The sequence below is a fragment of the Lepidochelys kempii genome, chromosome 1, assembly GCF_965140265.1.
Source record: "Lepidochelys kempii isolate rLepKem1 chromosome 1, rLepKem1.hap2, whole genome shotgun sequence".
Taxonomy (NCBI): Eukaryota; Metazoa; Chordata; order Testudines; family Cheloniidae; genus Lepidochelys; species Lepidochelys kempii.
Genome location: NC_133256.1, coordinates 285,496,356 through 285,640,534, shown reverse-complemented (window position 1 = coordinate 285,640,534; position 144,179 = coordinate 285,496,356). Strand labels below are relative to the sequence as shown.

The 144,179-nt window shown below is 42.1% G+C and overlaps 2 protein-coding genes across 6 annotated transcripts; both read left to right on the top strand.

Annotated features, from left to right (window-relative positions):
- The first annotated feature begins 9,415 nt into the window (after positions 1 to 9,415).
- Positions 9,416 to 63,239, top strand: RAB3IP (RAB3A interacting protein). Of its 5 annotated transcripts, XM_073327796.1 has the most exons (11): positions 9,417 to 9,541; positions 29,563 to 29,838; positions 30,068 to 30,329; positions 37,405 to 37,500; positions 40,900 to 40,977; positions 41,381 to 41,584; positions 45,078 to 45,206; positions 51,944 to 52,056; positions 56,800 to 56,899; positions 57,001 to 57,070; positions 62,887 to 63,239. In XM_073327796.1, the coding sequence occupies exons 1-11, from the start codon at positions 9,423 to 9,425 to the stop codon at positions 62,967 to 62,969; spliced, it is 1,530 nt and encodes a 509-aa protein (XP_073183897.1). In that variant the 5' UTR covers positions 9,417 to 9,422; the 3' UTR covers positions 62,970 to 63,239. The 5 variants fall into 5 exon arrangements, with proteins under 5 accessions (XP_073183898.1, XP_073183897.1, XP_073183901.1 ...); XM_073327797.1 differs by lacking the exon at positions 37,405 to 37,500 and having other exon boundaries at positions 9,416 to 9,541; XM_073327798.1 differs by lacking the exons at positions 9,417 to 9,541; positions 30,068 to 30,329 and adding an exon at positions 34,380 to 34,490 and having other exon boundaries at positions 29,785 to 29,838.
- Positions 63,240 to 78,101: 14,862 nt separating this feature from the next.
- On the top strand, positions 78,102 to 142,178 carry MYRFL (myelin regulatory factor like). The gene is made up of 26 exons (XM_073339326.1): positions 78,102 to 78,160; positions 78,718 to 78,818; positions 79,502 to 79,592; positions 88,125 to 88,192; positions 88,284 to 88,542; positions 89,647 to 89,738; positions 91,758 to 91,908; positions 98,028 to 98,223; positions 99,581 to 99,657; positions 102,453 to 102,563; positions 103,420 to 103,510; positions 107,662 to 107,862; positions 108,253 to 108,361; positions 111,622 to 111,731; positions 121,216 to 121,379; positions 122,040 to 122,103; positions 124,615 to 124,700; positions 125,380 to 125,451; positions 125,540 to 125,586; positions 125,692 to 125,850; positions 132,909 to 132,971; positions 136,238 to 136,325; positions 136,599 to 136,673; positions 138,856 to 138,964; positions 141,776 to 141,850; positions 141,946 to 142,178. The coding sequence occupies exons 1-26, from the start codon at positions 78,102 to 78,104 to the stop codon at positions 142,030 to 142,032; spliced, it is 2,805 nt and encodes a 934-aa protein (XP_073195427.1). The 3' UTR covers positions 142,033 to 142,178.
- Positions 142,179 to 144,179: the final 2,001 nt, after the last annotated feature.

Genomic DNA, 144,179 nt, shown 5'->3' with positions numbered 1-144,179 from the left:
GAGTGTATTGGGGCTCAGGGCAAGGGGCTGGGGTGCAGACAGCAGGAGGGGGCTCAGGGGAGGGGTGCGGACTGTGGGAGAGAGCTCAGGGCAGGGGGTTGGGGTGCAGGGTGCAGCATGGGGCTCAGGGCAGGGGGCTGGGGTGCGGCAGGAGGCTTAGGGCAGGGATTTGGGGGGCAGGGTGCAGGAGGGGTTCAGGTTCTGGCCTGGCGCTGCTTACCTAAAGCAACTCCGGGGTGGCAGCAGTGCGCACCGGGGCCAGGGCAGGCTCCCTGCCTGCCTGCCCTGGCCCCACACCGCGCTGCTCCGGGAAGCAGCTGGCACCACATCCCTGCATGGCCCTTGGGGGAGGGGGGCCGCAGGGCTCTGCATGCTGCCCTTGCCACACCGCCAGGTACCTCCCCCAAAGCTCCCATTGGCCGCGGTTCTCCACCAATGGGAGCTGCGGGGGGCAGTACCTGGAGGCAAGGGAAACACACGGAGCCCTCTGTCCCCCTAGGGCCTCAGGGACGTGGTGCTGGACACTTCTGAGAGCGGCATGGAGCCTGCAGCACCACGGGGGGGCAATCCCGCGGGCCGGATCCAAAGCCCTGAGGGGCTGGATCTGGCCCACGGGCCATAGTTTGGACTGTGCAGTTTTGTTGGGCAGTGCTGTGAGGCTACACATTAGTTACACAGCCCACAATCAGGGAATACACCAGTCCAAGGTATATTGATAAACAGGTTCCTGTCAAGGATGTTAGCTGCACCATCATTTTACCAGCAGCAGCAACTTTGCTGATTTCTGTTTACAATGAAATGTGTTTTTTAATGAACTTTCATCTTTCTGATTGTGCCTGAGAGTCAGCCTGTGATGAAACCATGTGTCACATAAGAGCTCTGTTTTTAAATAGATGTTTAAAAACAGTTAATTTATTTTAATTTGATACTGCATCAAGAAATGTATTCTTAGTAGTTTTAACTTTAACCACATTCATTACATACTTTGCAATATGTAACTGTCTGATTTTTTCTGAGGTGTGTAGAGATAGCTAAATATGAGAGTTTATTTTGACAAAATAATTCTGTTAGTGATTAATTTTTGCTCAGCCAAATGTCTTTGGAACTGTATTGTCTTTTATTATGTTTGCAAGCTGTCATAAATATAAAGGGAAGGGTAAACCCCTTTGAAATTCCTCCTGGCCAGGGGAAAGCTCCTCTCACCTGTAAAGGGTTAAGAAGCTAAAGGTAACCTCGCTGGCACCTGACCAAAATGACCAATGAGGAGACAAGATACTTTCAAAAGCTGGGAGGAGGGAGAGAAACAAAGGGTCTCTGTCTGTTTATATGCTGTTTCTGCCAGGGATAGACCAGGAATGGAGTCTTAGAACTTTTAGTAAGTAATCTAGCTAGGTATGTGTTAGGTTATGATTTCTTTAAATGGCTGAGAAAAGAATTGTGCTGAATAGAATAACTATTTCTGTCTGTGTATCTTTTTTGTAACTTAAGGTTTTGCCTAGAGGGGTTCTCTATGTTTTTGAATCTAATTACCCTGTAAGGTATCTACCATCCTGATTTTACAGAGGTGATTTCTTTACTTCTATTTCTATTAAAAGTCTTCTTGTAAGAAAACTGAATGCTTTCTCATTGTTCTCAGATCCAAGGGTTTGGGTCTGTGGTCACCTATGCAAATTGATGAGGCTTTTTATCCAACATTTCCCAGGAAATGGGGGGGTGCAAGTGTTGGGAGGATTGTTCATTGTTCTTAAGATCCAAGGGTCTGGGTCTGTAGTCACCTAGGCAAATTGGTGAGGCTTTTTACCAAACCTTGTCCAGGAAGTGGGGTGCAAGGGTTTGGGAAGTATTTTGGGGGGAAAGACGTTTCCAAACAGCTCTTCCCCAGTAACCAGTATTTGTTTGGTGGTGGTAGTGGCCAATCCAAGGACAAAGGGTGGAATATTTTGTACCTTGGGGAAGTTTTGACCTAAGCTGGTAAAGATAAGCTTAGGAGGTTTTTCATGCAGGTCCCCACATCTGTACCCTAGCGTTCAGAGTGGGGAAGGAACCTTGACACAAGCTAATTAATTGGACTGCAGATTGTGGTGCCAATTATAGACATTTCAAAGGATTAAGGACCATAGGATTACCTCTCGTCAATAGATGAGAATGAATAAGTAAGAAGTGGCTTGTGCTTTCTACTAAGTATTCTGCTTCCACTCGTAACGTCTGTTATACAACCATGTTTTTTTAATCAACTTTTCCCCTAATGTGCCCTCTATCTTGGCTGACCTATGTTCAGGCAGCATTGGTTAGATTCTGTTCCAATTAATTAATATCAGTGAATGAGACTGGTAAGGGTTTGCAGGATCAGGGCCATGTACTTGTACTCTTAAAATCCAATATCTCTTTCTCTGAGGCCCACTTTTTTGTAACCCTTACACCCCTTTGAAATCTATGGCCTAGCAAATACATGTCTCCCGCCTTGCAGGATTTCAATAATTTGTAGATTAGAAAAGCTTGAGAACGTGACCCAAGTAGAGCCTTAAGACTCAGAAACTACAGGACAAATAAAAAGGCACCCCACCACCTTTTTTTTTTTTTTTTTTTTTTAATTCCATGTGTGCAGGTTGGCAGCGCACCTTTGGCACTCGGTCTCCCTGGGAGTCCAGGGGGCTTTGACTCTATTCAGTAAGGGAATGTCTACGTTGCAATTTAAGCCCAGGCTCAGACTCAAGCTTAAACCCAGAGCCTCCTTCTGTCTACACACAGGGTATGTCTCCACTGCAGTGAAAGCCCAGAGTTAGTAGAACTCAAGTTAGCAGACCCTACATTTGTTAATTTAGGGCTTGAGCATCTACAGTAATTTGTAACCCCAGGTTAGGACTTGTTAAACCCTGGGTTCCAACCTGGGGCTCCAGCATCTACACTGCATTATGAGGGCTTGAGTCCAACCACCCAAATTCCAGACTTCCTAATGTCCTCCCAAAATGTGGCCACTCTGCACCATGAACAAAGGGCTAGTGTGGGAAAACTTGACTGAACAGATGACATAGAAAATCAGCCCATGGGATTGTAGGATACTTTTGGCAGACTCCCAGAGCAGGAGTCCAGTGGGGCTGCATCTACATTGCAAAGCAATAGGGCTTGAACCCTCAGTCCTGAGTTGACTCAGACTCAGACCCTCCACCCCCATGGGGTCCTGGGTCTCTGGATCCAAGTGCTGGGTTAGCATGATTTGTGTATAGACAGAAGGGGAGTTAGGCTGGGCTTACATTGCAGTGTGGATATACCCACAAATACTTCAGACTGGGGCTCAGACCTCGGGTCCTAGGACGCTGCAGGGCTGGAGGGTCCAAGCCCAAGTCAAGCCATGATCCAGAGTTCAAGCTTTATTGTTTTGCAGTGTAGACACAGCCCGCCCCACTCTGACTCGGGTCCTGAGAGTCCACCAAAGTATTCTACAATCCTGTGAGCCAACTTTCTTTGTCCTCTGAATCCCAACAATCTCCAGTTGACTGCAGTGAAAACAGAAGCAACCTGTTCTGGGCATACAGCAGCAGCTCAGTGAGTCAGCGTGAACCTTTCCATTGACTTCTGACCACTAAGTTGCAAATACACCATCCGAGAACCTTCGGTGTTTGCAATGGAGACTGAACAGAAGAAGCCTCTTGCAAAGTGCACTGCTTCATTTGGTAAATGTCTGGCATGAGGCCAGCAAAACTGTGGACTTTAGTAAGAACACCAGTAATGACCACGCATTCCAGCAGATAGTTAAGAAGTTGTCAGCGTTGCAGATTTACTGGACTGGTGACCAGCGCAGGGAGTGAATTAAGCAGCTCAGGAGTGAGTGCAGAAAAAACAGGGACCACAGCTGCACACTGGGCAACTCGCCAACATTATGCTGGTTTTATGAGGCGTTTGACCGGGTGCTAGGTACTGCTCCCAGCCTGGTGTAGGACGACCTGGTCACCTCGGATGGGGCCTTGCTTGGGGAATGATGGGAGCCAGCAGCAGGCATCGAATGATACATAGATATTAAGGTCAGAAGGGACCATTATGATCGTCTAGTCTGACCTTCAGGTCACAATGAAGTCACTCCGTTGCTGAAACAAGTCCCGGAGTAGGCTTTGGAGCAGGAGTAGAAGCAGCAGCACATTCTGGGTCCATGCTCAGAGGAGCTATTTGATCCCCCCCCCCCCACACACACACACACTTCCCCCTAAGGAACAGCCTGCTGTGAAGCCTGCAGCAGACACAGAAGGGACAAAAGCTGCCCCTGAGCCCAGTAAGTTTCTGGCTCCATTTTAACGTTTATTACTTCAGTAATAGGAGAAATTTCTGCTCTGTGAACCCATGCAAAATTTATGAGAAACCTCAGCTTAGCAGCATGTATCCGCTAATGGCAGTTTGTGTGTCAGGACCTTGGTACCTCCCTCTCCATCCCCCACTGCACATGAAGTTCAAAATGGTGATTGGGAAATGCAAACAGTAAAGAACACTTTGAAAGTGTATTTTTACTGGAAAGGCACAGAGTTTAGGTAGGGCCATTCCTGTTTCTTAAAAATAATAACCTTGCATTGCCATGCCTGTAAGTATGTTGCTCTGTAACCACTAAACGGTCTGTCGAGCTGCCTAGAAACAGTGAACCATACAGGGAAGTAGAAATGTGTTCCATTTACAAACCTAGTCCACTTCAGATAGAGGTAGTCCATGCAGTCCATGGGTGACAAAATCATTTGTGTTAAATATGACTGGGGTTTGAAATCTTGTCCAGAAATGTGCCAGGGGGCAAGAGGAAAGGCTGTGGAGTTCTGCATGTTTGCATGCAGCCATAACAAGGTAAGCCATGTGGAAGTTAATGCAGCATCCTCTTGATTCTCTCATGAAATCTGACCCAATTCTGGGTGCTAATAGCTGCCAGAAACAAGAACTTCAGATAGGTAGTTATTTTTCAGGAAAGGGTGAATTTTCCAGGGCTACCACCTCGGTCACTGACCAGTCCTCTCCACTCGTAGATGTGCTGATCAGTCACTATATGTTTGAATACTTTGGTTGCATAAACTGCAAGTTTCCCATCAGCAGCTTGGAAGAACATCTCTCTTTGCCAGTCGGGCACCACAAGAACTGCTATGGCCTCCAAAATGTGGAAGGCCTGAAATGATAGAAGCAGCTTTTGTAGCCTGACAGATGTCAACCCCCATTGCCCCATTCCAAACCGAAGAATTCTGCAATTTTCTAAAATAAAAAAAACCCAGCTTTTCATTTTTAACTTACTGTTGTTTCTTTCACTGTGATTGAGCAGGCTGCATCCAGGGGGCTTCTGTGTTCTGAACCATCCCTCTCACAATATACTGAAGTTGAGTTTCTTAAAAGTATCATTTTATGTCCTTGAAATTCCACAGGGATTTTTTTCTGTGCTCCTGCACTGAGCTATTTGAAACTATAACCCTCTGTATCTTGTCCTTTTGAGGTCCCTTGACCTCTACTGGCTCCAGTACCTCCACAGCTTGCCCACTCTGCAGCACAAGTCTGGGCCAAGGTACCTCCATGGATCATTACAAGAAGCAGCATTTCCTTGATGGACTTACGGTTGAAGTTCTGGGGAGGGTAAACAAGCAGGTCTAGTTCCAAAGTCAGAGGGACTTGAGGCTCAGAAAGGCATGGCGCGAGAAGCGAGAGGAAAGGCTCGGGCTGTTTGTAAAGCTTGAGGACAGAGTTTCAGCACAGGAGCAAGCACTTGTTTCACAGTTCCTGGAACATTGGCTACGGGAGGAGGATAGAGCTCAGCAGAAAGAACTGTCTGAGCAGCTCATATCAGTAATGACTCCAAGAGTAGTGGCTCCTGCTGCTTCACCCACACCACAGCCCGAGTCCCTGCACACTACCCTGTGCTGTAGTCCAGAAGCAGCTTGGAAGACTCCATGGGTGGGTGGCCCCTGGCAACCCCCTGAGTAGCTGGGAAGGGCAACCTTGCCCCATGCAGCTCTCCATATTGACTCCCTTCTCTGTGGATGCCTCCACTCCTCCCACAGTGCCAAGGGAGTGGCAATCAGGGAAAGAAGGGAAAGGAGAATGGTGGCCAGGAGACACCTAGGGCAGGGGTTTTGCTATCACTGCTTCATATCATACAGTGTATTCAAAATAATAATGGTAAACATATGATCAGGGACAACTAGGAATTAGTATGCAAAGATTATCCCTCAATACTGTAATCTATAGCAATTCATACTTCAGTCACTTCCATAAGTGAATCCCTACTGTGAAAGACCACCATCCTCCTTTGATAATTGGTCATGTCATTCATAAGTATATTGCATGGCACTAAACTCACCACCCCTCCCGAAGCACTGAAACTCCCACGAACAGTGAGCCCCTCCCCCCACAAGCGCATTCGTAAAGTACCATTCCCCCTCTTCCATCAAGCCATGCAAGTCCATACTGTGGGAGCACAAAGATTCCCTGACTTCTTTCCCCAGCTCTAGCTGTGGCAGGTGCACTTTCTGGCTGAGGGAACCAATTCAGTGGCCTCTTGCTGTTTATGTCCATTCAGGGGGAAATGGCTCACTTCTGACTTCACAAAGATTGTGAAGAGCACACCAACCCGCAATAGTGCAGACAGCATTGATGACCCTGGCATCCAAATGGGTCTGTAAACATCTCCAGTGGAATTTCAAGCTGACAAAAGCAAATTCAACAACCATTCAACAACCGCTGAGAGTGTAATTAAACTGTCTTTTACCAGGGCCTCTTAGATGAAGGTACAGTTTCATAAGTAAGGCAAAAGTTGGTATGTGGGGGCCCCCAGAATAACAGTGGGGACAATAACTCCATTTATGGCAATGTCATTTGGTGGGAATAGTGTCCCAGTCTATTCATGATCAGAGAAAAACCCTGGCATCATGATCTTTCCTAGTGAAGCCCATGTTGATGTTCAGAAATCAACTTCTGTGGTCCATGAAGGCCTGCATAACAATGGAGTAGTAACCTTTGTGGTTTATGTACTCCTTGAGGAGGGCAAACTATGGGTACATGAGTCCCATCAATGGCCCCAGCACAGTTTGAAAACCCTATTTTCTCAAAGCCAACATTTATTTCAGGAATAAATTTTATGCCAGCCACTTGGGATAAAACCACACTCTTGATTGTCTCAGAAACCTTTGCCACTACTTTTCCCACAGTTGACTTCCGAACCCCAAACTGGTTGACATCAGATCTGCACAGTCTGAGATAGCCAGCTTCCAGACAGTTATAGCAACAAACTTCTGGACCAGCAAGGGAGGCCTCCTGCAGGTGTCTTTACACTGGAGAGTGGAGGCAATCTACCTACAAAGCTCAGAAATGTGGCTTTCTTCATGAGAAAGTTCTGGTCATCCCAAGTCCACATGATGATGTGATCCCACCAGTCTGTGCTTGTGGGCCCACACCACTCTATGTAGGGGGCATCAGTGGCTATGACAAATATCATAAGCAGCATCAGGGAATGCAAGTCTGCCATGTCAGGAGGGGTCTCCTCTTCCTGCTGCATCGTAAGCTCTGTCAGGTGCCTTCAATGGGTCAGAAAATGCCCCAAAATGTCCACCAATGCACCTCATGCCTTTTTCCTGACAGGAGTGAAAGCACAAGCAAGAGAAGTTCTTCAAAAGGCGCCTCCTCCATGTTGCTGGCTCTGGTGGCTTGGAGCACACAGACCAAAATGACTGAGCAGCAGGATGTATTGGCAGCTGTTCAAACTTCCTGTCACATGCAAGGTGGACCGTCAAGTTCTCCCACAGTTCACCACAGTCAAAGGGCTAGAGCAGCCACATTTCAGGAGGGCTCTAGGGCAGGGGTGGACAAACTATGGCCTGCGGGCCACGTGTGGCCTGGCAGCCGATTTTATCCAGCCCTTGAGGTCCTGCTGCAGAACAGGGTCCAGGGCTTGCCCTGCTCCAGCCGGGGTTGGGGGCTGCTCCGCATATGCGTGCCATGGCTCCACGCGGTTCCTGGAAGCAGTGGCATGTCCCACATCCGGCTTCTATGCGTAGGGGCAGCTAGGGGGCTCTGAATGCTGCCCCTGCTCCAAGCACTGCTCCCCCCCCCCAGCTTCCATTGGCCGGGAACTGCGGCCGATGGGAGCTGCAAGGGTGGTGTCTGTGGACGGGGCAGCACACACCGCACAGAGCCACCTGGGAGCCGGAGGGTGGACATGCCGCTGCTTCCAGGAGCTGCTTGAGGTAAGTGCCATCCAGAGCCTGAACCCTTTGATCCCATCCCAGAGCACCCTCCTTCACCCCAAACCCCTCATCCCCAGCCCCACCCCTAAGCCTGCACCCCACCCTGATGCCCCAACCCCTTGCCCCAGCCCTCTGACCCACTCGGTCCCAGCCTCGAGCATTCTCCTATACCCCAAACCCCTCATCCCCCCAGCCCCACCCCAGAGCCTGCACCCCCAGCCAGAGTCCTCACCCCTTCCTGCACCCCAACCCCAATTTTGTGAGCATTCATGGACTGCCATACAATTTCCATACCCAGGTGTGGCCCTCGGGCCAAAAAGTTTGCCCACCCATGCTCTAGGGAGTCTGGGGTATGGCTGGTCTGATTCAGGTCTGAATGCTGCCATGTGGACGGCAGGCATGGGTGCTGGAAGGACTGCAAGAGTGGAAGGACCAAGCCCCCTCTCCCCAATTCTCCTGAAGCCCCAGCCACCATCTCCAGTCCTATCCTACCAGATCCCCTGCCTCTCCCAGAGCCCCAGCCTTCCCACCCTGTCCTACCCGACCAGAGCCCCTGCCCGCTTCTACCAGCCCCAACCTCCCAGAGCCCCTGCGCCCCCCCCCCCCCACCTTGCTGACCAGCGCGAAGCCCTCAGGTCCTCGGCACCGAGAGGAGCAGTTTTGGTAGTGACACGGGAGGGCCCAGCTGCCAGCATGTGGCTCAGTGCAGAATGGGACCCAGGTGCCAAGTCACAGCGTGTGCGCGCTCCCTCTGAGCCAGATTTAAAGGGGGAGGGACAGACGACAACGGCCCTTTGGGTGCCAGAATCTTTGTAGTCGTGGGTGTGGGTGTGTGTGTGGGTGGGCGTGTGGGTGGGCGTGTGTGTGTGGGTGTGTGCGCGGCGGGGCAGAGTCAAAGTGGCAGAGGAATTCATAAATATCCCGCAGCGTGTGCATAGCTCTGCCGGAGCCCCAGGCAGAAAATGCTCAACGTAGGGTTAGAGATCAGTGTAGAGGCTCCACCCCAGGTCCCCTAACACGGTTCGGGTGACTCAGCCCCACTCGCCCTGGCCCTGCCTGGCAGACCAGCCAGACCCTGGGGCACCATCCTGCCATAACGTCACCGGGGGCGGGGGAGGGGCGGGGGAGGGGCGGCGCTGTGGGCTGATCACCGCCCCGCGCACCCGGACCAGCCCCAGGGGGGCGTGTGTGGGAGGGGGAGGAGCAGAGGGAAACGGGGACTCTGCGCGCATGCGCCCTCCGCCCGGACTCGGCGGAGCCCCGCCCCGCGCCAGCCGCTCGCTGTGGGGAAGCTGCGGCGCTGAGGAGCCTCTCGCGGCGCCTGCGAACGGCCTGGCGGGGCTCGGCAGGTAAGAGGCGGGGGTGGCTGGTCCCTGTGGGCGGGCTCAGAGGAAACCGTCTCCCTTCCCCGCAGCCACCCACAGCCCCTCCCCCTTTGTCCCGCACAAACCCCCCCCCCCCCCCCGGGCACCCAGCGTCCGCCATGCAACCCCTGCCTCCCGCACAGCCTCCCCGGCTCCCCCCTCCCGCACCCCCCAGACACCCGCCCTCGCCCGCACAGCTCCTCCCAGCCTCCACCTCCCGCACCCCCCAGACACCCCCCGTCGCCCGCACAGCCCCCCCAGCCCCCACCTCCCGCACCCCCCAGACACCCGCCCTCGCCCGCACAGCTCCCCCCAGCCTCCACCTCCCGCACCCCCCAGACACCCGCCCTCGCCCGCACAGCTCCCCCCAGCCTCCACCTCCCGCACCCCCAGACACCCCCCGTCGCCCGCACAGCTCCCCCCAGCCCCACCTCCCGCACCCCCCAGACACCCCCCGTCGCCCGCACAGCTCCCCCCAGCCTCCACCACCCGCACCCCCAGACACCCCCCGTCGCCCGCACAGCTCCCCCCAGCCTCCACCTCCCGCACCCCCCAGACACCCCCCGTCGCCCGCACAGCCCCCCCAGCCCCCACCTCCCGCACCCCCCAGACACCCCCCGTCGCCCGCACAGCTCCCCCCAGCCTCCACCTCCCGCACCCCCAGACACCCCCCGTCGCCCGCACAGCTCCCCCCAGCCCCACCTCCCGCACCCCCCAGACACCCCCCGTCGCCCGCACAGCTCCCCCCAGCCTCCACCTCCCGCACCCCCAGACACCCCCCGTCGCCCGCACAGCTCCCCCCAGCCCCACCTCCCGCACCCCCCAGACACCCCCCGTCGCCCGCACAGCTCCCCCCAGCCCCACCTCCCGCACCCCCCAGACACCCCCCGTCGCCCGCACAGCTCCCCCCAGCCCCACCTCCCGCACCCCCCAGACACCCCCCGTCGCCCGCACAGCTCCCCCCAGCCTCCACCTCCCGCACCCCCAGACACCTGCCCTCGCCTGCACAGCTCCCCCCAGTCTCCATCTCCCGCACCCTCCAGACACCTCCCATCACCCGCAAAGCCCCCCCACCTCCCGCACCCCCAGACACCTGCCCTCGCCTGCACAGCTCCCCCCAGTCTCCATCTCCCGCACCCTCCAGACACCTCCCATCACCCGCAAAGCCCCCCCACCTCCCGCACCCCCCAGACACCCGCCCTCTCCCGCACAGTTCCCCCCAGCCCCCACCTCCCGCACCCCCCGGACACCCGCCCTCGCCCGCACAGCTCCTCCCAGTCTCCACCTCCCGCACCCTCCAGACACCTCCCATCACCCGCAAAGCCCCCCCACCTCCCGCACCCCCAGACACCTGCCCTCGCCTGCACAGCTCCCCCCAGTCTCCATCTCCCGCACCCTCCAGACACCTCCCATCACCCGCAAAGCCCCCCCACCTCCCGCACCCCCCAGACACCCGCCCTCTCCCGCACAGTTCCCCCCAGCCCCCACCTCCCGCACCCCCCGGACACCCGCCCTCGCCCGCACAGCTCCTCCCAGTCTCCACCTCCCGCACCCTCCAGACACCTCCCATCACCCGCAAAGCCCCCCCAACTCCCACCTCCCGCACCCCCCAGGCATCCGCCCTTGCCCACACAGCCCTCCCCCGAGCACCCACCTTCTGCAGCCCCAGACACCCACTCTTGTTCGCACAGTCCCCCCTCCAGGCGCCCTGACCCCCTGCATCCTCCAGATATTCCTCACCCACCATCCCCCAAGATACCCAACTCAGAGGCAACTCAGCCTCTGCACCTATACAGAGCCCCTGCATGTAGAGAGAACTAAGGGGCTGTACTGAGTGCCCTGTCTTCCTCCTGACAGTACCCATGACTTCTCCCCCAGCAGCATATGTGTGTTGAACCCAAGCCTCCTTTCTGAGACCCCACTTAGGCTCCTATACCTTATTCTCTCCCTATGACCCAAACAGACCCTTTCTGTTTCCTCTTCTTTAAGCAACCCTTGCAGACTCAGCACTCACATGATACCAGCAACAACAGAGGCCTCTTTCTGCCCATGAACATTGACTGCTTCTATACAGAAATCCGCAGTTCATACAAATACCTTTTCACCCCCCTCAGTGGGAATGTTTCATTTATGCCTTTATTGTGCCATCAGTTATTCAGCAGAATTTCCTACTGGAAATCTGTGGGAAAGTCTGCCTTAATACTGATTGCATGATATAGCCGATAGGTCAGGTCTTGCAATGAAATTGTTTTGTGTGTGTATGTGTTTGGGGTGGGGAGGGATAGCTATTCTCTAAATAAACATATTATTTGCCTCTTTGCATCCCTCTTTGGTGTCCTCTGGGACTTTGCTGACAACTTAGTTGATGAGTAAAGAGATATTGTCAACTGGAAATCCAGTTTAAAAAAAAAAAAAAGTTTCAGGTACCACCCCCGAAACTGTCTTACACACCTGTTGTATAAAAGATTAAACAAACAGGGAAAACTCAATCTGACTGCAGAAAGAACTGTCAAATGCACAAAGTAAATAACCAGAAAAAATGAATGTTTTTCTCTAATATTAAAGTAATCATGCTACAATTAGCATGAAACCAACCAGCCAGTTTTTAAGTCAATGGTTTTTAAGTCGTTTTAAGTCCTTTAAATTCCTGCATGTTGTTTCACATTCCAGCAGAACAACAAAATCAAGACATTGGGGAAAAATGAGTGAAATTAGAGGCTTAATTTTTGTTGTTTTAAAGGTTGATGAGATATGCATATAGTAGTAGTTCTGCTGAAAATGTTCTCAAGCATTAATTTCCTCAACTACATCTGGCATTAAAGCCAAGATAGAAAGAGAGACGCTGTTATAAAAAGTGAAAATCAGGCTTGTTACTGTTCAATTTGATAGTGAAACTTTGTCCTTGAAATTCTGGTCTGAAGCAGCTCCCGGCTTAAAGTGACAATCTTGAAGTATTTAAAAAAGTGCATATCTGCTTTCTTGATATTTTCATTTTGTGTTGTGATAAAGGTTGTGGAGTTGTTTACAAAGTGTTTTTGTTTGCAGAAGAGAATAGTTGCATGTGATATAGAGGTTAATACCATGTCACTGTAAAATCCCAGCACTATTAAGTAGTGAGGATTTCAGTTAACCTCAATTTCGTAATGCAATTAAGTTGGAGCAAGAACAACAAGGCACAGATTTTGCTTGTAACTTTTGTGTAGCTGACCACTTGCAATCAAATATGACAGTAAATATTCTAAACACTTTTCTGATACTGTACTAGTTTCATAAGAATTATGACAGATATTCGTTGACAAACAAGCATCCTCCAAGGGGCAAAATCCTGAACAATTCTGTAGACCTAAAATACACAACTGCAATAATATTTTTCTCAGTTTCAAAGCGTTGTCATTTTGTTTAGTTCGCAGTTGGCACATTTTTGTTCACTTACCTTTGCTTTGTATTATTTGTTTACTCCAGTCACATGAATGTGTCTCTTTACACAGTCTTAAGGATAATGGCCTAAATGGCTAAACCAGCTCTAGAATTTGCAGTAACTGAGAAATTAATAATCAGCCTCTTTTTAGAAGCAGAAGTAAACTTTGTTGGTTTTTTTTTTTTTTTAGAAGTTTGTATTGACAGATGTCATCTGCTCAGTTGTATCCATATTCCTTGACAAAGTGGGAGATGGGGAATATGGAGAAGAAACTGAAGCCTGATTAAGCATTAATATCCTGTTAATACTTTGTTGTATTTTATTACATGACACATACTAAAGTGTAGATGTTCTGAGTGTGGCCACATCATGCCTTACATGTTTTTGTCTCATTTAGCAAGGTTACGCTTCCATTGCACTAGGTTAATGTTACCTTGTGAGCAAAGTAGACTAAATAATTTACCATTGTCGTTATGCTTTTAATAAATAATGTGCGCACACCTTGTAGCTGACACCATAATACCCAGCATTCTTAAAATCTTGTTACAATATATTAAAGGGTATGTCTACACTGCCCATGTTACAGCATGACAGCGGCAGTGGTGTGATGTGGGCAGTGTAGGCTCGCTTTATGACCAGGGGTTAAAAAAAACCCACCCCGAACGAGCGGTGGTAGCTTTATTGCCAGAAGCGCAGCTCCTGGCAATAAAGCACTGTCTGTACCGGCGCTTTTCAGCGCTAAAACTTTTGTTGCTCACGGATGTGTATTTTCTCACCCCTGAACGACTAAAGTTTTAGTGCTTGAAAGTGGTAGTGTAGACACAGCCTAAAAGGGGAAACATTCGCAGTAGAACAGTTAGAATTGTCCTTTTCAATAAAATCGTCTATTTTGCATCCATGCAGAAGAAAGGTAATTGGTAGTCTTGCAGCCTGTATTCATTTTATTTAAAATTCAGTTTGTCATTTTAAAAGTCCAGTGAACTACTTTTATAGTTGTCTTAATGCTTATCACGACTGTCAAAGAAGCAACTTTTCTTTTTAGCTTTTATATTTTTTTATTTTGATTTCAAATTGCATGCTACCATAACATTAAAAAATATATTTAAAACTAACTCTATCACAATTTCAGTAAAACCGTAACTGAATAATTGAGTCATACTTCTGAAGTTCATATGTTAACCGTGTTTTCCATAAAAATAAGAAAAAGGAACAAGAAGAGAGGAAATCTTTCATTAAAATGTGTCTCTGCAAACAAAATATCTAAACATTGCAGTCATGCACTTTGGTTTTGTTGTTGGTTACAACATTTCTGCTGTTAAGACAGAGTTGAAGGGGCTGCTCCTCTTGAAGCAAAAATTCCACTGACTTCAGTAGCAGTGGCATCAGGTCTAAAATCTAGAAAGTAGTGTAAAGTTGAGAGGAGAAATATATTGCAGATCGGTCACATTACTTAAAATAGATGAGTGTTCACAGTAAAAATTGAGTCAGTTTAGAGAGAGTTTCTTAAATCTTGGGCAGCTATATATTAACTAAAAAAACAGAAAAATCAATTTGTCATAAAATTTCAGTTGATTATATCCAGCAAAGTACTGGCTTCCACTGTAACAAAAGATACAATAACCACCAAACTTTAATTTATGTGACAAAATATATATTTTAGGTTTCAGAAAAGCTTCATAAGCATATAGGTGTCTGACAGCCCTAGAATCTTGAATGTTACCTGTAACTATAGTATTTCAACTTTTCCAGATTCAAAAAGGATTTTTCAAGTTGTCCTTTTCACATCTTGTTTTTATTAAAATAATTCCATTAATAAGCTTTGTGAAATCTAGTATTTTAAACAAAATCTTGTTTTGAAGGGTAAAAAATACCCAGACAATTTCTTCTAAAGAATGTGAAATATTAAGTGTTCAGATGCACAACAGAGAAAAATACATTAAATGAATATGATTATACATGTACTGTGTGATACTTATAGGAGAAGAAATATCATTGCTTCCCCAAAATTGAAAGTACATTTTTTTCACTAGTCCTCAGAATAGTGTATTTTTTTTTCTAAAAGCTTCTGAGTGACCCATTCATTGGGCACTGTTACACAATCTTTCTCAAAGTAAAAATGAAGAATTTTGAATTTGGAAAACAGTTCCTCTCTAGCCTTTCCTCACACCCTACCCTCCCAAAATAATTTCTGGAAAATATTTTGCTACTTCTATCACATCACCTTTTCTAAAAGAACTGAGCGTAAAGGTACCCTCTTCAAAATTTTATTGAATTGCTTTGTCTCTAGAATATCTAGTAGCCAGGATGTTTTTGTATTACAAACAACTGGGAGATAAAATGTCTCAGTAAGAGATCTTGAAAGTCTGACTTTTTCCTAATCTGTTGCATCATGTGGTATTTAAGTAAGGATTTAAAATATAACTGCAATCCTTTTTAATTCCAGCAGCAGGACTATAAATATCTCATTGTTATATTATGGAGTAGCTGTAGCTAACAGATTGCATAGGGTGCTAATGTAATGGCAGTTGGGAACTGTAATTTGGGGTGGAGTGGGATGGATTGTTGGGAGATAAGGAAGTAGTGACCCAAACTGTGCTGGGACTTCTGCTACTGAATAATTCTTAACCATTAAAAAAAATCTAAAGAAATTCCCATGCAAAATCTTAAAATGGATTTGTACAGAGAGTTTAAGTTCTGTTGTAGGTAATAAAAAAGAAGTAATTAGAAAGCCAGGAAATTCAGAGCTAAGTTTAAACTTAGAACCCAAGCATTTTAAAATACAGTTAAGGTCACCTTTACAATCTTATCTCTGCCCCATAGTGACACCTTGAGAGGTAAAGAAATAAAATAAAATTAAACAGAGGCCTTGTCTGCATGTGAATTGCATAAATTTGACTTATATCCACTTTTAAACAGACTTAGGGTATGTCTACACTGGTAGAGTTACATCCTCGTCCAAGATTTCCTCCTCCTGGCTCAGTCCACTCTCGAATGGCACGCAAGCCACTGAAGTATCCACAGGGGCCTTCGCAGTGGAGGTGGGGTCGCCACCGAGTATCACGTCCAGCTCTTTGTAGAACTGGCAGGTCGTGGGCGCAGCACCGGAGTGGTGGTTTGCCTCCTGTGCCTTGTGGTAGGCGTTCTGCAGCTCCTTCACTTTGACCCTGCACTGCGGTGTGTCCCGGTCATGGCCCCTTTCTTGTGATGCATTGTGAAATCTGTTCCTAGGTATCATAATTCCTACGGCTAGAGTGCAGCTGGGACTGGACAGCCTCCTCTCCCCAAATGCTGATGAGGTCCAGCAGCTCGGCATTGCTCCAAGCGAGGGATCACCTGGCGTGTGGAGCAGGCGTGGTCACCTGGAAAGATGCGCTGAGACTACTGCATGCATCACCGAGCAAACTGGAAGGGGACTTTCAAGATTCTCAAGGAATTTAAGGGGCGGGGCTCACGGTTGGTCACCGGAGGGCAAGGCAGTAGAGTTCAAACCGATGACCAGAGTGGCAAGAACAGGCATTGTGGGACACCTTCTGGAGGCCAATTGCGGCGCTGTAGTCGACCAGGGTGACTACTCTGGCACTGAGGAGCTGTAGCCCCAGCGCAGAAAGCTTTACGCCTCTCATCGGGGTGGTTTTTTTACAGCGCTGCAACTGGGCAGTTCTGCAACTAAGTGGCTTGGCAGTGTGTACATCTTGGGAGTTACACTGCAGATAGCTGCTTTACTGCGCAGAAACTTGCCAGTGTAGACAAGGCCTTAAGTAAACCGTTGCAAATCCCTGTGTGGACACTATTACTTCAATTAAACCAAAGAAGAGAGTGCCTGGTTTAAACCAAAATGAGAATGTTCACGTGGGGGGTTTGTACTATTTTAACTAAAACCTATATAAGTTTTAAACTAATTAAAACATCTATATAAATTAAATTGATTCAACTTTCTCGTGTGGATAAGGTCTGAGACATTTTATTAACCTTTATGTTCTGGACAATTAACCAGTGATCACAAAATCTTGAAGACCTTAATTGTACAGTATGTGTACTTAATTAGGCCACCTTTATGACTATTCAGAGTCCACAGAAAAAGACAAATTCTTGATTAGCCCCTTCATAGTTATTCCCCCTTCAATTCTTTGTGATAGAGCATAAAAAGCATATTAATATTACTGATTATTCTAAATAGTGTTTCAAGCCTTCCTTCTTTAGCTTACTGAAAAGAGCATGCCTGTCTAATATAGAGCTAATTTCACGCATTTTGAAAACTAGTTTTAGTGCAGAATAAAAAACCCTCTGGCAGAAACAAGTTCTAACAAATTCTCTCTAAGACGTTATTACTTATGCAAAAGAAGAACTGTGTGGTGATAATTGTACAGTGCTTTTAAACATACACACTTGTTTGTTTTTTAAAATGCTAACTAGAGTTGACTTTCCCTCACCAAAATCATATTAAAATGGTATTTTTTCCTTCTCTCCTATATTTCTTTCTGTTAAATAGTAACAACACAGTGTATGGGTTTTGCTGTTCTGTAGGTGCTCCTGAGTGTTGCAGCTAGAATTTTTGAAATACATGGAATGAAGAGTGAGAGTTGTGGCTGTAGGTTTATAGGCAAGCTGTTAGTCAGGCAGATCACTTCTGACTGGCTGCAGGGGCTTGTGATGACAAACTTCTGAGGGATCTGAGCAAGGCTCCATAGTCAGTACTAGATAATTTAAAATAAAATGACTTTTTTGGGGTTCCAAATGAAGATATGGCATGGTTTAATTATTGTTTCGCATTGAACCATCAATCTTTTGGACACTTGCTGCGTTGACTCAGGCTAGCAGTTGAGCTGCTTCAAATTCATGTTGTTTATATCAAATATAAATAAGTTAAACATGCTGGCTTGTTTTGTCCTTTTTTCCCCATTGAGATAATTCACAATTTGACTTGCTGTTGGAAAACATTTATCAATTTATTAAACTGTCCTTCCTTGTTTTAGTGATGATCTAATAAAATAAGGTGTAGTGCAAAGTAAGAAAAATCCTTGTTTGAACTGTGCATATTCTAGATCTCTAAATTTGTGTGGGGATAGCATTGGGGGAAAAGAAGAGGGTTAACAGACAGGCACAGAAGTTTGGCTTATATTTTGACTTATATTTGCTTGTTAGGTGAAAGAATATGGGGTAAACTATTTGTAAATCTGAGACAGTGTGGCTGAGTGGAATAGATTTGGGCTTTATTTCTGTCTGTGTCCCGACTGACGCAAGCAACCTCTTAAGGTATGTCTACACTCCACTGTAAGCCCAGGGTTAGTGGGACTTGAGTCAGGTGACCCATGTTAGAAAGCCCCAAGTTTGAGTGTACACTGTTCCTTAACTTCACATTAAGACTTTTCTAACCCATGCTTGAACCTAGGGTTCTGGCATCCAGACTGCAGTGCACAGACCTGACTCGAAGTAATCATATCCCAGAGTGCCAAGCAGACTCCTGAAATGTGGCTACTCTAGCCCTAAAACTGTAGTACGCGGTGGGAAATCTTTACTCCCCTCCCTGCTTGTTACAGGAAGTTTGATCAGCCCGCCAAGCAGTCATTTTGGTCTGTGCACTCCCAGCTACTGGAGCCAGCAACATGGAGGGAGGCACCTTTTGATGAACTTCTTTTGCTTGTGCTTTCACTTCTGTGTCAGAAAACTGGCAGAGCATCCAGGAGGAGCAGGTGGACATTCGGCAGTGTTTTTTTTTTTTTTTTTTTGTCCCACCGAAGGTACCTGATGGATTTCCTGGTGGAGCTGCAGGAGGAGGAGGAGGAGTACTCTCACTAGCAGATGCTGTTCTGTATAATTGGCATAGCTGCTGATGCTCCCTACGTAGACTGGCACTTCTAGTGCAGGGCCACAAGCACAGACTGGTGGGATCACATCATTATGTGCAGCTGGGATGACCAGCAGTGTGTCCAGAACTTTTTCGTGAAGAAAGCCACGTTTCTGGAGATTTATGAGCAGCTTCCTCTGGTGTAAAGAGACACATCTGAGGTCACCCTGGCTGGTCCAGAAGCAGGTTGCTATAACTATCTGGAAGCTAAAAGAAAAGGAGTACTTGTGGCACCTTAGAGACTAACCAATTTATTTGAGCATGAGCTTTCGTGAGCTACAGCTCACTTCATCAGATAAGCTCATGCTCAAATAAATTGGTTAGTCTCTAAGGTGCCACAAGTACTCCTTTTCTTTTTGCGAATACAGACTAACACGGCTGTTCCTCTGAAACCTATCTGGAAGCTGGCTACCCCAGACTGCTACAGGTCCATTGCCAACCAGTTTGGGGTTGGAAAATCGACTGTGGGTAAAGTGGTGGCAGAGGAAACTGAGGCCATCAGGCATGTGGTTTACCCTAGGTGGCTGACATTGGATATTCTGGAAGTAATTGCTGGCTTTGAGAGAATGTGGTTTCTGATCTGTGCTGGGGCTATTGATGGGACTCATGTGCCCATAGTTTGCCCTCCTCAAGGAGCATGTTCAGCCTCAAAGGTTACTACTCCATTGTTATGCAGGCATTAGTGGACCACAGATGCAGATTTATGAATGTCAATTTGGGTTGTACAGGAAAAATTTACGATGCCAGAGTTCATCACTTGGGAATCTACATTCATGGACAGGCTAGGATGCTATTCACACCAAATTACATTGACATAAACGACATTACTGTCCCCAATGTTCTTCTGTATTCTGGGGGACCCATTGTACCCTCTTTTATCTTGGCTTATGAAACCATACCCTGATTTCAGAGGCCTTGGCCAAAAAAAAAAAAAAAAGGCTTAATTACACTCTCAGCAGGTGTAGAATAATTGTTGAATGTGCTTTTTGGCAGATTGAAATCTCATTGAAGGTATTTACAAACCCATTTGGATGCCAGTGTCATCAATGCTGTTTGAATTACTATGGCTTGCTGCGATCTTCACAACCTTTGTCAAATCTGAGGAGAGCCATTTCCCCCTGAACGGATATATGACAGTGAGGGGATACTGGATCAGTACCCTCAGCCAGAAAGTATATCTGCCACTGCGGGAGCTGGTTGTATCTGGGCAGCAGAAGTCAGGAATGCTTTGCATTCTCACTATATGGACTTGCATGGCCCTATGGAAGAGGGGGAATAGTACCTGTATGAATGTGCTAGTAGGACAAAACTGGCTCTCTTATTTTGGAGGGGTGGTATTTGGCAGGGGGGTTGGGCTTGTTTGCTATGCAGTGTAAGTCTGAATGACATGATGAACAATGAATTTGGTTGGAGTGGGCACAATGGCTGTACAGGTGGAGTTCATAGAAATGTGAATTGCTGTGAACCCTAAATAGAGGAATACCATTTGCTTACTAATGCATAATTGCTCCTGAACATGTTTTCACTTTTATTATTGCAAATCATGATTGTGTAATGGCAGTGACAAACTTTCTTGGCATCATAACATGCCTTATTTGTAAACATGTCTTAAAACAGTAAACCATTTCATCACGGAAATGCTTCCTCTTGGAACAGTCTGTGCAGTTACAAGGGGTCAGGGTTCGAGTTCCTGAAGAACAGCAGGCAGTATAGATTGAGGGTCCCGAAATAGGACAAGAAACAGAGGGTCATTGTCTAAAGTAGTTCAGTAGAGCAGGACAGAATTATTGTGAAATTTCCAGGACATAAAATGTAACAGTTCTAAAGTGAACCAACACATATTGTGAAGGGGATGCTTCAGTCCTCACACTGTCTCTGCACACAGCCTTGTTAATTGCCATTATAGAAGGGCAGAGACCATGGTAATTTTAGAATTATAACCTGTATTCTGTTACACGAAAATTTCATAACTAATTACCATTTGGAGTTGGGGGCGGGGAGGAGGGGCGTGTATAGTGCCCTTGCCGCCAAAGGCTTTCTCTTTCATTTCAGGCCTTTCATATTTTGGAAGACTTAACTGTTCTTGTGGTGCCCCACTGGCAGTGGGAGATGTTATTCCAAGCTGCTGGAGGGAAACTTGCAGTATATGCAGCTGGAGTATTCAAATGAATAGTAACTGAACAGCACATTTTAGTGGAGTGGGCTAGTCAGCTATATGGGGGGGCCTGAAAAATACACCCCTATCTGCAATGTGACTAACTATCTGGAGTTCCTGCTTCAAGAAAAGTTTGTAGCTATCAGCAGCCAGGATTGGGTCAGAATCCATGAGAGAATTAATATGAATTATCCTGTTGTTGCTGCATACAAGCTCATTGAAATCTGCAACTTTACTCCATCCCGCACCCAGCACAGTTCTGGGAAAAAACTGCCACCACACTCGTACTTTGGAGAAATGATTTTGTGAATTGCATGGATTACCTCTAACTGAAATGGACTAGATCTGGAAATAGAATACTGTTTCCCAAACGCATACACGCAGTTCACTAATTACAGGTGTCTGCATAGACCCAGGAGACGTGATGGCAGAGTGGCAAATTTCTAAATAATGAAAAGAAAACAAGAGTGACCCTAGCAAACCTCTGTGACTTAACAGTTAAAATAATCTTTACAGCTGTTTATGAATGTTTGAAATTCTAAGTCACTGTCTTGAACTCCACATGGTGGGAGGAAAGGGAAGAGGGAGAGGGGACGCCTAGGTGGTGTGATACAGTCGGCCACTAGTGGCCAAATGTTGGTAGCCAGGGCTTACCATTTTTGCTTCTCTCCCATTAGTGTAATAATAACCTTTTGAGTCATACACTTACCAGGCTCTGGAGTGGCTTCTGTCTCCACCGGATTCTCTCCAGGCTTGGCAGCCAGCTGTTCCTCATGGGGTGGAGTGGGGCGGGGCAGTGTCAAACAGCTCTTTTGAGTAGGGACTGAGAATTTGTTATTGGTCCTGATCCACTGTCTGCTCTGGAGTCACTTCATGCTCCTGACTGGGAGCCTGCTGCTGGCTCCCAGCAGTTCCCCAGGCTGGATTCAAGGGCCAATGGGGTACCATCCCGGCTGACCAGGTCATTATGAAGCACGGTTGGCTTCCTGCTGAATGCAGTGCCCGGGACCTGGTCAAAGACATCACAAAATGGGCATGTTGTTGGTGAGTTGCCTGAGGTGCAGTTATTGTCTCTGGTCTTCTGGCACTCACTCTTCAGCCTCTTTATATGCCCGCTGCACTGATCGCCTGTCCAGAAAATCTTGGAGAGCTGGCAGTTTTTACCTGTCTGCTGGTATGTGTGATGATAGTTCCTTCACATTAAAGTTTTTCATACTTGATGAAATGGGAGTCACGGAGCAAAGGGATTGACGTACAGAGGAACTGGCAGGATTGTTGCTCCCACTTTACTTCCTAGGCCATATTCTCCACTTGTCTGCTAGTTGGGCATGTAAAAGGCATGTCATTTCAGGCAATTGTTCTCCCTTTCAGTCATGCAGAGGACTTGCCTCCCTGCTTTTTCTTCTCATTGAAGAAATTGGGATGCAAAGGAGAAGTGGGGAGGCAGAGAATGAGAATGTGATTGTGGAAAGTTTAGATTGGCTTATTGAGGAAAGGGGGAACTGAACTGTGAAGTGGTGGGATGAGTAGGAGAAATTGAATTGACTCATCAGGGTGGGAGGCAGTGGCTTTGGGTATGTTGTGGACATTTTTCAACTGGTCTAGTAAGTTCCTTTGTATAGCTGCAGGGGCAGTTTTTTAGCCCTGGTCTACACTAGGACTTTAGGTCGAATTTAGCAGCATTAAATCGATGTAAACCTGCACCCGTCCACACGATGAAGCCCTTTATTTCGACTTAAAGGGCTCTTAAAATCGATTTCCTTACTCCACCCCTGAGAAGTGGATTAGCGCTTAAATCGGCCTTGCCGGCTCGAATTTGGGGTACTGTGGACACAATTCGACGGTATTGGCCTCCGGGAGCTATCCCAGAGTGCTCCATTATGACTGCTCTGGACAGCACTCTCAACTCAGATGCACTGGCCAGGTAGACAGGAAAAGAACCGCAAACTTTTGAATCTCATTTCCTGTTTGGCCAGCGTGGCAAGCTGCAGGTGACCATGCAGAGCTCATCAGCACAGGTGACCATGATGGAGTCCCAGAATCACAAAAGAGCTCCAGCATGGACCGAACGGGAGGTACGGGATCTGATCGCTGTTTGGGGAGAGGAATCCGTGCTATCAGAACTCCGTTCCAGTTTTCAAAATGCCAAAACCTTTGTCAAAATCTCCCAGGGCATGAAGGACAGAGGCCATAACAGGGACCTGAAGCAGTGCCGCGTGAAACTGAAGGAGCTGAGGCAAGCCTACCAGAAAACCAGAGAGGCGAACAGCCGCTCTGGGTCAGAGCCCCAAACATGCCGCTTCTATGATGAGCTGCATGCCATTTTAGGGGCTTCAGCCACCACTACCCCAGCCGTGTGGTTGACTCCTTCAATGGAGATGGAGGCAATACGAAGCAGGTTTTGGGGACGAAGAAGAAGATGATGATGATGATGAGGTTGTAAATAGCTCACAGCAAGCAAGCGGAGAAACCGGTTTTCCTGACAGCCAGGAACTGTTTCTCACCCTGGACCTGGAGCCAGTACCCCCCGAACCCACCCAAGGCTGCCTCCTGGACCCAGCAGACGGAGAAGGGACCTCCGGTGAGTGTACCTTTTAAAATACTATACATGGTTTAAAAGCAAGCATGTGAAAGGATTACTTTGCCCTGGCATTCGCGGTTCTCCTGGATGTACTCCCAAAGCCTTTGCAAAAGGTTTCTGGGGAGGGCAGCCTTATTGCGTCCTTCATGGTAGGACACTTTACCACTCAAGGCCAGTAACACGTACTCGGGAATCATTGTACAACAAAGCATTGCAGTGTATGTTTGCTGGCGTTCAAGCAACATCCGTTCTTTATCTCTCTGTGTTATCCTCAGGAGAGTGAGATATAATTCATGGTCACCTGGTTGAAATAGAGTGCTTTTCTTCAGGGGACACTGAGAGGAGCCCATTCCTGCTGGGCTGTTTGCCTGTGGCTAAACAGAAATGTTCCCCGCTGTTACCCACAGGGAGGGGGGAAGGTTGAGGGGGTAGCCACGCGGTGGGGGGAGGCAAAATGCGACCTTGTAACGAAAGCACATGTGCTATGTATGTAATGTGAACAGCAAGGTTTACCCTGAAAGAGTGTAGCCACTGTTTTATAAAATGTGTCTTTTTAAATACCGCTGTCCCTTTTTTTCTCCACCAGCTGCATGTGTTTCAATGATCACAGGATCTTCTCCTTCCCAGAGGCTAGTGAAGCTTAGAAAGAAAAAAAAAACGCACTCGCGATGAAATGTTCTCCGAGCTCATGCTGTCCTCCCACACTGACAGAGCACAGACAAATGCGTGGAGGCAAATAATGTCAGAGTGCAGGAAAGCACAAAATGACCGGGAGGAGAGGTGGCGGGCTGAAGAGAGTAAGTGGCGGGCTGAAGACAGGACTGAAGCTCAAATGTGGCAGCAGCGTGATGAGAGGAGGCAGGATTCAATGCTGAGGCTGCTGGAGGACCAAACCAGTATGCTCCAGTGTATGGTTGAGCTGCAGCAAAGGCAGCTGGAGCACAGACTGCCACTACAGCCCCTGTGTAACCAACTGCCCTCCTCCCCAAGTTCCATAGCCTCCACCCCCAGACACCCAAGAACTCGATGGGGGGGCCTCCGGCCAACCAGCCACTCCACCACAGAGGATTGCCCAAAAAAAAAGAAGGCGGTCATTCAATAAATTTTAAAGTTGTAAACTTGTAAAGTGCTGTGTGGCATTTTCCTTCCCTCCTCCACCAACCCTCCTGGGCTACCTTGGTAGTCATCCCCCTATTTGTGTGATGAATGAATAAAGAATGCATGAATGTGAAGCAACAATGACTTTATTGCCTCTGCAAGCGGTGATTGAAGGGAGGAGGGGAGGGTGGTTAGCTTACAGGGAAGTAGAGTGAACCAAGGGGCGGGGGGTTTCATCAAGGAGAAACAAACAGAACTTTCACACCGTAGCCTGGCCAGTCATGAAACTGGTTTTCAAAGCTTCTCTGATGCGTACCGCACCCTCCTGTGCTCTTCTAACCGCCCTGGTGTCTGGCTGCGCATAACCAGCAGCCAGGCGATTTGCCTCAACCTCCCACGCCGCCATAAACGTCTCCCCCTTACTCTCACAGATATTGTGGAGCACACAGCAAGCGGTAATAACAGTGGGAATATTGGTTTCGCTGAGGTCTAAGCGAGTCAGTAAACTGCGCCAGCACACCTTTAAACGTCCAAATGCACATTCTACCACCATTCTGCACTTGCTCAGCCTGTAGTTGAACAGCTCCTGACTACTGTCCAGGCTGCCTGTGTACGGCTTCATGAGCCATGGCATTAAGGGGTAGGCTGGGTCCCCAAGGATACATGTAGGCATTTCAACATCCCCAACAGTTATTTTCTGGTCTGGGAATAAAGTCCCTTCCTGTAGCTTTTGAAACAGACCAGAGTTCCTGAAGATGTGAGCGTCATGTACATTTCCCGGCCATCCCACGTTGATGTTGGTGAAACGTCCCTTGTGATCCACCAGAGCTTGCAGCACTATTGAATAGTACCCCTTGTGGTTTATGTACTCGGCGGCTTGGTGCTCCGGTGCCAAAATAGGGATATGGGTTCTGTCTATGGCCCCACCACAGTTAGGGAATCCCATTGCAGCAAAGCCATCCACTATGACCTGCACATTTCCCAGGGTCACTACCCTTGATATCAGCAGATCTTTGATTGAGTGGGCTACTTGCATCACAGCAGCCCCAACAGTAGATTTGCCCACTCCAAATTGATTCCCAACTGACCGGTAGCTGTCTGGCGTTGCAAGCTTCCACAGAGCTATTGCCACTCGCATCTCAACTGTGAGGGCTGCTCTCATCTTGGTATTCATGCGCCTCAGGGCAGGGAAAAGCAAGTCACAAAGTTCCATGAAAGTGCCCTTACGCATGCGAAAGTTTCGCAGCCACTGGGAATCGTCCCAGACCTGCAACACTATGCGGTCCCACCAGTCTGTGCTTGTTTCCTGAGCCCAGAATCGGCATTCCACAGCATGAACCTGCCCCATTAGCACCATGATGCATGCATTGGCAGGGCCCATGCTTTCAGAGAAATCTGTGTCCATGTCTTGATCACTCACATGACCGCGCTGACGTCGTCTCCTCGCCCGGTATCGCTTTGCCAGGTTCTGGTGCTGCATATACTGCTGGATAACGCGTGTGGTGTTTAATGTGCTCCTAATTGCCAAAGTGAGCTGAGCGGCCTCCATGCTTGCCTTGGTATGGCGTCCACACTGAAAAAAGGCGTGGAACGATTGTCTGCCTTTGCTCTGACGGAGGGAGGGGTGACTGACGACATGGCTTACAGGGTTGGCTTCAGAAAGCTAAAATCAACAAAGGGGGTGTCTTTACATCAAGGAGTATTTCAGGCAGGACTTCACGGAGGGTTCCAGTAAGAAATGGTGCACCTAAGTTATTGTTCTTATTGGAACAAGGAGGTTAGCCTGGCCTCTGATTGATACATGGCTAGATTTACCTCGCTGTACCTTCTCTGTGAGTGACTGCAGTGTGACCTAGAGGAATGAGTCCCCTAGACAGGGGAGGAGGCAAATGATTACAAAACAAATCTGGTCTATTTCTTGTTTTGATCCACTCCATCTATCTTTTACATCTTTGGCTGGCAGCAGACGGTGCAGAAGGACTGCATGCCATCCACATCTCATGGCTGCTCGGCAGAAGATGGTACAATATGACTGCTAGCCATCCTCATCTCTTGCCTGCCCAGCAGAAGATGGTACAGTACGGCTGCTAGCAATCCGTATCGCCTGCCTGCTCACCATAAGACGGTTCAATAGGACTGACTGCAGGACTAAAGAGAATGACCTGGTCAAGTCACTCCAAATTTAGTCCCTGCGCCCATGTGTGCCCAGGCGCTCCCAGCCGACGTGGCCAGGAGCACCTCGGACATGACGATGATGGGTACCAGTCGTACTGTACCGTCTGCTGCCACAAGGCAAGGGGTTGCTGCTACTGTGTAGCAATGCCGTACCGTGTCTGCCAGCACCCAGGAGACGTAGGGTGACGGTTACCTGAGCGGGCTCCATGCTTGCCGTGGTATGGCATCTGCACAGGTAACTCAGGAAAAAAGGCACGAAACGATTGTCTGCCCTTGCTTTCACGGAGGGAGGGAGGGAACGGGGGCCTGATGATATGTACCCAGAACCACCCGCGACAGTGTTTTAGCCCCATCAGGCATTGGGATCTCAACCCAGAATTCCAATGGGCAGCGGAGACTGCGGGAACTGTGGGATAGCTATCCACAGTGCAATGCTCCGGAAGTCGACTCTAGCCTCGGTACTGTGGAAGCACTTCGCCGAGTTAATGCACTTAGAGCATTTTCTGTGGGGACACACACACTCGAATATATAAAACCGATTTCTAAAAAACCGACTTCTATAAATTCGACCTTATTCCGTAGTGTAGACATACCCTTAGTCCCTATGTTTGAGCTTCTAAAATGTTTTAAAAAAAATCCACTTTCACTCTAGTGATTGCAGTAGAGGGAAGCTGAAAACATATTGTTGAAGTTTTAACTTTGAAGAAATGGTCTGTACTTTTATCAGCCTGCTCCCATCCATCTTTTCATTTGTTAATCTAACAGGCTTTATCCTCAAAAGTACATTAATGGAATATTTTATGATAGTTAAGCACAGGTGTAGAAAAAATAAGATTCTCTTGCCAAAGAAATTGTTTACATGGAAACTTAAAAATAAGCTGCTCATGTTTGTGGTTCAGTAGAGAAGCTGTAGATTTAGAGTTTACTCTGCTTACAAAAGAAACACTGTGCAACTGGAGGAGATACTACTGTTGTAGGTAGTTCTAAATAACACATTTCTACAGAAAACAGGAATGGAAGGAGGGTCCCTTTTAAGCCATACATGGTCCTTACTGTGCATTTTCTGGGATTTCCTGCAAAACATCTCTGTGAAATAGCAAGGGCATACTTAACACAGAAACAGCACAGTGAAGCCATTGTGTTGAGGTGCAGGCACATTTTTAGGGTTTTGGGGTGTGGTTTTTTTGTTTTTTTGTTTTTTTTTGGGAAACCTTACCTGGCAATGTATTTAAATAGCTAGTCGCATTAGGAAATAATTATCGATGTACATGTGTCCAGTCAAATACAATACTGGCAGTAGAAAACAGTTTGTTTTATTAAATGGACCAAAAAAGGGATGCAGTTACTAAATTACTGCAAATGCAAATTGCTGATCTCCACCCTGGACACTGTCCCTACATTGTAATAAGTATTTTTAAAAATTCACAAACGGGCTGCAAATGTAATAGTAAGTATATCAAATGATATCTGACTGTTTTAAACCTCATCTCTGCATACCTCCTCTTGCACCACCCTTTGTCATAATTTGCGGTGCTATGTCTTTTTAAATTGTAAGCTCAGAGCAGATTTTTGTCTGTAAAATGCCATACATGTCTGTTGTTTAAATGCTGTAATTCTTTCCCATGGTACTATGCAGCTACATGAAGACACATACTTTATATTTATATTGCATTTATTTATACTTCTAAACAATGGAAAAACCTGTTTGCATTGCCACCACTTTCAGAGGTGGTCATGTAAGTACTTGGTACTTAATTTGCCCCTCAAGTCTCCAAATTCTACCCTGAAATGTAGAATCCTGACTTTTACAAAGGGTTTGGATGTCATGTGAAATTTCTGTAAATTTGGAGTTACCTGGTCGTAAAGGGCACATAGTCTCCCTGATTTTATGCTGAAAACAAAGAAATTGTGTTAGAACCTGGTCAATTCAAAATAGTGAATTTTCACCTTATGGTGAATATGGGGAAAATGCAGAGATTTGTGCATGGCAGTTTTATTAGTATTTTACTACTTCATAGTATTACTATTTTGTATATCTTTGGGTTGATATAATACGCTAAAGATATAAATTTAAGGGCTCATTTGTCTGAGTAGTCCCGTTTACTGTTTTTGCCGCTTGAGCGAGCTATTTCAGGAACAGACCTGTAGTTTAACAAACCATAGAACTTTGGGAGACTTATTTACAGATACACTGATTGGAAATACTTCACACACTGGAATATGAGCTTTCTTATGTTCTTTTCTGTGTCTATTTTATTGAGATCAAAAGAGTACTGATCTAGGGTAGAAGAGAGGTTTCAGAGTAACAGCCGTGTTAGTCTGTATTCGCAAAAAGAAAAGGAGTACTTGTGGCACCTTAGAGACTAAATTAGTTAGTCTCTTAAGGTAGAAGAGAGGTTTTACTTAAAACTTCCATTTTTCTCCTGTAACTTCTGTTCCCTACTCCACTACATACAACCCATGTGTTCGGCACATTTGTGTAGCTTTACAAGACACCTGTAGTCTAGTGCAAGCTGACTTCATTGTATAAAACAGAACACACATTCATCACAATACATTCAGTTCCCATCACTCTGGTAAACAGGCACCTAAAGCTTAGTCCTAAGCCCCCTGCTTCATCAGCCATGCTGTCCAGTGTTTGAGTAAGAATGGGTTGCTTGCATTTGAAGTTAATAATGTAATATATAAATGTATTCTTTACTAATCATTCTAATAATTTGCTTGTTTAATTCAGGGTTTCATATGATGAGGCTTTTATTATGGCCAGTGACCCATTGGAAGGCTTTCATGAAGTGAACCTCGCTTCTCCCACTACACCAGATCTTCTTGGAGTGTATGAGCCAGGGACTCAAGAACCAACTACCTCACCCAGCGTAATCTACCGCCCACATCCTTCTGCTGTGTGCTCTACACCTATCCAACCCAATGCATTAAATGTTTTTGACCTTCCCACACAACCTGTTTATTCATCTCCAAGGCACCTAAACTGTGGGGAAACATCAGGCATCAAGTAGGTTATTGATGATTAACATATCTGATTTATTTAAATGCAAATCTTGTTAATTTATTTAAATGGTTTACATAGCATGTCTTTAGTAAAAACATTATGAATATCTTTAACATCCTATGTTAAGTTATGCTTATAGTGGCACATGTAACAGCAAAACTGACATTTCTAAAAGTTTTATTCCTCTTAGTGTGTGTTCTTATTTAAATAAAGAAATGTCATTTCTTTCCAGCATCAATGTTACAGACACGGTTCCTTGTTCTACCTCTGGACCCCAGAGTGGGTCATCCAAACACAGTAGTTCCAGAAAGGAGAGCAATAATGCAGAGAGAGAGTTTTTGCAGGGTGCTACGCTAACGGATGTTTCCGAAGGGAATGAAGATATTTTTGGGCTGAGTACAGACAGTCTGTCTCACTTACGGAGCCCATCTGTACTGGAAGTAAGAGAGAAAGGCTATGAGAGATTGAAAGAAGAACTTGCAAAAGCTCAGAGGGTAAGATTTGTTTTATTGTATTCTCTAATGATTTTTGCTTGCAGAATAGAGAGGTTTGTACCATCAAACTTATAGATGGGTCAGAAGTCAAAATAGTCTGGGTCCCCCATGTTTTGCAGGATTATCACTACATCATTATTTTATGACAGGTTTCAGAGTAACAGCCGTGTTAGTCTGTATTCGCAAAAAGAAAAGGAGTACTTGTGGCACCTTAGAGACTAACCAATTTATTTGAGCATGAGCTTTCGTGAGCTACAGCTCACTTTATCTAAGTGAGCTGTAGCTCACGAAAGCTCATGCTCAAATAAATTGGTTAGTCTCTAAGGTGCCACAAGTACTCCTTATCATTATTTTATGTAACCTGATCCCCAATATCTGCAGTGATAATGACTCAAACCTCCTCTGGTAGTTTTCCAGTATTGATTCTTCTTGTTATGAAAAACGTTTTCTGTAATGTCTAAATTAAAACATTTTCTTTCCTTAAACTTAGGACGTTTCTCCCTTCTGAGAATAAGAATAATTCCCTTCTGTTCTGGTGTTACCTTGTAGGTGTTTATAGACGCTGATGATGTACCTCTTGAGGCGTCTCTCTCCCATACTACATAAATGTAGCAGATGCCATATAAAATAGAAATATTTTTATATACAGGTGTTCACATACTATAATGATGTATCATAGGGATGAATGTATATGAAAGAAGAAATATGAACATCAGTGGCACTCTTCACAGTACCAGTATGTCATACTTCGAATGGAATGCTGTCTTCTGTCAGATAGAATAGCCTTGTTGTTAAAGCATGTGACTGGGAATCAAAACCTCTGGTTTTATTTCTTGTTCTTTCCGCAAACTGACATGTAACCCAGAGCAAGTCCCTTAAACTCCTCTTCTGTTCCTTTATCTGTAAAATGGAAGTAATACTTTTTTACCATGCAATGTGCAGAGGTGTAATTCATTAGTATTTGTAAAGCGCTTTGCCTTCCTTGGATGGAAGGTATGCTATATAAATGGAAAGCATTATTATTTATTGTGTTAACACCACTTCGTCTTTCTTAGAATTGCTAGTTTCCTAGTGGATGTTACCCAGTTTGTAGATGTGCTGTCTTTACTCTCTCTCCACATTTATTTGTATTTAACCCCATCTTGCCACATGTTTGGACCAGTCTTCCTGAATGCTTTCCCTCCCTCAGTGTTGGATGTTGTCATTAATTCTGTCATGGCTGACTTTACCCCTTCATTATGATGGTCAATGTAAATTTTAAATGTGGGTTCTCATATTATTCCTGATATTGATATTTTTCCACTAAATAATCACTCTTTGCCAACTTTCAATTCTTTGCTATACTGTTTTATTTTGTTGTAATTTGGCAAACAAAACAAAACCAAAAAACAATTGTGTTAAGTTTTTGGGGAAAGTCAATCACTGTCACTAACCAGTTCTCAATTCATTGTAGTTTTCTAAGTTTAAAGTTCCACTTTACAGAAAAACCCCAAACACTTCAAAGTACACAAATGCATAGCTAGGGTTACCTAAACAACTTGACATAGCCCTGGTATTGTCAACATGAGAACAACCAGAAAATCTGAGATAGGTTGACAATAGTTTCCCAATTTCAAACTTCCCAGATAAGGCTATCTGCCTAATGGGGTCCAATATTCATGTATGTATTTGAATATGCCTTCTCTCTCTCACTGCTGGACAGAGTTCTCAGAAAGATATCAGAGGGAACAGGGCATGTACTACACTGGTAGTGTTTCTGGGCCTAGAAAATCTGTTATGCTAATGATTTGGATGGTGGTGGAAAACCCACTTATTTCCTCAGAGAGGCCACACACTTTAGTCACTTCTCAAGATGCTTTGCACCATCGGCGAGGTTGTAAAAAGGAAATACCCTAGAATTTCTGGGGGTCTCAGTGACAGGTATGCTTACTCTGCTTCAGTCTAGATGAGCCACCACATCCAAAGCTTATCATAAGATTGTGGGAAATTTTGCTGACATAAGAGCCAGGATTTCATTCACCTTTATTCTAGGCATTTCTTGAATTCAGATATCCTAAAGCATTCTCCTGTCCACAGAATTTCCCTCTTGCAAACTTAATTTTGTCTGAGCTCTTTGTGAACCTCCTTTTGAGCTTATTCCTGCTGTTTCCACTTTCTCTTTCTAATCCTTAATCTTATTTCTAGTGGCTATCTTCTGATAAGAGTGTTGGAGTTGGTAGGAAGGTTGATTAATGCTCTCTAGTTATTTATTGGAACTAGACTGTATCTGTCTTTAGATTTAAACATCTCTGGCACGAATTTAGTGTTGTGAGTGTGCATTCCATAAATAAAAAAATACATATAACATAGCAATATAAAGGACTGCCCATCCCACCATGAGAGATAAACAGTCACCAGCAAGTATAATAAGAATTATATAAACCTCAAACCCACCCCTTCTTAAAATAAAGTAACCATTTTGCAGCATAGCCAGAGGTTAGCCAAGACAGGCTCAGGTGAACCAATGCAAAAAAGCAGTCTTGTAGTCAGAAAACTTGAGTTGACTCAGTTTCATCAACTTCATATTGAAGATACCAGGGACACGGGGTCAGTCAGTGAAAGTAAACTTTCACTTCAACCCACAATGGTGTCTTTTGTGTGGGCTGTTCAAGTTTGTAACTCATCAGCTATATTCCTTCATTAAAGCAAATATCAAGAAACTCAAATGACGGTTAGCCAAGCATGGTCATTTCAAGACTCGTTTCACTGACTCAGTACACTTGTACCTAAGACTTTTTCCACTCATGTCTTTATGCACTTATATTTTATCTGCCAACCTCAGATTGAGGTGTTTGTGAAAAGTGGTTAAGAAAAATGAGCCAACCACGTTTAGATGTCATCCAGATGAATAGTGACCATGTCTTGATGTACAGCATTCCGTGACCTGTTGAAGAGTGCAAGAGAGTGGCTTCAAGGGAGTTCCTTTTGTTTGTTCCCCATTTTAAGTAATTGGCATCTCAAAATTGTCTTTTGTTGGGAGCTTATCTGGAATATCTGATTATGCTGTGGCATTTCAAGGAAAACCAGACTTCCCATAAACAGATAAGTGCTGAGAGCAAACCTCTTGGTCCTTAAGCAATTAAAGGTGAATTGCAGATGCTGGTGGACCATGCTGACGTACTTTCAGTTGTGTATATGTTGCACTATATAAAAACCTTTGTTCATGAGGATCTAGTCAGGAAATAAAAGCACTACCATTGCTATCTATCTGCATAGGGAGACTATTTTTGACTTTTGTTTTTGGGTGAAATAATTCCATAGTAATTTTGTGAGTTTTCAGGTTTAAAATAGTTGATTTTTTCCAAGTAGCTTAACTTTTTTTTTTTTAAGTAGCCAGGTGGGGAGTTCCTCTAAACCAGCTGTCTCAGCTTGTGCTTTTTATTTCTCATTACTCACAGCTGAGTTTAGCTAAATCTTCAGTAACAGCTTCAGACATAAAAGAGCCTTAAGCATCTGCCTAGATATCTTTACTTTTAAAGCACATCAACCCAAAATATGTAGCTTGCTTGACAATATAATATATAGTATATGATATTCCTCCTAAATAACAGCCTGGAAACTTGCCCAACGGGATTTAAGATTTGACATGTCTAGCCAAACTTCTAAAAGCAATAGGCTATGTATGGTGTCCTCTGCTTTTTTTGTTATGTTTCAGTAACCAAAACTGAACTCCTGCTTGGACAATTTTATTGTTTAAGTTTACACTACAAGTCTGATTTACTTTGGCAGCCTACACTGAATCTTAAAAAGGCAGTCTTTCCAATCACCACAAGCTGAACAGTTTAAAAAAAAAATCCATGTATCTAAACCACAATATTTTATATGTATGTTCTGTCACTTTAAAGGTTTAAAAGTGGGCAAAACTAGTTTTACCTTTCAATGTGACTTGAAGATAATGCTTGACCTAATGTTATTTTAACTTCCTTTTGAGATTTACTGATGCATGTAATGTTTCCTTTACAAACAGTGAAGTTGAAAACTAAGTGCTGGTATGTTCCCTCTCCATTGTAGAAACATACGAGGCCTGAATATTCACCACTCCTGGATCAAAACCTGCCTTTTCCCTTCTTCAACTCCCCTACTTTTTCCTCGAGAAATACAGTTAAACAAAAAGGAACATGAGTAAATATAAACTTGCTGACCTTCAGTGTTGTCTTCCCTTGGGTTTATTTTTCTGTTTAATTCCTTTATTGTACTTTGTTTCTCTCCTTTTTATTTCCATGGTGTTCCTCTTTTTTCTCTTTCTTTCTGTTCTCCCACCACAAGATATGCATCTGTCTCCCTCCCTAGCCTCTTTCATTTTTCTACAGCATTCTCTTTGGGAAAGCTAGCTGCTTGTGTATGGAACAATATATATTTAGTTGGGAGATATATCTTAATTGCTGTGCCTTTGCATACATAGTACCTCTCGAAATACAATCTTTCAAAAAAGTTAAAAGGCTGCAGATCGGAAAAGCAAAAAATGAAACTTTCACACAAACCCAAAATAAACACAACTCCCAAATTAAATAAAAAAATCTACAAATTCCAACCTAGGTGGACCTATAACTGTGCCCTGAGGCTTGTCAAACTTTAGTTGTCCAAAAGCAGGATATTAGAAAATTTTGCTGCTGATGTTATTCTAGGAATTGAGATTAAGAGCTCAATTTGATGCTACAAAGTGAGATGTGGTTTCTCATGACTATGTCCTAGGGTGTTTAAGCTTTTGAAGACAATTGGGAACACCTGCAGTTGCATCCAGAACTGTACAGGAAGCCAATGCAGAGATTTGGGCATTGGTTCTATGTCTTCATAGTGATTTCTTCCCCCAAGGAAGTGCGAGGGTTGGCGGGTGGGCAGCTGAATATTCTGGGTGACTTTCAAGGGAAGTTTTAAGTAGAGTGTATTAGAGTATTCTATTGTGGCAGTGACAAAATTGTGAATGGCTGAGTTCTACATCACAGTGGAGTGGCTGTAGCCTCATGTCCCACTGGGGAATGCAGGGTGCTAAGACCTAAAGCTGTAACCTGAGAATTCAGAAACAGTGATGGCTTCTCCATTTTTAAATATCTAAAAAAACCCCACATTACTGTGTATTCAGTGGTGCTATTTTATTGCTTTCATTGAGTGTCATGAGTAGAGTAAGCTGATGATTCGAGCCTATTGAATGTAAGCCCCACCAAAAATGTCTCGTGTATGTAATGTGATGTACTGTGGAGTACAGTGTTACATGCTGCCATTTGGAGACTTAGTGGGGCACCTGGAGGCTTCAGTAAAGGTGGCTTCCAATGAGGTAGTCTAGCTAAAGGTAACATGGACTGAGGGCAGCAGAGGGAGGCGGTAATAAGTAGGGAATACAGGCATCCATAGAGCTGTTTCAGATCACATGCACACCCTCCCTGCTGCCTCTTCTGCTTTTCCAGATCCATCAACAAGTGGAGTGGAAGGATTTCTGAGCGTGGTGGTGGTGTTGGATGTCAAGTAGAAGGGAAAAGAATTCTGAACCTGGAGTCTTGGATAGAAGAGAGCTTAGAGCTGAGGTGGGGGGTAGTTCTGAGCTATTGCAGGTTAAGCAGGAAGATGAGGGCTTCTTGACTACGGAGATAAATTGTTGTGTGGGGGTGTATGTGGAGGTGCTTCTGAGTTGGTGGGAGTTGGCTTGGAGGGAGCTGATGTACTCTGGCACGCTGTGAGCTGGAAGGGGGATGAGTTTAGTTGGCACAGATGAGAGCAAGGGGAATTGAGAGTCAATTGGTTAATGAGTTGGTGTACGTGAGGAATGGTAGATAAGAATCGAATTGAAAGAGGAGAGGTTGTGACAAAGACGACACCAAAGGCATTAAAGTGGCATATATACTGTTTTCTCCCACCCTGCCCTTTCTTGTAAAAGGTCCCAGGTTTTCATTTTGAAAGGGCCAAGCAGTGGGGGGGAAGGACCAGAGTGGCCCCTCCCCCTTTTCTTCCCACTTCCTCACCAACCTCCCTTATACCTGTCAAAATACTCCAAACCCCAGTGTTTCAGTTTTTCACTTTGAAAACATGATCAACCTGGGCACCCTGGGAGGTTGTCACCCGCAGCACTACCACTTGTTTTGGGCTCCAGCTCCCGCTGTTCCTAACTGTATTTAGCACCCTAATGTCAGGAAGGACTGGCAATAGGAAGACTCTTCTGAGCTTTTCCTTCCATTTTTAAAATATATTCAAGAAATCTTGGACCATATTACCATTTACACAAAGACTTCTTTACGCTGCTTTGCTCGGTGGTAAGACCTTAAAGTTGGAGTAAATGTAATTTATGCCCACTTTACAATGTTCTGGCAGTGTAAAGGGTCCTGATAGGGGTCTTAGTGTAAATGAGATTAAGCTACCCAGTCCCCAAGCTTTAATGATTAAACTGATTTGATTTGACTGCATATTGCTGCCTTTACAAGGAGCAGGGATATAACTAGAGTGCTGTTTTGGGGTTAGCTAGAGCTGTACTGTAAGGAAGCTCTCTGGAGACAAAACTTTATATTAAAAATATATAAAAAAGATTCTGTGAACTGGGACTCTTCTTCAGACAAATGTTTTTCTTTAAAGGAAAAGAAAATAAAACATTATTGCTTTAAAATAAAATTAAAATTTTGGAAGGTATATATTATCTATATGGCTATATCAAGCACTAGTGAAAGCAGTATTCACATTGTCACAATACAAAACTTATGAAATTAGCAAACTTATAGAATTCTTATATATTCTCCTTTTGGTTTCTATAATCTGTGTCAGTGAATGTGGTCTTCTGTATTTCAGGAAAGAAGCCTTTGTACTTCAGAGAATTTTGGAAACACACATTTAGCTTAGTTGTATTTTTAGATCAGCCTGACAGGTTGCCATATAGAAGGAAGTACTAGGTATACATATACAGCATTAATGTTGTTGCCTCTAGTGTTAAGATCAATGTTTTGAAAGGTTTTATTTAGCAAAGGTTATCTGTTGCACTGATTTACTTGTGGCAGAGCTTTAAAAGCCCACAGACTACTACATTAAGTTAGAATAAATAATTTTCAATTTTCCGTAGGAGCTGAAATTAAAAGATGAAGAATGTGAAAGACTTTCTAAAGTGCGAGATCAACTTGGACAGGAATTGGAAGAACTTACAGCTAGTCTGTTTGAGGTTTGTTTGTGTCATTGCTGTGATATAATTAAAGGAGACTGGGCAAGGTGTGTTATGTAGCATCAGTACATTGTACTCTGATAGAGAAAAATCCAGCTTGTAAAAGAATTTGTGGTCTCAAGGCTTGGGCCTGTTGAAGTGGAGACTTGAGAGCAAGAAATCATATAGCTTTACATGTATATGAGAGAGAGACCTCATTAGCCTTGTTAGTCTGCCTACTGCACCCAAAATGAGGGATGTAAGAAAAAATAGACCAGAAAGCTTAAAATGTGTCATTCTTCTCTTTTGTATAACCATTTTCTATCAAAGTCAGATTATCTGTCTAGAAAATTGCATAAAAAATAAGTAAATTTGGGGCCACAATGAGGGGGACATAAAAATGAATAACTTATCATGCTTCCAGGTTTTAGATTTGGGGCCAGGTGCATTGCTCCCCAAAACTTTGAAATAAACCTATTAAATATACACAGTTATTTATGTGCATTTGTGTAATCAGTCAGTATAGAATCTGGTTGCACAATTAGAAGCATAGATATCAAAGGGGATCTCTAAAGTTAAGATAAGGATAGTTATCATAGCGAGAATGAATTTGTGCCATCTCAGGAAACCATTCTAAAGATATATTTATACTTAAAGGAGGCAGCATACTGATGACTAGTATTTTAAAAAAATTGAGTTCAGAGGCATGTAATTGGAAAAGAATGAATAGAAGGCTAGAAAGAGTAAGGTAGACTGTGTGTGTATGAGAGAGAGAGAGATGGTAAACAAGAGAAAGGAGAGAGGAAAATGAGAGAAATTGGGTAAGTATTTCACATAAAAATAAATATACCTCTGAAACATTAAATTGATGCCATGTCACAGCACCATGAAAAAGTGTATTAATCTGTATTAATTAATTAATTTGTATTTGATATGCAAAACATGAAATGTGGGGCATTTAGTAACTATTCTGTAATGTGTTTAAGTGTTCAACACTCCCAAATGTTAACATACCACTGAAGCTTTACTTCTGTGATTACTTCACTAGGGCTTTGGGCCCTGATCCTGCATTGGGATCCACAAGCCTGGACCTTCATGTTTATGCAGAGTCTCATTGGCTTCCTTGGGTCATTGAATGGGCACAGGGGCTTGTACTAGTGTAACCTATGTAGAGGGGAGGTAAGTCAATCTACTTACCAATTCTGGCTATGGAGTTCCTCTCTCTGACTTAAAATATTTATACAGACCATGAATTCCTGTCATCGTAAGAAATTACAGCTGGATTATATAGGACCATATAAATACTAAAAGTGGAAATTATAATAAGATTCACTTTCTTTCTCATCTTGGGAATCCTGTACCAGTCTTTACCATCAGCCAGTTATGCACGCACACACAATTAATAATTTAAAATTCCTTTTTATGAATAACACTCCAAAAATAAACTGTTACAGCACAGTGTTACAATGCACCCTAGCTAGATGAATATCACTAACTAGAGATTTTGTTGTTTTCCTTGAAATGAAGACTATAACACAGGACCTAAACCTGAAGCCACATATATATATATAATTCCTTACAAAATAAATACAGGAATTGGGATTCTGACAATCAGAGATCTTCTACCTTCACATAAAGAAAAGGAGTACTTGTGTACTCCTTAGAGACTAACAAATTTGTTTACAAGTAGGTAAAATTGACAAGTAGGTAAAACGTTTAGTTATAGTATATAACCAACTATTTCAGCATCCACGCTATTGCATATGTAAACTTCAAACAAGAAAGAAAAGAAAACTTGATAATTACCACAGCTTTTAGGCTCACACACTGTCTTTGGTTCGGTGATATAGTACACCTCCTGAAGACATTTGGCCTCCAATCTGCAATTCCTTCTTAATGGTGTTTCCCAGTCAACTCTTATTGACTTCTGTAAAATTGTAGGAAATGGCACTAAGATTCAACCCAGAGATTTAGTCTGGGTTACCCCGACAGCTCTATCTTCTCGCTGCAGGACTGGGTGGGATCTGACTGGTCCTCCAAATGGCTGCCAGTTTTGTAACCCTGACAGAATTCACTACTGATTGGCTTGCCACCTTGTCTGGGAATGTTTCCATATCTACTCAGAGCAAGTAGAAACAGCAGCAGTAATAACAGCAATGAGTGTGTTTGGCTGAACACCGTGATGTAAGAAAAAGAAATAGGGGTTACACTAGCATATCCCAGTGCAGGATCCAGGATTTATTTTGTATAGTTGTGTGTGTGTTTTACATCCCAAATACTTAAATTGTAATAATATGACACACTTTTTGTTTTGTGAGATGCATCCCTGCTTGGAAACTGCATGGTCAATGTTAAATGTACCTGTACAGATTGTATAAATGTGTGTGTTCTTATTCCTGCATGTATCTGTTGTGATTTAAGGTAATTTTATAAACCCATAATCTAGAGCTCTCATGTAAGCCAAGGGGAGCGAAGTCATTCCTGCTTTAATGATTTATTATTTTTTCTTTTATTTATATAGCATCCAAAAATATGCTAGGCGCTCTACAGATATAAGCTAGGTCCGTGTCCCAAATAATTTATAGTCTAAATCCATTGTGTTGACTTTCCTTGGCACCAGCCAGTCACAGCATTTACCCATGTGCAATAAGTTGTTGAATCAAGGCTTAAATAGACATGACATATACAGACAAAATGATGGTTTTTTTTAGGGTTTTTTTTAAATCTTAACCCCTTAGCTCTCTTCTATTTCCCTTTATTAGCTGAATCTTGCTTCCTTACCTGGATTGTTTTTAACACGTTACTATTTACATTTTTTAAATGTAATTTATTAATCTCTAGCCTGATATATTTGTTTGGTTTTTATGTTGCCCGTTTTCCTGTTGAATTTATTTTTACTGTTAAGTATTAGACTTCATATATTCATTCAATGAGCCGCCTTCATGCACAAATTAAGATTATTGAGGTTGGCTCTGCTGGCAACAGGAGAGCAGAAGCAGGCTCCTTTGAGTATGAATGTGTGACTATGTTGCTTCTCTTGCTGCTGGTCCTCTTTCTCAAGAGAGGAGTGGGGTCTTCAGTTGGCAGCCACGAGAGCTTGATTGGAGTTTGGAGGTCCTGCCAGGCATGGTGCTTAGGGGTTGGCTGCAAAGGATTTCAGTTGCCCAGTGTCTGTGATCAGGGCCTGCTGATCCCCTTTGTTTTGCCATTGCAAAAGTAATAGGTTTATAGATATTTTGAGTTAATAACTATTTTATTTAAATTCCAAGAGACATCACAAATCTTACTCTTTTTATATGTAATCTTCATGAAGAAATGGGTGGTTATGTCATTTATTTTTAAAAGTTTTTTTTCCTTGGATTTTGTAGGGTGACTATTTTATGGGAAACATGCACACTACAAAAACATTTTGTTTTATAGGAAGCACACAAAATGGTGAGAGAAGCTAATGTCAAACAAGCTACTGCAGAAAAACAATTAAAAGAAGCACAGGGAAAGGTGAGTTTTTTTCAAACTTATTTTCTGTGCATTATTAGTGTTTAAATCCAGAATTGTTCGTGGGTAAAAAATTTAAAAAGGATCCTCACTTGTGTAAATCTGTGCTAATAATTACTGAATTGTTCTGTGCCATCTACATATACAGTCTGTAAACGCTTTTGGGTTTGGCATTGGATTTTTCCAGCACAATGTTGAAAGTTGGCAGTGGACACAGCAAAACAGCAGTGCTACTGCATACTGTGCTCTGAAGGTGTACATGTTGCTGTTCTTTATGCAAATCAAGACAATTACATTCACTATCCATATTTGAAAAGTATCTAACAGTATTGCCAATTGACATTTATATCATGCCATAATGTGTGCCTAGGTTGCAAGTACTTAATTGTATTTTCTCATTTTCAAGATTGATGTCCTTCAGGCTGAAGTAGCAGCTTTGAAAACACTAGTACTGTCCACTTCACCAACATCACCAACTAAGGAGCTTCAGTCTAGTGGAAAAGCTCCATTTAAAAAAGGACATGCAAGAAACAAAAGTACAAGTAGTGCTATGTGTGGCAGTCATCAAGACCTCACCACAGTGCAGCCCATTGTGAAAGACTGCAAAGAGGTAACAGTTCAAAGATTGTGTTCTTTTTGGCTAGTGGGATGGTCATTAATGTTTCCTGAATTAAAAAAGCAATTTTATTTTCATTCCCTATAAAATTGTGTATGGTTATGCATGTGTCTGTAAAATCTTTGTGTACCACTGATTGCTTTCAGAGATTTTTTCTGTTAACTTCTGTTTCATCTTGGAGTTCCATATCAATAACTGGTGAATTTCTGAATCTTCCTGTTTACCTTTAAATGCTTTCTTCGGGGGAGAAGATTCTAAATATTTGAAATATTATAAGATAGTTACCTCTAACATTTTCTGCAAGAGTTTTTTATACTGTGAGCTTTTTTGTTATACATTTGGAAAATGTATGAGACTTGGTTAATTTCAGGCCTTTCTGCACTATTGGGCATAGAACTGGGAAGAATCAGACTAACACATGGTAAAGTCAAACTATAACTCTGAAATCTAGTTAATCTAAAATAAAAAAAAAGTTGTTTCCTACACTTGCTTCTTAGTCTACTTGCCAATTTTAATTGTTTTGCAACTAAATTAAAAATGTTTTTCTTTCTCTTGTTGCTGTTCAAGGGAAACAAACACAAAGGAAACTGACTGTATAGAGGAAATCAGGAAACTAATTATATACAAAATGATGTTATTGCACCAGTATTTTTTTAAAGGGTTGTAATATAATTCTCTAATCTTTCATATTTTAGTAATTTTAGGTGCTGTTTGTAAAGATGGAAAAATATTCAGACAGAAGAGTAATTTATAATGATTGTATCCCTTTTAAAATTTTGTTCCATTATAATTCACTGCTGATTTGATGAGGGAAAGAGTGGGGATAGAAGAGAGATACACATTCAGTACCTAGAAAGGAAATGAATAAGGCACTCAAAGTATGAAGCAGAAAGCCAAATAAAAAGAGCTTTTCAAGTCAGCTTGGTTTCTTTTAAATATTGGATGAAGAGGGAAACTCAGCAAAATACTAAAAATAAATGCAATGTAAATAATGACTGTTAGATTTCCAAAATGTTCAGTAAACACATACAAAAATTATGCTTTTTTTAAAAAAAGTTTTTCACCCCTGTGGGTGACTCTTTAAGGTATTGATAAACCATTCATTTTCTCATGCCTCAGAATTTTGATTGAGGCTACGGGGAATGTTCCTTTACGGAACAGAATACATTTATTGTGTTTCATTTGCACAATGAGATTGGTGGCTTAGCAACAAAGGCATTTACAATCTGGTTTAACTGAGACAGCTGACTTTGATTATACCTAGGTGAAAGTCAAGTGGATCTAATAGAAAATAAATTGGCCTGCCTAAATTCTGTGGTTTTTTTAAAAAACTAATTATAGGAAAATGGTAAAATGCTAAAGATCAGGGAAAACTCTGAAAATGGATAGTCTAGAATAGTACACAGGAGGTTAATATACATAAACTAATCTTTTGAGTTCAGTCCATTAGGATTGTTCTAGTGTGAATTATTTTCCCTCTGCAGTGCCTCATTTACATAGAATATTTTAAAATGATTTTTAAATGGTAATTTAAACCTTATATTCTTTCTAACAAGCATACTATAAAATAAGCATAATTAAATTCTCAGTTGGGTGTGTCTGCTTGTTGAACGTTACTTTCCTCTAGAACACCCACCCCATTCATAGTTTCTGAACTCCTGCTCACTCCATCTCACTAAAACAACAGCTTCTTTTCTTTCACAGTCCCTAATCATGAGGTGGCCCAGAAAATCCATCAATGGGCTTCTCTTCCTTTTTCTCTATTTCGAACTTTTCCTGTTTTCAGTTCTCCAAGTTTGTCAGTGAGTTTCTGTTTTCTTCTCTCAGTCCATAACTGTCCTCTGCCATCCTCTAGGTGGCCACATCTTCCCCATCTCTTATTTATTTAAATGGCATTCACCCTTCCTCACCTCACAATCTTCGACCCTCTTCAGCTTTCATGCTATTGACCTACATATCCAACTCTTTTCTTCCTGCTTCCCTCACACATACCTCCTCATTTGACCTTTAACTGTGGATTAATTTACAGACAAAACCAAGACCATTCCCTAAATCTTCATTTATATTATGACAGTAGTGTGCAAGGGCCCTGTGGAGGTAGGCACTACACCAACTATAGGAAGACATGGTTCTGGCCCCAAAGAGTTTACACTCACTTGTGTCATCATATTAGATTGTAACAAACAGTAGGAAGGAAAGGAGATGAGGGTAATGGTAATAAGGTCACAAAGTTAATTTGGCTAGTTAGTGACATCTTCATAACTTCAAATCTAAAAGGTTTTTTTATTTTCAAATATAAGTAAGTAGATGGACATCATCGGTCCTCATTGGAACTCTGTGTAGCTATTTTAATTTCATTTTTCTGTAGGCAGGTGTGGATCTTGAAGGGGTTGTGAGGAGATGGTAGTAGCCTTATGAATCAGTTCAGGGAGGGTATTCTGTGTGTTAAGGAAGACAGGTTTGTAGGGCAAAAGGACAAGTGGGTGATCCATCCTCAACATCCCATTTATTTGTTTCGCTTCTGCTTCTGTCTCCTTTAGTGCTGCTGCCTGTGCATAAAATACCATTCCAATCCCACTTCATCAAGACACTATCTTTCTCATTCAGAGCTCTCATAAGCTCCATCAGTTCCATCAAGAAGTGAATTAATAATAAAAACTACGCCAACTCCCACCCTTTCCCCAAAACCCCACCAATTATTTCCCCTTCATGCTTTCCCAATGTACCTTCCCCCTCCCCCCCTCCCTCCCCGAACATGATCTCATGTGGTTTGGCTTCATGTTCCAATAAATGCTATGTGGTACCTGTGAAATTATAGCATGAGATAGGCTTAGCAAAGTGGGAGAATGAAGTTTTTGGACTTTGAGGGACCTCAAATGAAGAATAACAGCGAGTTTAAAATGATGGGCTCGATTCTACTCTTACATTAAATTCTGTAGACATACAAAGGTATTTGTTTATTTACTTTGCTTTTAAATATAATATTAACAGATCACTTAGATTTGGTCACCTTACCAAACTTTTCAAATTCAGAAAATAAGCAGTGGACAGACTGAAAGGATGTAACAGATGCACAGATGTAAAAGAATTAGTGACTTCTTCCAGTTAAACAGTTTCTCTTGTATTGCCAAGGGTATCCTGACTTCAAGACTTCAATGACTTGCCAGTTTCCTCTCTTGTCTCATTTTTTAATATTTCAGTGCCCTAATACTGCAATAAGTTCAAGATACATGAAACAACACAACTTAAATTGCTTATTTTTGTATACTTAAGCAAAGCAGAGATTTTAAAAAAAAGTGTGGTTAATGTGCAGTTGCTGGAGCTATAGAATAATGTGGAATAGTGGTATTGGTTCTAATGCTTGTTGATTGAAATGCAGGTGGTATTAACTGTTCAGTTTTAGCAGAACTGCTGTAATCCATAACATTTGTCACTAGAATACAACTTCTTTTTGTTTAAAAAGTATCTTTCTGGGTTTGTTTGTTAGGCTGACTTATCTCTGTATAATGAATTCAGATCCTGGAAGGATGAGCCGACGATGGACAGAACATGCCCTTTCTTAGATAAAATCTATCAGGAAGATATCTTCCCATGTTTAACCTTCTCAAAAAGTGAGGTAATGTATTTATTCTGTCTAAATGTTGATGCTGTCTTTATATAATGTACATAGGTACTCATGGAACAGTTGTTTCCACATGTTTTACTCAGTACCTGAAGGCTGTAAATTATTTCTTCACATAGTTACATAATATTTAGCTATTTGCCTCATTATAAAAAAAATTGCACTAGTCAAAGTGAAGGGCTGAAGCCTAACTTAGAGTGGTAAGATGTTGTACAGCAGTGGTCACCAGCCCGTAGATTGCAATCTACTGGTCGATCCTGGAGCCTCTGACAGTCAATCACAATCTCCAGCCGCTAAAAGTTCAACTCCCTCCTCAGGCCCTACGCCACCAGCACTCCCAGCTATTTTGGAGACACCACTGACTTCCTGAGGAAACTACAATCCATCAGTGATCTTCCTGAAAACACCATCCTGGCCACTATGGATGTAGAAGCCCTCTACCCCAATGTTCCACACAAAGATGGACTACAAGCCATCAGGAACAGTATCCCCAATAATGTCACGGCAAACCTGGTGACTGAACTTTGTGACTTTGTCCTCACCCATAACTAATTTCACATTTAGGGACAATGTATACTTTCAGATCAGCGGCACTGCTATGGGTACTCGTGTGGCCCCACAGTATGCCAACATTTTTATGGCTGACTTAGAACAACGCTTCCTCAGCTCTCATCCCCTAATACCCCTACTCTATTTGCGCTACATTGATGACATCATCTTCATCTGGACCCATGGAAAAGAAGCCCTTGAAGAATTCCACCATGATTTCAGCAATTTCCATCCCACCATCAACCTCAGCCTGGACCAGTCTACAGAAAAGATCCACTTCCTGGACACTATAGTGCTAATAAGCGATGGTCACATAAACGCCACCCTATACCGGAAACCTACTGACCGCTATGCCTACCTACATGCCTCCAGCTTTCATCTAGACCACACCACACGATCCATTGTCTACAACCAAGCTCTACGATACAACCGCATTTGCTCTGTCCCTCCGACAGAGACAAACACCTACAAGATCTCTATCAAGCGTTCTTACAACTACAATACCCACCTGCTGAAGTGAAGAAACAGATTGACAGAGCCAGAAGAGTACCCAGAAGTTACCTACTGCAGGACAGGCCCAACAAAGAAAATAACAGAACGCCACTAGCCATTACCTTCAGCCCCCAACTAAAACTTCTCCAGTGCATCATCAAGGATCTACAACCTATCCTGAAGGACGACCCATCATTCTCACAGATCTTGGGAGACAGGCCAGTCCTTGCTTATAGACAGCCCCCCAACCTGAAGCAAATACTCACCAGCAACCACACGCCACACAACAAAACCACTAACCCAGGAACCTATCCTTGCAACAAAGTCCATTGCCAACTGTGTCCACATATCTATTCAGGGGACACCATCATAGGGCCTAATCACATCAGCCACAGTATCAGAGGCTCGTTCACCTGCACATTTATCAATGTTATATATGCCATCATGTGCCAGCAATGCCCCTCTGCCATGTACATTGGCCAAACTGGACAGTCTCTACGTAAAAGAATAAATGGACACAAATCAGACGTCAAGAATTATAATATTCAAAAACCAGTCGGAGAACACTTCAATCTCCCTGGTCACTCGATTACAGTCCTAAAAGTCGGAATATTACAACAAAAGAACTTCAAAAACAGACTCCAAGAGACTGCTGAATTGGAATTAATTTGCAAACTGGATACAACTAACTTAGGCTTGAATAAAGACTAGGAGTGGATGGGTCATTACACAAAGTAAAACTATTTCCCCATGTTTATTCCCTCCCCACCACTGTTCCTCAGACGTTCTTGTCAACTGCTGGAAATGGCCCACCTTGATTATCACTACAAAAGGTTTTCTTCCCTCCCACCCCCACTCCTGCTGGTATTAGCTCATCTTAAGTGATCACTCTCCTTACAGTGTGTATGATAACACCCATTGTTTCATGTTCTCTGTGTATATAAATCTCCCCACTGTATTTTCCGCTGAATGCATCCGATGAAGTGAGCTGTAGCTCACGAAAGTTCATGCTCAAATAAATTGGTTAGCCTCTAAGGTGCCACAAGTCCTCCTTTTCTTTTTAAAAGTTCAATGGCGCAGCGGGGCTCAGGCAGGCTCGCTGCGGCCCCTGATGGGGGTGGGGCAGGGGTTCTCCATGCACTGCTCCTGTGTGCAGGCATCACCCCTGCAGCTCCCATTAGCCGGGAATGGGGAACAGCGGCCAATTGGGACTGCGGGGGCCATGCCTGCAGAGAGGGACAGTGTGTGGAGCCATGCCCCCGCCCCAGGCACCACAGGGAGATGCTGGCCACTTCTGGGAGTGGCGTGGGGCAGGCAGGGAGCCTTAGCGCTGCTGCCTGGCAGGAGCCCGCACCTCTGCCCCAGCCCTGAGCCCCCTTCCAGAGCTTGCACCCCAACCCCCAGTCTTGAGTCTCCTCTCAGAGCCAGCACCCTGAACTCACTCCTGCATCCTGAACCTCTGTCCCAGCTCTGGAGCCCACTCTCAGAGCTAGCACCCCATACCTCCTCCTGCATCCCAGCACTCTGCCCCAGGCCAGAGCCCCCTCCTGCACCCAAACTCCCTCCCAGAGCTCACACCCCTCACCCCCTCCTGCACCCCTGCCCCAGGCTCAGCTCGGAGCCCCCTCCAACACTCTGAACCCCTCGGCCCCAGCCCAGACCTCGCACCCCAGCCCAGTGAAAGTAAGTGAGGGTGGGGGAGAGCAAGCAACGGAGGGAGGGGGATGGATTGAGCAGGGTGGGGCCTCGGGGAAGGGGCGGGGTAGATCCTGGGTTGCACTTTAATTCAAAAAGTGATCTTATGCATAAAAAGGTTGGAGACCACAGTTGTTCAGATTCCCCCTTCCCTACCTCTGTCACTGTATCCAATACTAACTTGGAGTTCTCTTGCTATTCCAGACATGACTCTTTCAAGTAGAGACTCTCATTCTTCTCCTATCCCTCCTTCAAACTCTAGTGCCCTGAGGAATTGGGGATTGTGTACTTCTCATCTTACTAGGGACCTTTTAGGAGGGACATTGTCCATTTACTGTCTTTCTTACTTACGCCTTTATGTAAATGGCCATACAGGCCACAACACCCTTTACTCAGCAGACACCGACACCTGTCTTCTCTCCCAATCTATCAGCGCAGCAGAGAAAGTCAGACTTTGGAGCAGGCAGCCAGGGCTGTGGTGCATTCTGCTTTCTTTGAGGAGGGAAGCCTTAGACAGAAGGGCTAAGCTCAGAGAAAGGTGAAAGAGTTGGGAACATAATTGATTTTGGATTAAAACAGTTGTGTGAATTTCACCTTCTTTGATTTTTTTTTCTGCATTTTGAATTTTCATTTGTTGCTGTAAATATTTTCCTAGCCTGTCGCTTTGACCATGTCATCCCTCCACTGGCACCCTCTTCTCTATCATATCAACCCTAAGCTACTTGTCAGCACTTTCAAGGCCCTTCATAGCCTATCCCCACCCTATCTATTATCATTCACTACCAAGCTGTTGATACTTACCTCTGATTGGCCCATGATGCCAGCCTCCATAGCTCACTTGTTAAATTTTCAAACAAGCACTTTTGTGCTTTCTCCCATCCTGCCCTGTGTGCTTGGGATGTACTCCCCGTAAACGTGTGTAACGCCATTTTACTGTTCTTGTTCAATCATTCCTTAAAATGCTCCACTGTGGTGATGCCTATACTTGAAAACAGCTAGGCTAGGCTGCTGTTGTCTTGCCACAGCCTACCATGCTGACCAATATTGTCTCGTTGCCTTGTACCCTCTGTTGGTTGGTCTGTATTCGTCTGTCTTATACCTAGTTTGTAAGCTCTTTGGCAAGAGACTGTCTTTTTTGTGCTGTTTGTACTGTACCTCACACAGTGGGGGCCTGGTCCATGACTGGGGCTCCTAGGTACTACGATAATTTAAATAAGTAGAAAAGTTACCTTTTTCATCATGCAAACCATTTTTATTTTTCATCCACCAGATATCAGTTCTACACAGATTAACTTGCTCCTCCCTTCTGTCAAACTGGCCTTTGCTGGTCATGGCCAGATATATTTTCTCAGTGCCTTTTCTCCGGTTTCTACCTATTGTAACTTATTCCATCTAGAAACCCTTTATACGGTTTAATTAAAAATATTGTTAGTCAATTAACTGGACAGAGGAGACTGTACAAGGATAAAATATGCAATCCCTCCTGCTCCTAGCCTGGCCTATCAGTTTTACAGAAAGATGGAGATGCAAATAGTTCCAAATGACTGTGGTGAGATCCAGAGTTAATAAATAAAAAAAAAAAGTAAGAATTCTCATGTTTCAAGTAGGGAGAGGTATTACTGTTTTGGAAATTTGCATGTTTTACAGTAAAGACATGAAAGAGGACGTTCATTTTGATTGCTAACCTCCTCCTCCCCCGACCATAAAGAAAGAAACACAACCTTTTACAGTAAATTGTAAATGAGATCAAGGCCTCAGGTGGGACAAAAGGGATGGAAAGCTGTTGTAGCCAGTAAGCAGCCAGTTGTGTATTTGCTGTCATGGGGAAATCTAAGGCTGGTTCTACACAACTCCTGGACCCCATTTCCAGATTTTCCAGTGATGCTGTGGGGTCAGAAAGAGGTGTGGTTGGAGCATGCTACACTCCTAGAATCACTATCAGCAAGAGAGCTCATTACATACCTGCACTGTTTAGAGCAGCCCTAAGAGTGTCCTAACCTGTGCTGGAAAAAGCACAGAACTGGCCCAAGTCATTCCTTCTTTGTGAGTTTGCCCCTGTCACCTCTACACAGCACTTACTGGGTACAGTTGAAGATTCAGCCCTAAGAGTAAAAGAAATTTATTCTTGGATCTTCCTAAAATACAAGAGGCAAGATTGAATCTTTTAAGCCTACAGAGATTCATTTGTTTGAAGCAGATGAACATTGACAGCCTTTCCTGGCACAGTGCTAGATTTTTCTCCTGCATACAACATGATGATGATTTAATTGGGGATGGGTCCTGCTTTTGAGCAGGGGGTTGGACTAGATGACCTACTGAGGTCCCTTCCAACCCTGATATTCTATGATTCTGTGATTCTATGAACAGTCTCATGTCTTCACTTGACTGGTGTATCACTCTATCATGATTCATCCAGTCTTCTTTCAAATGGCCATTGGCACACAATCTGGGTAGCTATTTGCATATTGGTTCATTTGCAATCCATGTAGAGCAGTACGTTAACTTCTTTCAGTACAGTGTTTTATCTGTATGCTCCTGTAGTTCATATTTGTGTCTCTAATTTATATAACTAGGCCATCTTACTGTTTTCCCTCTGTAGCCCTCTCACCCTGTTAATTGCTACTGTAGACTTATTTGTTGCCTGAAAAGGCCAGGATGCAGTTACCACCACTTCTGTGCATAAATTACAGATAATCACTGTACATGGAGTGACCATCTTTTATTTTCCTTTAAGTATAACCAGACGAACTGAATGTGTAAACTAAATGGTAACTAGATTAAGTTGTGATGTCTGCTTATGTGATTAGTTGATGTGTTATATAAATTCTTGCCTGTATAAATATGCTGTGAATGTGAACTATTTTATTTTATTTCTTGGGGGAGGGGCAAACAAGGAATATTCTATTTAAACTTATTTAATACTGTATTCTGTGAATTGATTTGTAAAATATCCAAAGCAGAATAACACTATATAGGTGGTAGCAAAGATCATTGGTACAGAGTTGTTTTAATAATACAGTTAGGAGTTGAGTGAAAACCATTGACGAATAACCCTTTAATGGACTATATTAGCGAAACAGAACTGTTGAGTCTATTTAAACAATCATATGGGCTGATATTGAGTCACATCCTGCTTAGTTAGCATTTTCCTCCAGGCAGATTGGAAGAGGCCCTGAGGTTTTTCGCCTTCCTCTGTAGCATGGGGCATGGGTCACTTGCTGGAGGATTCTCTGCTCCTTGAAGTCTTTAAACCACGATTTGAGGACTTCAATAGCTCAGACATAGGTGAGAGGTTTTTCGCAGGAGTGGGTGGGTGAGATTCTGTGGCCTGCGTTGTGCGGGAGGTCGGACTAGATGATCATAATGGTCCCTTCTGACCTTAGTATCTATGAATCTATATGTAAAAGCACTTTAAAACAATGAGTCAGGAAAATGAGTTAGGGAAAGGTATTTTAATTTCTGCTTTATGTTGTTTCCACAGGAAAATATTATAATCAAGCCTACTTTGACAACATTGATAATGATCTATTGTTTTTTAGGTATTCTATAAATTAACAGGTTTTATTCCTTCCTGAAAATCTTTTAAATAATAATTGGCTTTAAAAAAATGTTAAAAGTGAATGTCCAGATACTTGGACTGAAACACTCCTTGCTTTAAAAGCATGTTTGATTCAGCTTAAGAAGAATAATTTCACTATGAGTCAATGCTTAACAAGAAAACAAACTAGACTTTTTGTTTTTGTTGTTCTAAATGCAGTTACCTCACAGCTTGGATTTCAGGGTTATTTGGAGAGGAGCCTGGGAGTTAAAACCAAAAGGTCCTATTTACACTGACATACAGGGCAACTTCTTAACCTATCTGGGGTGTTGAATTTGCATGTTTAGACTTTGCTTTAATTAAATGATTATTTATATAGCTGTAAATCTTGTATTACTTCAGTGCAATGGATAATGTCAAACTACTTCTAATTACTTTCTTTGCTATCCTTTTGTAGTTGGCTTCAGCTGTTCTAGAGGCTGTTGAAAACAACACCTTGAGCATTGAACCAGTTGGCCTGCAACCTGTTCGATTTGTGAAAGCTTCTGCAGTTGAATGTGGGGGACCAAAGTATGTTACACCAAATATTCTGTCATATGAGAGGCACAATATTTTTCATTTGGCATTTGAATGGTTCTTGTGTTTGATTGAACTGTTGTAACTGTTGCATGACCCTAATAAAATGGATATATCTTAACCTTTTGTTTATGGCCTCTGCATCAAGAATATTAGAATGCTATGCTGAACTCTGTTAGGGGAAAATAAATGAGGACAGGGACCATCTTTTTGTTCTGTTTGTACAGCGCCTAACATAATGGTGTCTGGGTCCATGATTAAGTTTCCTAGGTACTGTGGTGGTGGTGGTAATCATCATCCTCATCACCACACATGTAAAACACAGGCAGAATAACACTGCAGAAAAAGCCTATGAGGAATCTAATAATCTTTTGGTACTTCACTTAAGTAAGACACATAAGGAAGAGTAATATTTAATTCATTAAAACGATCCAGTTCTTGACTTAAAGGTTCAGTTTTCTCTGCTGCTCTTTTGTGTTCTGAAGCACCATCTACACTTAAACAAAGTAAACCCTCACAAAGTTTCGTTCCTGAAGAGTGTTTGATCTAACATCAGATAGGTAAGTTACATGCAATAAGTTAAATTGCAAGAGGCTGTGAATGTGGACACCATCTGAGGGGACACTATCCATTGAAAGGCTTCATGAAAGAAGTAGGTGTGAAGAAATAGAGAGTGAGTGTTTGATATCTGGAGGTGTTTCAAGCATAGCAAGCTGCATGAAAAAATTCTGGAACCAAGACAAAGGAAGCAGTTGAAGGCACTCAAGAGGACGGCAAGGAGCAAGGCCTCTCCAACAAGCATAGATAGGAGGGTGGAGTTGAGATGAGGATGAGTTTGAAGCTGATGCAGGAAGAGAGAAGAAGATGGGGTGTAAGTAACAGGAAATAAAGATTGTGTTAGCAGCTGCATTCTGGATGGAACTGCAGCAGTATGAAGTAAGCTATGATGATGGGAATTTGGAGAAGAGGAGGCTGTAGCAATTGGACCGAGAGGTGACTAAGGTATTGGAACAGGGCTCTTGCAATAGATGTGCAGAAGAAAGCAAGGAGTTTAGAGGTCATCTATAAAGAGAGAGCCAGGACTGTTTAAGCAAATGGTGAGCCTGCTGGCAGGAAAACCCAAGTCGTCTACTCTCTTCTGTCAAAACAATTTGTCAAATAAACATGTTCCCACAAAACATTTCACTTTGACAGATCTGCATTTTCTGATGGAAAACTGTTCCAGCTCTACTTGTATATTTAAAAAATTACAAAAATCATTATGGTGTCTTGTATCATATTTAATGTAGGATATTTGCATTTTGTTTTGCTATTCCCCACTTTTCCTAAAAAAGAGAAAAGGAAAATATTTTGACCACACTTTGAAGGAAGATTCAGAATTTTTTGTTCAAAGAAGCTGTTTAATGAGAAGTCACACACTCACTACTTTTGAACCATGCAGAACCCCAAAATCATTAAAGGGTTTGCATATTCTTAAATGTCAACTTAGTCCCTCGGCCATAACTGTGTCATTACTACCAGTACTCACAAGACAAGCACAAAAAATCGTGGGGTTCCACCACTCCAGGTTAGTTGCTGGTATGATATTTACTTCAGTGCTATATGGTATATAATACATGCTGCTTAGTTCTGAGTACCTTGTGGGAATAATTATCTGAATCCTGTGGGGGTAATCAAGCTCTATCCCCCTCTTTATTGCAGCCCTGGTTGGGGCACATCATAGGTTCTACTCAACATCCTCTGTATGAGAAGAACCTCCCCCCCCATCATTGTCTTAACTCCCTCCCACTCCTTCCCTGTTCTGGGAATATTACTCATTCCGTTCTGCACTTTCTGTTTCTTCATACCTACTTCTTTCATGAAGCCTTTCAACGGATAGTGTCCCCTCAGATGGTGTCCACATTCACAGCCTCTTGCAATTTAACTTATTGCATGTAACTTACCTATCTAATGTTAGATCAAACACTCTTCAGGAAATAGACATTGTGAAGATTTATTTTGTTTAAGTATAGATAGTGCTTTAGAACACAAAAGAGCAGCAGAGAAAAGTGAATCCTTAAGTCAAGGACTGGATCATTTTAATGAATTAAATATTACTCTTCCTTATGTGTCTTACTTAAGTGAAGTACCAAAAGATTATTAAATTCCTCATAGGCTTTTTCTGCAGTGTTATTCTGCCTGTGTTTTACATGTGTGGTGATGGTGGTGATGATGATGATGATTACCACCACCATCACCACAGTACCTAGGAAACTCAATCATGGACCCGGACACCATTATGTTAGGCGTTGTACAAACAGAAAAAAAGATGGTCCCTGTCTTAATATTTCCTCTAACAAAGTTCAGTTCCCATGCGGCAGGGAGTCATAGAATAAAATGTTTCATATTGACTTCTATGTTTTATTATACATATTTAATATTTTGGAACCAAAACATATTTTGAATTTCCCATGGGATATAAACTCCATTTTATGATCAGTTATGTGTTTAATAACAATTTTGTCATGGAGAACTTCCTAGCAGATTGATTTAAATAGCTAACCCAGGCTAGTTATTTACTTGTAGGCAATACGCTAGACTGAGGGTTTTGTCATTGTAAGACCAAAAAAATTGGTTATAGGTTGTTCTTTGTTTTTAAAGTAGGTCATTAATATTCAAATGGTATTGGGGTGCCGCCTTCCAAGCCGGGCACCTGGCCAACAGCCACCGCTCCCCGGCCGCCCAGCTCTGAAGGCAATACCGCGACCCCCGCCCCTGCAACTCTTTTGGGTTAGGACCCCCAATTTGAGAAACACTAGTCTCCCTCATGAAATCTGTGTAGCATAGGGTAAAAGCGCACACAAGACCAGATTGCACAGTCTGATGCATTTTTCATGACAGCTAATTTGGTAGGGCCCTATTTATTAGTTTTAAATGAATTGTAGTGAACTGCTCTTCTCTGTCATGTGACTTGATGTGTTTTGTCACCATCACAGACTATCTCCTATTTTCGTCAATGGGATACATGTCACAGTGGTTTATCTTTTTTCTAAAGCATTGGTTTGAGCTTCTAAATTATTTTTAGCATATTAAAAGGACTTAAGAATATAAGAATGGCCATACTGGGTCAGACCAAAGGTCCATCCAGCCCAGTATCCTGTCTACTGACAGTGGCCAATGCCAGGTGCCCAAGAGGGAGTGAACCTAACAGGTAACAATCTAGTGATCTCTCTCCTGCCAGCCATCTCCACCCTCTGACAAACAGAGGCTAGGGACACCATTCCTTACCTATTCTGGCTAATAGCCATTAATGGACTTAACCTCCATGAAATTATCCAGTTCTCTTTTAAACTCTGTTATAGTCCTAGCCTTCGCAACCTCCTCAGGCAATGAGTTCCACAGGTTGACTGTGCGCTAAGTGAAGAAGAACTTCATGAAATGAGACTTGTATAACCATGAGAACATAGCAGGAGACATTTTCTAGCTTTTAAAGTCTTTCCTCCTCTCCCCAAAAGCTTTGCCAAAATTGAGATCAGCTAGTCTGATAAACACTGAATGTATACTTTTTAGATAAACACAACAGAATATTTTAGCTATTGTGCTTTTAGTTGCTTTTGTTTCATTTTTGAAAAGAGTGTGGTTCTTGTACCTCCTGATTTTGGATAATGTAGAATGGAAGGGAGAAGAGCAAAAAACTTCAAGTCCACTACTCACCTTGCCATAGGAACCTAATTTACCTGTGAGATGTGCTGTTACTATGCTGGTGGTTGCTACAGAAAAATCTAAAACTTTTTTCTAGTTATATATATGAAGCTTTTATTGTAGCAACAGTTTTTTCCATCAGATAAAGCGGAAGATGAATTATTCCAAATTGTAAATACCCCCTTTTCTGTTGCTAAGGAATGTAGGTGAAAATTCATTTAAACTTAGTGCTTTCCCTTAATTGTTTAGCTGGATCACCATTGGCTAACATGACCCTTCCTCTGGGACTCAATGTATTATATCTGCCAGCATGCTTATTATATTCAGATGACCACAAACAGTGGTTGGGGTGCGGCGGGGAATGGACCTGGTCATTTAACCGTAGTTTTCTGTAAGGCAGCCCAAAACATTGCTGTCAGGCTTTCACTTCAGTCCCTCTATTCAGGATTTTTATAGTACCTTGAATACAAAATGCAATATAAACGTCAGCATAAAAGCAAAATTGATCTTATAAAATACATCTTACAGAAATGTTTCAGGGTTGAGCAGTGTAACAACATAAAATATCAGTGCTTTAGGACAAATAAATATAATGTCAAGCGCAGTTCTTTAACTGATTTTCAAATAATTGACATTAACTCAAAATATAGTAGCATATTCCACAGATGAGGAGCTCTGTTGGACAAATCCCTAGCTCATTGTTTCAAGTTATATTCAACCAACTTGAAATGTAATGAATGAGGCAATATATGACTAAGAATGATCAAGTTTTCTCAGGTTCTGCCTTAAGGGTCTTAAAAAAGATGTTAAAATTAGTAAAATTTAATGGGGCGAGAATGTTAAAAACAGAATAGTCATTGTAAACCATAATAGCTGACAACCTAGAATAGTAATTGCAAACTACAAGTCAAGAGGCTGGAAGGGGAACTCAAGCAACTATTACTACATATCTTTCTTTAAAACAACTAAAACAGCATCTTGCATCCTAAAATTTGCAGGTGGTTGAGTTTCCAAAATTTCATTTAAAGCAAAATAAGCAAATTTTATATTTTACAGGAAATGTGCTCTCAGTGGACAAAGTAAATCATGCAAGCATAGAATCAAGTTAGGGGACTCAAGCAGCTATTACTATATTTCTCCTTTTTGCCGATACAGGGTAAGTATCTACCTTTATCTTGAATTCATTTGAGCTTACATTGTGTTTCCATACAGATATGTAATACATGAGAACTTTTTTTTTCCTTCCCATTCATTTAGATCACTTCTGTGTGTAACTTCTTTACATACATTCGGTATATCCAACAAGGACTTGTGAAGCAGCAGGATGGTAAGTGGAGAACTGTAGTTTGGTACAGATGTAAATATCCAGGTAAATGGTGTATCTGTGTCTAAAACATACCAAATACCCACTTATGCATGGCAATAGTGACATGATATGACAGAAAGGTCCTTTGCTGGTACCCATATACTAGTCATTACATTAGGTGTTCTCATACAGTATTTACATGAACAGTGGTTGTTCTGAGCTTAATGTGTAAAAATATGCAAGAGCCAAATGCAGATGGAAAATATGCTTTTAGCCACTGCTATCAGGACATCATGAAGCAGTCTGCTTAGACACCCAGTTTACAGTGTGAATGACAAGCAATAGGTGAATTCTCCAGTAAAGGGAACAGATAATATTGCTGCCATTTCCTCAGGCTGTTTCCCCGACCTGCTAGCTTCATTCTTCTCTGGACTAAGCTTTGGACAGCTGGCTCTCTATCCAAGCTTCTATCTAGGTTAATAATTAGGAAAGCAGCTCAGTTGAACTGTTCAGTTCCAGTAAAATGGATACATAGAGCTGGCTATGAAGACACTGCAGCCCACAATTTAGATTTATACAATTTTAGAGAGATATTTTGCAAACTTACTGCTTTTTGGAGTAGGCTTTGAGCTTCATTTTTTAAGTGCGCTAGCCTTGCAAAGTTTCATGGTTGGTTTGTTATTTTTTAAGTCAGGAGGGACAGTTATGATTATTTAATCTGATTTGCATAGCATAGGTGTCACAAAATATCATCCAGCAATGCTTACTTCCACTCCAATAATCTGATTGAATTACAACAGTGGTCCCCAAACTGTGGGGCGCACCCCCCTAAGGGGACACAGAGGAACATTTAGAGGTGTGTGGTGGGGCCTGGGCCAGCCTCCATAGGGAGTGGGGAGGGAGCTCCACCCAGCCCTGCTCTGCCCCCAGCCCCACTCCAGCCCCAGCTGCAGGTCTGGCCACGGGAACTGGCTCCCGGCCCCGACTGTGGGCCTGTTCTCAGCTGTGGCAGCTGGCTCCGACCGTGGCCCCACTCCTGGCCAAGGCCCCAGCTACAGTGCTGGCCACGTTCCCGGCCCTGGTGCCCAACCATGGCTCCTGGGAGTGCACAGACCAAAAGGGGAAAGGCGCAGACAAAAAACTTTGGGGACCACTGCCTTAGAAAGACACATAGACTTGATTTAAACACGTCTGGTGATGGAGAATGTACTATATCCCTTACTAAGTTCCAGTGATTGATTATCCTCACTTAGAAATTTGCTGTCACTGTTAAGTTTTGCTAATATGTTTGAGGCAAATGACTTTATTTTTTATAAAAGAGTAAAATAATATTGTCACGGTTCAGGACTGTCTGCGCTTTTGCCACTCCTCCACCTTCCTTCCCACCCCCCCACCCCCCCGTCTCTGAGTGCACCCCTTCAGGAGACAGGCCTCTTGCCTTTCCCTCTTTCAGGGTGGAATCCTGCAATTCTCCTACCTTCAGACTTGTTCCAAGGGCACAATATCAGCTGTGATTCCTCAGCAGCCTGACTGGGTTTGAGCCTTAGTGATCTTCCTTTTGCGAGCTATGACTAGTGTGAAAATACACAAAACAGCCTGTTCAAAACAAAGTACCTTTTAATCTTAACAGCAGGAATGAGGCATAACAAGAAAAAGGGTTTTCAAGACAAGTCTACATGCATCTGTCTTATCTAAAGGCTAGGTAGGTCTAGCTTATTCAGACACCCCCACCACTGCTCTGCACCCCTACAGTCTCTGTCTCCCTCTCTCCTGAACTTCAGGGGCTCAAGGTTTGTAACCACTCTCAAGTTCTTTGTTTCTCTTTCTCACTTGGAGTCTCCCAGAGGTTTCAAGTTGAAACCTTCCCCACCAGCCAGACTGCTGATCCTAGCATGGCGGAGGTAAAACGTCTGAGGAATTGACACCTGCATTGTCTTTTTAAGTATCAGTAAATAGAGGGTTATCAGAAATGTTTATCTGCTTTCCTGTCTAGATACAAACTAACCTATACCTAAATTAATCCTTACTAATTATATAGCAAACACAATAACAATCAAATTCATAGAATGTATAATCACAAAATATTACATCCTTCACAATCCATTAATTTTCTTTATTATCAGAGTAAACTTTGCCTTTGCTGCAGCTGCTAAATTTTCATAGCTAATAATATAGATGCTTTTCAAGAAATTCCCCATAATTGCTTGTTTCCATTATCTCTAGAACTTCAGTAATGTTGATTGCCACTTCAGTATATTGGCAACAATATGTTTTGGATGTGTCAGTTGTCACTTCATGTTTACAATGTCACCTGAAAGTGCGAACAGGTGTTCTCATGGCACTGTTGTATCCAGCATTGCAAGATATTTACGTGCCAGATTCGCTAAAGATTCATGTTCCTTCATTCTTCAACCACCATTCCTGGGGACATGTGTCCATGCTGATGACAGGTTCTGCTCAATAACAATCCAAAGCCGTGCGGACCAACACATGCTTATTTTCATTATCTGAGTCAGATGCCACCAGCGGAAAGTGGATTTTCTTTTTTGGTGGTTTAGGTTCTATAGTTTCCGTATCGGAGTATTGCTCTTTTAAGACTTCTGAAAGCATGCTCCACACTTCATCCCTCTCAGAGTTTGGAAGGCACTTTATTTTCTTAAACCTTGGGTTGAGTGCTGTAGCTATCTTTAGAAATCTTACATTGCGTTTTGTGAAATCTGCAGTGAAAGTGTTCTTAAAATGAACAATATGTGCTGGGTCATCATCTGAGACTGCTGTAACATGAAATATATGGCAGAATGTGGGTAAAACAGAGAAGGGGACATACAATTCTCTCCCAAACAGTTCAGTCAAAAATTTAATTAATGCATTATTTTTTTAACGAGCATCATAAGCATGGAATCATGTCCTCTGAAATGGTGGCCAAAGCATGAAGGAGCATGCGAATGTTTAGCGTGTCTGCTACGTAAATACCTTGCAATGCCGGCTACAAAACTGCCATGCAAATGCTTGTTCTCACTTACTGGTGACATGGTAAATAAGAAGAGGGCAGCATTATCTCCTGTAAATGTAAACAGACTTGTTTGTCTTAGCGATTGGCTGAACAAGAAGTAGGACTGAGTGGACTTGTAGGCTCTGAAGTTTTACATTTTGTTTTGTTTTTGAGTGCAATTATGTAACAAAAAAAATTCTACCTTTGTAAGTTGCACTTTCATGACAAAGTGCACTACAGTACTTATGAGGTGAATTGAAAAAGACTATTTCGTTTATCATTTTTATTGTGCAATTATTTGTAATAAAAAGTACTTTGATTTCAGTTACAACACAGAATATCATCTATATGAAAATATAGAAAAACATTCAAAATACGTAATAAATTTCAATAGGTATTCTGTTTAACAGTGTGATTAAAACTGCTATTTTTTTAAAAATTGCAATACATTTTGAGTTAATCACATGAGTTAGCGGCGATTAATCAACAGCCCTAGTAAATTTACATGAAGACAGCCTACTTCTGAAGTTATGGCTGCACTAGAGATCTTACAGTGACGTTGCTGTAAGCTCTCTAGTGTAGTCACTCTAAGCCAACTGGCGGGGCTCACCTGTCTATTTAATTAATCCACCCTCAGTGAGCGGCAGTACTTACAGTGCTTTCTACACCGGTACTTAGGGCAGTGTAACTTACATCACTGAGGGGTGTGAATAAGTCACCCACAAGTGACATAAGTTCCACCGACATAAGTAGTAGTGTAGACATAGCCTAAGTATTGAACAGGTTTAGTGCAAATATATGTAATGCATATGTCACTGGTTTCTGCTAATAATAATTTAAGGAAATTGCAGGAAGTATGCTTGGAAAATGACTGGCCTTAATTTTAAAGCAATTGAATTTAAGAGGAGGATATTGTTCTGACCAAAAAAGCTTTTTTTTATCCCAGTTTGTGATATTATGCTTGCCACAATACTGTGAAGATTAAAAGACTGAAAACTATTTGAAGGGGAGAGATTATAATAGATAACATTGGAAACATTTTCCTATTTACCAGAATTGTTAATGTTTAACAGCTATGCTCTGAACTCAGTATTTTGGCTTGATGTTCCAACTACATCACACTTTTAGGAAAATTTATTTTTTTATATAAATTGGACCTGTTGCTTTATGCAAATATTTTCTCAGATAATGTATACAATGAGTTACGGGAATATAGGCTTTTTTATGGTGGTCATCCACATACTGTATTGTATGCTTCTTTGCTACTTGTATGCTTCTGGTGCTATCTTTTTATTTTAGATAGAACTCTATCTTAGAGTTCAAGAATTTCTGAAAGATGACGGGGAAAACATTTTACTTAGTTTTTAGTCTTAATTTGAGCAATACCTTTACATTTACTTAGAGCCAGGACTATGATCCTAAGGAAGATGATGATGTAAGAGTGGTGTGTCTCTTGTTGTCTTATGTGTTTAACCATGTAATTCATTATGATTATGATTTGTATTACTGTAGCATGTAGGAGCCCTAGTCATTTACTGTACCATCTTATGCTAGGGGCTATACAAACACACTCTCATTTGATAACATTTTTCATATGTAAAATCATAAATTTTTGATGTTCCTAGATTACTGTTTACATCCAGTAGAACCAGTTGAAAAAGTTAGTTTAATTTTCATTCCCAGGTTTTGAAAAGGAGCACTTTTTCGTAATCCAAAAACTTTGGTTTTCCTTTTTCCCTTCTGTTTCTACGCCTTTCTTTTTTTTCCATTTTGCCACTAAAAAAGATCCCCTCTTTCAGAAGAAATAGGCAAGATGAAAATTGATTAAACTGAAAAAAGTAGGTCAGTGTTTGTTCCATAGTTTGTTTTTTAAAAAAGGGGGGGTGGCACCCCCTTACCCCCCAATTTTTATGGAAATTTCTGATTTTAAAAGCCATTTTTAGTGTGAAGATATTTTTATATGGAAAACTTCAACTCTGACATCCAGTAAAGTGAGAGATAAGGTGGGTAGGATATCATCTTTTATTGGACCAACTTCTGTTGGTGGAAGATGGAGACAAGCTTTTGAGCTACACAGAGCTCTTCAGCTCTGTGTAGCTGGAAAGATTGTGTGTCTCTCTTCACCCATGCGTCTCTCATATCCTGGGACCAACACAGCTACAACAACATTGCAAACAATATCCAGTAAAGTGAATAACAAATACATGTATGACTGCCAAACTTCCATGTTTTTATGGTCTGGTTAGGTACAGCGATGTCAGCAAGGTTGCTATGAGACTTTGCTTTGAAACTGTTCATATGCAACCTGCAGAAGGAAAACCATTTCTGGCAACAGGCACGCCAGCAATCAAGGATGCAGAGGAGTTAATAGTTTAAGCCCTTTATGTGGGGATTCAAGGTTTCCTTAATGTATTATTACTGCACATAGTGGCAAGGCCTCTGGACTAAATATTTTAAATTCTTGCATTTTTTACATCTCACAATTCCAAAGGTCACTTAAAAGAGCTCTAAACATGCCTTCTTTTAAGGCTGCCAGTGTGTCGCAGATCTGCAGTTATAAAGTGAATAGAAAGCCCACTCCTGACTGGGATGACCTCTGTGTGTTGAAGGGATGGTTTTAAAAAAAAATAAATGAAAAACATTGTATAGTCCTTTCTGCAAAATAAAAGGATGGGATTTTGAAATTGGTGAAATTAGCTTTGAAATCATGCCACTTTGTAAAATGTTTCTAAAGATGAAACTACTGTTTGAATAAGGTAGCCTACATATTTCAGTTAAAAACCCTGAAGAAATGAGGATGGAGATTTAGTTTCAGTAAGTTTTCTACACTTTCTGTTTTGTACAGCGGATCAGATGTTTTGGGAAGTTATGCAGCTGAGAAAAGAGATGTCATTGGCAAAACTTGGATATTACAAGGAAGAGCTCTAATACTTTACAGTCTGGCGCATGCGTGAACTTCGATATGGATAAACTCTAAAATGGCTGAAATTTTTTGTCACTTGATATTTATTTCCAACAAGTCGGTCCAAGATCTTTTCTCCTTTTTGCAAATTGCACTAAGTACTGTGATTATTTTAAACTCTCCTATGCTGTGTATGCTTAGATATGATACTTCAGTTGAACAAAATGTGGCAAGTACTCGTTATTGTAATTTACAATTGAAAACAAAACCTCTGATTAAATAAATGTTAGATTGAAGATGTGTTTTTATTGTCCTGTACAGTTTATGATGCAGAATGGCATGTGAACCACCACCCCACATCCCCACCACCACCATAGTCACTCTAAACTCTGTAATCTGTAGGGTACTGACCCTTAGAAAAGAGTTGGTTTGAGGTACATCTCAGAATTTTATGAACAGGTGGGAGTAAATGTGTCTCTTAAACACTTAAAACGTTCCCGTCACTGCCGTATCTGGGCAATTGATCATCAGTATAGAAGGAAATATCTAAGAGGATTTGGGGTTCTCTGAAATATTTTTTTAAATGTTGCCTTCTCCCTATGTTTCTCATTTATAAATTTGTAGAGTTTAAGGCCAGAAAGGACCATTAGATCATCTGGTCTGATCTGTGTATAACAGGCCCTTAGATTTAACTCAGTTACCCCTTTTATTGAGCCAAGTAACTCGTTGATTAAATCCTAACTTGGATTTTTGCTAAAGCAAATCTTCCAGAAAGGCATCATTCTTGATATGAAGACATGAGAGATTATGCTTTCTCTCCTACACTGAAGAGACCTTTACTACCTAGTATTTATTCTTTGAGAAGGTACTTAAACACTGTAATCAAGTCACCTCTCAATCTACTTTTTGATAAATTTAACAGATTGACCTCTTTAAGTCTCCCACAGAAGGCATTTATTCCAGTCCTCAAATCATTTTGGTGGTTCTCTTCTGCACCCTTCTCAATTTTTCACCTCCTTTTAAAAATATGGACACTAGAACTGTATGCAGTATTCTATGATCTGTCTCCCCAATGCTATATACAAAGGTAAAATCAACTCTCTACTTCCCATTTTATACATCCAAGGTTCACATTACCCCTTTTTGCCACAGCATTTCACTGGGATCTCATACATGTTGAGTTACTTGTTCTTAAGGCTAGTTGAGATGGAAAAACAATCGTACTATGTAGTATTCTAATGGGGGATATGTTCAGGTAGCTCACCCCTAAACTTTGGTGTACCACACAATTCTGCTCAAAGACAATACTATGGTTATCAGTGTTAGAACACTGCTTTGATTTCTAATCTGTATCCTACTCATAGCCACCTTCTGGTTATGCATCCTTTTTTCCCACCCTGTCCTTCATTCTCTCTGCATGTATCTGGTTACTTTTTCCTTACATCTTTTTTTTCCTATATTAAGAATCAGTAATTCTTTACACATCAGTTTCCGTCAACTGCCATTGCACATGTAAATCATTTCTGCCCTCCTTCTTAGATGGAAAATTAAGATTAGCAAATTTCTTTCTGTTAATCTCCTCACACGTAGAACTGCTTGCAAAGGGAAACTGAAGAAAGATGATCATGGTTCCTTAAGAAAAATGCTTCTTAGCTCAAGTGCCACTTTGCCTGCTTTTGTTACGAAGTGGCACTTTGCCTGCTCCACCGGCAGACAACTGATCAGGATTTGTGGAACATAGCCAGCACTGTATGGCAGACTTACTACACATAATCACTTTGGGGAAAACAGTAGCTTGTTTTTTATCCTGACAGCAGCTCTTAATTTACAAATATCCTAAGATTATTGGTGGGTAAATTGATTATCAAATTAAAATGTAGAGACAAAAAACTTTTGCTCTAATTATAATAAGAGCACTTAAGTAGTAAACAGATGTTTCATTTATTATGAAAGATTCGAAACATACATAGTTCCCAAGTGATTTCTTTTAATCACTAAATATATACTTGCAAAAGATATCTCATTTTTACACAAAAGTAAATCAAATGAGCTGCAAGATTTAATGGAATAAATGTGTTTAACACAGTATTTCAGGAAAAGGTGTGTGTGTGTGTATGGGTGGGGGGGCCGCGGCAGGTGTTTGATAGTCATTCCAATAGTGAAATACAATTTTTTCCCCAATCACTCTCCATTGCCAGCAACATATTCATTGAAACCATTGGTGAAAGGATTTTGTATATCCTACCACTGGTTCAATGGTTTCTACTGTAGCAAGCTGGATGAATTTTAATAATGTCAAAGGTTATTAATATTCTGTTAAGCAATAATAGCCTAAAGGTCTGTTTAATTCAGTTGCTATTTTCAGTAGAAAACATGACCATATGTTCATGGTTATCTCTCTGTGCTATACACAGAAATGCTTGCTAAAGATCTTAAATTATCATTATTTCTTATTTTGAGTATTTGAAAGATTAAAGATTTCAGAGTGTTAGCTGTGTTAGTCTGTATCATCAAAAACAATGAGGAGTCCTTGTGGCACCTTAGAGACTAACACATTTATTTGGGCATAAGCTTTTGTGGGCTAGAACCCACTTCATCAGATGCATGGAGTAGAAAATACAGGAGCAGGTATAAATACATGAAAAGATGTGAGTTGCCCAACTCAGACTTAGACTGACTTCTCACTTGTTGTTTTTGAAAGATTAAACTTTTCTGTTGTTGAAATCAAACCATTTTCAGAATTACTTTATTCTGTAACCGAATGATACCTGATACCTAAAAATCTACAATTTACAAACTGATTACAAACAACACTCATCCCAGCAGAAAAGCTGTTTTGGTATCTGGTTCTGTGTAGGCACAAAAGGTATTTTTTATATATATATCTGAAAGTTTATCATGCACACTTTTTTTTTTTTTTTGGTAGCCAAGGACTACAAAGGTATACCCATTGGGTTCTGGCTTCCATGAGGCAGTAACCCTGGCTATTAGTCTGGTCTCAATAAATTACTACCCTTTAACACTGATCTGCTAGTCTCTTGTCTTCTTTCTTTCCCCGCCCCTTAAATCCTATTTCCGCTCTATGCAGCTGTTCTATTGTAGTGTAAACTTTATGGTTAAGAGACCAGCCTCTTAGGAGAAACTATGCAGCTCTGTGACTGGATGTAAAGGGACATAACAGCAGTTATACAATTGCTGCCTCTGCAGTGACCTTAACGTCTCTGTATCTGGTCTTCATGCAGGTTTCTTGAGTTTGTATTCAGACCTTGATACTCCAATCCAAATGCCCCTTGGAGTTACCCACCATATTAGATATGGTCGATTTCCAATTTAGTCTTTGGGGTGAAAGGGAACAAACTACTTGGAGTGCATACGGTATTGCTCTATATACATCAAATAAATGAGGAAAGGTGGACTGGTGGTAGTGCCCTGTATTCAGGAGATCTTAGATCAGTTTCCAGCTCTGATGCAGACTTTGTGTGACTTTGGGCATGTTGCTTAATTTCTGTGCTTTAGTTTCATGACTATAAAATGGAGATACTACTTCCCATAGGTATATTGTGAGGTTAAATTCATATTTATGAAATACTCAAATATAATGCAGGGAACCATAATAAAAACCCAGATAATGCACAATTATGGTACAGTGGTGTTTTTCTGTTACGTTTGATCATATCAATTTTTATCTATAGTACTTACTCATTTACACATAAATACACTAGTGCGGAAGGAAAAATACAAGATAAGTAATTTTTATTGCCTTCTTGCTTGCGCATGTGTAGCTAAGAGCATTACTGGGGGCAAAGGTCCTTGAAACAAGGAAGAAATTAGACTAATTTTACATAGTTTTCAATATGAAGTAAGGAAAATATGCCTTCCAAAATTTTCCTCCTAAAGTCTTGTCAGGTTCTTCTCTGCATGCGGTAGAAGCGTTGAGTCCATTGCTTGGAATTAGTTTTGAAAGAATCAACTTCCCTGGGGCAAAGACAATCAATCTGCTTAGGACATGTTCTTTAGCAGCAGAATGACATGATTATGAACATGTTCAAAAATACATCCGCTGGAAAAGAGAGGATAGTGCAACTGTTTCATAGTCTGATGTCCCTAAACTTGTGAAGAAAAAAAAAGCTTCTACCTTCTTGTCATGGATGTGGTGGGAGAAAATGAGGCCCTGCAGCAGTTCTTTGAAGGTAAGAGTACAGTTTCTAAAGTAGCTCAACAATTTCTGAAAGAGAAACTATTTCAGATGGCATGTGCATTTTAATAAGATGTACTTAGTATTACTTTTTTTAATTTGAATTTTTAGTTTGGAGAAGAAAATATGCGGAAACACTAAATATTCTGATATTTACACAGCAGTTCCATGTAACAGGATACAAGAGGACTAATGACATAAGAGCACTGGAAGGATTCATTTATGCTCTCCTTTATACAGCAGAGATAGGAATAAAGGAAACTATGATCCCCAAGAGTTCCCAGTGATGAATGACAGGGAGGAAAGTACCAGGGAATGGCTAGATCTCCTAGTAAATGTCCAGAGCTCTTTAAAGAAAATCCTTAGGATATGGCAATATCCATGGAGCTTGAGAACCATTCTTCCCCACCAAAGTGGGAGCCAAAACTTGCTCAGCATGATGTTACTCTATTGAAGCTGACTGAACATCATTTTCTTGGTGTCTTTAGTCCTCTCCCTTGGACTTTTTTGGGAGGCTGTTATCTGATCTTCAACTGTGTCTAATTTTCTTTCTGTAAAAACTTCTTGCCAGATGTGTCACGGATTTCATCATCAGCCAGACCCCACTACAATCTCCACCTTTCCTCTTCTCCATCACAGTTAATATGCACTTTATTATGGGCAAATGTACACCTCTAGGAACAAAGAACTTAGGCCATAGTTACAGCAGACTCTATCCTGGCATGCGGTGACCCTGAAAAAGATTTGGGGGTTGTGGTAGTTAATCAGCTGAACAAGCGCTCCCAGTGCAATGCTGTGGCCAAAAGGGTTAATGTGATCCTGGGATGCGTAAATGGGAATTTTGAAGGGAGTAGAGAGCTCATTTTGCCTCTGTGTACTATATCCAGTTCTGGTGCCCACAATTCAAAAAGGATGTTAAGTGGGGAGAGGTCAGAGAAGAGCCCCTAGAATGATTAAAGGATTAGAAAACATGCCTTATAGTGATAGACTCCAAGAGCTCCATCTATGTAGCCTAATAAAGAGTACTTGTATGGGGAACATATTTGGTAATGGGCTCTTCAGTCTAGCAGAGAAAGGTATAACATGATCCAATGCCTGGAAGTTGAAGCTAGACAAATTCAGACTGGAAAAAAGGTAAGTTTTTAACAGTCAGGGTAATTAACCATTGGAACAATTTACCAAGGGTCATGGTAAAGACTCCATCACTCGCAATTTCTAAGTCAAGATTGGATGTTTTCTAAAAGATACATTCTAGGAATTATTTGGGGGAAGTTTTATGGCCCGTGTTATGCAGGAGGTCAGACGACATGATCACAGTGATCCCTTCTGGTCTTGGAATCTATGAATATTTCTATTTTTTTGATTTTTGTAATCAAATAAACCTAATTTCTCAAGCCTCCTAACATTGAATGCAACCTGTTCAAAATGGTTATTCAAATTTAGATGATAAACAAAAGAACACGCAACTTCCTTTTTTTCTTCCCTGATTTTTCACTTTGTCAAAAAAATTTAATTTGAATTGTCTGGGATATTTGTTCTCACCGCCATAACTCAGGTGTAAATACTCTTGATGTGAAACTGAGCCTCAGTGTAATATAAAAAAGCCTCATCCAATACATTAACTTATTTAGTTAATAACTATAGATCTTCCGTTGCCCTGTGTTCTTTTTATAATCTAAGCAGTTCATACTATTAACGTGAATCTGATAAAAATATACTGAAAGTGAAAGTTAAACTGTTTCTTCTCTTTGCTTTCAGAAAGATTTAATTTTGATTTAAACAGACTGGTCGGTTTCTAACAAACCTTGCACTGTACTGAGTAACTGTTAGATACTTTATGAAAATCAGGAATTTAATCTGGGAGGTGTGTTCAAAACTAAGTCTAAGCACGCTGGAAGTACCTGCAGAGCACCATGGAAAGATCGCTTCCAAAGCAAGGATTTAGGAGAACTGTGAAGCATACACTGGTGACTTCTGTGGCAATGATAATGCAGCAATGGAATCTCACCCTGGGAGAATTCCAGCAGCTCTTTTAGCGGGTGCCATTTCTGTAACTATAATCACTAAGGTTTTTAACGCTTTCAGTATACTGGATATATAACGTGTTCTGGGAACTAGATGAAAGCTTTGTCTTCAAATTAATGTCAAGTAACGAGACAAAGTTTGGAAAGATGTTCCTATAAACATTTGTTCTAAGTAGAGTGAGTTAACAGTATACCGTTGTAATACAGGTGTCACACAGAGCAGTGCTGGTAAAAGGCTGAATTTCATTTTCTGGCCACAGTCACGTAGTATGAGTCAGGGTTACAAACAGCTTAATAACCTTGTCATATGACAAGAGTTGGTGTTCAGAGGCCAGTGGCTACTTTTAAAACCACAGCTAAAGCACAAAAAGGAGCAAGTATGTTAGCTGGATTTTGCTTCAGTTTAGGGTAGTTGTCACATTCACTACATATGATGTCAACTACTATTCTATTCTTTGTAGGTATCTATCCTGCACCCACCCCCATAGTATTTGAGATAATTTCAGTAGTGCAAAGAGATCACACCTCTATCACATGTTGTTTGTTCTCTTTTGCTCTCCCCAAAAAGAGAAATGTATGGAGTGGAGTGTCTTGTTTTGGTAGTTTTTTTTTTTAATTGTTAAACATATCTGTTGCTATGTGTTTGTTAGAGAAGGCAAGGTCAAAGAAATACACCTTGCACTTGGCAAGGAAAATGGTGAGGTTTGTGATGGTCCTTAGTTCCCAGGGCAGTTCACTGCACAGGTTCAGACCACCTCCAGAGAAGGCCATGTCTCCCTCAGACAGCTTTACTGTTGTTGTTGAGAGTTCCATTGGGCCAGAGCAACTGCTGCATTGACCACAATCTTTGTCCAGGAGCTTTAAGTGATGTTTTCAAGCCCAGGCCATGGAACACTTCGAAGATAAGGACTGAGACTGTAAACTGGATTTGAAATTCTATGGGAAGCCAGTGGAGAGAGCAGAGGACAGGTCTGATGTGTTCACGGCAGCCTGTGTTGCTCAAGAGGGTGCTGCAGCATTTTGACTAGTTGGAGTTTCCTAAGTGCTGAAGGTTTTATGCCCAAGCATTTTACATTGCTGACATCCAGCCGAGAGGTGCGGAAGACACGAATAACAGAAGCCAGGTCTTCATTTGCCAGAATGGGTCTGACTTCTGCCTGGGCAGGGCTGTGGGGTTTGGAACATGTGTTAATAACATCACCCCGGAGGATCTTATAACTTCCCATACAATGTTGCCACACACATTTTATCAGGACAGTACTGACCAGCAAATTATGAGTTTTCAAATGATACTTTACAAGGCATACTTTGTACAAAGATTATTACAATGGCTTGTAGGGTATGAACACATGTATTCCATCAAATACAAACTTTTTTGTCAGTAATGTAAGCAGATATTATTCCAAACACCTATGAAGTGTGTGTGCGTGTGCACCATTTTTAGGTCTCTTCGGATCAGTGCTGTTTCTAGATTGCTTTCAGGGTGGAGTGGCAGACATTTTAACAATTTTTGCTCGGCCCAAGTTGAAAGAAGAAATATTTCCGTCTTCACAGGTGGAAATAAAGAGCAATTTCTACTTGGATGAGAGATCGGAAAATGAAAGAACAAAAGGATGACTGAGGGAAATCTTTCCTCTAAATAAAAAAGTGGTGTTTGGGACATATTAGAAAAGGGAGATATCAAGTTCACCCTCTGAGAAAATACATTGAGGATACAGTTAAGTCTGGGAACAGGCCACCTTTAAGACCTTGGGTGTCCTTTTAAAATGTTCATGTTTAACCTGTACAAAGACGTGGTCGTGAATTTTTTTTTTTTTGTTCGAGTGCTTGCTCATGTCGATTCCATTCTAGGTGTGTGTGCGCACGCATGTGCACAGTTGTCGGAGACTTTTGCCTTAGCAGCATCCATAGGGCCAGCTGTGGCGCCCCCTGGAGTGCCATGATCATGCATCTGTGTATTAGGTGCCAACCCTATGCCCTCTCAGTTCCTTCTTACCGCCCGTGACGGTTGGAGTGCCTCGTCTTGCCATTTGCAAGTGTGTTAGTGGTTCTTCATAGACCTGTGTTCTACTTAATCTGTACATAGTGTGACAAAACTCTGTCCTTGCCTCCAGGGGTCCCACGTTTCCCGGCAGATTTTGCTAGCCTCAGAGGCTCACTGTGACCCTGCACGTAACCCTTCTCTCTCTACAGACAAGGGTTACAGTCTACTGAGCCATTTTCATCATAAGCCAGCGAGGGAGGTGAGGGGAAGTTATCCTTCCTTGCATAGTCTCTGTTGTCTTCCAGGCTCAGTGATTAATCAGGGGGCAAAGGTGAGGGGGGAGCCCGAGCCCACCCTCTACTCCGGGCTCCAGCCCAGGGACCCTAATAGTATCAGCTATGGTAGCTGACCTTTTAGAAACATGACATGTACAATTCCCTGGGCTACTTCCCCCACAGCAGCCCTCACTTCCTCAAGCTCCACTTCACCCTTACCTCAGGGCATCCTTCCTTGTGCCTGATATGGTGTGTACAACAGCGCAGCTTCCTCCCACAGCTCCTGACACGCACACCCACCTGACTAACTGGGAGGCTTTTACTAGTTTCAGCCAGCCCCTGATTGGCTTCAGGTGTCCCAATCAACCTAGCCTTCTCCCTGCCTTCTGGAAAGTTCTTAATTGGCCCCAGGTGTCTTAATTGACCTGGAGCAGCTGCCATTTCACTTATCCTGGTACCAGGGATTTGTTTAGCCTGGAGCTAATATATCTATCTCCCACTACTTTTCTATAGCCATCTGGCCTTGCCCCGTCACATATTCCCCCCTCACCCCCACCGGCTCAACACCATAGAGTTAGGCAACTTGGGACGCCAGGCAGTATGCTCGTGACAGACCATCAGCGTTGCCATAGTGGCATCCAGCCCTGTTCCGTATGCGGAACTGGAATGGTTGGAGGGATAAGAACCACCTGGTGACCCTTGCATTCTTTTCCTTATTCTGCTGCATCCACTGGAGGGGTGCATGGTCTGTCACAAGAATAAATCGCTGGCCTAAGAGGTAGTAACGCAGTGTCTCCATAGCCCATTTGACAGCAAGGCATTCTCTCTCGACTGCTGCATATTTCTGTTCTCTTGGGAGAAGCTTTCTGCTTAGGTAGAGGATCGGGTGTTCCTCTTCTCCCACCATTTGCGACAGAACTGCCGCCAAACCCACCTCAGAAGCGTCTGTTTGTAAAATAAATTCCCTGTTAAAGTCCGGGGCTATGAGTACGGGGTCATTACAGAGGGCCGTCCGAAGGTCTGTAAATGCCCCCTCTACTGCGTCGGTCCACTTTACCATGTCTGGACCTCGGGCCTTCACCAGGTCCATTAGGGGACTTGCCCTAGTGGGGAATAAAACATGGGTAGTAGCCTACCACGCCTAGGAATGCACGGATCTGCTTATTTCGGGTTGGCCGGGGCCAGTTTTGAATTGCCTCTAGCTTATTCGTTTGGGGCTTCACTATGCCCCTTCCCACAATATATCCCAGGTACCTAGCCTCTGCTAGCCCTATGGCGCATTTAGCAGGATTAGCAGTGAGGCCAGCCCACCTTAAGATGCACAGTACTGCCTCAACTTTCTCCAAGTGGGTTCCCCAATCTGGCGTATGGATGATGACATCATCTAGGTATGCAGCTGCATAACTAGTATGGGGGTGCAGCAGCTTATCCATGAGGCGCTGGAATGTGGCTGGGGCCCCATGTAGCCCAAAAGGGAGGACGGTGCACTGGAATAGCCCATCCGGGGTGGAGAATGCTGTCTTTTCTTTAGCTTCTTTGGTCAGAGGAATCTGCCAGTACCCTTTTGTCAGATCCAGTGTAGTCAAGAATCGGGCACTACCCAGTCGGTCCACCAGTTCATCGATGGGTGGTATGGGGTATGCATCAAACTGGGATATTTCATTCAGTCGGCGAAAGTCATTACAGAATCTCATGGTACCGTCAGGTTTAGGCACTAGAACAACTGGACTGGACCACTGACTGTAAGATTCTTCAATAACCCCTAATTCTAACATTTTCTTTACTTCGGCCTTGATTTCTTCTCTTTTGGCTGCTGGGATTCTGTAGGGACTCAGTGTTACCTCGGCTCCGGGGATTGTGCGGATATGGTGATAGGTCTCAGTCGTCCGCCCTGGTTTTGTAGAGGACACATCTTGGTTGCGATTAATCATGTCGGCTGCCTCGATCTTTTGGATCGGCGTCAAGTTGGATGATATCCTCACTTGCTCGTGTAAGTTATCCTCCTGGGGAAGGGTCTCCTGCATGACTAAGCATGCCTCGCGATCGTGCCAAGGTTTTAGAAGATTGATGTAGTAAATTTGCTCCGATTTCCAGGGGCCTGGCTGCCGTACCTTTATAGTTCACCTCTCCCACGGCTTCGATTACTTCATAGGGTCCCTGCCACTGGGCCAACAGTTTACTTTCTGCTGTGGGCACCAGTACCATCACCCGATCCCCTGGTTGGAACCGTCGAAGCTTCGCTTGGTGGTTATAATGGGTTCGTTGGGTCTCCTGTGCTCTCTCCAAGTGTTCCCGTACAATGGGCGTAACTTGGGCTATCCGATCTCTCATCTGCAGTACATGCTCAACTATGTTCCTTCTGGGATTTGGCTCCTCTTCCCAGGCTTCTCTGGTTATATCCAATATGCCCCGAGGGTGGCGCCCATATAGTAGTTCGGATGGAGAGAAACCCGTGGAGGCTTGCAGAACCTCCCAGATGGCCAACATGAGGTAAGGCAATAGGGTATACCAATCTTTCCCATCCTGGCTCACCACTTTCCTGATCATGGCCTTGAGGGTCCTATTGAAACTTTCCACAAGGCCATCTGTTTGCGGGTGGTATACAGAGGTCCGTAGGGCTTATACATGGAGCAATGAACAGAGATCTTTCATCAACTTGGACATGAAAGGTGTCCCTTGATCAGTCAGTATCTCCTTGGGTAGCCCAACCCGGGCAAAGATCTGTACTAGCTCCTTAGCTATTGTCTTGGAAGCTGTGTTGCGCAGGGGAACAGCTTCCGGGTACCGGGTTGCATAGTCCAGTACAACAAGCACATGTTGGTGGCCCCGAGCTGTCTTCTCTAGGGGCCCTACCAGATCCATGGCTATCCGTTTGAAAGGAACCTCTATTATTGGAAGAGGTATCAAAGGAGCCCGCAAGTGCGGGTGAGGGCCATGTAACTGACACTCCGGACAAGAGGTGCAGTATCGCCAGACATCTTCATGTACTCCTGGCCAGAAGAACCTCCGTAGGATCCGTGTCTGGGTTTTCTCTACCCCTTGGTGTCCTCCAAACAGATGACTGTGGGAGAGACTCAATATGGCTTTTTGATGTTTTCGTGGCACCAGAAGTCGTCGTATCTCTTGCTCCTGCATTTGCACCACACGGTACAGGAGATCTTTCTTCACTATAAAGTAAGGTCCGGCACTCCGGACCTTCCCATCCACGGGTATCCCATTGATATTGGCCACCTCTTTCCTGGCATTATCATATCTGGGGTCCTCCGCCTGGTCCCGCCAAAAGTCTCTCTCCCGGGACTAACCTGCCCAAGCTCCCAGGGGCCGGCTTCTGCTTCTTCCAATGGCTCATTGCCGTCATGGCTGGGGGCAGCTTCTGGCTCACCTTCTGTGGTGGAAGTTTCTCTGTTGGCTGCTCACGTCCATCTGCCTACTAGGGAGGTCTTCTGACCCTGGGTCAGGATCTGGGTTCTCAAGGCCTTAGTGGCCTTCCTCTCTTTTTTTGTCTTCCAGGTCTTTCGGGGGGCTGAGAACAGATCCTGAGAAATCTCAGTGAACATTAGGGGTTGACATTCCCCAGTGAAGAGTTACTGTCCTCAGGGTTCCCACCTCCTTCCAGCCTTTCCGGGGGGAGTAAATTATCAAACCCTGGATAGTCCCTCCCAATGACTCCAGGATATGGGAGTTTAGGAACTACGCCCACGGTCACCTCAATGGGGTTTCCCTGAACCTCTGTCTCCACTGGGATGGTGGGGTAATGGCTCATGGCCCCATGCATGCATGTCACTGCTACGCGTTTGGCTTGTAGCAGCTGACTACTTTTTACCAGCTTACCCGATATGAGGGTGATAGCACTCCCAGAGTCCACAAGCGCTGTAGTCTCTGCTCCATTTATCCTCACTGGCCTGGTGTAATTATGTGGGGCTAATGCGACCCCCATGAGGTGGAAAAGGGAGCATGGGACCTCCCAATCCCCCAAGTTACATTGCATAGGCTCCTCGGTGCTGGGACACTGTGCTGCTATGTGTCCCCACTCCCCACATGCATAACATCTATAATTGCTTTTAATCACTCCCCTATCCCGGGGGTTAGGGGCTTTAGTCCCGGGGTGCCCCCCCTTCTTCCACTTAGGACTCCCCGGGGGTTTGGCTGCCCAACCTTCCAGGGTTGGAGTCCGGTGCTTGCTTCGAAAGGGGCCTTCCTTGGGTAGTTGGGTCAGTTCCCTGGCTGTCATTCATCTTTCTACCAGTGTGATCATCTCGTCGTACGTGGACGGATCATTCTGGCCTACCCATTTGCGGAGATCTGGCGGCAGTCCCCACATGTAATGGTCTATGACCAGAGTCTCCAAAATCTCCTCCGGCCTGCACAACTCGGGCTGTAACCACTTCTGCGCGAGGTGTATGAGGTTGAATAGTTGGGACCTCAGGGGTTTGTTCTCCTGGTATTTCCACACATGGAACCTCTGGGCCCTTACTGCTGCCGTTACCCGTGATTGTGCTAGGATCTCTGCCTTCAGACGGGTATAGTCGCATCCGTGGCAGGTAAGTCAAAGTAGGCCTTCTGGGCCTCTCCACGCAAAAAAGGGGCGAGAATGCTGGCCCACTGCTCCTGGGGCCATGCCTCACGCTGAGCAATCCTTTCGAATGAGAGGAGATATGCCTCTACGTCATCTCCTGATGTCATCTTTGGCAGACAACCAGTGGCCCTCAGGGTTCACGTCCCATCGGACCCCCGGGCCTGGATGATGAGGATCTTCAGCTGGTCCACCACCTCTCTCAAGAGGGCACGATCTTGGGTCGCCTGGCTCGTTAATAATTGATTGATTTCCTGCTGTAGCCACATAGACTCTTGTTGTGCCATTGCCTGAACCCGGGTGGTCTCCTGGTGGGCTGCTGTGGCTTGTATCTGTCCTTGCCTCCGTGGGTCCCACTTTTCCTGGCGGATTTTGCTAGCCTCAGAGGCTCACTGTGACCGTGCATGTAACCCTTCTCTCTCTACAGACAAGCGTCACAGTCTACTGAGCCATTTTCATCATAAGCCAGCGAGGGAGGTGAGGAGAAGTTATCCTTCCTTGCATAGTCTCTGTTGTCTTCCAGGCTCAGTGATTAATCGGGGGCAAAGGTGAGGGGGGAGCCTGGGTCCACCCTCTACTCCGGGCTCCAGCCCAGGGACCCTAACAGTATCAGCTATGGTAGCTGACCTTTTAGGAACATGACATGTACAATTCCCTGGGCTACTTCCCCCACAGCAGCCCTCACTTCCTCAAGCTCCACTTCACCCTTACCTCAGGGCCTCCTTCCTTGTGCCTGATATGGTGTGTACTACTCAGCCTCTCCAACAGCGCAACTTCCTCCCACAGCTCCTGACATGCACACCCACCTGACTAACTGGGAGGCTTTTACTAGTTTCAGCCAGCCCCTGATTGGCTTCAGGTGTCCCAATCAACCTAGCCTTCTCCCTGCCTTCTGGAAAGTTCTTAATTGGCCCCAGGTGTCTTAATTGACCTGGAGCAGCTGCCATTTCACTTATCCTGGTACCAGGGATTTGTTTAGCCTGGAGCTAATATATCTGTCTCCCACTACTTTTCTATAGCCATCTGGCCTTGCCCTGTCACAATAGTTAATAGTAGGTAGTTAGTCTTTAGTGTTAAATTAGAGTACTTAGAGTCCTGACTGGAACTTCGTCCCCAAGTGGAGCATGTCCCGCTCCCCTGGCTTCAAGTCAGGTGCGTCATGCAACAGGCTGATGCAAGTCAGTGACCCACACGACAGCTGCCTGAAGTGTTTTGGGGGAATCCCATAGGAAGGACAAGTGTCGTATTTGTAAAAACTTTCGTCCTTGCACAACTTGGAACTGCCCTGTAACGTCTTCAACAAGGACAAGGTCCAGCTGAGACCATGCCCAGCTTTCCTGCCCAAGGTGGGGGCCTCAGTTTCATTCAAGCCAGGACATTTACTTACTGGTCTTCTTTCCAAAGCTGCATAAGTCAGAGGAGGAGTGTAGACTGCATGCCTTGGACATTAGGTCACTAGCCTTCTACATCGATGGAACCAAGCCATTCCGAAAGTCTATGCAATCACAGTGGCTGACAGGATGAAAGGTCACCCTGTATCCACCCAAAGAAATTTCTCCTTGGATCACTGCCTGCATTTGCTGCTGCTACAATCAATCAAAGGTTCCACCCCCAGCAATTGTCACCATCCACTCGACCAGAGTGCAGGCCTCTTCAGTGGCTTTTCTGGCCCAAGTGCCTATCCAGGACATCTGTAGGGTGGCCACCTGGTTGTCCGTCCATACATTTGTCCCACTGTACACTTACTCAGCAGGCCTGGGACGATGCTGGCTTCGGTAGGGCAGTACTGCAAGCCACAAAACTCTGCACTCTGAGCCCACCTCCGTAGATACTGCTTGTGAGTCATGTAGAATGAAATGGACATGAGCAAGCACTCGAAGAGAGAAAGAAAAGCCTACTTTTCATAACCTTTGTTCTTCGAGATGTGTTGCTCATGTCCATTCCATTACCTGCCCTCCTACCCCCTATCCAAGTTGCTGGCAAGAAGGAACTGAGAGGACATAGGGATAGTGGTTCCTAATATACCGACGTGTGAGCGTAGCACTCTCGGGGGCACCACAGCCGACCCTATAGATACCGCTAAGGGAAAAATCTGACGACTGTGCACATGGGCGCGTACACATCTAGAATGAAGCAACACATCTCGAAGAACAACAGTTGTGAAAGGTATGTAACACGTTTGTGTGTGTTTACCATACTTGAAATGTTAATGATTCCCCCTAGGTTTTGCTTTTTAAAATTTGACTGTGGTGAAAGAAGGAATGTTGATCACACCTCTTCAAACTATTCAGCCTCTTCCTTATTTCCTGCTGTGTGGAGGACAGTAAAGCTGGGATTCTGTAGCAAACAGAAGTTACTCCATTTTGATAATGAGTGAGTGATTCCTAAATGCACATTTCATAGATTGCTTTGTGCTCACATAACATAGGAGGAGTTGGAAGTAATGCTATAGCTAGGTGCTGGCAGGTACATAGAAGGGAATTGTGTAAAGGGACAGATGCAGATTTGGGTGTTTGCAATTAAATGGTGTCCAAAGTTACTAGCAGAAGTCATCTCAGGATGAGAAGAGAAAAAAGCAGAGCAGAATGGAACTTCAGAGCATAGCCATTTACTCATGCAGATGCCTAGCAGTGTTGTCCATGCAGCCTGCCTTATACCATATTTATTATGAACCCAGAAAGGCCATAAAGTATTTTAAAAAGTAAGATTGTTTATCTTTTTAGGGAGTTCCAGCTGACTTTTGAAAAAGTCCTTGTTAATGCTATAGACCTTATAATCATAAAATCCATTTATAGCCTTCAGTTACTAAGCAACGAAGGACAAAGTACTGAACTTTTTCACTCATTACTAAATTCTATATGTTAGTGCTCTGGTTTTGTAAGGAAAACATCAGGAAGATAATGCCTAACATCAGATTTCTGATATTTTGTTCTGTTTGTCTAAAGTTAAACCAATCCAAAGGAAAGTGGTTTTTATGTGTTTTGAAGTGTTTCAAAAACAGTTTGACAACCCAAGTCTAGTAAATGGAGTAAAATATCAGAACCCCTGATGTCCAGACTAGTTGCTTTGTACTGATCCCAGCAAGCAGATGACTATGAAATAGTCTTCAATACCTGCATTTTATGGTGCAAAATATGGACCTACATCAACCTACCTTACACTTATATTTGATTGAATGATGTATGCAAACAATGGTTCTCGAAGTGTGATGTGAAGAAAACGTCTCATGTCTAGAGCTGCTCCGTCATCTCCCACTACCTCTTCCATGCTGCCCACTGCTTCTTACATTTCCCATCCCTCCTTGCATGTGGAAATCTAGCCCCAGTGTGAAAGTGTGGCCCTTCTATCATGTGCAGGAGGGTTTTATCTGAAGGCAGGGGCAATGTGGTTGTCTTCTGTACACATGAGAAAGTGAGCTACAGCATTCTGCATGTGCTGGAGTCTGGAGTATTATGATCTGGGGAAACCATGGACTGAATGTCAATCTTTCTTTCTTTTTAATTGAAGGGCAAGATGTGCATGGAGCCCTGGAGAATGCTATGGTGGATACAAGTATGTTGGAAGAATTCCTTGGCAGTGACTTGGAATTTGGAGCCTTGTAAGTATTAGCAATGAGAACTGAACTTGTTAGCACATTTCTTGGGTTCTGTAATCGCAACATTGCTACTGTCTGAACACAACAATCACACCTCAAGTCCCATTCAAATCTGTGTTCTACAGAAAGTAACTTGATCAAACAGAAGTCCTGATCCTTTCTTGAAGCTCTATGTCTTGAAAAAAGAGAGGGAGATGGCAATTGAAACATGATTTTCTTTTAAGGTACAGTAGAGTTAAAGGCATGGATGATACTGAAGGATAGGCTCATTGATAACTTTCACATTAGTTATTGTGGTAAATTTAAACGTGTCAAACATATTACTTTTTTGTGGATAAGAACTGCTGCTTCCATCCTAATGTCCCTTTCATAACTAAGAAACAACTCACTGATCTCTTTAAAAAATAATTTATAAATTACGATACACTATTCAACAGAGCATAATTGAGGACAACTTACTATGGACCACAAATCCATCAGACCTTAAAACACCTTAAAAGATAATTCATCCTAACTGCCAGATGACTGTCATTAAATACAAAAGATTGTTATTCAAAGCCTGAAACCTACCAACACCTGGTCAAAGAATGTTTGGGTGGGGAGGGTAAAACCTCATGCCATTTCTCATTCTGGACGTACACATACACTGCACAGATTTACAATGGGCTAAGTAGGCTATTACTGACCCATTTTCATTCATGAATTATGAATAAACTTTCTCAGTTTGCAGGCAGAGGAAAAAATAAGAATATAAGGAATGCTTTACTTGGATACTTGCGGTCTTAGTTTTTAGTATCACTAAGCATATAGAAAGAACTAGATTACAGATGATTAAACCTCCTTTAAAATGAGACTTCACTTCTCATGACCATATGGTATTGCCAGTTAACAGGTTAAGTAGGAAAAGCCTATTACTCCATATCTACTACCACTGTTATGAATCTACAGTAGATATAATATTATATACTTGTAGATAACTGCTGTATAATCATGTAACTTTTTTTATATATACATAAATAAAAATGTGTGTGGGGGGGAGGCAAAATATCAAATGTATCATATTTTGGGGGCTTAACTGATTTTTAACTATAGTGAAGTGTAGTAACATTTTATTAATTATTAGGTTAACAGTTCAATAACTATTCTTGTCAAAATTCTGTAACTAAAATTACAATTCTCTGCATTGAAGTATGAAAAACAAAACCAAAAATAAAGTTTTACGGAGAAATCCGTATAAATCCACATAAAGAGCCTGGGCATATTTAAAATACAGATAAAAGAAAATTATACACAATTCCATTAAAGAGAAAAGTATATTAATACAACTTTTTCTCTGTTTTTTTTGAAAGAAGATATTCATATTATTAAGAAGGAGCAAGGATGCAACGCTGATACAAAAGACATCAGGCATGATGCAGTGAATATAAAAACTGGCCCAAATAAGTTTTTGCACTTACATTTTGAAATGATCTTTAGGAACAATGCATACTATGTTGCAGGCACAAACAGAGTAGAATCTCAGTGAGTTGCTATTATATGTTTTTTAAAAATTGTGAGTGCCATGGAATACATCATCTACACTTCTCTCCTTTTGCATAGTGAAGCTGACACAATATGTGGTTTTCCCCACCTTTTTCCATAGTAAAGGCAAAAAGTGAGGGGCAAATGAAAAGTAAAACATTGAATTTTTGTTTCCCAAGTGGATACTTAATGGATGTACCAAGTTTGTGATTCAAGTTTATTTCAAACATGTAATTTTTTTTTTAACACAAAACCATGGTATTTTTCCAACTTGAATCTACAGTAATTTCCTTCCCCTTTCAATGACTGTTTACTTTCCTTCTTCTAGTAGTGTATAAAATATGTTGTTGGACTTTCATTTGAAATATTTTAATCTAAAACAGAAATTAGGTGGGTACCTGAGACAATGTCTGAAACCAGGAAACGTACATACAGTATATAGAAGGGAAGTTGCAGGCTTTTATAGATTTACAGTTCAAATTTTACGAGGCAAATCAGTTTCCTAACTCTAGTTTGTTAAAAGTTAGAAAACAATGTTTAAAATATTAAACACAGTTTTTAAAAGCTCTAGAAATATCTCCTTACTCTGAAGAAAACTTTAAATGTTATTCATACACTCACTTCTTAAAGGGCATTCACCAAGTCACATCTGGTCCAAAATGTAGGTTTTATAAATGTGACATTTTATAAAACCAAGAGCAATAGAACCTTGAAATGCACCACAACATGTAAGTGAAATGGATTGCAAACAAAAGTGAAACTGACTTGTCTTTCACAGTGTGCAAACTAAGATATACAAAATTTAACAGTGTAAATAGTAGAATGTAAACTAGATCACTGAAACTCTATTTTAATCACAAAAGTGTTTGCAATAGAGGTAAGGGCATTTTTGTATTAATGTTTTTAACTTAACAGCATCCCTTTAAATAATTGCTTTCTATTTAACCTTGTTGCAGGGCACTGGGTGTTGTACAAGCAGATAGTGCTCCTCCCCCACCCCCCAAAAAATTCCTTTTGCAATTAGCTTTCTTTTATTAACCTGTCTATTTATAAATCCTACCCATCAATTTCTCAGGCAGCATTTCAAAGTAGAGATTGAGTCTGAAATTTACAAAGGAGCCTATAGGAGTTATGCACCCAACTCTGACTGAATTTCCATTTCCTTTTGCGTTTAAATAATTCCTACCTTTAACTGAGGGTCTCTTCCAGTTCTGGGAAAATTACAGTGTTATTGCATAGGCAATTCCCTGCCTTGGGCTCCTTTGAAAGTCCCAGCTGGAGTGTATGTGTGAGAGCTGCCTCTTGGCCAACATCAGGAATTGAATGGGGGCGGAGGAGGGGCTCTGCAGCTTGAAATGAAGATTTCAGAGTAACAGCCGTGTTAGTCTGTATTCGCAAAAAGAAAAGGAGGACTTGTGGCACCTTAGAGACTAACCAATTTATTAGAGCATAAGCTTTCGTGAGCTACAGCTCACTTCTTCAGATGCATATCGTGGAAACTGCAGCAGGCTTTATATATACACAGAGAATATGAAACAATACCTATTCCCACCCCACTGTCCTGCTGGTAATAGCTTATCTAAAGTGATTTCCAGCACAAATCCAGGTTTTCTCACCCTCCACCCCCCCACACAAATTCACTCTCCTGCTGGTGATAGCCCATCCAAAGTGATAACTCTTTACACAATGTGCATGACAATTAAGCTGGGCTATTTCCTGCATAAATCCAGGTTCTCACATCCCCCCCACCCCCATACACACACAAACTCACTCTCCTGCTGGTAATAGCTCATCCAAACTGACCACTCTTCAAGTTAAAATCCAAGTTAAACCAGAACATCTGGGGGGGGGGGTAGGAAAAAACAAGAGGAAACAGGCTACCTTGCATAATGACTTAGCCACTCCAAGTCTCTATTTAAGCCTAAATTAATAGTATCCAATTTGCAAATGAATTCCAATTCAGCAGTTTCTCGCTGGAGTCTGGATTTGAAGTTTTTTTTGTTTTAAGATAGCGACCTTCATGTCTGTGATCGCGTGACCAGAGAGATTGAAGTGTTCTCCGACTGGTTTATGAATGTTATAATTCTTGACATCTGATTTGTGTCCATTTATTCTTTTACGTAGAGACTGTCCAGTTTGACCAATGTACATGGCAGAGGGGCATTGCTGGCACATGATGGCATATATCACATCGGTGGATGTGCAGGTGAACGAGCCTCTGATAGTGTGGCTGATGTTATTAGGCCCTGTGATGGTGTCCCCTGAATAGATATGTGGGCACAGTTGGCAACGGGCTTTGTTGCAAGGATAAGTTCCTGGGTTAGTGGTTCTGTTGTGTGGTATGTGGTTGTTGGTGAGTATTTGCTTCAGGTTGCGGGGCTGTCTGTAGGCAAGGACTGGCCTGTCTCCCAAGATTTGTGAGAGTGTTGGGTCATCCTTTAGGATAGGTTGTAGATCCTTAATAATGCGTTGGAGGGGTTTTAGTTGGGGGCTGAAGGTGACGGCTAGTGGTGTTCTGTTATTTTCTTTGTTAGGCCTGTCCTGTAGTAGGTAACTTCTGGGAACTCTTCTGGCTCTATCAATCTGTTTCTTTACTTCTGCAGGTGGGTATTGTAGTTGTAAGAAAGCTTGACAGAGATCTTGTAGGTGTTTGTCTCTGTCTGAGGGGTTGGAGCAAATGCGGTTGTATCGCAGAGCTTGGCTGTAGACGATGGATCGTGTGGTGTGGTCAGGGTGAAAGCTGGAGGCATGCAGGTAGGAATAGCGGTCAGTAGGTTTCCGGTATAGGGTGGTGTTTATGTGACCATTGTTTATTAGCACTGTAGTGTCCAGGAAGTGGATCTCTTGTGTGGACTGGACCAGGCTGAGGTTGGTGGTGGGATGGAAATTGTTGAAATCATGGTGGAATTCCTCAAGGGCTTCTTTTCCATGGGTCCAGATGATGAAGATGTCATCAATATAGCGCAAGTAGAGTAGGGGCTTTAGGGGACGAGAGCTGAGGAAGCGTTGTTCTAAATCAGCCATAAAAATGTTGGCATACTGTGGGGCCATGCGGGTACCCATAGCAGTGCCGCTGATCTGAAGGTATACATTGTCCCCAAATGTGAAGTAGTTATGGGTAAGGACAAAGTCACAAAGTTCAGCCACCAGGTTAGCCGTGACATTATCGGGGATAGTGTTCTTGACGGCTTGTAGTCCATCTTTGTGTGGAATGTTGGTGTAGAGGGCTTCTACATCCATAGTGGCCAGGATGGTGTTATCAGGAAGATCACCGATGGATTGTAGTTTCCTCAGGAAGTCAGTGGTGTCTCGAAGGTAGCTGGGAGTGCTGGTAGCGTAGGGCCTGAGGAGGGAGTCTACATAGCCAGACAATCCTGCTGTCAGGGTGCCAATGCCTGAGATGATGGGGCGCCCAGGATTTCCAGGTTTATGGATCTTGGGTAGTAGATAGAATATCCCAGGTCGGGGTTCCAGGGGTGTGTCTGTGCGGATTTGATCTTGTGCTTTTTCAGGAAGTTTCTTGAGCAAATGCTGTAGTTGCTTTTGGTAACTCTCAGTGGGATCAGAGGGTAATGGCTTGTAGAAACTCGTGTTGGAGAGCTGCCGAGCAGCCTCTTGTTCATATTCCGACCTATTCATGACGACAACAGCACCTCCTTTGTCAGCCTTTTTGATTATGATGTCAGAGTTGTTTCTGAGGCTGTGGATGGCATTGCGTTCCGCATCCACAATGCCGCAATGCCATCCACAGCCTCAGAAACAACTCTGACATCATAATCAAAAAGGCTGACAAAGGAGGTGCTGTTGTCGTCATGAATAGGTCGGAATATGAACAAGAGGCTGCTCGGCAGCTCTCCAACACGAGTTTCTACAAGCCATTACCCTCTGATCCCACTGAGAGTTACCAAAAGCAACTACAGCATTTGCTCAAGAAACTTCCTGAAAAAGCACAAGATCAAATCCGCACAGACACACCCCTGGAACCCCGACCTGGGATATTCTATCTACTACCCAAGATCCATAAACCTGGAAATCCTGGGCGCCCCATCATCTCAGGCATTGGCACCCTGACAGCAGGATTGTCTGGCTATGTAGACTCCCTCCTCAGGCCCTACGCTACCAGCACTCCCAGCTACCTTCGAGACACCACTGACTTCCTGAGGAAACTACAATCCATCGGTGATCTTCCTGATAACACCATCCTGGCCACTATGGATGTAGAAGCCCTCTACACCAACATTCCACACAAAGATGGACTACAAGCCGTCAAGAACACTATCCCCGATAATGTCACGGCTAACCTGGTGGCTGAACTTTGTGACTTTGTCCTTACCCATAACTACTTCACATTTGGGGACAATGTATACCTTCAGATCAGCGGCACTGCTATGGGTACCCGCATGGCCCCACAGTATGCCAACATTTTTATGGCTGATTTAGAACAACGCTTCCTCAGCTCTCGTCCCCTAAAGCCCCTACTCTACTTGCGCTATATTGATGACATCTTCATCATCTGGACCCATGGAAAAGAAGCCCTTGAGGAATTCCACCATGATTTCAACAATTTCCATCCCACCACCAACCTCAGCCTGGTCCAGTCCACACAAGAGATCCACTTCCTGGACACTACAGTGCTAATAAACAATGGTCACATAAACACCACCCTATACCGGAAACCTACTGACCGCTATTCCTACCTGCATGCCTCCAGCTTTCACCCTGACCACACCACACGATCCATCGTCTACAGCCAAGCTCTGCGATACAACCGCATTTGCTCCAACCCCTCAGACAGAGACAAACACCTACAAGATCTCTGTCAAGCTTTCTTACAACTACAATACCCACCTGCAGAAGTAAAGAAACAGATTGATAGAGCCAGAAGAGTTCCCAGAAGTTACCTACTACAGGACAGGCCTAACAAAGAAAATAACAGAACGCCACTATCCGTCACCTTCAGCCCCCAACTAAAACCCCTCCAACGCATTATTAAGGATCTACAACCTATCCTAAAGGATGACCCAACACTCTCACAAATCTTGGGAGACAGGCCAGTCCTTGCCTACAGACAGCCCCGCAACCTGAAGCAAATACTCACCAACAACCACATACCACACAACAGAACCACTAACCCAGGAACTTATCCTTGCAACAAAGCCCGTTGCCAACTGTGCCCACATATCTATTCAGGGGACACCATCACAGGGCCTAATAACATCAGCCACACTATCAGAGGCTCGTTCACCTGCACATCCACCAATGTGATATATGCCATCATGTGCCAGCAATGCCCCTCTGCCATGTACATTGGTCAAACTGGACAGTCTCTACGTAAAAGAATAAATGGACACAAATCAGATGTCAAGAATTATAACATTCATAAACCAGTCGGAGAACACTTCAATCTCTCTGGTCACGCGATCACAGACATGAAGGTCGCTATCTTAAAACAAAAAAACTTCAAATCCAGACTCCAGCGAGAAACTGCTGAATTGGAATTCATTTGCAAATTGGATACTATTAATTTAGGCTTAAATAGAGACTTGGAGTGGCTAAGTCATTATGCAAGGTAGCCTGTTTCCTCTTGTTTTTTCCTACCCCCCCCCCCAGATGTTCTGGTTTAACTTGGATTTTAACTTGAAGAGTGGTCAGTTTGGATGAGCTATTACCAGCAGGAGAGTGAGTTTGTGTGTGTATGGGGGTGGGGGGGATGTGAGAACCTGGATTTATGCAGGAAATAGCCCAGCTTAATTGTCATGCACATTGTGTAAAGAGTTATCACTTTGGATGGGCTATCACCAGCAGGAGAGTGAATTTGTGTGGGGGGGTGGAGGGTGAGAAAACCTGGATTTGTGCTGGAAATCACTTTAGATAAGCTATTACCAGCAGGACAGTGGGGTGGGAATAGGTATTGTTTCATATTCTCTGTGTATATATAAAGCCTGCTGCAGTTTCCACGATATGCATCTGAAGAAGTGAGCTGTAGCTCACGAAAGCTTATGCTCTAATAAATTGGTTAGTCTCTAAGGTGCCACAAGTCCTCCTTTTCTTTTTGAAATGGAGAGTCAACCTCTTAAGCTGAGAGCTGTAACAGACCCCATGTTGACTGGGCACATTGGGGACATACACTGGCCAGTGGGTTACACATGCAGCTCTTATCTTTACAGACCATTTTAATGTAGTGTGATGTCAGAGACTGGCTTGCATGGTTATGAGCCTAACAAAAACATCATTTGTAAGGTATTTTAATTTGTTCAGATTTCTAAAATGCAACCATAGGCACCAAGACTGTTCTGGGCAGCTATCCCATCGGTCGAACAAAGTGGGAGTGGGGTTTTATACATGGTATGAATAGCTGGTCTTAAATGATAAGGTTACGCTGGCTTTTATGCTTTTGCCTCAGCAGGGCTGTGTGCATTTAAAAAAAAATCTACCAATCCTCTGTATTCCTGAGCATTTTGGGAGTTAGCTATGAACAATACAAATATTGACCCCCTGTTAAGGTCTTCCAAACTGAGCTGAAAAATTACACGGGGATGAAAATGAGTCCAAATAGACTGCCTGGGGGCGCTGAGCAAAGCATGCATCTTGCCTGGAAACCCTGCCCTGAACTCACTCTTTCCCAGTGAGTTTGCAGGGGCCTGGCTCTAGTTTCTATTTGAATCAGACAAATGCAAATTCAACCTCCTTCCATTGTGTCCCGTGCCCTCTCCTCTCTACTATTCCTACTTTGCATCTCTTAATTTCCACAGCGCTGAAGTTCTGGAGGCCAAAGCATAAGCCAGAACAAATTGTCTAAAGCTGATAGCTTCTGCTGATGAAGATACTGGGCGTCTCCCATCCACAGCCTAGAGAGAAAGGGAATTTTAAATTTTTATAGGCAGGACAAGCCTTTAAGGCTACCAGGTCCATATGTTATGAATTACTCATGTGGTTTGAGGTAGTTAAAGATTGGCTTATGATTATTATGCATTTCTTTTCTTAGTGAAATAAAAGTATCCTTTTCATCTCTAGGCAAAGCCTGTTACCAGAATCACCTCCAGATTCAGGATCAGAACCATATTCTCCAGCACAATTGAAGGGTGGGTTGTGCGAGTTCTAATCTTACTGTACTTATTAGCATTCTTTCTATTCTCTTTATGATTAAAATGTTTCATTTGTTACTCCTTGCAGCTTTACATTATGATGCTTCAGGGCCAACTGGACTGCGGCCGTCACTTTCCTTCCCTTCTGCTGGGGCACCCGATACATTTCTTTGTAGATACCCTGACAGTTTCTCTGACGTGAGCACCAATGGACATTCTTGCGGTGTTCCTCAAGACTGCTGTCTCAAGACAGATAATGCCACGTCTCCATGGAATACTTCTATATCCTCCAGCTGTCTGGGTTTAAATTATTCCTACCTTCAGCCAAGGGCCGATCATAGTGCTGGGTAAGGTATAATTCTATTATGTAGGAAGGAAGGCAGATACAGAAGAGGGAAGGTGGCAGCTGTTCTTAAGAGCTATATGGTTTCAGTCTGGAAAGAACTACGTGTAGAAAAATACTGGTGGGTGCAAGTTTCTCCACATGGTGGCTCTGTTTAGACATTTTATGGGATCCTTATCAGCTATTGTTCTTTAAGCACCATGTTTTAAAGATTAAAAGTCAGATTAAAACCAAAAGCAATTCAATTCAATAAAAAGTTACAAGGTTAGAGAGAGATTGTAAGCTAATGAGTAGCTGGGATGGCAGAAATATCTCTGGTATTTTACAACACCCATTTGAGGGATTTTATTTTCATGAGTTAACATTCTGACGTGAGGCATGAGAAAAACCAGCTCCTCTTACTCGTGTGATAAAACCGAATACTCGTTATATACTTGATATAGTCTTCAGCCACCAAAATGTGTTGGGTGCTTAATAATAAAACAAATAAAGATTAAGGCAAAAGCTTTCCCTCAGTGACTAATCAAAATACCTTGGCAGGCAAAGGGAAAGGGTAACCATCCCCCAGGTTGTGGACTGGAACCTATTTTGGCTTATAGCCCTTGCCCCTACACCTGTCTGGGTGGCAAATAAAAGGTCTCAAGGATCCGTATAGCGGCAGATCCTCCAGCCCTGTCTCTTCTCCCATGTGGAACTAGACTCCATGCTGCACAAGAGGTGCATCATATCCCCCTTCTCCTCATATAGCAGAAACACTGTAAATGGTCTTTTTCCTTCTCCACAGAGGAGGGAACAGAGTTTGCCCCTGTCTGACTAAACCCATTCAGGAATAAGGCTGGGATTTTAGTACAACTGGCCCAAAACAAATGCAATCTCTGTGGTGTGCTGTGTGTGTAAAACTTGCTTTAAAAAGGGTGAATTCCTTGGTCACATGGAATAAAAAGGACACTGGTATTTAAGACTGAAAAGCATAAGTCACTTAATTCAGTAAAAATAAAACAGAATCGGAACTCGAGTGAAAATTCTGTTAGAAATCAGGTACATTGGTGTTACCTTATACATTTAGTTATTCTGTGGAGTACTAATGTACAATGTACTTTTTTTTAAGTATTTCCCTGGCATCAGCTAAAAAGAGAAGGCACTCACAATTGTCAGAAGATGCCACTGATTCTCCACCATGGACTAACAACTCTCAGCAGGGTAAGTGTTTCATATTGTTGACCACTAGGACATTTTGAAAGTCACGCTAATGCTGGCTCAGAAAAGATAACAGTATTAAACCTGACAGGACAGGCTCCTTCAAACAATTTTCTTCACTGTTTGCTCAAAAGTGAGGAACTATCTGTTTTTGCAGGTTACAGATGAAACTTTAAATGTTCACACTCACTGAGTGCACTCTTCAGCCAAAGGGTTCTGTCCTTCTTACCTGCGTGAGCCTGCGGAACGTAAGGGATTCTGTACTCTGTTGACCTAGTCAACAAAAGTTCACTAGGGCATGGAAACCATCTTGGGTCAGCTTAACAGGTGATTAATGTGGGGGGCAGAAGGAAGGAAGAGAATGCATTTCAGCGTCACTCGCCATCTGATTTGACAGCTCCCTTTCTTCTATAAAATGTACCTATATAAGGGTCTGATAAAAAGCTTTTTATTGTTTTCCCCCCAACATTCATGTAATTCAGGGTTTTATCATGATGAAAATGCTGAGTCTATAATCGTCCATATGTACCAAAAGACTCATTGGGCTTCTACAGGATTGGATCAACTTTGGCATATGAGATTGTATGTAACCGAATAGTTAGTTCACAATGAACAATTTATCTGATGAATTTAAGCCTTTTAGTGAGAAGCTTGTATTTAGCTGTGACACTTTGTACATTCCCCAGACCTGAAGAAGAGCTCTGTGTAGCTTGAAAGCTTGTCTCTCTCACCAGCAGAAGTTAGTCCAATAAAAGATATTACCTCACCCACCTTGTCTCTCTAATATCCTGGGACTGACACAGCTACAACAAAACTGCATAGTCAGAAGTCTGTCACTCTTTCAGACTTATAAGTTGTTTGAAATTATTAGATCAATTTTTGTGGTGGTTTCTTTTACCAACTAGTACATGGATTGACCACAAACCTTTCTTTAAGTATCTGTTGTTTGAGCTGTGTGGTAAATTGTGATTGGTCAGATGAGTCCCATAATATTGCTACTATTCCTGATGGAATGGATAAACGAGCAGTTGTAGATGCTTGCTTATGTGAATTTAAAATGTTAGGTTTTAATAATGGCGATACAGCTTTGAAATTTGCTCTGTGCAAACATTAATGTCAGTAAAACCCAGTGGCTCAATTTTAGTGGACTGTGAACACACAAGGGGCTCAAACATGGCAGAAGAAAATTAGTTTAAAAATCAAAATGAGTAACCAGAGAACACTGTTTGTAGTATTCACCCAGCTGTCTGTCAGAAACACAGTTATTGCAGCTAGGGGCTCTGGGCTGCAATTATTTCAACAGTGCTGTGCTTTTTCTGTCACACCATGCCGCCTCAGGCCACATAAGGATTCTTAGATTGCTTGCTCACTGTAGTGTACGCTATATTCTGGACTCCACTCCATTTATTTGTCTCCCACATGAAGTGCTCCTCAGCCGTCATGACATGTGGAGTATCTCAAGCATCAGCATTGACGCTGGCTGCTTCAAGCTGATGTAATCGGCAGTCTGGGATGTTTCTCATGATAAAGCATTAAACAGTGATTGGCCAGCCAGTTTGAATGGCTCAATGTTGCTTCTTTCTTTTCTTTCTTTTTCTTTTTTTTTTTTGCTATGGAATTAAATACTTGTTAGTTTGGACTGGTGGATTTTTTTATTTTAAGCTTATCGCAAGGGGGGTATTTGATAATTCTGGCATTTCTTCTTTCTTTGCTAGATCTTGTCACAAAATGATTATTTCAAAAATTAAAATGCTTAGCTGACAAATGATTTTTTTGCCATGTAAAAGTTGTCTTTTTCGGGGTGGGGGAGAGTAGAAGAATTAAAAGCAGTGCTACCTGAGTGATATCTCAGAGCATGAAAGGTAAAAAAACAAATACTCTGTGACAATAAAATAAGGCAGGAAAATATTTTTGGAATAGCTACAAAGGAAAACAATGTTTTTTTTATTTGCTGGTCTTCTGCAGTGTTACAGGCTAGCCCTGGCATGTAGCAAATGAACTGTGGCATTTGTCTCTTCACAGTGACAGTAAAGGACTGTGGCACTGAAGTGCAAGACTATGACAGCGATGGACAGAATGTAGCGGCTGTGGACAAATGTTATCAGGCTCTAACATGGCAGCCATATCAAACTTCTCACTGGAGCAGCTTATTTAACTATAGTTACGAAACACTGTAAGCACAGATGTTTACACTTGGATTTATTTTTGTTTGTTTGCACTGAGCTGCTGAAATAAATGGTACATGTAGTTTTCAGAATGAAATGAGGTGGGGAGGGAAAGTGACAGTCAGAAGTGAGGATGAATCTGATCACCAGATTTTAAGGAATCACTGAATGTTCATGCCAAGCATTCTGATATATTGTTTTCAGCACAGCAGAAGGACTCTAAATCAGGTGGCTTCAGGCATGAGAACACTTCCAAGCTAACTTAAATCTATTTGATTTTTTTTCTCCTTTTGGCAAGACAGTTTGGAGCAAATAACTATTGCACATACTGCACATCACCTTCTCATGGCCTAAGGTCCTCTTAAGGTAGTTACCTTTGTTACTTTGTTATTGCTGCATGGGCTCTTGTAACCTATGCGACGAGGTTTTAATATTGTGCACCTGTTTTGCCTGTACAGACACAGAATTTTGCAGCAGCAACAAAAGGGGAAAAAAACCTCCCCAATATCAACATACCACCTTCAGAAAGGTCACTGCAAGTTCAGCCCTCCCTCCATCCCCCAATTTTCTATGTTCTCCTATTCAGAGAACATTTTTTTAGCAGAGATCCTTCCATGTCAGCTTGTTTATCTCCCAGGGTTGCAGCAATTAGTCACTGTGCACAGTAGAGAAGCCTTTTAAGTGCTAGGGTTAACTTGTATTTTCCTCCCGCTCCACCCTCCAAAAATAAAAAAAACACTTGCCAAAAAGAACACTTTCCAAAAAAGGTTAATTTGGGTGCATCATGTTCAGCCCTGAACACTAGTGTCTTCCATTTATGCACAGACAGCACTATGTAGCTGCAATATGAGGTGTGTTTTTTTTTTTAAACACAACCCCATGCTGAAGGGATTCAGAGTAGCAGCTGTGTTAGGCTGTATTCGCAAAAAAAAAAAAAAAGGAGTATTTGTGTACTTAGTCTCTAAGGTGCCACAAGTACTCCTTTTCTTTTTACTCTGAAGAGACTGTCTTACGGGTGAGCCAATAGTTCAATGTCTCTACCTTTCAAACCTTGGTGCCTCTGCTGGGAAAGCCTACAAGCCTCCCAGTCGGCTTGGAGAGGTGATTGTGGCCTGGATACCTCTCCACAAGGAAGTGGCCTGCCACAGCCAATATATTGCACATCCACTTTTAGTCAATGGCTACATTTGAGCTGTGAATTAGAGGTGATAGGCTCTGAATCCAGTCTTATCAGCTATTTAGTTCCCCAGATGTTGAACACTTAAAACAGATGTACTTTTTTGGCGCATTAAATCAAGGAACAGATACTATGATGATTACCATAAAAGTACCTAACTAGATAAATTATGACCATTATTTGGTCACTTAGGGGATTAGCATCTTTTTTTTTTTTTTGAGTATAGGTCCATGTTAGTAGTCTTTCTCCCAAGATGCATTGTAGTTATGATCTGTGTACAGAATTTCTCTGCTTCCTGATATTATATCCTGTTTGTGTCAAAAGAACGTTCGTATTATCACTGCTAAGTCTAGATAGATGGTCATTGAGCCTAAAAAACCTTACTGTTTCCTCTTTTTTTAGAATTTTGTTTCTAAGAAAAAATTACCATTTTCTTTTTAATCTTTTGGTATTTTCACCGTCACAGTTTACAGCAGATGGGATTCCATTCTGAAACATGTCTCGAGCCAATTTGTTCTTGTTATAAAAGCTAAGATGAGATGGAGCTAAAATTCTAGATCTGAAAATTCCCTTGTTCTGGGAAAATTTAAATCTGAGCTGTGTGGCTCTGGCCTGTTTCTATTAAAAAAAAAAATTCTCAAATTTCAGCTAACTCTTAAGTCATGGGTTAAGATTTTCAAAGGTAACTGCTGATTTTTGTGGGCCTCAGTTTTGGGATATCCCATCTGAAACCCCTGAAAGTGGCCTGAGTTTTCAGAGGGTGGATACTCCATACTTTCAGAAAAGATGGCCCCTTTATGGTGTCTCAATTTGGACACCCAAAATTACTAGTTATTTCTGAAAATTCTGGCTATTGAGTGTTAGTTTTTCAGCCTTCAGCAGTCAGAATGTAAATGCTAATTAAAATTAAGTCAGGTGGTGATCCTGCAAACACTTAAGAATGGGCTTAATGTTATACACATTAGTAGTCCCATTAAGTGCAATGGAGCTATTCATGTGTGAAAATGTAAGCACATGCACACATTTTCCCAGGATTCTGGCCAGTATATATTTGAGACATCAGTAATCCTAACTGCAGGAATGCAGTTCATGTAATCTTAAACTCACAGAATCTGTGAAATGAATAAACTTCCTGGAGACTTCAAATCAAGAAAACGAGAATAAATCTGTTTATTTTTAATTCCTAGCTACAAGTGCAAAAATTAGGAGGAGGAAAAAGTAATTCAGTGTTTATTTAGGGCAGCCAGTCTCAAACTATGGGTTGGGACCCCAAAGTGGGTCCCAATCCTGTTTTAATGGGGTCACCAGGGCTCGTGTTTGACTTGCTGGGGCCCGGGGCCAAAGTCGAAGTGTGAATCCCACCACCCAGGGCTGAAGCCCAAGGGCTTCATGCCTGGGTGGCAGGATCAGGCTTCAGTCCTGGGTGGCAGGGCTTAGGTTACAGGCTACCTGCCTGGGGCTTGAAGCCCTTGGGCTTCGGCTTTGGCCCCCCCACCCAGGGTGGTGGGAGTAAAGCTTTGGCTTTGCCCCCATCTCGCCTGAGTGGGCAGGGCTTGGGTGGGCTCAAGCTTCAGTCCCCCTCATGGGGTCGTGTAGTAATTTTTGTTGTCAGAAAGGGGCTGTGATGCCATGAAGTTTGAGAACCCCTGATATAGGGGAAACAGAATTACATGTTTATATAAAAAAAACCCTAATCTGTTTATTTTCAAGTGCAAAAATGTTTACAACTCCCTTTAAACATTTAAATCCATCAGTTAACAAACTCGCCTCCACTTGCACTCTATCTATTTAATTTGCTGCTGCTGCTGCTCAACGATTTATTTACAGCTACATTTTAAAGAGATGTGTAAGGCATTGTTAGTCAGTGCACTAGAAATGGCCTCATGTCACGGCTGACTGCTTTCATAACACACATACAGGGCATGATCTTCACTGTTTTATGTGCGTGATTATACTTTTTCACATGAGCAACTTTACTGACATCAGTTGGACCACTTGTGCATAAACCTTCGTATGTCCTGGGCCTGAAGGTTCTGATCTTGCAGCCCCTCTGACCATGGAACTGATATCGACTTCATTGGCAGCTCCATGTGTGGAGGGCTTGAAGGAGTGGGGCTCTCAGTCTGTGATTTAACTCTGTGGATCAGATTACACCTCCCCTTAGATGAGTGGGAAGAAAGGTATGAGAGAACATTTCTCTTCCCCTCCCATACACCTTGGGCCTCTGCATGGAGTCCACACAGAGTCCCTCCCAGTGCTATGAAAGAAATACTGTTGGATTTGCTAGCAACCCAGGCAGAGGTGTGCTGATGTGGAGTGTATTCCAGGAAAGCTGCACTGGAGGAGCACTGTCAACATTACAGAGGCATAGACAGGTGAAGCATGCTGTCTCCTCATGCTAGCATTCCAGCCGTCTGCCTCCTCCCCAACCGCACCACGGCTCAGACTCATAAGAAATATCACTGAGCCCTAGTTAGGCAAAGGAACAGGCTCAGCACCTTCAAATCCCAATAAAACTCCTTGCAAAATCAGGCCTAGATACTCCATGTGTTTCTTAACTGCTTTATGAAGATGTGCCTGGGTACAGTAGGTAAGAATCCAACCATGACAGTACTCTTCAGAATAACCTTCAACCCAAATCATTCCTCTTGGGGAAGGAAAAGCTGTACTTCTATTTCTTGACCTGTGTGTCTGCATTGAAGCAAATGTTCAGAAATTGCTTTAAATCGTCATCTTATAAATTGGCATTGCCCTTACCTAGAAGAAATTTCAAAATTTATATAGAGGCTTAAGGAGTTTCTTCAGCGATGATGCTTTTAAAACCTGCTATACTCATTATTACTTATGTTAAAAAATAAGGGAGTTCAGAAGCAATATGGTAGTTTATGAAGCCTTTTTATCTTTGCTCTATATGCCAGAAAATCTATGATTAAAGTTTGTTCAGAAGATGATAGTCTTTATAAATCTTTTGTAAAATCTTTATATTAAATCCTTCCAACCTATAATGACCAAATAAATGGATTAGTCTTGAAAAGTTGTCATTAATGGTTGTGCTAATGAGGGGTTCCATAGTGGAACTTGATCATTATCATCAAATCCCTCATTAATGAGGAAAGTCATTCTTCGTATCTGGAAGATTTGCTGTGTAGTCCTGTTACTTCAAGATTATCAGTCACTTATGTCAGCAGACTGCAACCATTGTCTGGGTGGCTAATTTGCTGGATCTTTCTGGAAGATCTTTTGACCCCTTTGCCTGATGTGCTCTGAATCAGGGAATATAAAGACAGAGAACTTTTCTCTCTAGCTGATAAATTATCCCTTCCAATAAGTAGAATAGGGTTCCATTACTTTGTGGATGAGGAACAGTACTATAAAACAGTGCTTTGTGGAGATCTCTCCAGATGTGTCAACTGTTGTATGTTTGGCCTGAGTAAAACCCTACTCCACTTCAAAAGCTACTGTGAAAGTGTTTGGCTGCATGAATTCCGGAACAAAGCAAGATGTCTACTTGGCTGATTGGCACGTCAATAAACACAACGCATTTTCAGCTCAGCTACTTACAGTGGTGCATTTTGAGCTCTGGGAATAAACTGATATGGTTTGGAGGTATGCTTTTCTATATGATTTGTAAGCGAGAATTGTGTAAATTTCCCCCACTCTTAACCTTCCTATATGTAAGGTGCCAGAGTAGAATTACAAGTCAATTTAAAAAGAATTCCTAGTCCTACCCTTATGAAGATAAAAGAACAACACATGCATAGGTGCCGACTTCTTCTGGCTCTGGTGGGTGCTTGGCCTGCCTCTGCTCCCACCCCGCCCCGCCTCCAACCCCTTCCCCAAAGTCCCTACCCCAACTCTACCCCCTCCCTGCCCCTATTCAATTCGTTCCCCAAATCCCCGCCCCAGCCCCACCTCTTTGCCGCTTCCTTCCCTGAGCACACCATGTTCCCGCTCCTCCCCCCTCCCTCCCAGAGCTTGCTACAGCTGTTTGGCGGTGGAAAGCATGGGAGGGAGGGAGGGAGGGAGGGAGGGAGGATTGGAGACGTTGTGCGCTGGGAGGAGTCGGTGGAGGAGGAGGTGAGGCGGCGGGGTGGGGCAGGGAGCTTGACTGCTAGTGGGTGCAGAGCACCCACTAATTTTTCCCCGTGGGTGCTCGAGTCCCGGAGCACCCACAGAGTCAGCATGTACACATGTAGATCTGTTGCTTGAGATTATACATAATCCCACTTTCATTTAATCCGTGTTACACTGTTGCAAAAAAATCAACATCATTCTGGGATGTATTAGCAGGAGTGTTTTAAGCAAGACACGAGAAGTAATTCTGCCACTCTACTCCGTGCTGATTAGGCCTCAGCTGGAGTATTGTGTCCAGTTCTGGGCACCACATTTCAGGAAAGATGTGGACAAACTGGAGAAAGTCCAGAGAAGAGCAACAAAAATGATTAAAGGTCTAGAAAACATGACCTATGAGGGAACACTGAAAAAACTGGGTTTGTTTAGTTTGGAAAAGAGAAGACTGAGAGGGGACATAACAGTTTTCAAGTACATAAAAGGTTGTTACAAGGAGGAGGGAGAAAAATTGTTGTTCTTAACCTCTGAGAATAGGACAAGAAGCAATGAGCTTAAATTTCGGCAAGGGAGGTTTAGGTGTCAGACATTAGGAAAAACTTTTGTCAGAGTGGTTAAGCACTGGAATAAATTGCCTAAGGAGTTTGTGGAATCTCCATCATTCAAGATTTTTAAGAGCAGGTTAGACAAACACCTGTCAGGAATGGTCTATATAATACTTCGTCCTGCTATGAGTGCAGGGGACTGGACTAGATGACCTCTCAAGGTCCCTTCCAGTCCTAGGATTTCATTATTTAACTCCACCCAAAGGAACATGAGCAGGGTTTGTCACTGAAATGTATGTTTGCTTACTGCAGCTGTTCTTTATTCCTGTTTTCGTAGCCCTGATGTAGGATACCACATTGTCACAGACAAAGGATTTAATTTTTCAACAGCAGATGATGCTTTTGTATGCCAGAAGAAGAACCATTTCCAGATCACAGTCCACATCAGTGTTGTTGGGAATCCAAAATATGTCAAAACCCAGCAGGGGTTGAAACCTATCGAAAAGTTTTACTTGAAAACTTTTGGAATTAAGGTAATTCTCCCTGTGCTTTTAATTTGTCTTCATTATAAGTATGTGATTATCAGTAGAGCAGGAGGAATAGTGCAAAAAGCATTTGCAGTAATTTATTTGAATAAAAAACGGAATTCATTTCATTACTGTTGACCCTTTTTGTTAGTTTTTTGGTGTCTGGTAGAATGGGCAACATTTTGTTCATCAGGATGTGTTCAGATAGTGAGATTGTGCACACCTGTGCAGATGTGTGCTGAAGGGTGCAATGTTTGTACAGCTATCATAACACTGATTTCCCTCCTGTTAGTTTGTCATCCAATCAGGGAATGTAGATGGTACCATGTGACTTAGGTGGTCAATCACATACCATGAATAAGGACTAATTAAAAAAAGTAGTTCACAAAAATGGTAAAAATTGAATTCTATTCCCAGACAATCCACAAACAGAAAAAGGGCTAAACTGGTCATTATGAACAATTCTGCCAGCTCGATTTATCAGGCTTACTGTATACATAAACAGTCAGGGGTGGGAAGATGGTACATGATTTGGGTGGGGAATGATAGTTTAGAGTGGAATTTCTGCACAACAAAAGTGGAGGTCATCTTTGGATGATGGCAGAGGCCTGAATCTATGAAATTTAACCAAGCTCTCTGCAGCCAGTCAAGTGGAATCCAAAATTTCATTTCTCATCCTCAATTCCTTTTGTGTATAGCAATGCTCTTGTATTCAAATTCCCTTCTGTCTGAAAGATTTGCCCTAGGTTTTATTTACCAGAAGAGGGTAGTGGTTTTAAATATTTGTATAGGTATTTTTAAAGGATACTGTAGTTAATAACTTTGCTTCGCTTCATGCTTCTTAGAACTCTAATACATAGTTAACTGGTGGAACTCACTGTCACATGGTATTATTGAAAAAAGAGCTTGACAGGATTGGGAAAAGGTTTAGACATGTCTAAAAGAATTTCTGGAATTTCCTGGTTTGTATAAATATTCATAAAAGATATCCACACTCATGCTTCAGGACATAAACCAACCGTTAACAACTTGGGATCAGGAAGAAACTTCCCCCTTGACATATTATTGCATAACTGTCCATGAAGGAGGCTTTGAAATCTCCGTTACTTACTGGCTACGGTGGGATCCATGAGTCTGGACTAGTGAAACACTGCTCTGAACAGGTGGCGATTCCTATGTCGCTATATATGTGGTTCCACAACAATTGAGAGAGTTTGGTTTTCTAATTAATTTGTATATTGACGCTTGGTCTATTCTCACTACAACCTTTTACATTTATTTGTGAGAAAATTAACCTGTTAAAAGTGTAACCTGTCACGTTTTCAAATTTGTACTTGAAAAGGTTATTTCCTTTTAATTATAGGCGGACGCCCCAAATCAGATAATCACCATTGAACAGTCTCAGTCGGACCGAAGCAAAAAATCTTTCAATCCTGTTAAGTAAGAATTTTTTTCTCCCTCCCAATTCTCCTCACCAGAAATTGTTGTTCCATGGCAAATAGATAGTAATTCTAGGCCTGGCTCTACAGTCTTTATTCAAGCAAAACTCTAATTGACTTTACTGAGTCACAAAGTGAGGAGTGCATGTCAGCCCTGGAGCTGGGGGAGAGGCTCCAGCTGTGAGCTCCACCAGGGGGAGCCCAAGACAAAATGTGAAATAATAGCAGCGGTGAAACTGACGAGTGTCGATTTCATTGCTGGTAGGCTTCTTCCTGTGAAATTGAGCCCTGGACCGAGCTCACAGCTCAACCCTGGTGACTGGGAGGGCTCCAGATATGAGCCCAGCATGGCTGTCAGTTCCCCACAATGCCCCGCTACAATTTGTGTAAGTGCTCCTGGTGAGGACACGCACCACCAGCAGAAGGAGGGCAGTGTGGACACCAACAGCTGATTTCATAACTGCTGTGGCTGACCTAACTTAAGTCGACCTAATATTGTAGTGTAGACAAGCCCTAAGACAAACTTACTGAAAGCCTTTTGTACTTCCTCATACTTCCTTTTCCTCTCGCTGCTGATAGTCAGGCTATTTGTGTCAATATCAGACATCTCCTTTCTAAACCTGCTTCCCCTGATTTATTGCCTGATATCCTCATCCAGTGTTGCAACATCATAGCCATTCTCCTGAACTATTAATGTCTCAGTTGGTTTATGTAAAAAGGCCCTTGTCTCTCTGAAACACAAGAAATGCTTTTTTTGGGGGGGTGGGAGGGCACTTTATTTTTGGTAAAACACGTTTGCTAGAGGATTCTTTTAATTTTGATGACATATATGTCTTTATTGTAGCAGGTGCCCAATGGTTGTGTAGAAATGCACATTCCCCTTCACATCAGCAACCAATCCAACAAAAAGCAAAGAGACCTGAGATTTTTAATTTATATGCAGAGCTCCTGAACACTTGGGACTTATACCAGAACAACAGTGTTTAGAGGAGTCCCTGACAGCATGGACCCCCAGAGCACTAGAGAGCCAGAAGCAGAAGAGGGGGCACTGGAGTTGATTTGGAGATGTGGGGCACAGATGGCCCGGAAATCTCCAGCGATCTACAAGATCTGTGTGTTCCAGGCACTCAGAACTGCCTGTTCCATCTGAAATTTAGGGGGATGGTTAAGAAAAATGGCAAGGGGAAGTGTGCATGTCAAAGCCTACTCCTAATGCGGGAGAAGTTCTGCAAGGATTTCCTCTCCTCCGGCTCCCTCCTGTGTGCACCGTTATATTTTATAATGAAAGGCAGGAAGAGCTGGTCCCATAGTATTAATCCAATAATGTATAGGTCTAGTGGATACAGAGTCTGCTTTATTTTTCAGTTCAACTCCTATTCTCTGAGTTTACTTAAAATCTGTCTGTCAGATGGATCACAAAAAAAAATGTATGTACATTTTTGGAAAAGTTTGAAAAACAAAACAAAAAAGACCTTTTAGCTGCAGAAGCAAAATATAATGTACAGCAGAACAGAACAAAAAAAAATTCTATAGGGGAGTAGTTTCTGTCTAAAAACCAGTGTGTTTATATCACATGTATCTTAGTAGTTTGACCTCTGTTAAACACTTCCCTTTTGTTACTAGTATAAATATTTCAGTTGCAGTCATGGACTGAAATTGACTGCGTCCTATGACCGAACATTTGCTTGTGGTCGTAGAAATTTTGACAAAAATAACTCTTTCACACAGCAGTGTGATTTATAGGTAAATTCATACCACTTTTCTACATGGATAAAAACATCTGACCAAAAACATTTTGGATGTAGAACATGCCAAGAGAAAAGCAGCAAAATTCTATAATAGAGCTCTGTGTGGTTCAAAAGCTTCTCTCTAACCAACAGAAGTTGGTCCAGTAAAAGATATTACCTCACCCATTTTTTCTCTCTAATATCCTCGGTCCGACATGGCTACAAAAACACTGCATGTCATATAGATACGATGTAGAGGAAAAATCGCCACATTAAGTTTCAGAAAAGGTTACATCTCCTATTCAAAAATCCACAGAGGTGAACGCTGAATTGGGAAATGGGGGACAGATTAGCCCGTAGACTTTTCCGCCATGGTTCTTTGACTAGCTACCAAGGGATGGATTCTCAGCTGGTGTAACTTGATGTTGTGCCACTGACCCTGAAGGAGTAACACTGATTTACACCAGATGAAAAGCGAGTAACTGGACGATTCTTTGTCCATGAAAAAATTCATCATTACATGCAATAGTGGACACGAAAATGCAAATCAGATATAGGTAAAAACAAACAGGAGAGAAATTATGGTTTGGTTAATGTGTTACTGTAGGTTGAATGATCTATGGTAGTATCCTAAATGAGCAACAAATACCCATGTATGTCAATGGGCCTATTATGTGCAGCTATGCATGGCTCTTGGTGCAGAGATACTTAGTATATGAATATTACTAAGAACCCAAATATTCCCGCTCTTGATTGGGTACCGTATACGATTGACTACATTCACCCCCTTACTGAACTACCTGACGGATTGTTGTGATGGATTGATTAATGTGAGGCTGATGTGCTTTGGCACCAAAGTTGAAAGGTGCCATAAAAGAAGAAAATGTGACATTTTTATAAGTGGGGGAGCATTGCACATGTACTGAGGTGCCTCTGCTGTCAGCTCAGTATATAAAATCAGAAAAATGAAGCATATTAATCAGCTTGAGCAAACCTGCAGGACAATCGGAAGTGGTCTAGGTGGAGGGTGGTGGTTTGCCTCTTAACTTGTTTCCTTTTTCTGTTTTAGACTTGATCTACCAGCAGACCAGGCAACCAAAGTGACATTGGGAAGGTTACATTTCAGTGAAACAACAGCAAATAACATGAGAAAAAAGGGGAAACCTAATCCTGACCAAAGGTAGAGTGATGGTCCTCTGGGGGGCGGGAGTGTAAGGGAGGCGTGACCTGGCTTACAATGTGGCAGATATAGTCTGTGAAAGTTTGTGTTGCCAGCTCTCATGATTTTATCTTGAGTTTTATGGTCTTTGGTGTCTTTCTTGAAGACCCAGCTCCTGAAGTTTTAGAATTACGTGAGAGTCTGTTTTCATTTTACTACCAAAAAAAGAAAAGTTTCTAGTCCTCATGGTTGCAGCACAAAGCTGGAGAATATCACCCAGATTATACTTTAACGGCTCGGAAACCAGAATGCAAATAAAAAGAAACCTAGATATAGAGTTTAAAAGCTTATTTATTTGTAGCCAATCTCATGAGTTTTTGGGGGCCTGATACATGATTTCTTGAATGGTTGGAGTTAGCAATACTGAAATCTTTCTATTGACTTCAATGAGCATTGGCTCCAAAGAGTATTTAACAGAGAATGAACAAAACAGAGAGTAAGAAGTGTTAATTTTCCTCCAATTCTGCAAAATAAGTTGTATTTTAAACATACTACTATTGTTGGTAGAATAATTTGGCCAGAAAAATAGTGAGACAGTCAGAGTCTGGACCCCAAGAGGAGGGGAAACGGGGACTGGCAGGGTTGTAGGAGTAACCAGGCTGATGGAAGCCAGGGTGAGACCTTTATGTTGGCAGACTGGCTACTGTTATCAGGGCTCTGAGCTATGGCAGCATAGTATTAAGACACCCAAAATTATAAGGCAGGCAGTGACAGAAGCCCTTAATGGTCAGGGTGGTCCCCTACAGTCACAGATACGTTATGCCTGTGAGATTATTTCAGCTTTCTTGTGAAGTCATTGAAATTAATTTCATATTAGATACTTCATGCTGGTGGTTGGACTATATGCTGTCAGTCAGGACCAGTCCTATTTATTGTCTGCACATGTCTCTGAAAGGATCATTGTGAGGGTAGGTACAAGTTTATTTGAACCACGTTCTGATTTTCTTTTCACAAGGGAGAATCTTTTGTTTATTGTTGGGCAGCGTGCATTTTATAATTGTTTGTAGTACACATGGTGATTTAGGGATCTTCATGTTTTTGAGGGCTTGTTGTGAGGCTATAAATAGTTCTGTATATCTGTGTGTGTGCATGTGTGAAAGATGGACATGTTTTAAGAGGAGTACATATTGAGAAGGGAGTGAGAAGACATTCAAAAATATGGGGAATTTTAGAAAGCTCTTGGATTGTTTTTAAAGTATGCGCAGTTTATAATCTACAATAGGCACCTTTTGAACAATTAATTTTTGAAAAAGCGTATGTGTTTGTATCATATTTAGGAAAAGGAATTTAGAGTAAGGGACGACTTTTGCTCTGTACTTTGAAGACCACATTTAGGGCAGATCCAATTGGACCCAATTCTGCTCATTTTTACATATGCCAGGAATCCTCCTAAATCCATGCGAGAAATGTCTACAGGATGGGCCCATGAGGGGTAGTCTTCCCATGATTTTTAGACTGCAGTTCTATTTTATGAAGAGTAACTCAAAATGGCATTCTGAAGTTCCGTATTTACTATCTCTTGATTATTTTTGTATCAATTGTGCTCAGTTTACAAATAATAATTTCTAACTTCTGGGCCTGCAAACTGTCTGAGATTGGGAGTCAAAAACTTCCCAGTCCATGTCTCCTCACCCATGTCAAATTTTCTGCAGGCTAATTTATGTCCTTCATGACACCTGTGCAGTCCCATTGCTTTCAATGGGCTTAGTACTGGAACTTAGTAAACAACTGTGTTGATGAGGTACAAGGTAGGATAGAACCCACAGCTCATGCTGTTGTAATTGTGTTGACTCTGCAGGGTTAAAAGGAGCTGAAAACAGTGAGCCTTTATTTTTCTCATTGTAGTAAAATACATTTGACTCTGAATACACGAAAGGAATAGATATGCTAAATAAAAAAGCTATTTTTTATAATCACCATTGGACTGCACTTGAAAAGGAAAAGTTCATGTTCTTTTTTTGTAGAAATATTGAGAATGAAATAAGATGAAAGAGAACTAGCATGCAGAGCTGAAAAAAGAATAGATTTTGCAGTTCACTGTCAATGCCAACAAAACAAAAACACCACAAATTGTTTTCTGTTGAACCGCAAATGATTTTTTAAAAAGTTTTTGGTGAATTAAAAAAATTCTGGGTGAACGAAACATTTTGTTTTGATTTGAGCATTTGTAAACAGTTTTATTTTAAAAATTTTAAAATAAAATTAAAGGTAATTTCAAACCAAAGTGATTTCAGACAGAAAAACGGAATCATTTAGTTTCAAAAAATGTCAAAGTGAAACATTTGATTTTTTTCAAAATGGACAACTTAGCAAAACCGATGTGAATTTGCTAAATGTTTTTCACTGAAAAAAGTTTTCATTGAAAAATTTCACCCAGCTCTAATTACATATGCCACTGACCTATTATCAGAAACATTTAATGTTTTTCTTTTTAATAACATACCTACTTCTTATATAGTACTTTTCATCAGTAGATCTCAAAGAGCTGTAGAAATGAGATCATATACATAGCTACTATAGTCATGTAGTATTTTTTGTGTGTGATACATGTACTTCATAACAATTTAATAGTTTGTAATAACTAGGCCTAGGTCCTCCCCTTCCCCCTTTAGTTTAGTTGGGGGGGGGCATGGGGCAGGGCAGTAATTGCTGCAGTCTGTTCATTTTTGTTATAAACATTTTTTTTAAATTGCCCAGGTGCTGAGAGCTTGGGCTGGGTGTTCTTTTGTGGGTGGATTTAGTATACGTTTCTATAAATCAACTAATGAGGTCTGTGCTACTTTATCTCTCCTGTAGCCTCTGTTTTCAGTGCTCTGCTCCCATGAATAACTCTAGTGCCTGCCTCTGCTACTGCCCATAGTTTTTCCAAGCAGTAGCAGCATGAAACTGATCTGATTATTTTGAATAGCTGCAGTAAAACTGACCCCAGTACTATAATTCTGCTTTGCTGCTGCCTGGTAAAGCAGAGCTGTTGGAGCTGTCTGTTTGCAGATTCAGGAAGACGACTGCATTTTTGCATCCAATTCACATTTGGATCATTATCTTATGAACCGTAAGGGCTAGTATCTTAATTTTTGCTTTAAATAAAAGCTTATGTTCTGCAGAAGTTCATGGTTTAGGCTCCCACACCCACCAGATTGTTTTAGCACTTGTGCCTATGGTGCCAGTCAAATAAATAAATGATTGAATGGACAAAAATAGAGGACTGAGAATGTAAATAATGGCCATATCAGTAAAAGGACTATAGCAGCGTTCTGGTCTGATATGTTTGCACTGGAAGGCAGGGTCATGTATATAAAGACATCACTTACTGCAGTGTGGCAAAACTTACTGAATGCATCGCGATGGGAAAAACATACACTCTAGTCCGCCATACTGCAGAGTTAAAGATTAAAGAACTACAAACTGAGTAGTGGTTAACAGGCACATCAGCTCATGCTCTAATTGGTCAGTTAGAAATGCACAATTCTCTGTATCACAGATGGTGTAGCCTTGCAAAAACACAAGGCCTTTATAAAGGAGTGCTGAGTTTTTGGCACTTTGGTATTTTGTTTAGATCCACATTTTAATGTCTGAATTCAGTGTTAATTTTTTATTTTTAATAAGGAAATAAACAAAAAAGCATTAGGATTTTTGTTCATTGAGCTTTTTTCTCTGAGAGCAAGATTAATTTTATTTGATTAATGTAAAGTAATAGAGTTCGGACAAGGGGTAGTATTTTGTAGAATGTGTGGACGTGCTTATTTAGGGGTCCCTCATTGAAAATGGCAGCTAACTTAACTTGTGAGTGCAAAAGTTATATATATTACAGATGGTGACTTCTCCAGGAACTGCTGTTTTTAAACCTTGCATGTCTCCAGGCCTATGCAAATATGTTTGAATATGATGGAAATTTCCATGTCTCAGTTGATAAGTAGAATTCATCTGGTAGCTTTGATTTGTTGCAACTGCCATTCCAAAGTCAATTTATCTATGTCCTCTTTAATCAGCAATGTTATTATCCATTGCAAAAAAAAAAAAGTTAAGCCGTTAGAAAATCTCATTGTTCTATTCTTTTCCTGAGGCATCTTAATAAGGTTTAGGTTGTTCAAAGCACTTAGGGGTCATGGATTCAATACATTGCTTAATTGTTGTTTTTTGTTTCTGGAAACATCCTCGAGCTGCTAAGTGCTTTTCAGACATAAAAGAAGGCTGAGTCTCGGTCACAAAGAGCTTAGATTCTAAAAGACACAAACAGGCAAAGGGAAGAGGAAATTGGTACAATGTTGTTATTAAAGTAGCACTTTGGAGCCCTTGTCCTGGACCTGGACCCGGACCCCATTGTGCTGGATGCTGGACAAATACAGAACAAAAAGATAGTCCTTGCTCCAACCAGTTTACAATAAAGAAGTGGTAATCAGCCACTTCAAGTAATATAGTTGTGGGATAGTTTCGTAAACATAAGTTATTCCTAGGTACCCACAATGTGGACACCAATGTACCTTCAGTCTGATTTACAGTCCAGAGTGTGTGCATGTTGGGAATGCAGTATGCATGAATTCAAGCCCAAATCCACCTCTTATCTGTTCAGAATGGACCTCGGACAAAATAAAAGGAGAGTGTCTGAAAACGGGTAAAAAAAAAGAGAGAGAGATCTGTATGTTCAATGGGTTTCTTTAGGGAATGGGGAATCTTTCGAGTGAGATGTGTTAAAATCTGCCTTTCTCTGTCTTGTCCAGTGTCCAGTCCTTAGTGAGCTAGTAGGCTAGAAGACAGTTTGTTGGCAAATCAGAAATGATTCTGAGGTCTGATCACAAACCTAGTTACTTGAAAAGCTTTGAAGTTGATCATCTTCCTCAACATTATAGTAAAATATAATACAAGAAAAGGCTTTGCGGGCACTGCAAATGTTCTAGATGGGAAACGTTTCTTTAGAGGTTATCCATTTTGATGTGTCAAAGTTCAAAAATGTAGTTTAAATGTGAAAGATTTGTATGGCATTTCATATTCCTTTGGTAAATTTGATAAAGCAATAGTAAATCCGTGCTAAAGTGTCTTTGACTGTAACAAATGTTTTCAGGCATCTAACCCTGGGCAGTTTGAGAATGACAGTGATGTGTTGTGGCAGCGAGGACATGTTCCAGAGACCATAGTCTGTCATGGTCGAGTAGGAATTAACACAGATGCACCAGATGAAGCACTGGTCGTCTGTGGAAATGTGAAAGTGATGGGGACAGTCATGCATCCATCTGACAGTCGAGCAAAACAGAATATCCAGGAGGTGAGTGAAGTGGAGCTTTTAGGGCATTTACATTTACACCACAGTGCATGTATGAATTATCCTTCTGACACACATGAAGTAGATTCTGTTATCCTAGACACGTTGGAATGTTGGCCTTAGGAAAGTGAATGCACTGCTTGCGTTGTGGAGCCATCCTGTTTGAACTGAGAGGTGGGAGGGACTTTGAACTTGGATGAGGCTGTGTCTGTAAATGAAGTGGTTTGACTGAAATGTAACTGGGAATACAAGTAAAAATAACAGCTGGTCCATGTTGAATAGGGAGATGTTTGATGGCAGCTGTGTCATGCTTCTCAGTATGCTTGTGCAACCCTTGATGTGACTCTGATCCTTAATACTGGGACATGTGAAACGTGGTCTTTGTGCAATTAGGTTGATACAACTGAGCAGCTGAGAAGAATAGCGCAAATGCGGCTCGTCGAGTATGACTACAAGCCTGAGTTTGCATCTGTAATGGGAATAAACAGTCCCCATGAAACAGGTATTCAATCAACGCTGCTTCTGTTCTAGTGTCTGTCCTTTTATATTTGTATGTTGAAGCACAATGATTAGTTCCCTGGCACTCCAATCTTATTTTTAGGATCCTAAGGCCTTTTGCAGTGTTTTTCTTTTAAAACTGAGGCATAGGAGAGTATGTGGGTGTCTGACTGTGTGTGTCTATGTCTCCATTTTAGTAGATGCAATCAGCTGACATTTTCCACGGTTGGTCTCGGCCCGGAGGTGATACACCTTTTCTAAGGCTTTAGCCAAATTGCTTCAACCATTTTTGTGTGTATTTGAGCATTTAAAACATAAATCCATATTATTATTTACCTGTATTACCATGGTACCTACGAGCCCTCATCATGGACCAGGATCTCATTGTGCTACATACTGCCTTACATATATGGGCTGAAAATTTGTGCTTAAAACAAAACAAAAATGTCTATTGAATCTATTGAGACTTGGCTTCTTTTGTAAATCTTGTGGCGATCTAAGGTCCAAAACAGGTTGAATACCGTCATGTCTCTTTTCCTTTGTCTATAAGTGATAAATAACAGTCAGCATGGACTTGTCAAGAACAAATCATGTCAAATCAACCTAATAGCTTTCTTTGGCAAGGTAACAAGTCTTGTGGGGTGGGGAGCAGGGGCAGGGGGAAGTGGTAGATGTGGCATATCTTGACTTTAGTAAGTCTTTTGATATTGACTCGTATGACCTTCTTATAAACAAACTAGCGAAATACAACCTAGATAGAGCTACTGTAAGGTAGGTGCATAACTGATTGGAAAACCATTACATAAGAACATAAGAATGGCCATACTGGGTCAGATCAAAGGTCCATCTAGCCCAGTATCCTGTCTTCCTACAGTGGCCAATGCCAGGTGCCCCAGAGGGAATGAAAAGAAGAGGAAATCATCAAGTGATCCATCCTGTTTCCCATTTTCAGCTTCTGGCAAAGTTTGCAGATGATACCAAGTTGGGAGGGGTTGCAAGTGGTTTGGAGGATATGATTAAAATTCAAAATGATCTGGACAAACTGGAGCAGTAGTTTGTAGTAAATAGGGTGAAATTCTATAAGGACAAATGCAAAGTACTCCACTTAGGAGGAGCAATCAGTTGCACACATACAAAATGGGAAAGGCCTAGGAAGGAGTACTGCAGAAAGGAATCTGGGGGTCATAGTGGATCACAAGCTTAAATATGAATCAATGGTGTAACACTGTTGCAAAAAAAAAAAAAAAAAAAAAAGCAAACATCATTCTGGGATGTATCAGCAGGAGTGTTGTAAGCAAGACATGAGAAGTAATTCTTCAGTGCAGAGTAGAGCGGATTAGGCCTCAGCAGGAGTATTTTGTCCAGTTCTGAGCATCACATTTCAGGAAAGATGTGGACAAATTGGAGGGAGTCCAGAGAAGAGCGACAAAAATGATTAAAGGTCTAGAAAACATGACCTATGAGGGAAGAAAAAATTGGGTTTATTTAGTCTGGAGAAGAGAAGACTAAGGGTGGGGGGGACATAACAGTTTTCAAGTACATAAAAGTTTGTTAGAAGGAGGAGGGAGAAAAAATTTTCTCCTTAACCTCTGAGGATGGGACAAGAAGCAATGGGCTTAAGTCGCAGCAATGGCGGTTTAGGTTGGACATTAGGAAAAACTTCCTGTGAAGGTGGTTAAACATTGGAATAAATTGCCTAGGGAGGTTGTGGAATCTCCATCATTGGAGATTTTTAAGAGTAGGTTAGACAAATGCCTGTCAGGGATGGTCTAGATAATATTCAGTCCTGCCATGAGTGCAGGGGACTGGACCAGGTGAGCTCTCGAGGTCCCTTCCAGTCCTATGATTCTATGATCTGACTTCTACTTGGTTATTTTTGATTTAGTATTTGTAATTGTTTTTTTCTTTTCCCTTCCTCTTCCTTTCCATGTTGTTTTCTCCCTTCTTCCTCAATGTTCACTTCGAATCCGTAGCTTCTATTTTTACCCCTGTGACCTCTGTGTTTGCTGTTCCTTCCTTCCCATCCACTCCGTCCATCTGCACTATATGAAACCAAATGGGAAGAGAAATGTTTCACGTCACTGTCTTTTCCCTGCCCTTTACATGCTCTTCAACTTAGGTGTAGCAAATAACAAATTGCAAAGGGCAGAAAACTTGTAATTATTATTTGTATTGCAGGAGCACATTCAGACCTCAGACAGAATCAGGACCCATTGTGCTAGGGAGTGTCTAAAACATATAGTAAATTACAGCCCCTGCTCCAAATGGCTTGCAAATCTAAATGACAAGAAAGAAACAAGTTGAAGGAGAAGGAGCTTCCTCAGAGCCAGTAGGATGTTATCTATTACTCCTCCTCATAATACAAGAACAAGTCAATGAATTGGAAGGGCAGCAAATCTGCATGATCATCTGGTGGTTATGAGTTCCATAGGCTATTGCAGAAGCCAAGAGTTTGGCAATTTTATAAAGGATTAGACAACTAGAACATTATATTGGATGAGATTAAAAAATAAGGATAAAAGCCCTCTTGTTTCAGAGAATAAGCCAGCCTCTAACTGAAGGGGAAGTTGGGAAGAAACTTAAGCATCTGATTATGGCCAATATCAGAAATACAGGAAATTGGGCTAGGGACCCACCTATTCTGTCCCTATAGAGCAAATTCCATATTTCTAATTGAGCCATCCAGTAAATAATATATATATGTAGAAGCAGATAGTAGTTCTAGATAAGGGAGTGTGTGGTTTAGAATGGTGAAGACTAAAATGATAAAAACCTGTAATTAGAGCTGCTTGAAAATTTTCTGAGGGAATGTTTCTCCATCAGAAAATGCTTTTTTGTCAAAATTGAAACATTTTGGAGAAACATGCCTGGATATGGGAAAAACAAGCAAACCAGAATGAAGCATTCTGATAAAGATGATTTTTCTTTCCATTTTTTAATTTTATATTTAGGTAATATAAAATACAAAGTCAAAACTGGAATGGAACATTTAGATTTTATCAAATAAATGTTTTGATTTACCTGTAATAATAATAATAATTAATATATTTTGAATTTTGGTTCTCAGGAAATTTGTTTTGTTCCATTTTGGAATGGAAAAAAATCAAAATTGCAGAATTTCCTACAAAGAGGAAAATCTGGTTTCTGCAGAGCTCAACTTGTAACTTTTAGGATGGCCACATTAGGGAGAATACAAATTACAATCTGAGAGTAAATTGTTTTTTTGGTTTTTTTTACACTAGTTTTTCATTATTTTGCAAACAGGAATAATAGCCCAGGAGGTGAAAGAGCTTTTGCCGACAGCTGTAAAAGAAGTTGGAGTTATTACCTGTGAAAATGGAGAAAAAGTAGAGAACTTCCTCATGATTGATAAGGTATATTATTGGTTTACTGCCATTCATTTATACAGTGCTATGGTACTGGACATGAAACAAAGACTTTAAGACAATGCATTTTTTAAAAAATTCAGAAGCAAATGCAAGTGCTTTTTTGTCGAGAATCAGCCACATAGGTTTTGGCATTCAGAACTAATTTGCTTTTTTTTTCCTTTGGGGAAAGGAAGCTTTGCTCTTGAACCATATTTTTTTATTAGTCCAGCGGTAGGACTTGGTGAAGATCCTGGCTGTCTAGTAAATCAGTTTCAGTTTAATTTTTTGCTGACCAACAAAAATTAATTTCCTTTTTCTTAATAATTTGGTAATGTGCTGCAGAAACATTTTTGAGGGTCTTGAGGCAAAATGCATTAAAGCGGAAATGACAGTTAAAGAGAGTTGCAAGTAAATAGTTCTTCTGGATTCTTTAAATACCTGTCTCTGTTAGTCACTTTTGGTCTTCAGTGTCTGATTCATATTTGCTGTCTTTAGTTCTCATTAAGGAGTCATGTGAAGAGGTCTATGTGGACAGTAAGGGCCTGATCCCGCATGATGATGTGTGTTTGTAGACCGCTGCCCCCATATGGAGCCTCACTGAAGTCAGTGGGGTTCAACATAGGCACAAGAGTCTGCACACATGGAGCCTAATATGCTCCTGCCAGTCAGGGGTATCTTAGTCAGCCAAGAGAGTGAAATTTCATCACGCTAACTTGATCACTAATTATTAAGGCTCACAAACAGGTAAGAAACTTCTGCTGGACCACATATTTTGTGTTTGTCAAGATGCAAATGTCAGTCTTTCAAATTTGAATTGATCTCCCCCCTGTAGGTATTTGACTAAGAGGTTTTTTTTAATTATTTGAAATCTTAATATAGTAGTATTTTAATTGAGAGATACTTAAAATGAAGTGTGGTCACACAAAATTTGGATAGAGATGTCTTAGTGGTAGAGCTAGAGCAGCCAATCTTATTACAACAAAAGTCTTTTGTGTCGGAAAGTCTGAATTAATGTAATGGTTCTTAAGAAGAATTAAGCTCTTGTGGTATTTTACTTCACAAACTGGTAACTTTCTTATTCTAATCCTCTTGCTTTACACAAAATGTAAAAGCTAATTCTGTATGTGGTGTGTGAAATTTCTCTATCTTAGACCATTATCATAACTTCAAAATCCTACAGGAAGAAATGTGTATGGTACACAGAGAAATTAACATGCTTTAATGATGAAGATAATGCTGTTAGGTTTGTACTATGCAGTGTCCTGCTATATTCTGATTTGTTGTGTTTCACAAATGTGTAGTCATAAGCTGAATGTTGAATAGTCAGAACAGTCGACCTTAGAAATCAAAGTGTCATCTCTTCTAGTCTCTACAGTGACAATATCAAAAAGCAGATCTTACTGTGGAGGGTACTTATGTTATCATAGATAAAGATTATAGATTTGTGTGCATAAACCTGGGATTTGAGCAAAACTTGATTTAACAGGAAAAATTCTGCCAAAGTGAAATGAAAATTAGTAGGGAGAAGAGAACATTTATAAATATTGGAGGTAGTTACATTTGGTCTGAACGACAGCATGGCTATAATCCCATATTCATTGTTAACTATGTCATTTCAACTGATTTTTTATTCTGTATTTTATTGAAACTGTTGTATCAACCAGGCAAGGTACTAACAAGCTTCAACAGGACTTTATTTTCAAAGTGGAAACCTCTTTACCAAGCTATTGCCACACCCTGTGTAGCTCTCTCCCAACCTCTCAACTCCTCCCCCCTCCTTCCTGTTTTCTGTCCTTTCAGACTCCCAACAGCCAGTGCTCTCAATTCTAATAATTACAAGCAACATCTAAACACCACATTCCCTCCTCTCTTAAGAAACTCTCCCAATTAAAATAAACATTATTGTTCTAACCACAAGAACAAATATGAAACAAGACACTATACTGTTGGCAGAAATATTACACTGAAAACACTGTAGATACTACATAACATAGTCTCTAGTCCAGACAGGTTGTTGTCTGGTTCAGACAGGCCATCTCTCAAGCCCTGGTTCCAGTTCAATGTCTTGTTGTGTTGGTACTACGGTGAAGTCATCCAATGCAGACTGGGTGTTGGCATAATCTCCTCTTGGTGCATAGGCAGGTGCAAGATAAGAAGCGTTCCATACCCACCCATCAGAAAGTCGATAGGTGTAAGGTCCCTTCTTCTCTATGATTTTAAAAGGAGCTGTGAATTTATGGTCCTTTGCATAAAATTCCAGGTTTTCATACTCTAATGAAGGAACCACACTCAAACTTTGGTTCCTTAGCACCCCGCCACTTGTCTGTGAAAGCCTTAGAGTTTGCTTGGTTCTGTTCAACTGTTTTTTCTCACATCATCGTCGTTTGGGGCCTCAGGTCGTGCCTTTAACAATCCAGCAATGTTCAGTTTAGTATTCATCTGTTTCCCATGCAGTAACTCTGCGGGTGGTCTTTGCATTGTGACATGTTGTGTAGCCTGGTATGCTTGCAAGAAATCAGTGGTGAAGGGTATCCACAATCGCCCTTCCAGTTTAGCCATTTGCAAACTCCCTTTCAAACTTCTGTTAAACCGTTCGATTTCCCCATTGGCTTGAGGGTGATATAGGGACGACCTTCTGTGTAAAATGTTCCTCTTTGCTAGAAAAGTTTCAAACTCCAGGGAAGTAAATTGACTACCATTATCTGAAACCAGTTCTTTGGAATTACCTTCACTGCTAAAAACTGAAGAGAGGAACTTAATTACTGTAGCAGAAGAGATTTGCGATGTAAATGCTACCTCAGGCCATTTACTGAAATAGACTATTAAAGTGATGGCATAATGGCAGTCAATTGGAGCAGTATCAAAGGGTCCTACAATGTCAATCGCCACTTTTTCCTATGCAGATTCAAGAAGAGAAACAGGCTGTAATGGAGGGGTACATGTCACTGCTGTCTTATCATGCATTTGGCAAGTGACACAGGATTTTATGAGTGCTTCAGTTTGAGAATCCATCCCTGGCCACCAATACAGATCCCGTAGTCGTTGTTTGGTTCGGACAATTCCTTGATGAGTATCGTGTGCCAGGTGTATGAGTTTTGACTGTAATTCTTCTGGCACAAGGAACTGGTGTGTACCTCGTAGCACACAGCCATCAAACAAAGAAAGTTCATCCCGAATTCTAAAATAAGGCAGCAAAACTGAGTCAAGGTTTTTAGGGTTACTGAGCTCTTTGTCAGAAATTCCTGTAGTTTTCATTGAATTGGACACGCTGAACAAGCAGCTTGAAATTGTTCTCTTATAACTGCAGTGAGAGCGCTTGTAATAAGCGCAACTACTACATCCTATCCTCCGGTTGACCATCTGGTGAAGGCAAAGGCAGGCGAGAAAGGCAATCAGCTACCACATTTTGGTTTCCAGGCTTATATTCCAGTTCATAATTGAAAGAGAGTAGTCTTGCAGACCATCGAGCAATACGGTATCCTGCTCTTCCCAGTCCTTTTGTGGTGAGCAGCGTCGTCAAAGGGCTGTGGTCTGTGCGTAACTTGAATGTGCGGCCCCACAGGTAGAGTTCTCCATTTTTCAGTAGTCCAGACACAAGCAAGTGCTTCTTTTTCGACCGTAGAATATTTTCTCTCAGCATTACTAAGTGTCCTTGAAGCAAATGCAACAGTCCTCTCTGTGTTGTCCTCATGCAGTTGTGTGAGAAAAGCCCCAAGTCCATAATCAGAAGCATTAGTAGTTACAATTGTGGACAATGCAGGACTGAATAGTGCAAGTACTGGACTATGTACAATCAAGTCTTTCACCGTTTTGAAACTAGCTTGTGCATCGGTTGTCCACACTAAGGTTGAACTTCTCTGTAGTAATTCCCATAATGGTTCAATGACAGATGCATAATTGGGAATGAATTTTGCATACCAGGAGGTAAGACCCAAGAAGGAACATAAAGGTTTGCAAATCTGTTGGAGGAGGAGCATTTGAAATTGCCAGGATATGATCTGGATCAGGTTTTAGTACAGCCCGTGAAATTGTATGCCCCAGAAAGGAGAGTTCAGTTTGTCTAAATTTGCATTTGGACCTATTGAGCTGGAGGCCTGCTGTGCTGATGCAGTTTACTACAGACTGAAGGTTATTGTCATGCTTCTCAGAAGTATTTCCAAACACAATAATATCATCCAGATAGCACTGAACTCCATGTTGATTCTTCAGAATCAATGAAATAATTTTTTGAAAGGCACTAGGGACAGATGTGAGACCATATGGAACACGTTTAAAACGAAATAGTCCCTCATATGTAATAAATGCTGTGCTCTGCTATCTTCATGCAACATAACCTGGTGGGTATGCGCTCTGCAAATCAAGAGTAGAGAACATCCTTGTTCCACGGAGTTCTGCAAATACTTCTTCTATGTGAGGAAGAGGATGGCTGTCAATCACAATAGCTTTATTTGGCTCCCTTTAGTCCACACAAAGGCAAATGCCTCCACCCTTCTTCTGCGTCACTACTATAGGAGAAACCCATTCCAAGAAGTCAATCTCTTCAATAATGTCCTTTTGAATAAGTTTTCTAAGTTCCTCTGAAACAGCTTCCCTGACTGAAAATAAGTGCTGTAACTTCTGTCGTACAGGCATCACATTATTCCACATTTTAACTTTATGCAGAAACTCATAAGCACAGCCGAGTTTCTCCTCAGCCTGGTGTTGGGTCCCAGCTGAAACTGGTGTGTGTACCGCAAGAGTGCTTTGCTGAGGAAAATCAATTCGTCCATTAACTACCCTGAGATTTAAAGCACCCAATAAATCTCTGTCAAGGATAGGAGTGCCTTTGTGGACAATGTTACACAGCAATCACCAAAAGTAACTATTGCTGGCAGGCAGCCATGTACTGGAATATGGTTTTTCAAATAGCACACCAAGTGAAGTTTGGGTTCAGTAAGAGGCACATCTTCAATGTAAGGCAGATAAATGGAATCAGGTAGTATAGATACTGCTGAGCCAGCGTCCAACATTAGCTGAATAGAGTGTGGTTTGCCTGAGGGTATGATGGAAACGTTTACAGTGCACTTTATCTGTTCTGGAATATGTGCAGTAGTGATTTTGTCCATGCTCAGCACAGTAACATCTGGTATTGTAACTGCATGCACCTGTTGATTGAACTGGTTACTGCGACATATTTTAGCAAAAGGTCCAATCTTTTTGCAATGATTGCACTGAGCTACTTTTGCGGGACATCCTGTGTAGCTTGCAAGGTGTTGTGGGGATCCATAGCGAAAGCATGTTTTTACTGTATTTTGAATTTGCTGATTCGGTGGTTTTTCATTAGTTTTCCTTTTGCAGTTGTGTGTCTGCAGCGATAGTGAACTTTTCTGCAAAGGAGTCACAGCCTGGACTGCCTCCTGTATCCATTATTTTGGCTTCAGCTGTAGCTGACTCAATCTGAGTAACAATGGTTATTGCTTTTCCTAGTGTAAGTTGTGGTTCTAGAAATAAGCACTCTCTTACATGAAGCATGATTGTTTTCTCAATGAGCTGGTCTCTAATCATCTCATCTGCCATATTCCCAAAGTCACAAATTACAATCTGACTCCTCAGGGAAGCAATATACTGCATTATAGCTTCCCCTGGTTTCTGCTCACGCTGGCAAAATCTGTAGCAATTAGCTACTACATTCACTTCTGGCACAAAAAAATTCTTTAATGCAGTGAGTGGTCACATATTTATCATCTGCAAGGGGAAAAGTGTAAAATATACCTTGCCCTTCTGCTCCAAGGCAGTGGATTAGCAGAGCATGCTTGCTTTCTTCAGAAATCTCTGTAGCACTGATTGCAAGCAGATAAGTCTCAAACATATGGATCCACGTAGTAAAAGCAATTGGAGGCTCACCTTGGCTTTGCAGAAAGGGTGCAGGTGGGTTCAGAGGCAGAAGATCCATCCTCGTCACCAAAACGTTGTATCAACCAGGCAAGGTACTAACAAGCTTCAACAGGACTTTATTTTCAAAGTGGAAACCTCTTTACCAAGCTATTGCCACACCCTGTGTAGCTCTCTCCCAACCTCTCAACTCCTCCCCCCTCCTTCCTGTTTTCTGTCCTTTCAGACTCCCAACAGCCAGTGCTCTCAATTCTAATAATTACAAGCAACATCTAAACACCAGAAAAATCTCAGATTGTGCGTATGGAATCCTACCTACCATTAATCAAACCCACCCAGCTCATATGAAAGAGCCATCAGGAGTATGAAATATTCAGCTCATCAGGAGTATGAATAATTACACTTCACCTATATGTATCATATTAAGAAATAAGTTTACAAAGACAAACTTGAAAACAAGCTCTTTCTTGCCTATGCTGTAGTCCATATAAATGAAGCATGTGTCAAACTAGTAGAATAAAAGTTTTGTGATAGTGGTCCCTGTATACTCTTTACCTATATTTGTGAATAGTGCTGGGCAAAATTGTTTGTCTGAAACAGATTTTCAGTGAAAAATGTGGATTCAGTGACACTGAAACATTTAGCAAATTTGTGTCAGTTTTACAAAATTCTTTGTATCTTTTCATGAGCCACTTCAGTTTTCAAAAGAACCATGGAAAGAGGAGACAAGAGGCAGAAAGCTCTGATTCCTCTCAATTGTGGCTTAGAGTTCTTATGTTCCTTCCTCACAGTGGTGATGGAAGCTGTAAGAAGTTTCATTCCTGTCCTTCACTGTGTTTGTGAAGTTCAGGCCAGGGCAGCTGTCCTGTGTGAAGGGCAGGCTGGCAAATTCAGACCACTCAATAATCTCCCCTCTGTAACAGGCTAGGACATGTTCCACTGTTCCATTCCATTTGTCACTTGAAGAGTATTCAATTTATTTTGCAGAATAAGATTGGATCTGAACTAGTTTGCCTGCTTCTGTGGAAGCAATAAGGAGAAGATGAACATACCGTCTTCACTGGTGGAGTTTCAACTAGTTTGGTGTTCTGGTGAAGCTGTGGGCTATGCCCTCATACCTGATGAAAACAGGAGGGGAAGTTCTAGGTTTACTATTCAAAGGAATTGTTAATGCATTTACTCTATTAGTTCAAGATGCCAAAGACTTGTGAGCGATTGGTTGGCTCTTCATCAAAAGCCATTGTTTAATGTTAGTGACAACACCAGTGTAACTACTGCCCTATACCAAATGTTCCTATTTTAGCAATGTTCATGGCAAGGCAGCTGCATCTTCATCTGGATTTTCTAACTTCGTGGATTCCTAAACATCTGCTTTACAGCTGTGTCACAGACCTGGCTGGATGCTCCTTTTTCCTCTCCCTAATATTTCCTCTCTGGCCTTCATCTTTTCCACCATCCTACTTATGTCCCTCACTACACACTTAACCTCCCTTGAGTCTCCCCTTGAGTTCTTCTTCTATCTGAGGGGCACCCCTAAAACTCTTCCTTTCCCCTCTTTTTCTCAGGGTTTCTCTTCCGATAGAACTAGATAATTTCACAGAGGATAGGTCCATCAATGGCTATTAGCCAGGATGGACAGGGATGGTGTCCCTAGCCTCTGTTTGCCAGAAGCTGGGAATGGGCAATGGGATGGATCACTTGATTACCTGTTCTGTTCCTTCCCTCTGGGGTACCTGGCATTGGCCACTGTTGGAAAACGGGATACTGGGCTAGATGGACCTTTGGTCTTACCCGGAATGGCCGTTCTTATGTTTCTATACTGTCCTCTTCCAGCCCCTCAGTTCCATGTTCACTATTCTCTTCCATTCCAAATCATCTCCTTACCAGGTCCCCTTTCTGCTCCTCCACAACCCCCAGTCTGTTCTCTGCTCCCTACCCATAGTATTTCCCCCTCCTGTATTTCCAGCCCAGCAAACTTTCTGCTGTCTCCTTTTCTGTCTCCCCTTCTGCCTAAGTCAAGACTGGAGCTGACAGAATGCTTCAGAAGTGGTTGCAACATCTGTTCAAATAAAAATAACTTTTACTCCAATGGTCTCCATGACTCCTTTTATTCTCTTTCTGCAAACCTTGATAGGAACCTATGTGAAAATGTATTTGTACAGCTTTCAGTGACTTTAATAGGAGATGGGGGGGGGAGTCTAAGAATTTAGTGTAACATTTTGAAGGTGTATTTAACCGAGAGCTTTGGGGGTTTTTGTGGGACCTTGAGACTCAGAACCTCATCTTCAGTGAGGCACTAAAACACTAATCTGCCTTTTCTTCCAAAGAAAACATTCCTTTATTTTGCCAGGTGAGTCATTTTTCTCAGCTTCTCGAAGCTGCCCAGGAGAGAGTCATGCATGATTTGAAGAGAACAGGAAAAGCAGCCGCTTCATATCACTGATATATGGACAAGTGATCACATCGTTAATTTCATGGTTCCAAGCACATGACGCTGTTTTGAAGTCACTTGTCAATAAACATGCTATAGTAATTGTTCAGTGTGTGACTTACCATCTCTACTCTAGTTCTGGTACATGGTATTTTCAATGAAAAAGATGCATCTATGTATGTGTCTTATTTCTGCATGGCTTGAACATACTGGAGCAACTCACCAATCTTTGGCAGAATAATTGCTTTATCCAAGTCTTAATGGGAACATTCAGGTTATACACTAGCATGGGAAGTTTCAAACGCAGCAACAAAAAAGCACGCAGTCATCCCGCTCTTAGCATAGATCAATGAAAATTTCAGCTTAGAAATGGAAATGTGCAGGTGGTGAAATACGTGCTACCCAGATAAAGGTGGCACTAACCTTCCTAACAGAACTTTGGTACCAATGATGATGTATTCCTTGCGCTGGGATAAAACAAACAGGGTGTTAGAACTGCTGGGTTGGGCAATGAGCCAGCTGAAAGGTCTGGGAATTTACAAGAAGGTCATGGGAGGCCTTCTGACAGGGTCTATGTAGTGCCATTTATCCCGTCATAGCTGAATACTTTCCTAGCCCTGGTCCTAGTAGTAGCATCAGGGTCCCTCTTCCCCATCTCTCTCTCTCTCTCTCTCTGTGTCCTTTGGAAGTTCGTGTTTGGTTTACAGGATAGGCATCTGAGCTAGTTAGCCCATCCCATAGCTAAACAAGCCAGTGAGTACGTAAATCCTGGAGACAGCGTTAAGCTGCAATGGCATAAATCAAAATGTAGATGCTTGCCATGATACTTCTGGTGCCTAAATTTCAGCACAGTGTTAATTCAAGACAAATTTTAGACTTGGGTCAGCACAGTTCTTCAGCTCATTCACTATTTTTCTTATAGAAGTGCTCATATCCAATTTACCGCAAATCGAACACAAGCACTTTCTCAACATAGCTAGCAATCCAGCAAAAGGATTTTATGGTCCCAAGAGGCCTCACATTTATTTTGAATTAATTTGTGTTTGTATCTTAAATGCTGAAACCATCTTTGGATGTGTGAATTCTGTACACATCCTTGGTTGTGACATCTCATTGATTAATACAGTACATGTCTGCTGTCTGTCTGTCTCTCTCGCTCTCTCCTTTTTTTTTCCTTTCACTCCTCAGGATCAAATTTTTATGGAGAATGTTGGTGCAGTTAAGCAGCTCTGTAAACTAACCAACAACCTTGAAATCAGGATAGAAGAATTGGAAGTGTGGAATAGAAAACTGGCCAAGCTGAAACGGATGAGCAGTTTGAAGTCAACAGTCAGTGAAAAGAGCACATTCAGGTATCCCAGGATCAATTCGGGAGAATTGTCTGATGATTCTGATACTGGAGATGATAAAACAGCCTGGGTGATAAAAGTTAGAACTAATTTAGTCTGGTGGGGGTTTCGTTCCTTTCCAGGTACTCTTACTTCTGAATTTTGTAATTATTTTTTAATTCAAATCATGTGCAATCATACAAAGCTTTCCTATTTCTTAAGTCACTTCTTTTTTCAAAGTTTAAAATCTCCATGTCTGAAAAGCAGCAACTCAGTAGCAATCACTTCTGGAAGCTCTGCAGCCTAATAAAATAAGGCCTGAATGACTCCGGTTATAGGCCTGTAATAGCAATTTCCAAGTTAAGGGAAATCCACAAAAACCTCTTTGATGAAGAAAATCTTACTTACAATTTGTGTGAAATTGATGAGCATTTCATATTTCTAAATCTTTTTTCAATTTTTCTTTGAAAATAAATGTAGCATTTAATAGCATGTACCTGAGCAAGTTGACGAGTGCCCTTTGTTCTTGAAAACAAAGCTATGGCCCCACTGACTTTTTTTGTTCTTTTAAAATGTTGCTATCACAAAGGCATGTATCATTAAAATCCTACTCAGAAAACATCCCTTTCCCATTTATTACTGCTGAAGCACTTGAATGGTAATCAGTTTTTTTGTATTTTACAGCAAATTTAGTCGAGCTGCTAGTCTTTTACCACCAAGAAAACAAATCCCTATACCACACAGTAAGGTGAGTGAAATGTACTATACGGTGGGTGTAAGAGTGAGTGAGACAGAGAACGTTCTTTATAAGGCTTAGGCCTGGTCTACACTACAGAGTTTAGGATGATGTAAAGCAGCTTATGTTGACCTGACTCTGTAAGCAGTTACACTAAAATGTGACTCATACCAATGTAACTCACCCACTATCTCCACAAGAGACGTAGCGCTTAAGTCGATGTAGTGAGGTTGATGCAGTGTCAGTGTAGACACTGTGTTGCTTATATCAACTGTTGCTGCCTTTTAGAAACCATCCCATAATGTCCAACACTGGCAGTTAAATTGGTGCAAGTGCTCCTGCTGAGGATTCACACTGCCAACAGAAGGAGTGTAGTGTGGACGTGTAAAACCAATTCAAATACTGCAGTGGTTGTACATCAATGTAACCTAGGTAGACCTAATTTTGTAGTTTAGCCTTGCCCTTAGACATAAGTGCTATAAGATTTGGTGGAAATGGGGTTTTTTGACATATGTTAAACCCCATTGAAATGCATTTTTTCAGATTGCATGAAAAATGGTATTCATGCCTCCAAAATAGAATTACATGCAATCAAAGAATTCCACTACCATGTTTGTTCAGTGCAATAGGAATTGCTTAAAACCAGGACAAAGTGCCTCAGAAGAGCAAGAGAACAAATCAAAGTGAATGTATGTATGAACGTAACAAAACAGTTGTTAATTTTGAGGGGGAAAATGTACCCCTTAAAAATCAGGAGTAGTTCACCAATGCAAGCAGGACATGAGGGAAGTTCCTCCTGGGATCTGAAATTTTTGGCTCTAATAAAAAGGAAGCGTGTATGAAGTCTTGTAATACATCCCAGGTGACAGGGTCAGGCCAGATGGCTACAGGAGAGTGTTAGAAGGCAGATATATTAGTCCCATATTAAGAAGGTACATTTTCCCTGGGTAAGGTAACGGGCAGTTCCGGAACAAGACGGAACTTGCTGGAACAAATTCAGGCAGGCAGGCTAATTAGGACACCTGGAGCCAATTAAGAAGCTGCTAGAATCAGTTAGGGCAGGCTGGCTAATCAGGGCACCTGAGTTTAAAAAGGACCTCACTTCAGTTTGTGGCGTGCGTGCGAGGAGTTGGGAGAAAGAGGCACTAGGAGCTGAGAGTGAGGACGCGGACTGTTGGAGGACTGAGGTGTACAAGCATTATCAGACACCAGGAGGAAGGTCCTGTGGTGAGGATAAAGAAGGTGTTGGAAGGAGGCCATGGGGAAGTAGCCCAGGGAGTTGTAGCTGTCGCACAGCTGTTCCAGGAGGCACTCCAGACCTCTGCATTCCACAGGGCCCTGGGCTGGAACCCAGAGTAGAGGCCGGGCCCGAGTTCCCCCCAAACCTCCCAACTCCTGATCAGACACAGGAGGAGTTGACCTGGACTGTGGGTTCCACCAGAGGGGAAGGTCTCTGGGCTGTTCCCCGACCCACATGGTGGATCAGCAGAGACTGCGGGGGTTATTGTTCTTCCTTTTTCCCATGCTGGCCAGTGATGAGGATAGCTGAGTGAATGGGCAGGTTTGAGCCACTAGCAAAAGTGACCAAACTGAGGGCTGCCGTGAATCTCTGAGGCAAGCAAATCCGCCAATAAGCGCAGGACCCACCAAGGCAGAGGAGGAACTTTGTCACACTGCCCATATATTTGAGCCTTAGTCTATCATTTTTGTTTATGTGATGCCTACTTACCATCTCTCTATGGCTCAGCGGTTGCACACCCAGTATTGTACAGTGTTTCCTCCTTCAGATTCCAAAGCTATTGTGGTGAAAAAGTTAGAACAGTTAGAAGTTAAAACATGCAAAGTGTGCAACAGGAAGTCTCATCTATGGCCATGGGGACTCCCTCTGTCACAGCAATGTTCACTGTATTCTGATACAGAAAAGAAAGGGTTAAAGGGCATGTGCTGAACTATTTTGTCATATTCTTCTCAGTCTGATATCGTTAGTCCTGCCATTTCATATCACCCATCGCTATTGTTGGTGTCAATGTGCGCTCATAGGTGATGGGACAAAGCACTCTGTATCCAGTAATGATGATCCTCAGTCTCTCCATATTCTGAGACCATTTTTCCTCTTGCCCAAATGTACTTTCTTTTTGTATTTATATTAGATTCAGTTAAGCCTCTTCCTGGGCACATACTGGAGGTTCCTCCTCTCGTAGATGTGGTTGCCACCAATTAATTTCTTTGGTTTAAACAAAGGGGCGTTTCCTCCAGGGGTGAAGATAGCAGCCGAAGAAAGCAGCATTTTCTGTGATTATTACCAACGCTAATCCATTTTGGGGACAGCATTCTTTTCCTGTCCTCATCTTTCCATTTCCCTGAACTAGTGACTTCTGTGATATTCCTGCCACCAGTCCATCAGGAGATGTGGGACCCCATTTTAGGGAAAATTAGCTTTATTAGTTATTTACCAACTGACAATTCGTCAGCTACATATTACTGGGTATTTCATGTCAGCTGAATGTTTTTTTTTTCTTCTAGGTTTGTTTTTCTGAGAGAAAACAGTCATGGCCCAACAGGATTTTCCAGATCACGGTAATAGCTTTGGTAGCTGTTATGGCACTATGGTAAGAAATATATTATCCACACATTTTGTTTCTTCTCTTGCCCCCACCTCTTATCCCTTCAGAAATCAGATTCTGGTTGTCCATAAACATTGGCTCGAAAGAAACATTTTAAATTAGAATGTGGAGCTCCTTGCAGTAACAGTTGCAAAAAATGAGCGTAGTGTTTTCTCTTCACTACTAATATTCAGTGCATGGAATATGCTCAATTTATTAACTTGATAATAATGTGCCTCTAAATGAGGCAAAGTCAAAATATTTGTCCCTCATATAAGGGTTGCCTGTTCTGTTTTTTTTTATTCTAGAAATATTCTGGTCGTACACACCTAGAAAAGGGACAAGAATATTATTACTGCAGTGTCCTCAGCTAATGCTATAGTACTTTTGATAAGGGGACGTTGAACATATTTTCTGCTGTATTTACAACTGTACTGTTGCTGTTACCTCAGAGGAGCTCTCTTCCCACAATGCAATGCTTCAACCCACACTCAGAAAGGAACACATCAAAAACTGCTGGGTCCCTTATGCCAGCTAAAGGCCTGATCCTAAATTGGGTCAATGAGAATCTTTCTATTAATGTCAATGGGCTTTGGAAGAAGGGAGCTTGCTGTTGAGATCCTATTAATACGGTGTGTGCATCAGATGATGGGTATGAATCTACTGACTAATTATCTTTTTACAGTGCCTTGACAATATCCACCCTTTACATACTTAGCATAGAAGAGCAAGACATTAGTCAAAATCCCATTCACAGGCAAGTAGTTAAACTATTATGACTTCTGTTTCAATAAACAACTTCTGTAGATGTTTTGTAACTAATCGTTTTTCTTCTCCTTCACCAGCAATGCTACAAGTTCCATTACGCAGCATCCCTACACCACCGTGGCAGGTACTGTATCTGTTGTTGTTCCGTATGATGTGACTTCAGTTTCTGTGCTGCTGCAAAAAGTCAAGAGACAAACAGCACTATTGAGGAGTTGGTTTTTCTTTGTAGCACTCAGTGACAGCACAGCTTCTCCAACCATGACATCCAGCATTACAGTCCCCGAAGTGAATTTCTGTGACATCTTGCCTTGTGACAAGACCTATTGCTGTTCAATTCATCAAATACAAAGAAAAATTCCAAGATACCAGACCATGATGACAGAGGAGAGTAAGTTGAAACATGAATTCCTATTACAGTAACTCCTTCTCACTTAAAGTCGTCCCAGTTAACGTTGTTTTGTTATGTTGCTGATCAATTAGAGAACATGCTTGTTTAAAGTTGTGCAATGCTCCCTTATTTGGCAGCCGCCTGCTTTGTCCACTGCTTGCAGAAAGAGCAGCCGGTTGGAGCTAGCTGGTGGGGGCTTGGAACCAGGGTGGACCCGCAGCCCCCCATCAGGTCCCCTAAGTTCCCTGTGTGGCAGCTGCCCAGCAGCCTATCAATTGCAGGCAGTTCAGCTGTCCCTCCCCCCACCACCATGTGCTGCTCCTGCTCTCTGCCTTGGAGCTGCTCCCCGAGCCTCCTGCTTGCTGTGCGGGGGAGGGGGAGGAAAGGGGTGCTAATATCAAGGTATCCCCTTTCCCCCCACTCCTGTACCCCCATCTCCTGCACCTTATCTCCACGGGGGGGGGGGGGGGAACACTACAGGGCTCAAAACTGAGGGAGGTTGCTGGCAGCAGCTGCTGTCTCAATTTGCTAATCTACTTAAAAGGGCAATGTACTTACAGTGGGGTCAGCATATTTAAAGGGGCAATGAGCATCTCTCTCTCACACAGGGTGTGTATCTCTGTCTCTCTCTGCCATGCTGTCTCCCCTCCCTCCGTTTGTGCTGCCTTGTAGAGTGTGAGGCTACATTAACAACAATGTGTTAACCCTTGAGTGCTCAGCCGAGTGCTAGTTCATCATTTAGCAGTAAGGCATTCCCTGGGAAATATCCCACCCTCTGACTTCACCTCAACCAAACTTCACAATCATTGCTGTGTACAGTATTAAATTGTTTATTTAAAACTTATAGTGTGTGTGTGTGTGTAATATATATATAAAAACAGTCTTTTGTCTGGTGAAAAAAATTTCCCTGGACCTTACCCTCACTATTTACATTAATTCTTATGGGGAAATTGGATTTGCTTAACATTGTTTCGCTTAAAGTAGCATTTTTCAGGAACGGAACTACAACATTAAGCGAGGAGTTACTGTATTATTAGAGCTCAGCAGGAAATGATTTTTTTCTTCCTGGAAAATTTTTTGAGATTTCAAAACCAGTTTCCTGTTGTGCCTCAGGACAAAACTGAGACTTTTTGAAAGTTTTCATAAAAAAACAAGGACACACACGCACCTCAGAATAGCCATAACCCAGTTGCACTCGTCTGGGATGCAGGAGAAGCAGATTCAAGTCCCTACTCTGAATCAAATAGAACAGGGGCTTGAACCTAGGTACTCCATATCCCAGGTGAATGCCCTATCCACCAGGGTATTCTGTGGTGGGTAAAAGTTCTATTGAGAATAAGCACTTAGGATCAAATTTCTAAAGGTATTTTGGCACCTAAAGATGCAGATAGGCACCTAGTGGAATTTTCAAATGTGGTTAGGTCATTTGAAAATCCCAGTGGTCACCTATCTACATCTTGAGGCATTAGTCTATAACATCAAGCTGGGAGCACTTTTTACTAGCCAGTTATACTTAGTTAATGACCCAAGGTGAAGCTGAGGGCAGCTAAATCCTTTAATAAACCATCAGATACTTTTGACAATGAATTGACTGGATGTGGTGGAGGGAGAAGTAACTCGTGTTAAAAACTGATCAAACTGGTATAGTTCCAATGTGATATTTTTTCAGGGCATGCATAGTAATTTCACTGCCACAAAAGTGAAATGTAAAGTAATAAAAACAAAGAGCTTTCTCTTCAGGTACGGGTTTTCCAAGCACTGTGATCTAAGAGATGGCATTCTGAGACACTGCACTGTAGAATAAAATAATACTTATTACTAAAATACATTTCTTCATATTCTCTCTACTACATATATGGTAGCATAGGTAGTAGCAGAAAGCGACATTTGGTAACTGATGGCGCTGTAACATTAAATGGGGCCCCAACCTGGAAAAGGCTCGAGACTTGATTTTCTCTTTACTTCCAGACCTTAAAATAATCAACACTTAAAAATGAATGTTGGTACTCTTAATCCCAACATTCATTCTCCTTTCTTCCCCTTTCGTTGACCTGAGGATTGGTCACTAACCAGTCAGGCTGCCAGGGCATGAATACTTGCAATGACTACAGGGGTGTAGTCCCCATGGCCTGAGTCAAATGGCATGACTTTCACAATGTCAAGGCAGGGATAGTGCTGCATATCACACTGGCCCTGAGAGACCCATCCAAGATCTTTACAGTACTTCACAAGGGAATTCAGTCAGGAGAAAAGAAGATTCTGAGCCCTGAAGTAAGGAGAGTCTTGTATTTGTAATGATCTAAAAGGAGCAGCCAGTACTGGAGTCCAAGACCCAGATCTGCAAAGGCCCTGGGTAGGCAGCAGGCCTTGACTCTTCTTGACACCTGGCAGAGAGACCTGGTAAAGGGACATTTAAGTTGTCTATATTCACCATGATCCTGGTTCAACTTTTATGGATGGGCTATGAAAATCTTGCAATTCAATATACAGTTTCAGTGGTGGTGACTCCTTGACCAGTATCTGTATCATAAAGTGCTGTCCTTTATTATTTTCTAGGACTCTCAATTAATCACAGTTAACTCATGCGATTAACTCAAAACAAATTAACTCATTTAAAAAAATTAATCTTGATTAATCGCAGTTTTAATCATATTGTTAAACAATAATTGAATACCAATTTAAATTTATTATTATTTTGGATGTTTTTCTACATTTTCAAATGTATTGATTTAAATTACAACACAGAATATAAAGTGTACAGTGCTCACTTAAAACATAATGTAATTACAAATATTTTCATTGTAAAAAAGAAACAAAAGAAATAGTATTTTTCAATTCACCTCATACAAGTACTGTAGTGCAATCTCTTTATTGTGAAAGTGCAATTTACAAAGGTAGATTATTTTGGTTGTATAACTGCACTTAAAAACAAAACAATGTAAAACTTTAGAGCTTATAAGTCCACTCAGTCCTATTCTTGTTCAGCCAATTACTAAGACAAACAAAAGAACGTTTACATTTACAGGAGTTAATGCTGCCTGCTTCTTATTTACAATATTACCTAAAATGAGAATAGGCGTTTGCATGGCACTTTTGTAGCCAGTATTGCAAGGTGTTTACATGCCACATATGCTAAACATTATCTCCCATAAATGTAAACAAACTAGTTTTGTCTTAGCGATTGGCTGAACAAGAAGTAGGACTGAGTGGACTTGTAGGCTCTAAAATTTTACATTGTTTTATTATTGAGTGCAGCTATGTGTTTTAAAAAAAGTAGTTCTTTCATTATTAATAGATTGCACAACAGTACTTGTATGAGGTGAATTGAAAAATGCTATTTCTTTTGTTTATCTAATTTCTTTTGTTTAATAAAAAATTACATTTTTTAAGTGAGCGCTGTTCTTTGTTCTGTGTTGTAACTGAACTCAGTATATTTGAAAATGTAAAAAACATCCAAAAATATTTAAATAAACGGTATTCTATTATTATTTAACAGTGCAATTAAAACTGATTAATTGCGATCTTTTCAATCATTGTGATTAATTTTTTAAAATCATTTGACAGCCCTATTTTTAAATCATTGCTGTTAGTAAATAAGTAGTGGTTCTTATGATTCCAGCTGAACTAAGCCCCGTAAAAGTCATAGCTCAACACAATACATTAAAAAGGACAGCCCTGAATGACTTGTATTACTCTGAAGCTTGAATGAGTATCAAGATTTCCTTAATTAAAAATACACTAATCTAATTTAAAAGTGAGAGAACTTCATGAAAAAGAAAAAGCTGTCATCCCCATCTGGGTATCTTTTATATTAGATGATGAGAGTGCATTCCGATAGCAGGAAAAAAAGATGCACAGAACAATACCTACTGTTGGAATCTCATGCTCTAAATAGCATGAAGTATGGATCCAAGAGTGAAAATCTGCTCAGCACACAAGCTACTGAAATATATCAAATCTACAGCAAACTTAATGAGGCTGAACAGATCTCCCAAACGGATGGTGGTAATGTCAATAATCAATCCAATTGCAGAGAAAATCAACAAGCAGCTTAATGTAGCTGTATCCAAAACAAATGAGAAGGAAGAGGTTGAACAGACCAAAAAGCTGAAAACTAAACACAGGGAAATAATCAGGACAAACGTGTATTTTAAGGAATCAGTTCACCAATCTAAGAACGTAGTCACTGAAGGTTACAGCTGTTTGCAAATACAGTGGAACCGAATGCAAAATCCAGAGTGCATTTCAGTGGGGCCTTTCCCTGATCTCCAGGCACACGCACACTTTGTGGGTGCCAACAGCAGTGCATACACTACTGGGTGCACAAGTGCTTTCAGTGCAGATCCTATCTAAGTATGTTTCAGATTTGCGTAAAATGAACAGTTGTGCTAGTGAGACTCAATTGCTTGAATGTTCAAGGACAGCAGAAATAAAACCACGTCCAAGCAAGGCCAAAGCAATTCTTTAAAAAATGTCAGCAGATTTTCACAGATTACATTTTGTAGCATTTGCCTCACTCTAGTTGAACATGGTCCATTTCCCCACACATTATTTCCTCAAATAGGGCTATAGTTCTTTGTTTCCAGCCTAGCAGCCACTATGGCGTATCTATTCATGCTAACCGTCCCTGAGGAGGAGGGACTGTCCTTATTTTTTAGCAAAATTTTGTCATTTCCTCCGTGTGCTTCCCCCCCAAATCATTGCTCCTCATAGAGCTCAATGAGGGCTAAAGGCTCATTACAATTTTTAACTGTACGTGTCCCTATTAGTTTCCTTCAAATGTTGTCATTTATGGATTCATAACAGTGTGCACTCATTAGATCAACATAACATGAGGTTATGATCATATTCAGTGTCCTCCTCTCATAGAAACGTGTTGAATGCTTTGGACATTTCAATGAATACCACTGCACTTCTTCTTGGTAATTTCTGATCCTCTGGAATGATGTTCTGTGCCTCCAAACAAAAAGGACTTTACCTAGAATTCTTTTTCCTGCATTTCATTTTGATCCCACCAATGGACAGGATAAAGCAGTAATTTGGATGGATGAGGTAATATTTTTTTATTGGACCAATTTCTGTTGGTGACAGAGACAAGTTTTTGAGCTCCGTGGAGCCCTTTCTTAGGTCTGTATATAACTTGGGTGGATCAGAGGAAATCTGGAAGACCTGGATACCCAACCCCATGCACTGCCCTCCTCAAAACAGTGAAATCTAAGTTAAATAAATTTACCTTTGCCCTAATTCTATGTGTCATTCAGAGCTTGTTAACTGAAAAGCCTAACGCTTCCATCATCTTCCATCTAAAGAATCCATGGTGGAACTGCTCCAGTGTTCCAGCCTGTGTACTGAATTTTCCAGCAGAGCACTCTAAAGTAGAAGTAGCAAGACTACAGGGAGAATGTCTGCTTTTCAGTGATCAGTCTGTCAGCTCCAGCAGAGGACTGAGGACCACTTTCAGAAGGACTCTTAATGAGCACACATGCTGCCAGGGAAGTTTGCAATGCGTTATCTAAAATTTTGATCAAGATTTTCCACTGCGAAGAACATCAGAGAGGAAAGAACAGGAAGGGGCGGGGGGGGGGAGGAGACACTACAGAGAGTTTGTAAATTTAAAAGAATGAATGAGCAAATTGGAATAAGGTGATTGTGGTGGGAGACAAAACTGGCAACATGTGAATTATTCAGAACAAAACACCTCTTGAAATTCAAGTTTTTTTTCTTGCATTTCATTTCTGTCATCTTGAGACCTTAAACTTAGCCCTTTAAACTTGTCCTGTGCTGTGGGTTTGCCACAGCCAACGTGTCAACTGCACCTCAGTGGACAGATTGTCCATCCTGAAGACAGGCAAAGGATCCCTCAGCCTCTGCGGAAAAGATACAAAACCCCACTGCCATGCTTTTAGTCTAAGGCACAGACAGTGTAGTGATTATACTGTAACCCCTGTACATTTCAAGTGTCCTTATTAGAAAATAGAGACATAAACAGTTCACAAAACATACCTAGAATTCCTTAGTCTGGTGCTGATAGTCAAATCCTTGAACTTACAGAACAGAGATCAGTAAATACAATGATCACATTTCTAGATTTCTCCGTCGGTTTCTCTGGACTGAAGTCTCAGGCCTGATCCACACTACAGAGTTAGGTCAGCGTACATTGACCTAACTCTGTAAGCGTCTACACTAAAATGTAGCTCCCATTGATGTAACTTGCCCACTACAGGATTTAATAACTCCACCTCTGCAAGAGACATAGCACTTAAGTCGATGTAGTTAGGTCGACGCAGTATCAGTGTAGACACTGTGTTGCTTCCATCGACTGTTGCTGCCTTTCAGAAACCATCCCAATTGGCCCACACTGGCCTTTAAATTGGTGCTAGCACTCCAGATGAAGACGCGCACCACCGACACAAGGACTGTGCTGTGGACGTGTAAAACCAATGCAATTACTGTGGTGGCTATATGTTGACGTAAGTTAGCTTGACTTAATTTTGTAGTGTAGACTTGCCCTCATCCCTCTGTCCCTGACGTACTACATTTTAGGTCAGTCCTTGTTGTCCTATCCCTTATGTTCAGAGGCCTTGGATATTCCCCTTGCCTATTTTTATGTAGCCAGGTATCCATTTAGCCATTGCCATACTAGCCGGGAGGGCATCCTTGCTAATGACATCTTTACAGTCAGATGTATGCAGGTGCACTGTGTTGGGAAGTGAATTAATATCTCTTTCTTTCCCTTGTACAACAGCCTATATATTCCATGCTTCCTGGGGAAAATCCTTTCTATTTGGTTGTTTATTTTTTTCTTCTTATATACCGTAGCATTTCAAAAGCTCATTTGATTCTGTTGTCAACAGTTCCCTTTCCTTTGTATGCACCTTGGTCTGAATGAAGCTGGTTTGCGTTTTAAATGAGTCCATCATTCATGGTACATGTGCCTTGGTGGTCTGTCATTTGGGGTAGAACATTTTGCTATCTGTCTTGTGTTGATGTTTTTCTGTCCATTTTTAACATTAGAATAGTTTGTACAGGGAGATCAATAATATTGTCCCCTTCCACAGGAGACAAAATTGAAGCACTACAAGAGAGGAGATTGATGGAAAAATTTGATCTTGGAATTGACTGTAAGTCCTCCTTTTAAAAGAAATACTTTAAATACATACTTTATAAAACTTTTGACTACTTTTGTTTAACTTCCTGAGGGCCTGGTTTGGGGAAATTGCTTTATAACTGGTGGTTATAGGAAATTGGAGTTCTGGAATCTGTTAAATACCTGTGGTCCACTATAATTTTCTTGTGGAATAAATTGCATAGAAGTGTTCTTTAGACTTTTACAGATCTGCCTGCAACCCCCTTTAAGGATTTATTTGTCTTAGACCTGGGGATGATCTGCATAAAGGTAGGACTGCATATGTTGAACTCATCTCAGCTGAACTTCTCTTGCACTTATTTTCTCAGTATACTTATTGAGCCAAAGGACTTGACTTCAAGTCAAATTAATGGAAGGTGTGTTATATACAGTTTTCCCCTCCCCCCGGCCAAGGTAAATGACAGCTCTCAACAGAAGCTATATCCTGCATGACGCTGAGGACTCTGGGCCCGATCCAGCAAAGAACTTAAGCCACTGAATAGGCTCAATAGCAGCAAAGGGACCACTCGTGCTTAAAGTTAAACACATGCTGAAGTGTAGGTGAGCAGGGTTGTCTGCCGTTTGGTGGCACAACTGCTGTCGGGTTTACAACACTGGTGGAGACTAACTTGTGTTAGAAACAGTGGGAATTTCCTGGTGCAGACAAGGCTCTTAATTTAACTGAAGACTTCCCCCTTTATAGGTTGCACAACACTATCAGATCCGTTCTGGACAAACGAATCACTGTGTTTGCATCTCATGGTTGCAGATAATATGAGAGTGCACTCTGGCATTGCCGAAGCATGAAGAGCATCAGCGCTTATGTTTAAGTTAGATGGTGTTTTGTTTCTAGCAGCAGCTTGTTTAAATAAGAGTCCATGTGATCCACTGGAGGGGGCACGGGCATTCAAGTCAGGAGACCTGGGTTCTATTTCCTGGTCTGCCCTAGACTAGCTGTGTGACTCTGGCAAATCCCACACCTCTGAGTCTGTTACCCTCCCATCCTATGGCTTGGCTGTTTAGTAGCAAGTTCTTTGGGGTACAGACAGTCTCTGATGTGTATGTACCATGCCTAACACAATGAGGCCTTGATCTTGGTTGGGGCTTCCAGCATGCTGTAATACAAATCATAATAAAGTAGTGATGTCATGAAGGGAAGGTTACTAATGTACTAGATCTTTAAGGGACAAATATGGTCAATCTATCTAAGTTATTTATGCCATCTATTGCCATAGTAGCTGAGCACCTCACGATCTTTAATCCTCATGACACCCCTGTGAGGTAGGGAAGTACTATTATCCCCATCTCACAGGTGGGGAGCTGAGGCATGACAACACTAAATGACTAGCCCAATGTCATACAGGAACCTTATGGTGGAGCGGAGAATTGAGCCCATGTCTCCCAAGTCCCAGACTATTGGCCTAACCACTGACTTTCCTTCTAGTCTGGTAACAGCTTCCTTCCTCATCCTTTCCTGTAGTCATTACTGTCACAGTTAAGAGCAACTGCACCTGGGTTCCCCTCTCCAGGGCCCTGCAAGGGCACCCACTCTAGGCTCCAGGATTCTCAGACTTCACCTCTCTTGAGTGGAAGCCTGCGTGTCTTTACCTCCTGATCAGGGTATTTCCAGGCTGCACAGTTCCCTACCTATACTGTAACCTCCCCAGCACAGTCAGGCTGCCTAAGCCAGCCTACTTTCTTGTTCTCCTGAGAGACAGTAAATAGTTTAATTGCCACAGTTATTAGTTACCCACAGCTCTCTAAGCAAGTGCTTTATTCTTATGGTAAAAGCATTACTGAGAAAATATATTAAAAACAGTAAAAGAAGTTACACACATGCTAATAAGCTTACCAGAGATCACCCCCTTTTCCAGTAGTTCTCAAACTTTTGTACTGGTGGCCCCTTTCACATAGCAACCCTCTGAGTGCAATCCCCCGCCTTATAAATTAAAAACACTTTTATATATATTTAACACCATTATAAATGCTGGAGGCAAAGCAGGGTCTGGGATGGGGGCTGACAGCTCGGGACCCCCCCATGTAATAACCTTGCGACCCCCTGAGAGGTCCCGACACCCTAGTTTGAGAACCCCTGCACTACTCCAACAAGGGCTGTGGGCGGCAGTTAGTCATTCAACCCCCCCCCACACACACACACCTGGAGTTTTTCCTGTGCTCACGAGTTCGTAAAAGCTTTCACTCAGGACTTAGCTCTCCTATGAGTTGGTGAGTGCCTCCTTTATCCAGCTGGGGCCTTTGAAGAGATCATGAATAGGTAATCAGACAGACCACAGGTTTTTCTTCAAGGCACAGCTTCAAAAGGATGGCTCTGAGAGTGGGTAATGTGTATACTCCCTGTTCCCAAGTATTTTCTAGGAACCCCACTCAACTGAAAATTTGGACTTGACTTGTCCATTGTTTTAAGAGAGTTCTTGGAAGCACATAACACCTCCCAGTGTTTACGTTAGTCCTGTCACCCCTAAAATATGAAATTCAGATACAGAATCTGAACCAAGTTCAAACTTCCATAAAGTCTGGGGAGGTGGGTTTGACCTGGTGTTCGAGTTCAACACATCCTAAAGAGAAGGAAGAGAGACAAAGCTGAGATCTGAATTTCCCAAAATCTCAGGAGCTAGAGGTGGAGAGGGGGTTGATCTGGTTTGTCCTAATTCTAGATTTTAGCTGATCTGTTTCTTGAACCACAGTTTAATTGGTATGTAAGTGCATATGTACCCATGTTGTATCAAATAGGTTAATATAAAATCAAATGCTTTTACAGAATGAAACATTTTCTGCAGGTGCGAATTCTTCGAACAGTAATTCAAGGGATTCTTAGAAAAGTAATTCCATTCCATTCTGAATCATTTATCTAGGAAAAGGCAATGATTTTCAAATTAAGGGCTGGTGTCTCTCAGGTGTATCTGTGCAAGAGCAGCTCCTGTTAAGGAAACTAAATATGCAAATACACTCAGCAACTTCTACCTTAGATGCTCTGTTCTAGGAAAATGCTTTAATATGAGGTGCCCAATATGTTGCCCATGGAATTCTGACATGTGACTTTTACTTTCAATCTCCCCTTTAACTGTGGAATGAGGATAAAGCTCATCAGCTGAAGGTTTCTATTGCTGGTGACTAGACCTGCAGCAACTTCTACCATGGATAATAAGGGGCTGGGAACTACGGCGTTAACTGCAATGTTATTACTGTCTTACCCCAAACTCCTGAAGTAATCCAGAAAAAAATTGTTCCTAATGTTTTTAGGGATTGATACAACAATCAGTTCCATGCAGATTTTGGAAACGCAGCAAAAAATTGACCGTCGCTATTGTAGTAAAGGTCGACAGTGCAGGTGGGTGAAATATTTTGTTATATTTTATTAGTGTGATGAGGTATGAATGCCATTAAGGTGGCATTGGTGCCTGCCTGTCCTCTCATGTGTTTTGATAAATATCCATTCCATTTTTCAAAGTTAATTGCAAATATTATTGTTTAAAAGAGACTTTTTACAGCATAATCTATTAAATGTTTTTTCTTAATCCAGATATAATTTTCATACTCATGCAGACAAACTTCATGAACTCTTTGGTGTTAATGTTGTCCCTTTATTGTTGCCAACATTTAGGTCTGGAAATTACAGCTATGTTATTCCTGTTAACAAATACACGCCCATCAATGTAATACTCTCATTGGAAATCAAGTAAGTACAATCAATGCAAGTGTCTATAGGAAAAATGTGCTCTGGGCTTTAGAATGAAATTGCTTCTGCCGCATTTTTCTGGACCCCAGATGAAACTCATTCCTGTGCAGAGGGCCAGAACTATGTCTAGGCATAACTTAAGTCTTTGAAATAGCTCTGCAGTGGGATATACTGCATCAGGCTAGTGCCAGCACTCTGCACAAGGATGCATTTCACCCACTGAGACAGACGTTAAAATGTGATCGTCTTAGGCCCAAATCCTATAGATAAGCCCATATGTAACTTTACTCACTGCCCATAAGCATTTGAAGGATTGGGGCCTTCATTTATTGTGATTTTTCTTAATAAAGGAAATGTTAATTAAGAGACTAGAAAATAGTTCCTGTCCTTACCTATGCCATGGGGCAGAGCTAACCAACAGCAAAGCTCTTAGTCAGCAAAGGCTTCTCGTCTTGAACATAGGTCGAGTTCCATTCTGTTCTCTCAGAAGTAACCGGTTCTTCTGCTCCTCTTCTCCTCCAGTGGAGGCTGATCCCACTCAAAATGGTTGTTGAATTGGGAATGCTTAGTTCTGCCTCATGACATTTCATTACTCTGATCTCTCAGAATTCCAAGGCAGAGTTTTATGAAGCTAATGGAACACGCTTTAAAGGCAATCTGCTGACCTCACATACGAACACTCTCGCTTGTAAGATTAGCGTGACCATAACAGGACTCCTACTGAAGTGGCTGTGCATCATCTGAAGCGGTAGAAAGAAACCTTTTGTTTAAGCGTGTGACTTTATGTACAATGTTGCAGCCCTCGTGCATGGATATGAATGTGTCATGCTCATAGTTTTAGAAAATAGGGTGCTAAACTTATTGTCATGCTCCCGCTGTGTTCTCCAGTTCTTTTGCTCTGAATGTATTTCAGTGACCTTTCACTGACAAAACAAACCAACCAGAAATCCACAGACAATCCACATTTAATTGCGTGTGTTGTTATATCCAAATACTATGTTCTTATTTCCGCTAAATAAAAATCAAGTGACGCCAACATACCCCATTGCAACCTATCTAGGGCGCAGTATGTGGCATGTGCATTATACATTCGTACAATTGCTGTGTTGTACAAATGTCTAAGTAAAGCTGTACAAGCCCTTTTTTCTCCTCCCAGAAAAAAAACAACCCTACATTTTTATGCCACCTTGCTGCTTCCATTTTTCTGTCACCTGTTGCCTCATCCAGCTTCTTCTGGGTCTGTTTTATTCTGACCCTCAAGTCCTATCACAGCTGCCCATGCTGGCAGGATTGGAAGGGCATGACCATGGTCAGATACTATTGGAAAAGGAGGGGGCAGGGTCTTTTCAGTGGAAGGATTCTGACTGGAATTCTCTCCCTGGGCCAGTGTTGACCTGGGACCTCAATCAGGGCAAGGCGCAGGATGTGCTTGTTCCCTTTTTAATTGCGTGCATGTTTGTGCACAGCAGGATTGTGGTTCTTTGTGAAGGTTCCTGTTCTAATGTGTGTGTTGGGCTTGTCTTCTGTCAAGGTTTGTTTACTGTCTTGTTATGGTGTCCAAAGGTTTTCTGGCCCTGGGGAATGATAAACTAAAGCATGTAGTTATTGTTGTTTTGGAGAGATTGGAATATGCTATAGCCTTTGGTCTGAACATCCTTTAGTGTTGGAGAAGTTTATATGCAGACATGGATTTGGCTTTGCAGTTAGATGGGCTGAACCAAAACTGCAGATGCAAACTCTCCCAGGAAAGAGTCCAGATCATGATTAGAGTTTCTGAGCCACAGAAACCCTAATTTCCTTTATTTTGGCCACTAGGGGTGTGTCTACATTGCAGCTGGGGGTGTGAATGGCAGCTGGTGCGGACGTGCCCACGCTAGCTGTACTCTGGCTAACTCGCTAATAATAGAAGTGAGGTTGCCATGGCGTGGGCTGCACATGTGAGTGTTTACTCCGGGGAGTGAAATGGGCTTGTGCAGCCTGTGCTGTGCCATTTCCTTACTTCTATTTGTAGCTCTCTAGCTAAAGGACAGCTAGTGTGGGTATGTCCACATGACCTGCCATTCACACCCCCAGCTGCAATGAAGACACTACCCTTAAGAATTTGTTTTAGTTTTTTTCCAGTCTGTATTTCAGTTCCAAGCAGCAGAGTAGAACCTTGGATTCTTTTTCTTTTTTCTTGAAGCACTACGGAGCCATTAATCGTCTTTCAATGCAAAGTCACTTTTGGAAATATGTGTTCCTATCAGTCACGAAACAGAAACAAAAGAGAGGCTTTCCAAGAAACCACCCAGGTAACACTTTTCTGAGTTGCAAAGATAAAATACAGAAATACATGTTCAATGTCCCCATGAACTTGGCCCTGAGAGGTATTAAGCAAAGAAATAATTTGTAACTAGTCTCGCCCTCTGTCAAATCATTTGGCACTTCTTAAAGACATCCCTGCATACATCTTTCTTAGACAACCCTGATACCTAAATTGCATGAGACTGTGGGCCTCAGTGATGCATTTTGGGATGTCTTTAGGAAGTGCCAGTATATGTTATAGATGAGACGATAAAACTTTGAAAAGGTTAGTCATAACTCATGTATCTGCTGAACGTCCCTCCCCAGTACAGGAGATGGAGACATTCAGGTTGTAATTCTGTGAAGCTGTGGGTGCTTAACTCCCTTCCCCAGCAGAAGGCCATCCTGGGGTGATCAAAGCACAGAGATGTGTTAGGGGTAGGGGACAGAAGAGCCTACACTGAGGAACTCCAGGCACATGCAAAGGCAGCAAAAGCAAGCCAACAAATCTCTAGGTTCAGTCAATTCCGCACTTGTGGGTGCTTGAAAAATATCAATGAAAAACAGATACAAGATTAAAACCCTCAAATTATTTTGGCAAACATATTAGGCCAAATTCTGCTCACAGTTTAATGGTGGAAATCCAAACTAAAATCCAAATCTAATAGAGTTAGTCTGCATTTCCACTGGTGTAAATGAAAGTAGAACTTAACCCGTTAGTGCGAATCAGTTTGCTGCTCCACATTGCAAAAACTGAATTAATGATGGCTTAAGGCTCCCATTGGGCTCTTGTGAGGGTGGCTTTTTCCTGTCTTCATTTCTCCTCTGGCCTCTGTAGACTCACTCAAATATAAAATGCATGTTACATACCACTTGGGGTGCATGGACCCTCACAAACTTCAGAGCTGAAACTCTCCACTGGTGGTAAATACCTATGGAGGAAGATGTAACACGATAGGACTCTGGGGTGTTCGCCACCGTGGCCACATGGTGATGAAGTCCCCCACCCCCAAGCCCCTGGCCATCCTACTGCTTCCACTGCTAGTGAATTATGACTTTAAGGTGAAATCCTGGCTCCATTGAAAACAAAGGTAAAACTGCCATTTAGTTCAGTGGGGCCAGAATTTCACCTATAAAGCAATGTAGAGAGAAGCTTGCTGTGTGTAGGTGAGAATTATTTTCATATATTCTCTGGGATGTCTTGGGGGGAATAGAAGTTGTCCCAAACACCAGAACTTTTCCCTCCACCCAAGCCAGTTGGAGGTCTGATCCTGCCAGGTGTTGGGCACTCACTTCCAGCAAAGAGATGGGTGCCCTAAACTACCATTAACTTCAGTAAGAATTGAGGCAGCTCAGTACCTCACAGGAATGGGTATTTAGTCTTTATTGTACTTGCCTGGAAGTGCGTCTGCTAGCTTAAAAAAAGGGTGGGAGTGGGGAATAAAGGTGGTAGAAAATTTGCAAATAAAATTCTAGGGCAAACCTACATGTCATGAACACTTGGGAGTCGTGTTTGGCCCATTACACATCTGCTTTTAGCTTGGGGAACATACATGCTCCTTACACCCTGCATTCTTAAGTATTATTAAATTGCTGATTTGCTGCTGTGCTGATCAGCTGGAGCCCTGTCTTCCTCTACCTGCCCAAGATGACTTTCAAATGCCATTGAAAAAGATGTAGGGTTGCTGTGGCTACAGCAAATCATCAGGTACAAGCGAATGAAGATCCTGGGAGCTCTGACCTCCAGCTGTATTTCCAGCAGCCCCTGAAGCTCTGAGTCAAACCCAGAGAGTCTCCATATCTGCCCACGTAGGGATGTCATTGGGACTGACTGGCAGCAAAGCTAGTCAGGCTTCATGTGTCAACTTGAAATTCACATCAAAGGACTAAAGCTGTCTAGTTTGACCCATAGGTAAGAAACTGCTTCCAGCAGCTGTAACAGTGAGTTATTCAAGGTTGGCATGAGTCAGAATAAAAATGCTGCTATTGAAAGTATTTGTTTTCAAGCTTATTTTCCTGAGCGTAGAGAGATTTATTCCCCAGGGGTTAGTAGCCCAGCAGTCAGCTGGCCTCTGAACAATTTCTGCCTAAAATTTATAATGTGCATAATACCTATTGCCCCAGGGTGAGGGGGTAGCTGGGACTTTGATATCTGTGACATCTGTGAGGTCCTTGAATGAAATGAGAGTGCCAAGTCAAACCATTATAACATTGTTCTTCCTGGAAATAGTGGGGTTGAATCATCCCTATACAATCTCAGGGAAAAGTGTCAGAGCCAAAATACATTACTTGCATTTGTATGTGGTAGAGTGTTATATCACACACACACAACCAAATCTTGCATGCGGACATCTTCTTGCAACAGTCCTGGAGTGAAGATGCTGCTTTATGCCTTGGAATACATAGAAGCCTGTGCACACCCAGGGTATTAGTCCTGCTGCGGCTTGTTAATCAGCTGAATCACGTTTACCACTAGTGCACTGTAAACTTTACAGAGCACTTTGGCACCTCTGGAAAATTTTTAGTTTCCTAAAGGAGTCAAGAGGGAGCTTCGTGATTCACAGCCAGCCTAGAATGCTGGGAGCCAGATGTCTGTCAATTCCTGAGCTGATCAGAACAAAACCCATTCAGAACATTAAAAGTCAGCACTTTCCTTTTGTCTTTAAGTGTGCTGACTTCTCTCACTGTAGCTATCAAGTCTTGTTATCGCAATGACTCATACTGCATTTGGCAATGAAATGCTTTCACAGCCTATCCTTCTCTCCAACTGAATGTAAAATGAGGTTATCAAATTTCTTTTTCTATAATTCATTATCTAGGGATGTCAGCATATTTGGATTCTCCCTGTAACTTGGTGGTATGACAGCGCATACCATTTCCGAGTAGCTGCACCGGTAAGCCTTTTTCAAATGGGAAATAGACCAAAAGACACATGACATTTTAGCTGTGATTAGTTTCTACATTAATCTCCTTTATTTTTCTCCTGCAGGATCTTGCAGACTGTTCAACAGATCCAAATTATGCTGGGATATTTTTTACGGATTACTACTTCTACTTCTATCGACAGTGTAACTAAAATATTGCTGATCATTCTGTTTATTGGGGGGAGAGATAATACTCATGGTACCGAAAAGACTATTGTCTTAGTAAAAGCTTGCAAATGAAATGAGATGTGTGGAATGTTTCCTAGTTTTTGTTTAACCGTTAACTTTTAGAGACAAGTGGGCAAAAATAAATTATTTGACTGTAGTCCAGACTCTGCATGTCAAGTCATTACTTGTGAAAGGACGTGATTTCTGAAAATCAATGGAGAGCTCAGTGTGTAGATATTAAAGGGTTCCACTGCTCTTAGCACAGCTATAAAATACAGGAGATGGGGGGGGAAATAGTGGCATTCTAATATACTTCAGACTGTTCAGAAGACTTTGACATAATAAAAATATCAGTTGCAGCTGAGACTTGTTTTTGTCCTACAAGCATCTACCCTCCAGTATTGTCTGCCTCCTTCTTTATAGTATATATGATTTCTACCAAACAAAAGCTTTGTTATAGAGGAGGTTGTACAAGTACAAAATCTCATTGACGTAATAGCGACAAGTTTAGGAAACCTCGTTCCACAGTGCATGCAATTATTTCGCTGCGTCATGTGGGCCAACACACCCGTGCTAACATCACACTCAGCAACAAATGTGCAACTTTAACACCAGTGATGTTGATGCTAGAATGAAGAGTATGTTTCAGATATGATCTTTTGGTTTGATCTGTGCAGAAGAATATATCCTTGGTTATTTTTTGGAGTGTGTCACGGCTGTGCTGTGCCCCAGCTTTTAAGCAGTCTCTTGGAGAAACCACTTCAGTGGGCCAACCCCAAGAGTTTCCCATCAAGTAAGTCACTTTCATGCACATCATTCATTAAAAAGTTACAGAAAATTCCCACTTTGTTACAATGCGTAAAGACATGTGTCAGTGTGCTGGAAGAGTGAGAGAACAGGAAAATGATAATGGGATGCTGTGCATAGTTTTGTAAGATAGACGTGTACTTGGTGGTATCTACATTCTTCTATGTTTAGGAAAATTGTTTTTTTAAGGATAAGGTTAGGATGACTGTCACTTAAGTTGTACGTTTGCTGTTGAGATAGAGGAAGTACATGAATTATGAGTAATGGATGCTGTCAGTAAGTGGGTATAAGGAAAATTATTTGTATTGGGGAGGGAGGAGAAAAAGGAATATAATGGTGATATTCTAGATTTTGGGAAATTGATGAAATGTACATGTGAGCAATCTTAATCCTAAATTAAATCTATTGTTTGGTTTTTTTTGGGGAAATTTCTCTGGTTTCTAAATAAACATAACAGTGCTAATATATATTCAGATGTTTAGCCATGAGGGGAAAAGCTCTGAAGAAAATCTTGCCTCTAAAAATCAGTTTACTTTAATCTTTGACCACAAACACTAAAATGTCTTAATTGTAATTGTATGGCTACTGCCTGACACCACTATAGGGCAGAATTAAGGTTGTCTGGGTGCCTTAAGTTTGTATTTCTTTAATGTAATCCTTAACTCTGAACTTTCTGGGTTTATAGAAGTTTGGGGATAATTGCAACCTCCCTGAAATTTTTTACTCCCAAATGACTAGCAGAAACTCTCAACCTTGACTCCATCTTTGCCGGGGAATATGTCATATAGATGACATATTCTATAATAGCCCGGAAATGGGCTTGATATGGAAGTCCGGATCCAAAAGGATTCAGAATCTGGACAAAACCAATTTCTGCTTTTAGGTTTCAGAGGAGAATCTCCTACATTGATGGTTGTCTCTTAAAAATTACACATGCTCGCCATCAAACACATGACCATACACATGCATTTTTAACAAAACTGTAGATCAATAGGCCTACCTGCTGTTCATTGGATATTGCTCTTGGTAGATATATTGTTCTAACTGACCTGTAGCACTGCAGTGGGAGAATGTGGGTTTTCCACAATGTAACTTCATCAAAACAAACCTCTGGTTAATGCTAGTGGAGACCCCCCCCCAACATTTTTGTGCAACATTTTCATGGTGTGTTTTGTACAAATTGAATTTTTGACAAATTTAGTTGAAAATTCTGTAAGTTTCAACCAGTTTCACCCATGGCACATTTATCTAGCCACTCTCCTTTTAGGACTTGATGCAGGTTCAAAGGAATGGCTGTTGTGCAGAAGCCCATATTCTAAGTTTC

Excerpts from the sequence above, each read along its gene's own strand:
- MYRFL (XM_073339326.1), top strand. The coding sequence starts at position 78,102 with ATGGGCGCGTACACATCTAGAATGAAGCAACACATCTCGAAGAACAAC. Across the intron at positions 88,543-89,646 it reads AGGGCCGATCATAGTGCTGG|TATTTCCCTGGCATCAGCTA; the intron begins GTAAGGTATAAT and ends CTTTTTTTTAAG. Across the intron at positions 138,965-141,775 it reads CTTTCCAAGAAACCACCCAG|GGATGTCAGCATATTTGGAT; the intron begins GTAACACTTTTC and ends TTCATTATCTAG.
- RAB3IP (XM_073327796.1), top strand. The coding sequence starts at position 9,423 with ATGCGCCCTCCGCCCGGACTCGGCGGAGCCCCGCCCCGCGCCAGCCGC. Across the intron at positions 29,839-30,067 it reads GGGGAAACATCAGGCATCAA|CATCAATGTTACAGACACGG; the intron begins GTAGGTTATTGA and ends ATTTCTTTCCAG. Across the intron at positions 30,330-37,404 it reads AACTTGCAAAAGCTCAGAGG|GAGCTGAAATTAAAAGATGA; the intron begins GTAAGATTTGTT and ends AATTTTCCGTAG.